Source organism: the organism of the source record quoted next, unplaced genomic scaffold (genome assembly GCF_019419815.1).
Source record: "Pyrus x bretschneideri cultivar Hongxiangsu unplaced genomic scaffold, Pyrus_bretschneideri_v1 Contig15, whole genome shotgun sequence".
Classification (NCBI taxonomy): domain Eukaryota; kingdom Viridiplantae; phylum Streptophyta; class Magnoliopsida; order Rosales; family Rosaceae; genus Pyrus; species Pyrus x bretschneideri.
In genome coordinates this window covers 6,862,781-6,978,311 of record NW_025999446.1, presented here as the reverse complement: position 1 = coordinate 6,978,311, position 115,531 = coordinate 6,862,781, and the positions used below count along the sequence as shown (strand labels likewise).

At 37.5% G+C, this 115,531-nt stretch overlaps 7 protein-coding genes, 1 long non-coding RNA gene and 2 pseudogenes across 8 annotated transcripts; 9 read left to right on the top strand and 1 right to left on the bottom strand.

Moving 5' to 3' along the window:
- The first annotated feature begins 2,775 nt into the window (after window positions 1-2,775).
- LOC103952463 lies at window positions 2,776-3,778 on the top strand. Its single transcript, XM_009364047.3, has one exon. The coding sequence runs from the start codon at window positions 2,776-2,778 to the stop codon at window positions 3,454-3,456; it is 681 nt and encodes a 226-aa protein (XP_009362322.2). The 3' UTR covers window positions 3,457-3,778.
- A 10,708-nt stretch (window positions 3,779-14,486) lies between these two features.
- On the top strand, window positions 14,487-30,012 carry LOC103952461 (calcium uptake protein, mitochondrial). Its single transcript, XM_009364044.3, has 8 exons — window positions 14,487-14,937; window positions 15,344-15,411; window positions 15,938-16,090; window positions 28,027-28,097; window positions 28,175-28,258; window positions 28,358-28,571; window positions 29,137-29,433; window positions 29,537-30,012. Exons 1-8 carry the CDS (start codon window positions 14,568-14,570, stop codon window positions 29,702-29,704), a joined length of 1,425 nt encoding a protein of 474 aa, XP_009362319.2. The 5' UTR covers window positions 14,487-14,567; the 3' UTR covers window positions 29,705-30,012.
- A 713-nt stretch (window positions 30,013-30,725) lies between these two features.
- LOC103952462 lies at window positions 30,726-38,778 on the top strand (annotated as a pseudogene).
- Window positions 38,779-39,821: 1,043 nt separating this feature from the next.
- LOC103952460 (protein MEMO1-like) lies at window positions 39,822-42,848 on the top strand. The gene is made up of 8 exons (XM_009364043.2): window positions 39,822-40,001; window positions 40,233-40,317; window positions 40,441-40,509; window positions 40,687-40,799; window positions 41,045-41,156; window positions 41,256-41,399; window positions 41,883-42,057; window positions 42,580-42,848. Exons 1-8 carry the CDS (start codon window positions 39,950-39,952, stop codon window positions 42,703-42,705), a joined length of 876 nt encoding a protein of 291 aa, XP_009362318.2. The 5' UTR covers window positions 39,822-39,949; the 3' UTR covers window positions 42,706-42,848.
- A 377-nt stretch (window positions 42,849-43,225) lies between these two features.
- On the bottom strand, window positions 43,226-44,072 carry LOC125475569. The gene is made up of 2 exons (XR_007256918.1): window positions 43,802-44,072; window positions 43,226-43,564 (listed from the first exon to the last, which is right to left on the bottom strand). It is a non-coding gene; the product is annotated as an uncharacterized LOC125475569 (long non-coding RNA).
- Window positions 44,073-49,413: 5,341 nt separating this feature from the next.
- LOC125475568 (major strawberry allergen Fra a 1-3-like) lies at window positions 49,414-50,136 on the top strand. Its single transcript, XM_048580510.1, has one exon. The coding sequence runs from the start codon at window positions 49,452-49,454 to the stop codon at window positions 49,929-49,931; it is 480 nt and encodes a 159-aa protein (XP_048436467.1). The 5' UTR covers window positions 49,414-49,451; the 3' UTR covers window positions 49,932-50,136.
- A 2,732-nt stretch (window positions 50,137-52,868) lies between these two features.
- LOC103959349 lies at window positions 52,869-53,660 on the top strand (annotated as a pseudogene).
- Window positions 53,661-57,186: 3,526 nt separating this feature from the next.
- LOC125468078 (major strawberry allergen Fra a 1-3-like) lies at window positions 57,187-57,976 on the top strand. The gene has a single exon (XM_048580509.1). The coding sequence runs from the start codon at window positions 57,292-57,294 to the stop codon at window positions 57,769-57,771; it is 480 nt and encodes a 159-aa protein (XP_048436466.1). The 5' UTR covers window positions 57,187-57,291; the 3' UTR covers window positions 57,772-57,976.
- A 3,148-nt stretch (window positions 57,977-61,124) lies between these two features.
- Window positions 61,125-61,912, top strand: LOC125475567 (major strawberry allergen Fra a 1-3-like). The gene has a single exon (XM_048580508.1). It carries the CDS (start codon window positions 61,228-61,230, stop codon window positions 61,705-61,707), a length of 480 nt encoding a protein of 159 aa, XP_048436465.1. The 5' UTR covers window positions 61,125-61,227; the 3' UTR covers window positions 61,708-61,912.
- Window positions 61,913-65,030: 3,118 nt separating this feature from the next.
- LOC103952458 (major strawberry allergen Fra a 1-3-like) lies at window positions 65,031-65,807 on the top strand. Its single transcript, XM_009364042.3, has one exon. The coding sequence runs from the start codon at window positions 65,119-65,121 to the stop codon at window positions 65,596-65,598; it is 480 nt and encodes a 159-aa protein (XP_009362317.1). The 5' UTR covers window positions 65,031-65,118; the 3' UTR covers window positions 65,599-65,807.
- Window positions 65,808-115,531: the final 49,724 nt, after the last annotated feature.

The window sequence follows — 115,531 nt, the reverse complement described above, 5'->3', positions numbered from 1 at the left end:
CATTACTTAGTACCTTTGATTTTGAACACGACCACGTAGCAATGAAGTGAAAGAGATGGGCATGATTGTCCAAGTTTTTGTTATGGACATAATTGACCATGTTGAATTTTCAAAGCTTGCAATTATCCACAACTTCATGTTAGTAAGTCTAATGTGCTTTTTAGTAGTCAAGATAAGCTTTTCAATGAACACAACATGTATTTTCACCAGCCAAAGTTTAAGGATTTGAACTAAGGAGAAGCAACGAACTTGTGAAAATGGAGGTCAAGAATACGAAAATATCTTGAACACAAGTCATGTGCCATGTGCGAGGCGCACAACTTATTTTGTAAGAAAAACTTAATAGTGTTAGGGTAAGATAATAAATTAATAATTTTAGAAAATTAATATGATAAATCGTTTAAAATTTTAATTCATATAACAATTTAAAAAAAATGTGAATAAGTTCATATGACATGTCAAGTAATTTTCCGAATAGTTAGCTGAAAAACGAGGTCCCCAAGGCTTAGCTAGGGTTTTGGATATGAGCGAGGCAGTGAACTCAAAATCATCAACATCATCACCAAACCTTATCACCTTAGAGTGCTACCTTTCCTTGTTATTCAACTGCTAATGCCTATTCGGTATGTTTTGTGATCAATGATTTTAATTGACAATTGTGCAAAGCAATGTTTTACCTTATCACCTTAGAGAGTTAACCTTTTTTTTTTTTTTTTTTTTTTTTTTTTTTTTTTTTTGAATTTAGCTTTTATAATTTTAAATTAAAAAGTGGATTTTTATTTTCTATGCACGTGGCATTCTATCATTAGCAAGTGGCCCTACATGAATGCCATATCAACAATTTAACAAAAACTTTAACGAAGTTAGATGAAAGAACAAAATTAATATGTGGGTCAATACATAGAGCGTGATACTTATGAGTTGAAACATAAATGATTAAAATGAATTAAGATGAGTTAGAATCAATTTCTTGAAGCTGTTTATCAAAGTGTTTTAGAATCGGAGTATTGATTTCATATAAGCTGCTACTAACCCACATGAATCGTAATGAAAAAAAAATTAATTCCTATTATTTTATGTGTTAAAGGGCGCACTACCGGTTGGTTTTAGAGTTTGTAGAAGTTTTATACATATTTTATTTTGTTTTCATTTTTTACCTATATATCCACCGATGTCATTGATATATCTATGAATATGAACTACAAGTATATCTACCGATATCGATATTTTAATTCATATTTTTCCCATAATATGTCACTTTAAGTAAAAAGGCATAAAAATATGTACACCCAATTGCATCTAAATTCTCTCCAACCTACGTTTTGGTTCACCCAAACATATATAGGATTCATAACTTTATTTTTTTTATATTTCTTTCTCGATTCTTTGAGTGATTCTGAAGATTTGCATTTTTGCTAGACAAAGATACGAACAACAAAATAATGGATGAAGAATTTCACTATTTTGAGCAACCAAGTGCCCACTCACCTAATAAAATGAATTTCAACCTAAAAGGACCAACTCCATCATTATTATCCCGAACCACCCTGCCCCATTTGTAGTTACCATTTTTTTCGGGAGGGATTTAGTTGTTCCGAAAGCACGATTTGATTCTTATTTTAATTGTCTATTTACTTGTATTATGACATTTACATTATATTTGGATGAATGAAATAAACTTGAAATTTTGATAAAAGTCTAAAAGTTTTAAATTGACATGCATCAATTCTCTTACTATTTTTTTAACAAATGATGTTATCTACACTAAAAGGAAGAGATAGGCTTAACTTTACAATGAGCTAGTAATAATGTGATTCAAATTCACCTTTGGTGAGAATTGAACATAAGATATTTCACTTACAAGTGAAGAGGAATTTAAAATTTAAAATTTTCGAGTGGAAAAAAAATTGGAATTTGGAAACTATAATTCTCAAGTTTAAATTCCAAATATTATGACACTTACATTAAGTTTGATGATATTCTTCTTTACTTAAAAGTAAGAGGTTTTTGTTCGAATATTATAGATGGCAAATTTGATATCCAATTAGATTGCTCATGTATGACTTAGCTGAACTTTCCTTCCTCTTAGTGTAAAAACATATCGATGAACTAAAAAAAAAAAAAAAAAAAGTAAAAAAGCAGTAATCCTGGGGACCTAGGAGTATAAAGACCAAAAGTCTGGGTCAGTTAAGGTATTACACGCCCAACGAACCAATGGCAAGCCGTAATAAAATGATGATTACTGGGCTTCCCGTACTTTCAAACTTGAGCGTTTTTTCAAAGAATTTATAGGTGGCAGGCTCTGCAGCGGCTCCAGTAAATGCCGTTGGACAAGCAGCTCCAACTTCGTCCTCATCGGCCAGTCCCCATCACTCCAGCCGTTGGATAAGATTCCCAACGTCAGAAAAAACAGAGATTTTTTAGTATGATCGTCACACGGGATGATACACTACATATCGTTATATAAATAATAGAATATATGTATTGAAAAGTTAAAAACTTAAAAAAAAAAATTTCCATCACTTACATTAAAAACATTTGGTGTACCCGTTGGAACTAAAATTTTTCAAAAAACCACCGATCCCGCAAACTCTGATTCCCAATAACACCCCCAGATATCCTCTCAATTACCACCCGCCCTCCCATCCCTGAGCCTATAAAACCGGCCCTTGAGACTCGACAGGTTTGCCAAATCCAACGCCCAAGGGGCCCTTAAGGGAAAAAAAGCCCTCTCTCCCTTCTCTCATCACTTACTTTCTCTCTCTGCACTCTCCAATGGCGCCCGCATCTTCGTCATCGAGGGCGAGAATCCGGGCCAACAAAAGCGGCCCTGTGCGCCGGTCGCTCTCGCCTTCCGAAAGGTTCTACACCGCTTCTAATGGCGGGATCTCGTCGTCGGCGTCAGGTTTCGCTTCTACGACGAGCTCAAGCTTCTCGTCGCCGGCGTCAGCTTTCTTCCACCACCACCAGGACAGCCACTACTACAATCAGCAGATCAACCACCACCACCATCACAGATCCGCTTCTCCGACGCGTGTCAACCTATACACCTCCTCCTCTCCGTCTCCGTCCGTCCGGTTCTCCATCGACCACCGTTCGATCTCTCCCAACCACCATTCGAATCGATCCATCGCCGGCTCCAAGAAAACTGGACCGATTTCCATGCCGAAGAAGACCTGTATGTGCTCGCCGACGTCGCATCCGGGATCATTTCGCTGCAGCCTCCACAAAAACCAGGGAGGGAGTCAAAACACCGGATCTTTCCCGTCGAACAGGTTGAATATGCGCAGGTCTGCTATGACGAACTCGCTGGTACGAATCAGTGGAGTCGAAGGCGAGTGGGTGAAGCGAGCCTTGACCGCCCTGATTCGCCCTTGTGCGCACCAGCAGAGGCGGAGAGCCGGGTTCCAGCCACGGCCCAGCAGACTCTCTGCCATGTCCACCGCCCACTACTAGCGGTGGCGGGTTACGATTCACGACGAATTTTGGTTTACAGAGTGACAGAACGGACACAGGTTGGTTGGTTACTTTCCGGTCATTTCTCTCTTTTTCCGATCTTTGAACCCGGCTAGTCGAACTCGGAGCCGCACATCGCAGCCGGTTTTAATCCTATCCGACCAGATCCGATGGCACAGCTGAATTGATTCAACCAACTTGGACGAGTTATGAAGTGGAGGCGCCGAGTCAAGCCGGCGAGTTTTACACTTAGAACTCCATATTTGTACAGTTGAATGATAATCATGTGCTATGGATAATTGGAAGGACAGTTGTCGGACAATCTAATCTAATCTAATCCCCAATTAAGCCCCCAATTAAAATCTGATTAAGGACCCATTAATTAGCAGTTCAATTCATTAGTGGCACAGCAGTTGAGTTCAATCCATTTGTGTTTGCAGCATTTGGGGTGTTCCGTTATGTGTGCCGTCTCCGTCGTCACTGTTCCGTGCGTTCCGCTCAGTGCGTGGTCGTCGTTGTTGGCGTTGTCCGTTACGTGCGTTCAGTTCGTTCGGTCCGTCGTATTGGTTTACCAGGTCGCGTTTGGTTTCGTTCAAGGGATATTCTTTTGAATTATTTGATTATTTATTGGTTAATTTATTTTTCTGACTTTGTTCCTGGTTGGTTTTACTGCAGGTGTCAAGTTAGCGACTAATAATCTTGTGGAATTTTTTGTTTTATTAAGAAAAAAAAAAAAAGAAAAAAAAGGAGATAACGGTTGACAAGTTACTGGTTTCTACTTCTTTCGGATCTGGAGAGAGGTTATAGAAATTTCACTTATCAGTCGTTATAGCCAAGAAGATTCATCAGGTTGGAACATCGTATATTTTTGTAGAATTTTGAAAGTTTGAAAAGATGACGTTTGGAACTGGATTTTGGAGTTTGGTGCCTCCCCTTTGGCCAAGTGAACCTTCAACAAGACTCTTCGACTTGGAACCGACGTATTTTATGACTAAATTTGAAAAAAAAAAAAAAATCTCCTTTCAATTAAAATAAAATATTAAAAAATTGAAGTAAAACAAGAAATTAATTGTATTAAGGAATGAAAAATTAAAGGTCTTCTATATAAAAAAAATTAATTGGATTAAGGAATTAAAATTAAAGGTTAATGTTTAAAAGTTTTTGTAAAAAATGAAATTAATTCTTTCTCAAGAAAAAAAATGAAATTAACTGGAAGGAGGAATGAAATTGAAGGTTAATGTTTAAAAGTTTTTGTAAAAAAAGAAATTAATTCTTTCTCAAGAAAAAAAAATGAAATTAATTGGAATGAGGATGAAAATAGAAGGTTAATGTTTAAGGTTTATCTATACAAAAAAGAAATTAATTGGATTAAGGTATGGAAATTTAAACTCGAAATATAATATTCATTTATTGTTGTAGGTGGGCATAAGGGCATTGGCGGGGAAAGCGGAAGCAGAAAGGAAAGAAAAAGCCAAAGAGCATGACCTGGCCACATTTATATATTCCTTTACGTTGAATCTGGCGCCAAGCCTGATGGGTGCCGTGAGGCCCATTTAAAAATAAATAGAAGGATTATTTTGCTATATCAGACTATTTCAAATTAAATTAATTTTAAGAATCAAGTTGGATTGTCTTACACTAGGTTAAATTAAACTAACTTACTGAAGCGTTTAGTACAGTTTTGGACTAAAAAGCAGAATAATTTAAAAAAAAAAAACCCATGATATATTACAAAATATTTTATTTGCTTCAACTTCAATTTCAACCAAATATTAATGTTATTCCTGTTAAACATTTCATCTTCCCCATGTTCAAAGTATGTTGGTGTCACTCAAATGCCGTATTTAATCCAACCTCCCTTCTTCTTTTGGCAATTGCCATCGAAATTCTTGAGATTTCAGAACCAACAATTGATAATTTGTTTTACATTCAAACAAAAACCCATCCATAACAAAGCAACCATTCACAATTTTTCCCCAAAAAAAATCAAATTTACACAAAAGAATCAATGTGGGTTTTGCGAATAAGGAAATATACCAACAAGAACAAATAATACAAAAGCCATACATCAGATCTAGCAAAAACATATATGTAAGTTTTGCGAATAAGGAAATATACCAACAAGAACAAATAATACAAAAGCCATACATCAGATCTAGCAAAAACATATACATTTATATATGTGTGCATGTATGGATATGTGTGTGTGTGTGTGTGCGCGCGCGTATACATATATACAAACCCAGAAAATGGTGCTTTCTATAATTTCAACTTAAATTAGAAACAACCACCATTGCAAACACCATTAAACCAAATGAAACATATTCAAAAATTCATATTATATTACCAAAAAATAAGCAAATTGGAGGAAGATTGAGGATGTATGGCATTACATCTTTCCATCTGAAAACATCAGTTTTTCGTGCCCATATGGACTTCGCGCCTTGTAAGAACAACCCAAGTTCATATTATCATGCTTTGCTAGGTCAGGATCAAACGTAATGAGAGAAGCTTACCTGGTGCAGCCATGGTGGTTGTTAATCATACACAAAAGCTCTGAAGAAGACATGGTTAGTTGCACAAGGAATCCTTCTACTCACTCAAGACCTTTATGTTCTTATGGTGATATAACCTTGTGTCGAAGAATGTCTTCTTGGTGAGTAGGGAACTCCTAAATGTATGGAAACAATGGCTGCCAACTCCCGTCTATCGTGGGTGAGTTGGTCATTGTCCTGCTGTATCAAGTTCAGTGGAAAAAGGGTTAGTAAAAGGCAGTGCATCCCAAACACTTCAAATGTGTTTCCTGAATTATAGGACGTTAGTTTTCCATGTATCAAACTCTTATTGAAGTTGTATTATCCACATGTAATTCCACCTTTATCACAAGTAGTTAAGTCCATATAGGATTCTTACATTCTCCCACATGGACGCTAACTAGTTGTGGTTTTGAAATTTCATGTACTACATAACTTCATTCCTTAGTGATCACTTGAGTTCTACACAACTAGCATCTTATCCACATTGACCAGTAATCATTTGGAGTTCGAATATCAGGAAATAATGCATACAATAGTGTTGCATTCACCCTGAAACCACAATCCACAAATTCATACTGAATAATGCTAATGATGACATGCATTTATACACATTCTAATCATGGTTCTTGTTGCATACCCCATTTCATTCGCATTTATCCAGTTTACCTTTATTAATTGAAAGTGGTTTGCCATCTTCAATCACTAGATTCCTTTTCCATTTCCCTGCATAATAAAGCTCAATCAAATGTTCTTTGGAACAAAGATCATACATTTTATTGCAAGTCGTAAATTAAAACCTCATACATTCAACAATGACAAATTTAAAGCAAGTAAACTGTGCAAAAGTAAAACATATATCAGATTGTTACTCCCACACTTCAACGGAACCTAAGTTGTCATGCACTCTAGAACCATAAGTTTTTAAACGCAAACTGTATGATGTTTCTTTATACCATAAATGGATTTATAGTGCCTTTATTTAATCATACAAAACCTAGGTTTCTTCATGTATCATCTTTGGACAGACACACCTCGAACAACAGATTTCAATCTGCTATCAATCATCTTTATGAATCAAAGATATAAAAATGATGAAGTATCACAACATTATCAAGCACTGAAATTGATTAATGCATACAATACATTCATTGCATTTAGTTGACAGAATAAGAAACATGATTCAACAAGAGCAACAGGAACACAAATACTTATGCATGTCAGAATGTCGATCTCACTCCCATATTTCCACTATTTGATACGTAACCTTATTGTGTAACAACCATATAAAAGATTAAGAAAACAACCAAGATTTCAAGTCTTTGGACAAGACAACAGTCAACTTAATTTTCTTAAAAAAGTTATACCCTGAAAACGTCTCAAACCATTTATACATTCCTCTCACATGAAACAACATCAAAATATGATACAAACATATTCGATCATTTATCAAACTCCAATGAGTTTGCCTAAAGCTTCTAGTGAAGCCTCAATTTTGCCTTATGCAGATAATCTAGTTATTCAATGAATAACCATAACATGCAATTTTATGTAACACCTTTGGGCAAGAGACATAAAATATCAGTTATGCAATCTTAATCATGCATCCTTACTTGTATAGCTATTTCACAAAAAATTTCAAGTTACAACTCAAATCATGTCTTTGGACAAGGGAACAAAATCGGCTTAAAACTTTCATAAAACACTATACACTGTATTATAGTTCAAGCCATTCACTATTTCTCTCTTTTGAAAGATTGGTCTCATGTAATGAACTGTCATCACAAAATTCAATTAGGAATCCCTTGAACAAAATTTCTTAATAATTCCCACTTTGGTGAAGATTTATTTAAACATTTGTTCAAGTATAGAGATTATTAGTGTTGATATCCTGCATAAAACTTTAGCATTTCAATTTGATTGTAGAAATCATCCAAACGTCGAATGAAAAATCAATTTTCTACACAAGTAAAATCTAATTATAGATTATTTTCACATGTATCAGGTTCAACCTTGCAACCTACCAGCCATATTCAAGTTCAACATAAATCCCAATTTCCACTTGAGTTCAAACTAAAATGAAAAGGTTTTGATGTGTTTATGCAATTGCTTACCAATTAAATCATGCTCACATTTCATATACACAATAAAATATATTGTTTTACCACATCAATGCTAGAGTGAGATTCAGAATATATGTATACAATCACTTTTAGACATATTAGAATAAGACAACAAAAACTTACTAAGCTACCAATGGCTATTGCCAATACATATTTAGATATCAATATGTATTATAGTGCAGTTAAGAAGACATTGCCTATATGCAAAGAGTGTAGCATCAAACAACACAGATTTATGTTACAACTTTGGGCAAAAAACATAAACTGTCAAATAGTGCATTATGCATGATACAAATACCGAAACAAATTTAAAGCTCTGTTTACAAGCTCCCACTGATTAGAGTGCTCCACCATTGTCAAGCTTTTGTTTAGCTTCAATGGAATGCTTATAACACTAAAGCTCATTCGATCTGAATCTTTCATCAGTCCACAATATTTCAATATACTACATGCATATAGTCGTATATATACACAATAACTGAAATAAAACTTCAACCATTAACATGGTAAAATTCACGAGCACATAAGTCCATGCTTTATTTAAAGCATAAAGGAAATAAAATGAAAGACCAACCCTTACTTTCATATAGTAGCTGAGTGAAATGATTCAATCCATACCCATGTTTGCAGCGTGATTCTTGAATACCCCTATTGCCAGACTCGTCAACCAAGCTCATCAACTTTTGGCTTCATCAACTTAATACACTTTTTACTCCCACATAATAGCACCAACTCCAAGACACAATTCATGGAAGCAGCCCATAGGTACAAGGCAGCTGAAGAATTCACATGTTGGTAATAACAAGCCAGCTTTGATCACTCAAAGCTCCATCCATCTATCTTGTAACGGTATGTGATTGCATATGCAAATGGAGGTTTGAAATAGTCGAGAAATACCTAGCCAATTCAAGATAGTAATGCCCTTCAACCAATGGCCAATGTTCAACTAACCACTTTGCAAATGCAAATATCCCAGAAAAACAGAGAACTCACAAACATTAATCGAAGAATTATAGTGCCCAGGATCAAAATATAATCAACGACAATAGTAATTCAAAGAATCGAATTTGTTTAACATTCCACCAGATACAATGTTCAAATTCACAAATCAAACCACTCAAAATATTCCCTCCTAAGCTTAATAATAAATGGACTCCAAAATCCAGAGTGATCAGATCAACTTTGGAGCTTTTATCGAAAGCAGTTAAAGCTTAATGATTTCTCTCAGTAACAATTCTAATCAATGCTATACTTTATATGTGTTCTCCTAGTAAAGACCATAATCAAAATCTCAAATAAACATTGATATAAGATCACCCCCCTGAAGGAACCAGTTCAAAATTTAATGAAGATTCTAAGACAATGATTCCATATTAACGTCACACAGAGAAATGTACCGTGGTAGTGACTTCAACTCAAAAAACATGAAATTCACTTTCGACTCGAAAAAGGTTTATCAATTATGAGAACCACAACTCCAAGATTGAAATAAAATCAACACTTGCCACCATAAGCCTAGAAATCATCATAAATCCTCAAAAGGTTTATAGAAAAGAATGGGGCAAATAGCATACATGTAGGTCTGTTCTCAGCCATATATTACGTAAATTAGCAGTGATAAATCTCAAGGTTAAGGATACGTTTGATATCACGATATGTTGTTTGAAGAAGAGTTCTTTTTAGAGAAAAATTGAGGTCCTGTTACAACTTTATGCATAGTTGGTTGCAACATGAATATCAAATAGATATCAAGAAACTGATTTCAATCAGATACCGAATTTCAAATAGATACCAATCATCGTTTGTGAAACTGAAGCAACCATGACTACCAATTCTAGAATGACAAAAGCGCAATGCTTACGGTGGTCTAATTTCCAAACCGTATATTCCTTTTCCTGCAGTGAATAAAACTTGGCAACAACATATGACATTAGAACAATTAATCATGCTATAGAAAACTGCATCAATCATCATACGAATTTTATACATGCATAAAGCATTAGGATTTCTTATTAATTCATCGGACCTAGGGCTTACTAACATGGCTCTGATACCAAATGTAAGAACAACCCAAGTTCATATTATCAAGCTTTGCTAGGTCATGATCAAACGTAATGAGAGAAGTTTACCTGGTGCAACCTATGGTGGTTGTTAATCGTACACAAGAGCTTTGAAGAAGACATGGTTAGTTGCACAAGGAATCCTTTTACTCACTCATGACCTTTATATTCTTATGGTGATAGAACCCTGTGTCGAAGAATGTCTTCTTGGTGGGCAGGGAACTCCTACATGTATAGAAACAACGACTGCCAACTCCCATCTATCGTGGGTGAGTTGGTCATTGTCCCGTTGTATCAAGTTCAGTGGAAAAAGGGTTAATGGAAGGCAGTTGCATCCCAAACATTTCTAATGTGTTTCCTGAATTATAGGATGTTAGTTTTCCATGTATCAAACTCTTATTGAAGTTGTATTATCTACATGTAATTCCACCTTTATCACAAGTAGTTAAGTCCATATAGGATTCTTAGACGGCCAACATCATCTGAATTTAGCCTCCTTCTGAGCGAGCTGACGCGGTGCTACGGCGGTGGTAGCCATCGTCGAGACTTAGACAGAGAAAGCGGGTGATGACCTTGGGAAAATGAGTGGGGTGGAGCCGACATCGATTGGGGCATTGGATCGAATTGACCTATGGGTGGGTGCTAATCCGATTTTGGGATTTAGGGGTGGGTGGTAATGAAATAGAGCAAGGAGAGAGCAGAAGATCCATGCAGGGAAGGAGTGAAGGATTGGCTTAGTAGTCCACTGTAGTCTAAACCTTCACTTTACAAGTGAAGGTCTTAAGTTTGATTCTAACTATGGCGAAGTTGAATCACATTATTATGGCAACCCCATTGTAAGGCTGAGTCTACTCTCCCACCTCTTAGTGTAGATACTATCATTAATTAAATAAAATCTCAGTTTATACTCTAAATTTTCTATAATTAAAAAGAAAAATACACTGGTGAGGAGTGCAACATTTTATTTTTGCAATACTAGCAATAAGTCGTTAAGAAAAAACCAGAAACAAAAATAAAAGAAAAGGCTAGAAGGAAGAGCAATGCTAGGTTGATTTAATATTGTAGACTAAATTTGCACATTATGTGATGTATTACTAATAAAAATTTAGCACATTAATTAATATTTAAGTAATAATTCAATTATTAACAATTACGTCATATTGTTTATATAATACAATTATTAATATTAGGGAGACCAAATTCTTAAATCAAATTCTCAAATCAAATGCTGTGTCACCAATAAGAAATAAGCACGTTAATTAACACTTAACTATTAATTTAATCATCAACATTCACATAATTTAGTTTATAAAATTTAGTTTAAAAATTTGATCTCTATAGCATTATCTTTTAAATAAATACTCCCTAGCATTACTCTAAAAAGAAATGACTGGGCCATGACATGCCCACCATTGAAATCTGACGGACTTTTTGGAGAAGTATCTCCAAAGTTGAAATTTTAATTTGAGGTAGTTGGTTGGCAGGTCCATTATTATTGACATAAAATTGCTTGTGTGTGGAAGGTGGCATACACCATCTCTTGAGGTCTAAAGTTAATAACGAACGAACAAGTATACTAATTCGGCTATGGGTAATGATGATAATAAGTTACAACAACAATATAAAAAACTTAAAATAGTTGAACAAACGAAATGAAATGTAGAAATAGAATTGACATATACACGACATGCAGTTTGCGTGCCTCTGGACTGAATTACCATCTCTAGGAGGTTAGGGTAAGGAAGAATCTACGATACATAACAACACACACCCACACACTAAGTATGAAATTTACAAGGTTATAAAAAACATTAGGCGCTAGTCGGGCGGTGAGCTAGGGTCTAGCGCCTAGGCGGCTAGGCGGGCGCCTAGGCGGATTAAGCGGATTTAACTAATTCCATTATATTTCATGTAAATAAGTGTATGTTTATACTTAAAATATATATAATTTCATCATAAACTACAAAATAGAATGACACATATATTATGAAGTATTGGAACATAATGAAAACATGGGGAACAAGCATATAATGTGTGCTCATTTAAGTATTCGACAAGTCTCTTACAATTTATTGAAAAAAAATAAAATGCAAAATGAAAGTTATTTATTTTTTGCCTAAGTGAGTCAATGCTTAGGCGGGTTTGGGTGGGTACCTAGGCGGGTTTGGGAGGGTGCCTAGGCCGTCTAGGCGGGCGCCTTAGTAGCTCTGTGGGTCCTTTCTTAATTTTCAAACGCCTAGGCATTAATTAGGAGCGGTGACCAGGGGGCCTAGCACCTAGGCGGAGATTTTTAGAACAATAGAAATTTGTATGATAAGTGATGGGTATAGCTAGGGAGGAAAAATGGGGCAGAATCTTATTTTGGGGTCATAAGGCTTCATTAAAAAAATTAGACACAAAAGCTCTAATAACAAAAAAATAAAGTAAAATAAAATAAAATCCAAAACTAGCTGAAAATAATAGAAACAAATTCGCAGGGTAATATATATATATATATATATATTTGTTTTTTTGAATAAACATAAATATAAAAAAGAGGAAATTAAAAAAAAAATACTAGAAGTAATTTTCTTCCCACGTTCCAAACTTGTGGTTCTAGTTTCGTAAAACTGCTGCAGAAGCATAATTGTCACTTCACTCGCATTAATTCATCACAGACTTTATCCTATGATCTTTAGATCACTGAACAAAAGTCGAAAGTACAAAGTTGGAGGCAAAGATCAATCTCAAAGGCCCTCCAGTTTCCCTCTTCCCCTCTCTAGATTATTTCATTTATGTAATAATTTCTATAGAATTCATAGACTTTTTACATAAATTTGGAGGTGTGGTGGCGGTGGTGGTGTCGAATGCGCTCTTGACTTCAGTACTTGAGTGATCACGGCCGATGAAGGAATGCATCTCAACTTTAGGTCCTAGAACCTCAAGACAAGGTTGTTAGATCACTGCGAAGTTTAATAATTGGTTCGGCTTTCATCTGTGGCGACCACGAGGTAACTTGGTAACACCTCACTTTGCCGAGAATCTAATGAGATGATCTTGTCTAGGCGAAAGAGCTAAAAACTCTCCGTCGACTGAGACTTCGATATTAGATAACCAAACAACCAGAAGAAGTATTTTTACTCCGAACTGAAGATGCTCCTAAATTGCTTGATTTTTCGGTTCTAGTGTTGTTAATCCAAACTGAAAATGTCGCTGATGGTCAATATAGTGTTGTTAATCCAAACAAAAGATGTGTTGACAAAAAGGGTGAGGATAATTAGCAATCTCTCAGGCTTGAGAAAGTGTAATACCCCGTATATTAATATATATATATATATATATTATTATATATTTATGTGTGCATAATTATTTTTATTTTAAATGCAATGATTTTATTGGTTCTCTTTTATATGTACAAAAACCCATATTTTTGGCATGTAAGTTAGTAGGGATTCTTTCACTACAAAAATATATTTTTAAGCCTAGCTCGTGAATAGTTCTTATTCGTGCGTTGGGGCGTGACATAAAGGTTCGCATAGAGCAAGGTTTTGAGCAGAACATTTGTTTGTTGAGCTAAGTTGAAGGTCTTTCTCCACGTTGCCAATGCTTCTGTATTTATAGTATAAATTTCTTGGTGCCCAAGCCTACTGAGTGTTATAATTATAATAATATTCCAATTCCTTGACATATCCTCTGAACATACTTGAAATTATTTTTGGCCGAAACTCCATCAACAAGCCTCGCCGTCAACTCAAACTAGGATTATGAACCTAGTCCTTTTATACAATTAATTCAAACTCCATCCAAAAGTCAATCTTGATTCTCAAGCACTAGTAAGATAATTGCCAATAACCGATTAGATAATAATATCTAAAAAAGGTTATTAAATATCATCATGACCTTCTATTAATCTAATGGCTCCAAACCTATGAGTTTTGAATGCAAAATCAGGTACAAACACTAATTTTTTAATAAAGAAATAATAGTATTTTCAATTCGGCTAAATTGTAATAATAGTCCATAAATTTTACTCCTAGTTTAATTTTCATGACCTCAAATTATAGGTGCTCTAGTCCACGAATTTTTTCACAAAACTTCACCAACTTTTTTTTTTCTTAAGTTGGGAAGCAAAGTAAAAATTTCATCCAAAAATAACCAAAAATTTAAAAGAAGTTGAATTGGCTTTATCTCGAGCCCAAGTCTTGTAAAATATTTGGGCTATTCACCAAAAAATAAAAAAGCAAGGTCAATCAAATTTGGGCCTTATCAGGCCCATACTTTCCCGCCCCCGATTTTAATCTAAAAAATCCAACGGCTTAGATCCCCTTATCATCATTTCCTTCTCCAGCTAACTTTCACAACGTCGTCGTCTCCGTCCTCCCTCTCTCTGCACAAAATTTCGCGCAAAATTTCCCATGTCCCGCTTACCTTCCCTAACTCGACCCACATCGTTCATCCACCAACGCCTCCCAATCCGCCACCTTTCCGCTTCAACACAACCGTCGTCGCCGTCGCCGCTCTCTCTGATCGGCGCCTCGAACGTCGAGTCACACCCTCCCCAAACCCCCTTCGATGGCTCGTTCCTCAAATGGATCTCCGGCTTCGCGGTGGGCTCGGGAGTAGGGCTTCTCTACTGGTCCTCCCCCGATTCCGATTTCTTCAAAACGTCGTCGTTCGCTGACTGGTCAACGGCGGAGTCGGGATTGGCGGTTGAGGATCGGCCGTCGCGGTCATTGTTTCGGAAGTTGTCGTTGCCCGAAGGTGCCCCTGGGTTCATCTTCGGAGGTAAGTGGAGTGGCTTCTGATTATTTCGAACATTTCAATTTTGTTATTTATCTTTTGATAATTCTTTTAATGAATTTAGGGTATTCAATTAGGAATTTCAGAGCTGTATGAATTCGGGTGTATTTAATTAGAATTTTAAACAAGTTTATAACATTCTAAGTGTATTCAATTAGAAATTGCTTTTAAAGAATTTGAAAAAGTTGAGGAATTAGAGGGAATTAGCGAGATTTTGTAGTGTATTTTAAGTATCCACAAATCTTACCTCTTCCCGTGAGATTTTGAGGGAATTGAATCAAAAGTTTCTATGAAATCTCCACAAATCAATTAAACTTTGTGAAAATCCATGAAAATCTCTAAAATTCGCAATTGAATACACCCCTGTAATTTGTAAATTGGCTTATTGCAGATGCTTATAGGAGAAAGATTTTCTTCAACTATGAGAAACGCATAAGGTTGCGGAGTCCGCCGGAGAAGGTACTCAGTATTAATTTGGTATTACAACATAATTAATTACTGATTATCTGTTAGTTCATTTTTTATATAAGCCTAATTTGGAATTTTTATCATTGCACAGTAAGTGTTTTTTGTTTTGGTTTTTGTCAAAATATAGATTTGTAACAAAATCAATGGCTCAACACCTTTTCACCATTGTAGTAAATGGCGACTTACCATTGCACAGTAATTTAAGTAAGCCTAGAAAATAAGTGATAGTATTGAAGGAGTTTCGTGAGGAAGGTGAAAAAAAAAAAATGTAAGCTTAGTTGATAATGTTGGATGGCGTAAATGTCATGGCTCGGGGATACTGACAACCATAGGAATTATCACGTTTAGTTGTATCCTTGTGTTGTAGCATCTCTCCGTCTCTTTGTTTTTCCAAAACTATTATCTTTCTCCTTGGAACAATAATGTGCTTGAAAACTCGAGTTAAACTTTTCTTAAGGAGAATTATCTCATGATATAATTTCCTGTTGACGGATGACCTTTGTTGTATTACTTGAAGGTTTTTGAGTACTTTGCGTCTTCTAGTATGCCAGATGGAGAGTTACTTATGAGACCGGGAGATCTTATGAGGGCAATTGTTCCCGTCTTCCCTCCATCTGAGTCCAACCTTGTTAGAGATGGATATTTGAGAGGGGAAAGGAATCCTGGTGATTTGTGATGCGAGTTTTATATGCGCACAAATTAAACCCTCTTTTTGACAATTGTAGTATAAGTATAAGTAGAGATCGTTCTGGACCGGGGATTAGGAGGGATTGTTAATCACTTGGATTTTGACTCAAAAACGTAAAAACAAAATAAAACACTATACTAAATTCGAAGAATGCAAAACTAAAAATAAGAAAGATTAAGACTAAGACTAAACAAAATAAAGGGGGATTGGATTTGGACGAAAGTAAACTAAAATGGAAACTTGGAAATAAAAACAGATTATAAAGATGAACGTGATGGAATTGAATGGATGAGATGGCTAGCTAAGGGGTTCATCTCCACACATGTTATACTTGCATATAAAACAAATCTAATTGCTTTTCAATAAACCATGAATTCTCAACACCCCGGGTTAATTAGGTCCGCTTAAATTAACTGTCAAGTTTTCCTTAAGTTAATGAATTGAATGATTGCATACGACAACCCAAAGCATTCCTCACAAGTTCCTACATGAATTGCATTATAGAGATACAAGCAAGAATCATTAAGCATCATGAAAACTATAAGTGTTGACGAGGCATTCGTTACTATGATTGCATGAAACTTATGCCAAGAATTTGTTTAACGCGATTGTTTATAAGCAACCTCCACTACTTGTGAATATAAGTTCATAACTATTACGTGAAACTCACTTATATTCTAGCGTCATATTCATGCATGAAAATTAAGCGTGAACTCTCAATAAACATACATAAATAGGTTATCAATCAAATAGTTAAACAAATTGAATTCACAACTTATGAAACGTAATTAGAAGTACTCAAATCATATTGCAAGCATAAACATATATTTCGAATCACCCCCTAGCTAAGGGGGGTTTAGTTCCTCATACGTACAAAACAAAGAGAATTGAAATTAAACATTGAAATCAAAGAAACACCTAAACATTCCAACAACTCAAACTTGAATTGTATGAACGTTTAGGCCCTCTTATCTTCCTCTTCGTTGTAGCATAAGGTCTAAGGATATTGTTGGTGTGTTGAATGGATTGGGGAATTATCGAAATGGATGAGGAGTGGTGTTTGGATTATAAGGGAATGGGGACTCACGGCTAGGAAGAAGAATGGATGTGTTTGAGGGGTGTTGTGTTGTGAATGAGATGTGTTGAATGATGGGAATGCAAGGGTATTTATAGGAGTGGAGGTGTATATGGCTGTTTGTTTAAGGTGTTTGTGTAGAGGAATGATGGAAAAACAGCTAGGACAACATGCGAAAGCTGGAAATGGCATGTGTTTGCATGTGTATGTGCTGGAATTGGGGTGTGTTTGCACGGCATTGAGTGTGGGATGAGTGATTTCTGGTGCAATGATGAAGAATGCATGTGGAATGGATGCAATGATGAAGGAATAATCTGGAAATGCAAGGTGGAAAGCTGGAAGTGTGAGTGAAGGCCATGGCAAGGGTGTTTTCTTGATGGTTTTGGGGTTGTGATGCATGTGAATGCATGTGAATGATAGCTAGGGTGTGTGATGATGAGTGTATGTGGAATAAAGAATGAATGGTGGCTGAATTGAAGGATTAAAGGGATGTGGGGTGTAATGCATGTGACTTGTTTGTGGAATGTAGGATGGGATACACGGCACAAGGGTGATTGTTTTGGTAAATGGCTGAAATATGCATGTGATGAAGAGTGAATAAAGAAATGCATGTAGGGTTAGCTAGGTTGGCTTTGTTTGGGTGCATGTGTTGGCTCAATTATATTGTTGGGAAAACATGTGGATTAGGTGGTGTAATGATGAAGTGGGAGGTGGAAGAATGTGGTTGGAAAGTGGAATGATGAAGTGGGAGTGCACGGCAACAACAAGGTTGCTGTTTTGTGGTGGGTTGATGAAAGAATAATGTCAAGGTGTGGGATTGTTAAAGGAGGAAGTGCATGTGCAAGGATGAAGAAATGATTATGGATGCATGTGATTGGTGGGAACAAAGAATGTATAAGGGGTACACGACACAAAGGAGTTTTGTAAAGGGGAACATGGTGTGTGTAATTGCATGTGTGTGAATGTGGGTTAAAGTGATGCACGGCTAGGAAGTGTGAGTGAATGATGTGCATGTGTGTGAATGCATGTGGAATTAAGAAGAGTATGGAAGTGAATAAATCATAATAGGGCTAGTTTAAAGGGTTAGGGTTTAAGTACATAGAATGTGCCTAAAATAGGTTGGTTTGCATGACATAGAATGTTTGATTGGGCTAGAGGTTTTCCATGGCTCAAAGGATTTGTTTGATTGGGCTAGGCCCTTTGTTTTATGTCCCCAAAGAGCATACAAGGCTTCAATTTCGTCCATCATCTTTGCTCCATGATTAAGCTATCCAATCCATGCCCAAAAGTGCCCCAAATAGCCTCAAAATGCACTTTCTTGCTCCCTAAGCCCTTAGAACCTGAAAACACACAAAAAAGCATAAAGGACTAAAATAACTAGAGAAACATAACGTAAATACACGAGAACAAGCCATTTAAGTCGCATGAATATGCTCCTATCAAACTCCCTCATACTTATCTTTTGCTAGTCCTCGAGCAAAACAGAATAAAAACAAATAAATAAAACGGCACTAAACACGTAAAACACAACCTAAACCTTCCAACAACCATCTTAGGGATTTTCAATGCACATGACATGTTAAAAATCATCATTCCCACAGATTTTAGTCATCTTCACACTTAAGTACATTCTTAATCATAGTCACCACGTACTATTTCACAATTAAGTATTTAAAACCATGTTTTGAATGTAGTAACATGCCTTAGAGAATTTGCTCAATTCCTTACAAGATATGCACTCGATTTTCACTCAGATTTTCTAACTACACACCCTAATCTAGTCATATGTGAGAAGATTAATGTAAACATGAAAACGAACACTCACATATATGTATAACAAAGAAAGCAATTTCTGGAGTTAATAAGCATGTTTAGATATGATCTCATCAATGGAATTCTACTACTTAGACGCGAGAACCAGTGACACCATATGCTCATACCAAGTTCAAACTCCACAAATTGAAACACATAACACTCAAGATTGAAGTCACGGGTTGTAATGGGGCTTGGAGCGTGTGGATAACAAAGAAGGGATATGGAAAACAAAGGTTCTTAAAGAAATAGTGAACAAAACACTTGAATCAACTTATAATTCACTTTTGAATGAAAACTCAACTTTTAAACAAAAAGGGAGAATTTAGACAATTTAGGGCCAGAATTGGTGTTTTGAACCTTTTCTTCAATCACTCATTCTTTCATTTTTTCAAACTCTTTTTTCTTTCTTTCTCTCTTTTCTTTTTTATTTTTCTTTTCTTTTCTGTCTCAAAACATACTTAAGAACAAGCATTCCTTCCCTCACACTCATTTTCTTTCATAATGTAAGTTAAAAGGAATTCAATTAAGTCATGCTCACTATCTTTTAAGAATAAGGGTGGGAATTGTCCTAAACTAGGCTAGGTGAGGAAAATGTGGGTAGACAAAGAATAAAGGCTAAACAAGGTTTAACGGGGTTAAAACTTACAACATATACGAAATATGGGAAGTAAGGCTATTTGGCTATGGTGGTGGTCACTACACAACTTCTTCTTGAATATGTGTTATGCAAATCAATAACATGCTTTGAATGAAATGGACATGAGTTCTAGCATTTAGAACTATATGATGAAACGCCTTATAAGTAGTAACCAAGCAAAGAATAATGAAATCATGCAACGATTTTAGAAAACAAGAAATCACAGATTATACTCTCCAAAGAAGGTAATGGCTCGAGTCTCACAGGGTTGTAGCGTTTATTTGAGTTCCCTCCTTCAAGCATGTTACAAAACCCAATTTTTCTTTTATGATTGCATTTGAAGTCATACATTATAACTATAACCAAGCATATACCAAGAGTATATCAAACTTTTCTCCATGTTTATAACTCTTTTTAACAGTCATGCAATTAAAAACCGAATCCTCATCATTGTGTTGGAAGGTGACCTACGACACAAACACACAAAACGACTCAAAACACTCTTTTTAGGCTTTTCAAAACATAATTTTTTTCAAATTTTTATGTGATTTTCGAATTTTTAAGTCAAAACACACTAAAACAGTTTAAAAACACTTAAAAAAAACAGCAAGAAACAACATTTGAAATTATGATGGATAAAACCCTACGAATTTGCATCAAAACACTTAAGTAACTCCCCCACACTTAAATCAAACATTGTCCTCAATGTTTTAAGCTTAAAACCACACTAAACACAAGCAAACATATAAACAACAATTAAACATACTAAACATGGCAGAATGTATCTAACAAAGAGAAGAGTTTAGGGATGCAAATCTGGTTATGGAGTGTAAATTCCATCTTCTCCTTGGTGATTGCAGTGATGCTTCATCTTCAGTTTTTCCACAGGCTACTCTTGAACTGAGCTGGAGATTCTTTTGGTTTCCTCCGATCGTTGATTTTCCTTTGTGCTACTCTTGAACTAGGCAGCAGGATTCTTTTGATCTCCTCCGAAGGTCTGAGCTTACTCCTTTATCTGTTTCTTTGTTTAATCTCTCCAATTCGTATTGAAGAGGGTTAGAGGATAGCTCAGCATATGCTTGTCTCCTCATGCTTCAATGTATCATTTTCCTTTGCCTTACTTGCTCCCCTTTGCAGAAGTGGTCCCTTCTCTGGAAGTGTATCAACCATTGAAGATGACTACTCGAGAGCAACGCTAGGTAAGCAACCAGGGAATAGAGTCCAAGTAGACTCCAAGTGCCGGCTGATTGCTTCTTTCACTTTGCCATGCAAGTAATATCAAGGACAAAGGAAAAGACAGGAAAAGAGCATGATATGAGATACTTTTGCTTTCGCCTTTGATGAAATGAGATACCTTTGCTTTCGAAGAGGTAGCGAATGAATCAACACATATATTTGTTGCGCTTGTCTCTACCTGCTTTGATCCACCGTTTCCTCTTGCCTCATCTGTACTGCAGGCATTTGGTATCTTCCTTGGGGGATACATCCATGGTTGAAAATGTGTTCTCAAGAGAAGAAGAAAACTGAGCATGTTTGAGAGGGTTGGTTGCATTTACATTCTTGGCCGAGAAGGAAAGTCATGCGCTTCTGGGTGTATGCTTTGCCATGAATGTTGATATATATAAGAATTGTAATGGCAAGTGGCAATGCGGATGCGGAAATTACCTCCACGCGTCTTCAGCTTTGTCAGAGAGCTTTTGACAAAATGGCACGCGTTTTCTGAAAAGCGGTGAGCTTTCGACAAAGTGGCACACACTTTCTGAAAAGTCGGGAGCTTTCGGCTTTGTCTCCCACGCTTGTCGGCAAAAGTGTGCAGCTGATTTCTCGCCTTCCACGCGTCTTCTGAAAAGCTGGGAGGTTTTGACAAAGTTACACACGCTTTCTGAAAAGCCGGGATTGCGTCTGAAGAGCTGGCAATCTTTACACCAGAAATTCTGGTTTTGAAGAGTGGTGTCTCTTCATTTCTGAATCGGTGAACGCCTCTCCTTTAATAGAGGTGATCGATCACCTCTAGCATGCACACTTGAAAATTGCCCAGAAATCGTCTCCGGCCCGTCGAGATTTCACTCCATCCAACCCTTCTCTTTTAACTTCTTGAAAAATGGCTAGCTCATCTAACCCATCGAACATTTGCTTAGATTTGAGTCTAAGCAATGATCCTGTTGCGCTGCGTCAGGATAAGGTATGGTGCCCATCTTTCTTATCTTCTCATGGCCCTCTTACAGATGAGGACTCTGTGATGACGGATGCAACAACGGCTATGATAGTAGCTCGGAACCTCCTCACTCCCAAAGATAGTCAGCTGCTTTCAGGACGGTCCGATGAGTTGGCCGTTCAAGAGTCCCTGGCTCTCAGTGTTCAGTGCGCTGACTCTGTGTCCAACATGGGCGAACGCCTTCTTGTTCGCTCCCGTCAGGTTGAATCTTTGATGGCGGAGGTGGAGAGTCTTAAGCAGGAGATCAAACAGCTTAAGTACGAGAACCGAAGTTTGCATGTGCTTGCCAACAATTATTCAACAGGCATGAAGAGGAAGCTTGATGAGCTTGATGACCGTCAAAGGCTTGCGGCTTTCTTCCAGAGGCACCTTTTTCCTGGGTCATCCAGCGTTCCACCAAGGATTGGGGCCTTGAATGATCTATCTTCGGTGCCTCCCGCTCCTATGCCTCTTGCTCCGATGCCTTCTGCTCCGATGCCTCCTGCTCCGATGCCTCCTGCTCCGAGAGTGTTGCCACGTAGTGGGGCCTCACGTACACAACCCTTGTGAAAGCTCCATCTTTCTCTTTCTTTGTTAGATACAATTGTAATTTCTCGAAAAATCAATGAACAAGCTTTGTTTTATTCACTGTATTGGGTTGCCTTCTAAGTAGCGCTTTATTTTACGTCTTGCAGCCGGACGAAGCCTTCTTAGGCTCAATTGGAACCCACGACATGTAATTTATCTTTGAATGGGGGGTGATACTTGAGATGATCCGGTAATGGTTTAAATTCTAGAGTGGGTGCCTGGATCATTAACAGCATATCAGTATAAAACAAAATTGAAATTTGGGGAGGCGGCTTACCTGTGTGTTCCGACAAGAACTGCATGACAAACACAACTCCCTTGAAAGTTTCAGGGATATTGGACTTGGCCAGATTGCATGTGATGGTTATGACTTGTCCAATGTCGTCAAATTCAACTTCTTTGGGTTTTGTGGTTTCAAATATGTCCTCTTTGACGAATTCTTGATATTCCCCCGTCACATCTTGGTCTTGATTCTCTGGAAAGGATTCGAAGATGCCTTTCTCACCCTCTTCTTCCTTGGATTGCATGATCCTGCAAGGAATAGGGACATTCAGTGGAACGGGGTTAGAAATAATTAACTTTGGAACAACCTTACCTGAATTGGATGGCGTAGGAGCAATAGGTGCCTGCGGCAAAGGTGTTTCCTCTTCCTCAATTAGCAGCTTCTCATCCACTTCTAGGCTATGTTTGGACATTTTTAGGTCAGCTCCAACCTCCATAGCATTTCCCAAAGTGATAGCATTATGGATTTCAAAATCTTCCTTCGAGTTTTCAATAGTTGAGTTGGAGAGTTAACTTTGCTCTTGAATTTGGGCAGATTATGAATTTGGGCTGCAAGACGTAAAAGAAAGCGCTACTTGGGAGGCAACCCAATACAGTGAATAAAACAAAGCTTGTTCATTGATTTTTCGAGAAATTACAATTGTATCTAACAAAGAAAGAGAAAGATGGAGCCTTCACAAGGGTTGTGTACGTGAGGCCCCACTACGTGGCAACACTCTCGGAGCAGGAGGCATCGGAGCAGGAGGCATCGGAGCAGAAGGCATCGGAGCAAGAGGCATAGGAACGGGAGGCACCGAAGATAGATCATTCAAGGCCCCAATCCTTGGTGGAACGCTGGATGACCCAGGAAAAAGGTGCCTCTGGAAGAAAGCCGCAAGCCTTTGACGGTCATCAAGCTCATCAAGCTTCCTCTTCATGCCTGTTGAATAATTGTTGGCAAGCACATGCAAACTTCGGTTCTCGTACTTAAGCTGTTTGATCTCCTGCTTAAGACTCTCCACCTCCGCCATCAAGGATTCAACCTGACGGGAGCGAACAAGAAGGCGTTGGCCCATGTTGGACACAGAGCCAGCGCACTGAACACTGAGAGCCAGGGACTCTTGAACGGCCAACTCATCGGACCGTCCTGAAAGCAGCTGACTATCTTTGGGAGTGAGGAGGTTCCGAGCTACTATCGTAGCTGTTGTTGCATCCGTCATCACAGAGTCCTCATCTGTAAGAGGGCCATGAGAAGATAAGAAAGACGGGCACCATACCTTATCCTGACGCGGCGCAGCAGGATCATTGCTTAGACTCAAATCTAAGCAAATGTTCGACGGGTTAGATGAGCTAGCCATTTTTCAAGAAGTTAAAAGAGAAGGGTTGGATGGAGTAAAATCTCGACGGGCCGGAGACGATTTCTGGGCAATTTTCAAGTGTGCATGCTAGAGGTGATCGATCACCTCTATTAAAGGAGAGGCGTTCACCGATTCAGAAATGAAGAGACACCACTCTTCAAAACCGGAATTTCCGTCGTAAAGATCGCCAGCTCTTCAGACGCAATCCCGGCTTTTCAGAAAGCGTGTGTAACTTTGTCAAAAGCTCCCAGCTTTTCAGAAGACGCGTGGAAGGCAATAAATCAGCTGCACACTTTTGCCGACAAGCGTGGGAGACAAAGCCGAAAGCTCCTGGCTTTTCAGAAAGCGTGTGCCACTTTGTCGAAAGCTCACCGCTTTTCAAAAAACGCGTGCCATTTTGTCAAAAGCTCTCTGACAAAGCTGAAGACGCGTGGAGGTAATTTCCGCATCCGCATTGACACTTGCCATTACAATTCTTATATACATCAACTTTCATGGCAAGACATACACCCAGAAGCGCATGACTTTTCTTCTCGGCCGAGAATGTAAATGCAACCAACCCTCTCAAACATGCTCAGTTTTCTTCTTCTCTTGAGAACACATTTTCAACCATGGATCCCCCAAGGAAGATACCAAATGCTTGCAGTACAGATGAGGCAAGAGGAAACGGTGGATCAAAGCAGGTAGAGACAAGCACAACAAATATATGTGCTGATTCATTCGCTGCCTCTTCGAAAGCAAAGGTATCTCATATCATCAAGGGCGAAAGCAAAGGTATCTCATATCATGCTCTTTCCCTGTCTTTTCCTTTGTCCTTGATATTACTTGCATGGCAAAGTGAAAGAAGCAATCAGCCGGCACTTAGAGTCTACCTGGACTCTATTCCCTGGTTGCTTACCTAGCGTTGCTCTCGAGTAGTCATCTTCAACGGTTGATACACTTCCAGAGAAGGGACCACTTCTGTAAAGGGGAGCAAGTAAGGCAAAGGAAAATGATACATTGAAGCATGAGGAGACAAGCATATGCTGAGCTATCCTCTAACCCTCTTCAATACGAATTGGAGAGATTAAACAAAGAAACAGATAAAGGAGTAAGCTCAGACCTTCGGAGGAGATCAAAAGAATCCTGCTGCCCAGTTCAAGAGTAGCACAAAGGAAAATTAACGATCGGAGGAAACCAAAAGAATCTCCAGCTCAGTTCAAGAGTAGCCTGTGGAAAAACTCAAGATGAAGCCTCACTGCAATCACCAAGGAGAAGATGGAATTTACACTCCATAACCAGATTTGCATTCCTAAACTCTTTTCTTTGTTAGATACATTCTGCCATGTTTAGTATGTTTAATTGTTGTTTATATGTTTGCTTGTGTTTAGTGTGGTTTTAAGCTTAAAACATTGAGGACAATGTTTGATTTAAGTGTGGGGGAGTTACTAAAGTGTTTTGATGCAAATTCGTAGGTTTTTATCCACCATAACTTCAAATGTTGTTTCTTGCTGTTTTTTTAAGTGTTTTTAAACTGTTTTAGTGTGTTTTGACTTAAAAATTCGAAAATCACATAAAAATTTGAAAAAAAACATGTTTTGAAAAGCCTAAAAAGAGTGTTTTGAGTCGTTTTGTGTGTTTGTGTCGTAGGTCACCTTCCAACACAATGATGAGGATTCGGTTTTTAATTGCATAACTGTTAAAAAGAGTTATAAACATGGAGAAAAGTTTGATATACTCTTGATATATGCTTGGTTATGGTTATAATGTATGACTTCAAATGCCATGCAAACCAACCTATTTTAGGCCTATTCTATGTACTTAAACCCTAGCCCTTTAAACTAGCCCTATTATGATTTATTCACTTCCATACTCTTCTTAATTCCACATGCATTCACACACATGCACATCATTCACTCACACTTCCTAGCCGTGCATCACTTTAACCCACATTCACACACATGCAATTACACACACCATGTTCCCCTTTACAAAACTCCTTTGTGCCGTGTACCCCTTATACATTCTTTGTTCCCACCAATCACATGCATCCATAATCATTTCTTCATCCTTGCACATGCACTTCCCCCTTTAACAATCCCACACCTTGACATTATTCTTTCATCAACCCACCACAAAACAGCAACCTTGTTGTTGTCGTGCACTCCCACTTCATCATTCCACTTTCCAACCACATTCTTCCACCTCCCACTTCATCATTACACCACCTAATCCACATGTTTTCCCAACAATATAATTGAGCCAACACATGCACCCAAACAAAGCCAACCTAGCTAACCCTACATGCATTTCTTTATTCACTCTTCATCACATGCATATTTCAGCCATTTACCAAAACAATCACCCTTGTGCTGTGTATCCCATCCTACATTCCACAAACAAGTCACATGCATTACACCCCACATCCCTTTAATCCGTCAATTCAGCCACCATTCATTCTTTATTCCACATACACTCATCATCACACACCCTAGCTATCATTCACATGCATTCACATGCATCACAACCCCAAAACCATCAAGAAAACACCCTTGCCGTGGCCTTCACTCACACTTCCAGCTTTCCACCTTGCATTTCCAGATTATTCCTTCATCATTGCATCCATTCCACATGCATTCTTCATCATTGCACCACAAATCACTCATCCCACACTCAATGCCGTGCAAACACACCCCAATTCCAGCACATACACATGCAAACACATGCCATTTCCAGCTTTCACATGTTGTCCTAGCTGTTTTTCCATCATTCCTCTACACAAACACCTTAAACAAACAGCCATATACACCTCCACTCCTCCTATAAATACCCTTGCATTCCCATCATTCAACACATCTCATTCACAACACAACACCCCTCAAACACATCCATTCTTCTTCCTAGCCGTGAGTCCCCATTCCCTTATAATCCAAACACCACTCCTCATCCATTTCGATAATTCCCCAATCCATTCAACACACCAACAATATCCTTAGACCTTATGCTACAACGAAGAGGAAGATAAGAGGGCCTAAACGTTCATATAATTAAGTTTGAGTTGTTGGAATGTTTAGGTGTTTCTTTGATTTCAATGTTTAATTTCAATTCTTTTTGTTTTGTACGTATGAGGAACTAAACCCCCCTTAGCTAGGGGGTGATTCGAAATATATGTTTATGCTTGCAATATGATTTGAGTACTTCTAATTACGTTTCATAAGTTGTGAATTCAATTTGTTTAACTATTTGATTGATAACCTATTTATGTATGTTTATTGAGAGTTCACGCTTAATTTTCATGCATGAATATGACGCTAGAATATAAGTGAGTTTCACGTAATAGTTATGAACTTATATTCATAAGTAGTGGAGGTTGCTTATAAACAATCGCGTTAAACAAATTCTTGGCATAAGTTTCATGCAATCATAGTAACGAATGCCTCGTCAATACTTATAGTTTTCATGATGCTTAATGATTCTTGCTTGTATCTCTATAATGCAATTCATGTAGGAACTTGTGAGGAATGCTTTGGGTTGTCGTATGCAATCATCCAATTCATTAACTTAAGGAAAACTTGACGGTTAATTTAAGCGGACCTAATTAACCCAGGGCGTTGAGAATTCATGGTTTATTGAAAAACAATTAGAAATCATTTTGTATGCAAGTATAACATGTGTGGAGATGAACCCCTTAGCTAGCTTCCCATCCATTCATTTCCATCAAATCCGTATTTACAATTTGTTTTCTTTGCACTCTATCCATTTTAGTTTAATCTCGTCCAAACCTAAATCCCCCCCATATTTTGTTTAAGTCTTAGTCTTAATCTTTCTTACTTTTAGTTTTGCATTCTTCGAGTTAGTATAATGTTTTAAACTCGTTTTTACGTTTTTGAGTCAAATCCAAGTGATTAACAATCCCTCCTAATCCCCGGTCCAGAACGATCCCTACTTATACTTATATTACAGTTGACAAAAAGAGGGTTTAATTTGTGTGCGTATAATTCTCGCATCAATTTGCGCTGTTCTCCTTCTGAATTTTTCATGCTTTTTGATGTAAACAATGATGGACATATTTCTTTTAAAGAGTGAGTTTACTTTTACAGGTTATGAGGTAAACAATGTTGGATCTTTTTTCTCCCTCTAACAATGATCTTTGTCACAGGTATATTTTCTTTGTAACACTACTAAGCATCCCAGAATCAAGTTTCTCTGTCGCTTTTAAAATGTTTGACCTCGATGATAGTGGGTTAGTACTCGCACAAATTTCAAGCTAATTTTCCTAATTGTCCTTCCTTATTTCCACTATGGTTGTGAATCTGATCCGACTCTATATATCGATACGTAGACAAATTGACAAGGAAGAGTTCAAGAAAGTGATGGCTTTGATGCGAGTCTGCAATAGACAGGGAGCTTACCACAGGGATGGACTTCGAACTGGGCTAAAAGTCAATGGTTCTGTAGAAGATGGAGGACTTCTGGAGTACTTTTTCGGTAAAGATGGGAAGGATTCCCTTGAAATTGATAAATTTGTCAAATTTTTGAGAGATTTACAGGATGAAGTAAGTCCCCGATCCTTTTCATTGAATTTTATAATATTTGATTTGTGTTGAACTTTCCTAGATGGTACTTATTGCATAAAATTGGCATTATACTTCCAGACATGACAGACCTGATATACGTTTTCTGGTGTGCATTTGTTATCCAAATTTGGGTAAAACAACTTACAAAAAGAAAGGGGGGCTTACTGAGTAAACTACGGGGACTAAATAGGAGCACTCAAATTATATTTGTAAGGGCTAAAATACATCTAGAAGAATACAAATGGAATTCTTCCAGTCTAGGGTTTCTTGTTTGATTCTTCGGCCTGACCTTATATTACAACACTACGAGATTTTTGGAACTTACTTCGCCTTCATAGTCGTACTCATTTGGTTGATGATGCTACCCCGTTTTATGGTAAAAAAAGTAAACTTTTAGTGAGGAGTGCAGAGGCAGACAGTTGAATATCATTTTCAATTCAGTCAAACCACAATGCATGCTTGATTACGGAATGCTTGGAATGTATTTTCCCTTAGAAACTTGTTCTTATTTTCACTGTATCGGACTTTTTAAATGCCTTTGTAGATGGTGAGGTTGGAGTTTTCCCACTATGATTATAAATTGCGAGGAACCATATTGGCAAAGGACTTTGCTTTGTCCATGGTTGCTTCTGCCGACATGTGTCATCTAAGCAATTTGCTTGATCGGGTTGAGGAATTGAGCAATAAACCACATCTTAGAGATGTGCGCATCACATTTGAGGAGTTCAAAAACTTTGCTGAGCTTCGTAAAAAACTGCAGCCTTTTTCTTTGGCCCTTTTCAGCTATGGCAAAGCCAATGGCATGCTAACACGAGAAAATTTCCAACGTGCTGCTTCTCATGTAAGACGCTGATCTTTGTTTATTTCTCTGATTTCCATAGCAACAGATCAAATCCAAATTATTTATTGTAATATTGTTGATTGAATGATGCGTACAATTTCAGGTATGCGGTGTATCTCTCACTGATAATGTAGTGGATATTGTATTCCAATTGTTCGATTTTAACCAAGATGGAAATTTAAGCTTAGATGAGTTTGTTAGAGTTTTACAGCGACGGGGAATGGACGTTGCTCAACAGGCGGAGACAGGAATCATGATTCATGACTCTTGAACCTGGCTGCCTGGAACTGTCGGTAGGATGATACCAGTTTGATAGCTCAAGGGGGCTCAATCCTCTTGTAATTCGTAAAGCATAAACTGTAAGTAGCTAAGATTAAATCATAGCTCTAACAGCGACGAGCATCAACTATTGTTGTGCTTTTTTTGATAGAAACTTGTTTCTCACATGTTGTATACACCTCTATCTCTCTAATCATGCGACGAGAGTAATAAAGAGCAGAAGGAGCATACAACATGTTAAGCGCAAGTTATTTCCACAACCCTGGCCCCTGTTTAATGTAAAGTTCGAAGTTTCATTTTTGTGTAACGTGTATTTAGATAAAATACTTCCTTTGTTGTGTAGCTTGCTTGCTGTCCCACAAAGGAAACTGAAAAGTTGTAAATTACTAGCTTTGTGTAGGCGGTGATAATGCTGGTAACGGAAAATTGTCTTGATTCATTTTCGTTTCATTTGGAATTTCTTCTGCAGCCAGAGACAGACGCCATTGATGTCCACTCTGTCTCTCTCCCAACAATTCCAGAGCCCAATCATTAAAATTCAAACGAATTCTGATTTGTTTCTTCTTTCTCTCTGGATTTAGCATCCACCAGTTGCTGATTTGGAGCTTTTAGAACAGCAGCCAGGTTTTAATTAGTGACATTTTTCTTATTTTTTTTCTTCTTCTTTTTTTTTTTTGTGGTTAATTTCTGGAATTAGAAATTGGGGTCTCGGTGTTTAATTTATGGAATTTTGATTGGGAATTTGTGTGTGAAATTTAGTAAAGCTTCAATTTTTGGTAATTTTTTATTATATATTTTTCTCTGTAATTTGTTACAGTTGGTTTTGGTGTGTTGGGATTTATCAGATACAGAATTATTGATTTTGTTATTTAATTACCGTGGAAAGTAGTATATGTTCCTTGTTTTATGTGTTGGTGAAAGGGTTTTTACTTTATGGTAAGGTAAAATTCAGAGCTTTGTAAAAGCTCTGTTTTGGGGTTTTTTATTTTTATTTTTAGGTTTTGTGAATTGTTATTGGAATATCAAATGGGGAAGCCAATTGGGAAGAAGAAAGATCATGAGGTTCAGAAGCCAGGTAATGCTGGCAGTAAGCACAGCAAGGCCTCGGTTCGAAACTCGAAAGCCTTTGATGGAGACACTGCAATCTTCATCAACATGTCCCATGAACTCAAAGAAGAAGGTAACAAGCTCTATCAGAAGCACGATCACGAAGGCGCGATCTTGAAGTATGAAAAGGCCCTCAAACTCCTTCCACAGAATCATTTTGAAGTTGCTCATTTGCATAGCAGGGTATTGGGGAATATCCTCAAGCTATCAACGAAAGTAATTTAGCATTAGCGGTATCGCCAAAGTACAGTAAAGCCTTGTTAAAAAGAGCGTTTTGTTATGAAGCTTTGAATAGGTTGGATTTGGCATTGAGAGATGTTAATTCTGTGCTGAGTACGGAACCGAATAATCTTAGTGCGTTGGAGATTCTAGCTAGCGTGAAGAGGGTGATGAATGAAAAGGGTATTGTTTTTTATGAGAAAGAGATTGGTATTGCTAATGTACAGCAGCCTGCTGCTGCTCATTTTCGTAAGGTCGTGAAGGAGAAGTTAAAGAAGAAGAGTAAGAAAATTGAGCAGAAGATGGAGGATAAGTTTGTTGTGGAAGAGAAGGTGAGTTCTGATAAGGATAAAGAAGTGGTTATGAAGATCGTTGAGGAAGATAAAGTGGTTACGAAACATGTTGAGGAAGAAAAAGTAGTTGCAAAGCCAGTCAAGCTGGTGTTTGGAGAGGACATTAGGTGGGCTCAATTACCAGCGAATTGTAGCATGCGATTGGCGAGGGAGATAGTTAGGGATCGATTTCCTGGCTTGAAGGGTGTTCTTGTGAAGTATAAAGATCAAGAGGGTGATTTGGTTACAATTAATGAGGCACCTATAGCACATGTATAGTCTGTTGTATTTTAATTTCTAGTCTGTTACAGCTGTACATGTAACTAATCCTAGATTAGTTAGTTAATCAGGTTTAATTAGTTACTAAGCTATTTTCCACATGTATATATAAACTGATTGTAATTTCTTATTCATTAAGAAATGAGAAATCCAAGAGTCATTTCTTATATGGTATCACTCGCCTCTCTGCTCACGCACCGATCCTAGCTTCCTCTGCAATCTTTGCCTTCTCATCCCATATCTGGTCTTTCTTTGCAAAATCTTGATCGACAATGGCGTCTTCTACTTTTTCGCCTGCAAATCCAGAAGTTGTTGCTTAGAATCCCTCTCCTCTTTCATCAAATCCCACTCCGATAAACCCTAATTCTTCGATTTCTTCAATTTCCATTCAAAACATCAGTTGTATGGTTCCTACAAAGCTTAAGAAGGACAATTATCTCGTCTGGAAGGACAATTATCTTGTCCACCGCCTTTTCTTCTCAATCAATTTGGTACAAGTACTGCAGTTCCTAACCCTGATTTCGAGATCTGGTTTGAAAAGGATCAAAATATCCTCATCTGGCTGAACTCCACTCTCTCTGAAGATCTTATTCCATTCACTGTTGGCGTCACCTCGTCTCGAGAATTATGGCAGATTCTGGAACAACGTTTTGGCGGAGTCTCGGCGGCGCACATTCACCAGCTCCGATCGCGTCTTCATGCGATTCAGAAAGGAGATCTGTCAATTTCTGATTATCTGCAACGTATCAAAAGCATCTCTGATGCTCTTATGGTTGCCGGTGCACCGGTGTCGGAACCGGATCTCATTGCTGTTACCCTCAATGGACTCTCTGATGATTACGAATCTTTCATTGATTTGATACTGCTTCGAATTTCATCTACTTCCTTAGATGAACTTCATGGATTACTTCTGAACAAAGAGCTTTTCATGCATCGCAAGAAGAAAGCTCTGTCCTCGTCTCTCACTGAACCATTTCAAGCTTTTGCTGCTCACACTTCATCTCTCCAGCAAGGTCTTTTACCTACGCCTCCTCCCTCACAGGCATATGCTCTTCAACATTCCACATATAGCAATCGCAACAATTTCCAGCGCACTAATCGTGGTCGAAGCAATTTTCAGAAAAACAATCGAGGTCGTGGCACCTATCGTGGCAATTATCCCAACTCTGGCCTTGGAAATGGTTCTTTTCATCATAATTCTGGTAATTTCAATCGCAACTCTGGTGGATTCAATCGTCCTTCTGGCCATCGATCTCCCTGTCAAATATGCAATTCTTTAGATCATGAGGCTCTTGACTGCTATGCTCGGATGAACCATGCCTTTGCTGGAAAGATTCCACCTGCCAAGCTTGCTGCTATGTGTGCCACTACTGCTTCTTCTTCTCAGCCTACCTGGCTTCTGGACTCTGGTGCTACTGCGCATGTCACCAATGATATCTCTGCAATATCTTCCCCCATTCCGTATTCTGGTGAAGACAAGGTTTATGCTGGTGATGGCCAAGGTATGCCAATTCACCATACAGGTTCTTCTATTCTCCAAACACCACATGCTGCTTTTCGGTTACATAATGTTCTTCATGTGCCACTGATGAAGTTCAATTTGCTCTCTGCATATCAATTTCTTAGAGACAATTATTGCTCTTTAACCCTTGATTCTGATGGTTCTGTCATCAAGGACCGTTCCACTGGGAAGATGCTTTTTCGCGGCCCAGTTAGGGATGGTTTCTATCCTCTGCAAGGCCAGCCTTCTCAAGCTTCATATTCTGCCCTTGTTAGCACTCAAGCTTCGTTACAACAATGGCATAAACGCCTTGGTCATCCTTCCACAGCTATTTTCAGAAGGATCTTAAGTACTAATAAGCTTGTTCCTCATACTTCAGCTTCTGTTCAATTTTTTTGTGCAGACTGTGCAATTGGTAAACATCACAAGCTCCCATTTTCTTCTAGTACTACTACTGTCTCAGATAGGTTGCACTTAATTCATGGTGATGTCTGGGGTCCCTGTCCAGTTTCATCTGTCAGTGGTTATCAGTACTATGTTCTCTTTGTGGATGAGTATAGCAAATACAGTTGGATGTTTCCTTTAAAACGCAAGTCCGAAGTCTTCTCTACTTTTGTAATGTTCAAAGCTTATGTTGAAAACTTACTTGGCAATAAAATCAAGATCTTTCGCACAGACTCAGGGGGTGAGTTCACTAGTTCTGCTTTCTCTTCTTTCTTGCTTCAACATGGTATTTCTCATCAATATAGTTGTCCACACACTCCTGAGCAAAATGGGTGTGTGGAACGCAAGCATCGACATCTTACTGAGACTGCACGGACACTTCTTGTTGCTTCCAAAGTTCCTCACCAGTTTTGGGTCGAAGCCTTTTCTACTGCCATGTATCTTATAAATCGCATGCCTATTTCTGGATCTTCTCAGTCTCCATGGGAACTTCTGTTTAACAAGCCTCCTGATTATTCCAAGCTAAAAGTCTTTGGTTGCTGCTGCTACCCTTGGCTCAAGCCCTATCTGCAATCCAAATTGGATGGTAAAAGCAAGCCTTGTGTGTTTCTTGGTTATAGCCTGCAACACAAAGGTTATCGGTGTCTCGATGCATCTTCTAACCGTGTCTATATTTCCCGGCATGTTCTCTTCAATGAAAATCATTTTCCTTTTCATGATTCTTCTTTTCTTCACCAGAGTTCTTCACAGTGTTCTTCTTCTGTCCCTTTCTCTCTGTCACCTGAGTTCTCCCTGCAATTTCCTCAGTCCAGCCTCCCTGCCACCCCATCTTCTTCAATGTTATCTTCAGAACCTCGAGACACCCCTCCCCCATCTTCATCTCCATCTCCATCTTCATCTCCCTAGCCCCCTCCCACTTCTTCTTCATCTCCCGAGCCCTCTCCTGCTTCATCTCCAACAGTTTCAGTTCCAGCCAACACTCATCCCATGCTCACCAGATCTAAAGCTGGCATCTTCAAGCCTCGAGTGCTCGCAGCCACCAAACACCCTATTGATCCTAGTTCATTTGTGCCTACTACTTATTTGCAAGCCTCCAAGTATGATCACTGTCATAAAGCCATGCTTGAAGAATTTCAAGCCCTCCAATCCACCGGCACCTGGACTCTTGTCCCTTCATCTCCCAATCAAAACTTGGTAGGCTGCAAATGGGTTTTCCGGATCAAACGGAAACCTGATGGTTCTATTGATCGGTACAAAGCCCGTCTTGTTGCTAAGGGCTTCCATCAACAAGAGGGTATTGATTTCAAGGAGACTTTCAGTCCGGTTGCTAAACCGGTTACTATTCGCATTCTTCTTACACTGGCAGTGCAATATGATTGGTTTTTACACCAACTGGATATCAGCAATGCTTTTCTCCATGGCAATCTTCAAGAGGATGTGTTTATGCAGCAACCCCCTGGTTTCATTGATTCTTTACAACCCTCATCTGTCTGTAAACTTCACAAATCCCTCTATGGCTTAAAGCAAGCCCCTCGGGCATGGTATGACAGGCTTTTTCAAGCTTTGATCTCTCTTGATTTTACAAACTCAACCTCTGATTGCTCTTTGTTTGTGAAGCTTCAACCTTCCCCTATCCTTGTTCTTGTCTATGTGGACGATATCCTAGTGACTGGTCCCAATACATCTATGTGTCAACAGTTTATTCAGCAACTTCGTTCCTTATTTCCTGTTAAGGATTTGGGTCCATTGCACTATTTTCTTGGCCTCGAAGTTCACAGATCTGCTGAGGGTATTTTCCTGTCTCAAAGCAAATATGCTTTAGATCTCTTAGTCAAGACCAACATGGCAGGTTGTAAGCCCTGTTCTACTCCTCTCGGCTCTCAGAAACTTGATCATGTTGGTGCTCCTTTGGCTGATCCTAAAGACTACAGGTCTATAGTCGGGGCATTACAGTATCTCACTTGGACACGCCCGGATCTTTCCTTTGCCGTGAATCAAGTATGTCAATTCCTTCACTGTCCACGCGATTCCCACTTTCAGGCAGTTAAACGGATCTTACGGTTCTTAAAAGGCACCTTTGATCAAGGAATGTGGTTTAAGAAGAGTCCCTTGCATCTTACTGCTTACTCTGATGCCGATTGGGCAGGTTGTGTGTTTGATCGCAGGTCCACCAGTGGATATTGTATATTTTTGGGTAGCAACTTGATTAGTTGGAGTGCAAAGAAGCAACATACAGTTGCTCGCTCTTCTACAGAGGCCGAATATCGCTCCCTTGCCCACACAGCAGCTGAACTCACCTGGATATGTAAGATTTTCAGAGATGTTGCTCTTCACCTCACTACTATTCCTACTCTTTGGTGTGACAATGTTTCTGCTATTTCTCTGGCCTCAAATCCCGTATTTCATGCTCGTACCAAACACGTGGAAATTGATTATCATTACATACGTGAACTTGTTCTTGCCAAGCTGCTTCAGGTGCACTATCTCAATACTCAGTCCCAGCTTGCTGATATCCACACCAAATCTCTTTCTAAAGCTCGGTTTCAACTTCTTCGTTCCAAGCTTTGCCTCGGCTCTCCTCCGTTCAGCTTGAGGGGGTGTAATGAGGCACCTATAGCACATGTATAGTCTGTTGTATTTTAATTTCTAGTCTGTTACAGCTGTACATGTAACTAATCCTAGATTAGTTAGTTAATCAGGTTTAATTAGTTACTAAGCTATTTTCCACATGTATATATAAACTGATTGTAATTTCTTATTCATTAAGAAATGAGAAATCCAAGAGTCATTTCTTATAACAATCGCTATTACAGATGAGTTGAGGATAGCTGACTCATCAAGTGGTATGCACGGCTCACTTAGATTATTCATAGCAGAAGTCAGTCCTGATTAAGAACCAATTTACGAGGGATTGAGTGATGAGGAGGTGACTCAAGTGAGTACGGACAACAGAAAACCAAGTCGTATTGTAGAGAATGGGGATAATGAAAAAGATAAAGAAGTGGAAAAACGGTATACATCCGTTGAGGATTGGGTTATCCAGTTTGCACGATTGTTCAAGAACCATGTTGGGTTTGATGCTGATTAGTACTTGGATCTTCATGAGCTCGGTGTGAAGATATACTCAGAGGCAATGGAGGAAGCTGTAACCCTTGAGGACGCTCAAGAACTTTTTTACATTGCTGCAGATAAGTTCCAAGAAATGGTGGCTTTGGCATTGTTTAATTGGGGAAATGTCCACATGTCTAAGGCAAGGAAGCGAGTTTCCTTTCCTGAACATTATTGAACTGATCAAGTCTGGCTACGGCTGGTCAAATAAAGAGTACAAGAAGGCAGAGGGTAGGTACGAAGAGGCTGTGAAAGCAAGAATGAGCTAGAAACAGAGCAAAGCTTTGTTGGTACTATGCTATTGGAAGCAAGAATGAGCTAGAAACAGAGCCTTCTTCGGAGGTGCATCAGCTTTATAACAAGGCTGAGGACAGCATGGACAGGGGCATGCTGATGTGGGAGGAGATGCAAGAGCGGCGTCTAAATGGACTCTCCAAAGAAGAAAAATATAACACCCAATTGCAGAAATTGGGTTTGGATGGCCTAATTCAAGAGGTATCTGCTGCTGAAGCTGCAGAACATGCTGCAAATATGAAGTCACAGATGTACCTCTTGTGGGGAACCTTGCTGTATGAGCGCTCCGTTGCGGAATATAAGCTAGGGCTACCTACTTGGGAGGAATGTTTAGAAGTTTCTGTTGAAAAGTTTGAACTTTGTGGAGCTTCTCCAACAGATATTGCTGTGATGATAAAGAACCACTGTTCCAATGAAACTGCAATGGAAGGTGAGTAGCACGTGTTAATGCAATTTTTTATTTTTTATTTTTTTTACGGCTATTAGAATTTAGAGCTGTTATAGTTTGAGACATATGATCAATTTTTATTCATATGCAGGTTTAGGGTTCAAAATTGATGAGATAATACAGTCGTGGAATGAAATTTATGATGCTCAAAGGTGGCAATTTGGTGTTCCCTCTTTCCGGCTTGAGCCATTGTTGCGTCGGCGAGTTCCAAATCTTCATTCTGTCTTGGAGCGTGCTTGAAATTTTTGTTGATAGTTGGTATCCTTTTGAGGCTGCACAAATGCCTCAGGTTGCCTTAATTCTACTTTTGCAGATTGCATGGTTGCTCAGGTAACTTGTCCTATTTAATTAGAGCATGTCAAAATTGTCTTTGTTATCATCTGGAAGATTGATTTGATTACAATTTGAATAGCTGAATTCTGATAGGATCAATATGGAATTTGGAGAGTGCAAAATACGTTGAAAACCCATTATTTAACCGAAAACATGTTTTTGAACCAGTCTCATTAAACTTAATTGCAGTTGTCGTGGTCTGGCTTGTCAAGTACTTTAGGGCCTGTTTGATAACTTCTCGCTATTAGTTTTAGTTTTCATTTTTGTGTTAGAGAGAGATTGAAATACATGGGAAAGATGTGTATAGCGAAAGATGTAAATGGAAACTTAAAATCAAAAAGTTTTAAAACTTTCAAGATTTTGTTTTGTTCATGCTATTTCTTCCACTTTCTCTCACTACCCTTTTACATCTCTCCTTTTTCCCATACACTTTCCTCATATCTCAAGCACGAAAAGGGAAAACTAAACACTAAACACGAAATGATTATCAAACGGGTCCTTACTTTACGAATCATTAAATGGTTGGTTTTTATTATCATTTCATAATTCTTTGAATCGTCATGCTCAGTGCACATACGAGTATGACTGGACTGAACGAAACATAATCTCTCTGTTTTTTTCTTTCTGGTGATTGCAGGTCTTTTTATTTTCTTTTCTGTCAGTGGACTGTTCGTTCACCTTCTTGTTTGCTACAGGGGCAAACAGAAAGTTTGCGTTGGTTTTGAATTCGAGTGCGTTGGGTCGCAAAGGCGCCGATCTCATTTGTTTCGATTGTTGTAAGCTTCTTGGGATATAGGGTATATGATTGATTGGATTGGTTCATTGAAAAGAATAAGCAAAGTGGGAAGTTGGTAACATTATTTTGCTTGTTACTTACTCAGCCTACTCGGCCAGGTTTGTTGTTGTTTATCAATAGTGTCATATTTGCAAGTTGCAATTCTTGTATACTTGCAAGGTTTTGTGATTGTTATATAATAGCAGTGAAATCTTTTATTATTTTACCTCTCTATTTATCCATATTTATTCTCGTGGGAGTACAAGAGATACGAAAATTTTACTATGTTCTTGCGTATGACATGCACCAGAGGAATAAGGGCATGGATGTGCGGCCAAGGATGCAATGGCCAAGTATTCCGGTGCATGTGATGCTCCTTGTGCGTAGAAGGAAAACCCACGCTTTAGTACCAGTCCACCTAAGGAATAATCGACAGTTAAAAAACCTTTGGGTGTATTTTGGTAGCCAGCATTGTGCCTACACAATCACACGATGAGAAATATAAATTTAAAAGTTTTGGCCCTAATTTGATTCAGCCTCATGTGAGTTCTACCTATATCTCTTGTACTATGCCAAGTCCTGGAACAATTTAGTCACTTTGGAAATTCTACTCCAAATTCTTGGTACAGTTAGAAAAACATGGTAATATAACATGGCTTGGAATGTGTTTAAGTTTGAAATTTGTTTCAAGCAAAATAGTTTATATTAAGTTAATTTGAAGTATGGCTTCAAACAAATTAATTTAAACTATTGAGAAGATTTGAATTGAACATACGAGAACAACTTAAAAAAAACAAGTTATTATTATGTGACATTTTGATTAATAAATAATATAACGTCATGAATAGACAAACTAAAAACTTACTATTTATGATATTGTATTATTATTATTTTTTTATCAAATTATATTATTTACACTAAATTAAGAAGTGAGTTTAGCCTGACAATAGGTTAGTAATAATATAGTTTAAGCTCACATTTGGCGAAAGTTGAATCCAATGTCTCTCACTAACAAGTGAAGGAATATCACTAGGCTGTCATGATTTTGCATTATTTAAACATGCTATGCGAAAGCGTACTCGAATTGAGTAACAAGACGTCACCACACCCACCACAAGAAGAAATTTTTAGTTATGACGGGAACACAAGTGGTACATCATGTGTTTTAATAAGAATTGAAAGAAATTTAATTTTTTAAGTTATTAATTTTTTAGCTTACATATCCCACTAATTTTTTTAATGAGAGTATTATCCGCATACCGATCACGGTCCAACTCCCAGATGCTGTCTCCTCCCGTAACAAAAGGCATCTCGTCTCGTCTGTGTCTCTCACTCTCAGTTTTAACTTCATGCTTTGCACCTGATTAGGGTTTCGTTGATTCTCCCAAATTCCATCCATGGAGAAAGTCAGAAGAGCATCGCACGCTGGTTCTTGGTACACCGACAATGGTCAGTCTCTCTCTCAGTTTCTGTTTGGTTCCCGAGAAAATAACACCCCTCTGATTCATTTTTTGGCCTCTTTGAATACAACAAGCCGAGTTAGTGATGTGGGTCGGCAGCAAAACTAAAAATTCATCAAATATGGCCTGCTTTTGAGAAAATTAATTCATCCGATCAGTTTGTGTAATATACATGTATACTTAAATACGCATTTTTGAGCTTAAAGTTTTGATTTTTCAGCTAAGAAGTTATCAGAAGAGATTGAAGGATGGCTGAGAGCATCTGGGCTCACTAAATCTCCTCATGTTCGAGGTGTCATTGCTCCGTAAGTTCATATTTCCTGCTTCTGCTTCTTTCTTGTTTACCCACTAATTAGTTGAAAACTAAACTTATTTATTTACGTTTATTTTGGTGGAATTTATTTCGCTGGGTGGCTCTGGGATTAAAGGCACGCAGGGTATTCATATTCGGGCCGTGCCGCTGCCTATGCATTTGGCAACATTGACCCAACAAACATGTAAGTTGTCTTTGTTACTTCTCTAATACTTTTTTGATCATGTTGTGCATAAAAATGAGCTGATTATGTTCAGATAATTGTGCGTTGACTCCTAATCGAACCTGTAAAGCTTGATTAGTATGGAAAATTAGCTGTCCAGTTGTTGCAAATTGTGAGATAACTGACTTTCCTTTTCAGTACGCGGGTGTTCCTGCTCGGTCCATCTCACCACCATTACACTTCAAAGTGTGCTCTTTCGACAGCCACGGTGTACAAGACCCCCATTGGGGACCTACCTATTGATTTGGAAGGTAATGTGATCTCGTCGTTAAATTACAGTATACACCTTTAGTGATCAACGCAGCATGACCTGATCATGAAATGTACAGAGTCATGTCTATTGTCCGTGCTCCTTTCTGTTTTTCCCATTTTAACCAGTACCTACCTAGTAACAACATAACAATGAAAATATCACATGTTTCATTTTACAGGAGTTAACTACTTTCCTGAGTTTTTGTGGCGGTTTTCTCAAATTCTGTTTGTTTTCACTTATCAGTGATTGAGGAGCTTAAAGCTTCTGGAAAATTTGAACTGATGGATATTATCGTTGATGAGGCTGAACATAGCATGGAAATGCACTTGCCATATCTTGCTAAAGTGTTTGAGGGGTATGTTTGTTCTATATATTTTTATTTATTGTTTTTATATGGCATTTCTATTCTGTAATCCTCTTTGGTGTGGCTGACTTTTTTACGATACTGATGCAGGCACCAAGTTAAAGTTGTACCCATTTTGGTTGGTGCTCTTAAAGCTGAAAGTGAAGCCATGTATGGACAGTTCCTTGCGAAATATGTGGATGATCCACAAAACTTCTTCTCTGTGTCATCAGATTTTTGTCATTGGGGGTCTCGGTATGTTCCACTCATGGTTCTATATACGAGTATTGGCATTGTTATCTAAAGTGACTGCTATTTTTGTCCAAGATATCAGTGCATCTTCTGCAATATGCATTATGCTATGCATCTCTCTCTCTCTCTCTGTGTCTCTCTCATCCACACCCCCCCTGCGCGTGCGCGCAAGAGCGTGCAAACATTCATTCACAAACACAAAGACAACTTTTTTTATATTTTTATATATTTTTATTATTTTTTTATTTTTACAGAAGGACAGTTAAAGCTTATATTTTGTTTGGTCCTTGTTCTAAGGAAAATAAAGAAGTGCTTGGATTCGGTTTAAATATTTCTTCATGGATGCTGTGTCATGGTATCCATTGTTATGTTACATGATATTTGAATGTTTTGCTAATTCTCTTATCTTGCCATGCTTTTGTGCTCATATAATTGAAGCCAGACTGTTACTTGTTGACCGTGGCTGACCTTGTTATTCTCTCTCAGGTTCAAATACATGCACTATGACAAGAAACATGGTGCCATACACAAATCTATTGAGGCTTTGGACAGGATGGGGATGGATATAATAGAAACTGGAAATCCAGATGCGTTCAAGCAATATCTGTCAGAGTTTGATAACACCATTTGTGGGCGCCACCCAATTAGCGTTTTTCTGCATGTAAGTGCCTCAAGTATTCCCTCTAATGTCTGAAGGGGAACAAGTTCAAATAGTATTCTTGCAACTTTGTCAAAGGACATTAACCAATACAAGAATGTGGCACCCTAAATAAAACAGGGTAAAACTCTGAGAAACATTATGTCGGCGATTTTGGACCTGTTTTAGATTACATTGGTGTTTTCAGTTAGAAAGGCTATGCCTATCATTAAATAGTACCAGTGTCATTCCTGTCTTATTGACCTTTATACCATTTTGTCTGTATGCAAATAAAAGATATTCTTGGGACTCAGTAATAAAAAAGTACAATACTATAACGAAAGCAACCTAAAGATATCCCTGTTATGTGTAGCACTTACCCTTTTGATATTAACATAGTGTACTGAAGTCACCAAAATCACGATGAGACGGAAAATGTTAGAAGCCTTTTTTTGAAGAATTGAGCTTAATTTACCTAGACTACAAAATGTTTCTTCATTGATCAGTGCTCATAATTTCTTGTACTATGTTTCTCGATGTATTCAGATGCTGAGGAATTGCCCAATAAACATAAAGATCAATTTTCTCCGATACGAGCAGTCAAGCCAGTGCAAAACTACGAGGGACAGCAGCGTAAGTTATGCATCTGCGGCAGCAAAGGTAGATGCTTGAAAGATGTATTATCTTCAGCAATTTGATTTTCATCGAATTCATTGTACTGTTCAACTCAAGTAAATAAGCATTCACGAATCATAGGGTTACCGTGCCCCTGCTTGTAGATTGATACTATTAATGGATTGCCCTCTGATTTCTTATATTTAGTGTCATCAGATTATGTCTTAGGTTGTCATCATTTCTCCTAATGACAGCGATACGGCTGAAATGCAGTCAAGTTCATATATTGACATCCTCCGACCTCCGCCTCAGACCCAGCACCCACCATTGTAGATCTGTGTAGTTGCTCCAAGATGAAAATGGACAGAACTGGTAAGCCAAACTGATCATTTAGGGTGTTGATTGAGCAGAAACCGAGCGTGGTGGTTGGGGTTGGCAGTTACGGGTTGAAGCAGCATTGATAGGTGTGAAGATGACTCGTGTGGTGAAAAAGTGTTGGTTATGCCCATGCAAATCCTAGTCAAATTCACGATTTCCTTTCAAACATAATTGAAAAGTTGCACATGAGGCTCACCCGCATAACAAAAATACCCATGAAATGATTTAATGTGCAACTTTTGAACGGAAATCTCAAATTTTAACTAAAATCGGAAGGGAGATTATGCGACATTCTACAAAAACGCTCGAATTTGGGGTCAAGTGTCGTCAAAGTTCACCGAGTTTTATTCATCAAATGATGCAACCGGTATTACCTTATATCAGCAGGAAGGTGATCGGAGGGATTGATTTGACAACGTAGTTCAACAGTTGAAGCACCAAGTATGGCTATAGTTCCATAAAAAAAGCTGGCATGTACCGTCAGGCTATCACCTGAGTATGTTGCATGAGAAATATCTGCAGAAAAACTTGGAACCCACTGCAAACACAAATGAAAGTCTTGGGACGCTTTCAGATAACCAAAAAATGTTTTTGACAATGTTAGAAAAATTTAAAAGTGCTTCTTGTCTTTTAGGAGCAATTCAAGTGCTGTTTCAGGAAGCACTTGGTTTTTCACTAAAAACTTTCGACGTGAAAGCACTTCCAATAAAAGAGCTTATGAGAAGAAGTGTTATATTTTCAAGAAGCGTTTCTAGAGAGAGAGACAGAGAGAAACCTTCTGAGCGCATGCTAGTTCTTTGGTTTCATATACTGCAAGGTGAGTCTTGTGTATGGCAAGGAAGTGCAGCTCATCCTGGTGAAATTGGATGAAGGTATCGGATTCAAACTCAACTCCTTCCCATCTGGAATATGCAACAATTTGCTGTTCTGTTTTTGAATGACCGGACGTGGAGGGTCATTCAACAATGTATGATGCCAATTCAAGCTGTCAAGTTAAATACATAAATCACTGTCTTTCAATTACTCTCTCTCTCTCTCTCTCTCTCTCTCTCACGCACACGACATGTAAAAGCATGCAGTACACTAGTTAAACAAAAAATATATATGATAATATTTGGAAATTTTTTTGTATATTCATTAATCTCCAAAGTGGAGTATATATAGGAGATATAATTGGTATTACATATAGACTTCGCCAATGTGGGACAACATATTACTATTTATACTTTAACTAATATATAACTTGCAACACTCCTCCTAAAGTTGGAGCAAAGATGTCACACATGCCTAACTTGTCAAGTGAGATGGAAAACACACTATTAGACACAGCCTTAGTAAGCACATCTGCGAGTTGATCTTCAGATATCACAAACGGAAACATAATAATTCCAGCATCCAATTTTACCTTGATGAAATGTCGATCAATCTCCTCATGTTTTATTCGATCATGTTGCACTGGATTATGAGCAATCTCAATAGTAGCCTTGTTATCAAAATGAAGTTTTATAGCACCTTTGGGTTTAAATCCAAGATCTCTCAACAATTTTTTCAACCACAACAATTCACATACACCATTAGACATACCATGAAACTTAGCTTTAGCACTTGACCTAGCCACCACCTTTTGTTTCTTGCTTCTCCAAGTAACTAAATTACCAACCACAAACGTAAAGTATCCAGATGTAGATCGCCTGTCAGTGATAGAACTTGCCCAATCTGCATCTGTATACCCTTCGACATTAAAATGACCATTCTTGGAGAAAACCAAGCCTCTGCCAGGAGCCATCTTCAAGTACCTCAAAATATGGAGTACTGCATCTATATGAGCTTCACTAGGTGACTACATAAACTGACTTACCACACTAACTGCATAAGCAATGTCAAGGCGAGTGTGAGACAAGTAAATTAATCTCCCCACAAGCCTCTGATACTGTTCCTTATGAGTAGGAACTTGATCTGAAAATAAGCCTAGATGATGATTATGCTCAATCGGAGTATAATAGGTTTGCAATCTAACATGCCTGTTTCCGTTAACAAATCAAGAACATACCTCCGTTGAGACAAAAAAAATACCATGCTTGGATCGTGCAACCTCGATTCCAAGAAAATACTTTAATTCACCCAATTCTTTCATCTCAAATTTAGTAGCTAGGTACTTTTGAAGGCATTGTATCTCCTTCTAATCATCACCAAGCACTATCATGTCATCAACATAAATAATCAATGCAATTAGCTTACCATTTTGTCACTTTAGAAACAAAGTATGATTTGAATGACTTTGGACATACCCAAACTTCTTCATTGAACTTGTAAACCTCCCAAACCACACTCTAGGAGATTGTTTCAAACCATACAAAGCCTTTTGCAATCTGCACACAACACCTTTTTCAGGAGATATTCCGATACTAGGTAGGAGATCCATATAAACTTCCTCCTTAAGATCACCATGAAGGAAAACATTCTTAACATCAAACTGCAATAGAGGCCAATCTTGGTTTACTGCTAAGGATAGAAGAACATGCACAATATTAAGTTTGGTAACAGGAGCAAAAGTCTCCTGATAATCCACCCCATAGGTTTGAGTATAACCCTTAGCAACTAATCTGACTTTGTACCGGTCAATAGAACCATCTGCTTTATGGTGATGGATGTGGTTGGCGAACAGAAAGGCAAAGAATTCGGCATCCTAGGAGTGGGTTAGGTTTAGGACCTTGGGGAAACTTGTTATTAATCTAGCTCTCATCCTCCAAGCAAGACGTCTTCCAAACTGCAAACAGTTGGAGACGGAGCTAGTGAGCCATAAAGAAGAAGCTCCACATGAGCAAGAAATAGTGCGTCGACGAGAGGAGAGCCTTTGGTACATTGTTAGGATAGCGCAAGCAATGTCAGCTTCTAGCATTTGCATTTCCAATCCTCCAAGCGACCTTTAGAAGCCATTCCACTAGCCACCTCAGCAGTAACTCCAGTAGTTGTACTTAGTTTTTTTGTTACATACAATTGTACGAATATTTTTTTTATGTAATTAAATTAATTTCTTTAATGTTGTGATTTATTTTAGCCTTTTAGACTAATATAATTAGAATTAATACATTATTTAAATCAAATATTTTTTTTAAATTTTGAATTAAAAAAATATATTTAAAAGCTTTGCCCAACGAATATATTCGTCGAGTAGACTTTTATTGTATTTTTTTCTTTTTAAATAATTGCTTGACTAATATGCGTTGAGCTAAATTTTTTATTATTACTTTGTTTTCAGAAACTCAACAAAATTTTTGTTGTCAAACAAGCTATATTTGTCAGGTCAGGTCGGTCAATGCTCTTTTGCCGGATGACTTTATTTAGTCTGGTCAACAGTGTTTGCTAGACAAATGCTGATATTTTGTCAGGTGGACATTTGAGCAACGGGTTTTGCATGACGAACTTTGACCCACAAATTTTTGACGAGCAAAATTATAGGTGACGAAACAGTATATGGCCCGACAAATCCCGGTGTTTTTTGTAGTTCAATGAATTTCTTCATATCTATAGGTCACGCCAAATTTGAAAATCTAAAGGAGAAAACAAATGCATTTATGTGACAAAGACCTAATAACACCCTAATGGGGTGTTTGTTTGCCCTCACTAAGTTGGACTGGACTGGACTGGACTAGCTATTAGTCCAATACTGTGTTTGTTCCATGTTGGGACTAACATTAATGAGACTAAATGGGACTAGCATGGACAAAACCCTTCACTAAGAGGTCTTAGCGAGACCCCCCAATAACCATGGGACTAGCTAAGACTATCCTCTCTTTCTCATCTTCGTCATGCTCAACGACCACTCCCGACAGACTCCTCGTCATCTCCGGTCATCTAGATTAATCATTAACTTTTCGACTCTCTTTCAGATCCATTTCACAACCAACTTTCATATAAAATATATCAAATTGAAGTTGGGTGTGACAAGATTACGATTTTACCTGAATCGAGGCCAAAATGTGGTCGAATGTGGCTGGAAAATGGCCTGGAAGTCTCGGCCTGTTTGGGCTTCTTTAAATCCATGACAGATTCGAGCATTCAAAGCTAAGATCTCAGTCCAGGGATGGTGATGAATTTTTTGGCGGTGCTAACTGCATCTAATTTAATGAGGGTTGGCCAGAAAACACATCGGGAAACCTGCAACTCGTCAGGAAAATTGGAGTCGTGTGGTCTCATTCGAACAACGCATAGCTAGAGAGGGAGGGAGGACAGAGAAATAGAGACTGGAATCAATAAGGAGTTTGACCAGGAATGAGAAAGAGACATGAATTGAGAGGTCTAAGAGGAAAAAACGAGGGAGAGGGTGGGACGATGAGAGAAGAGGAAAAGAGTGGGACGGAAATGGTAGGAAAAGATGAAGAATTAGAGAAGATCATAATAAAATATTAATAATTTATATATTAAATAATATAATATTAGAGTTTGTTATTATCTAGCTTCTTAGTCCAATACTGCACCAAACGCTTCACTAAGTTAGTCCAGTTTAGTCTAGTCTAAGCCAGTCCAACTTAGTCCTTGAAGCTAATCTAGTCCGAGATAATCCGGCGCAACAGACGCCCCCCAAGTCTATTAACAAAGACAATGATACCAATATAATTAAATCTGACTTCATTTCATCTTGTGTGACAAATTTCTTGATCTTGAAGGAAATTTGCACGACCAACAATTAACCTAAACTCCCACACATATACCACAAGCATATTGAGTGTAATTAACACTTTTGGAAAGGTGTTAATTATGCATAGTCTTCTACCTGCACGCCCATGATGAATTACTTATTGTTGATGTATGTGAATCCAATTGTGCATTCACTACAACAAAATAGATGTTTTAGCAAGAAAAAAAATTTCTCGCTCAAAGTTTCCATTTTGTTAAACTTTAAAACTTTTACTCGGTATAGTGAGTAAAGATAGATTACCACGCTAAGAGTCCATCTACAGTGAGGAAATGTTTTTTTGCAAAATATTTGAATTTCTCGCTAGAGCAAGGACAAGTTTTGTAATCAAAATTGGGTCTGTTTTTGTAAAGACCAAATAATATCATTGCAAAAAGTATTGTATAGCGAGAAAAGTAAGTTTCCTCGCTAGAGATTTCCTCACTAAAAGACCAATTTGTTATAGTGATTTCATGTATAAACTGTTCAGTTGAGAGTCCTCACAACTAAAGTTTTTATGAAATAGTATGAATGTAATTTATTGAGGTTAATTAGTACACTGATGGCGATGAAATGAACGGATAATACCAAGATACTCACTAGTGAGTATTGATGTACTCACTTTCTGACTTGATTCAATAAAAAACATGTCACATGTTTCTTTTTTTAAAAGGCCAAGAAAAATTAAATAACATGTCCATTATTTTTCAAAACAATAAAATAATTCAAAATATCATTGGACAAAATTAAAATGTGAGTACCTGAGTATTATCCGAAATGAATTGGTGTCTAATGCCCAATTGATGAAACCTTGTTTGACAAAATTGTTGTTTGCTTCATATATTGTTGTCCCTACTACATCACAACTAGTATGCACTTCCAGAAGTTCAAATTAGGGTACTTGACTTGCATTTCAAACATATGGAGATTGAGTCAACATTGATTGCCCATAATTTTCTATGGAGTTTTTACATATTCAAACGGAAAAGGCAAGATCAAAATGTTCAATTATAACAAAGTCCAAATACACAGTCCTCGTATCTATTAACTATTTTATGTACACAGCCAATGACCATGTTGATTGTGAATCTACAAAATTAGATAAATATTTTTGGTTATACGATATGAAATGATTAGAGGGTAAGCTAGCCCTGCCACAATTAAGGTGAGATGGTCAGCAGATTAATTGAAATTTTTACCATCAGAATGGCTAACTGGAATGGAAGAGAATGTGAAGTGTTCACTTCATCAGGATTATTGAATTCAAAGCGCATGGCAGTCATTGTTGATTGAGACCCAAGTATCAGTTTTGGACTGAAAAAGATAGAAAGGAATAAGCTTAATCAATTAATGAACGGAATTCCAATTTCCATGCTCTGGTTTCACAGAAAGTGTAAAAGTAGCTCCAGTGGGATGGAAATAATTGAGCTCGTGGATTAAATGGCTATTTTTATTTAATTTTATTCAATTGGCAGATGGTTCTTCTCTTGACTAAAATACAAACATTCCATGTAGAAAAGTAATGGTTCCCACGTCACAATGAATATAACCAATTAAAAAAGAAAAAAAAGAAAAAAAAAAGGAAATGGCATAAATCCCATCCATCCACCTTCAGGCAGCCTCGTCTATAAATACCATACCTCCTCTTCAGCTATTCACACCTCAAAACCTCCCAATACATCATCTTTCTTCCTCAGTCTTTCTCTTTATCAATTAGTTATTTCACACTTCCCAAACGCATCTCAGAATCATGGGTGTATTCACATACGAATATGAGTTCACCTCCGCCATTCCTCCTGCTAGGTTGTTCAATGCCTTTGTTCTTGATGCTGACAACCTCATCCCCAAGATTGCACCACAAGCAGTGAAGAGCACTGAGATCCTTGAAGGAGATGGCGGAGTTGGAACCATTAAGAAGATCAACTTCGGTGAAGGTAGCACATACAGCTATGTGAAGCACAAAATTGATGGGGTTGACAAGGACAACTTTGTCTACAAGTATAGTGTGATTGAAGGAGATGCTATCTCTGAGACGATTGAGAAGATCTCTTATGAGACTAAGTTGGTTGCTTCCAGCAGCGGTTCTGTCATCAAGAGCACTAGCCACTACCACACCAAAGGTGACATTGAGATTAAGGAAGAGCATGTTAAGGCTGGTAAAGAGAAGGCCTCCCACCTCTTCAAGTTGATTGAGAACTATCTCTTGGAGCACCAGGATGCCTACAACTAAATTAATGTTGTCTCCTGCCGGAAGAAGTATTATTAAGTAGTTGTGTCCTCTTTTGGCATCAAACAATGTATCGGTGTGGTTTTCATTCCCTTTTTCTTTAAGTTTTGAAACAGTGTTTTGGCTTGTAATTGGAGCTTTTGAGTAGAGTGAATATTGTGTTTCCCTTCATTTACAAATAAATAAGAAGAAATCATATTTGATGATATATTTTCAAATTTCTTTTTCAATTTTCATTTTTCTAACTTGACTTCTATTATTTCATGTGACATGTCATGTCAATCACACCAAAAGATCACATGATAACTAATTGGCTTTTTAGCCAAAATGGTCTCTGAGATTTGCATAAACCGTCACTTTGGTCCATGAGATTGAAAATCAATAGAAATGGTCATTGAGATTGTCCACCATCCATTATTTTGGTCATTCCATTAAAAACTCCGTTAAGTGTCCTAGAGATCTTGGCCGAAAGTTTGGACAATTTTCAAAGCTTCATAACTCAATCGTTTCTTAACCAAATTCAACCCATAATATATCAAAATGAAGATAGGAAAGTATAGAACAAGATTATACCATTTGGAAGCCTAATGGTTGTTGGAGATGGCCGGAAAATAGCTTGAAGGGTGACTGGTCCGCGTGAAAACTGGAAAACTCGCTGGAAACTGAGTAAAATTTAAAGGTTCATAACTTCTTCAATACTCAACAAAATCAAGTGATTCAGAAACAAAAATCATACTTCTCGATGAGACGAAGAGCATGGTACTATTTTGGAAGGCTAACTAGCTGTGGTTTGGTCGAAAAACAGCTTGAAGGGTGACTGGTCCGCGTGAAAACTGGAAAACTCGCTGGAAACTGAGTAAAATTTAAAGGTTCATAACTTCTTCAATACTCAACAAAATCAAGTGATTCAGAAACAAAAATCATACTTCTCGATGAGACGAAGAGCATGGTACTATTTTGGAAGGCTAACTAGCTGTGGTTTGGTCGAAAAACAGTTTGAAAGTGGCTATCTTGGTTATCAAGTTAGCCACTTTCGACCAGTTTGCCGACCAAAACACAGCAAGTTAGCCTTTGAAAAAGGTACCATTATCTTCCTCTCTTTGAGGAGTATGATTTTCATTTTTAATCAATCGATTTCGTTGAGTATTGAAGAAGTTATGAACGTTTAAAGTTTACCCAGTTTCATGCGAGTTTTCCAGTTTTTCCGCGGACCAGTCACATTTTAGGCTATTTTTCAGCCATATTCAGCAACCATTGGGCTTCCAAATAGGTAGAATCTTGTTCTACACTTTCCTATCTTCATTGTGATATATTATGGGTTAAATTTGGTTATGAAACGATTGAGTTACGAAACTTTGAAAATTGCCCAAACTTCCGGCCAAGAGATTCAGGACACTTATCAGAGTTTTTAATGGAAGGACTAAAATAGTGGACATGGACAATCTCAGGGGCCATTTCTATTGATTTTTAATCTCAGAGACCAAAGTGATGTGTTATGCAAATCTCAGGGACCATTTTGGATAAAAAGCCTAACTAATTTAAGAAAACAAATGAATCTTATCTACCACCTAAGTGATAATTCTTTTACCTTAAGTGATAATTCATTGCAACCCAATCCTTTATACTACACAAGACTTAAGTGATAATTCTTTTACCTTCAACATATATATTAGTAATTGCAACATTGTAAAAGCTTCACACACGTAATTAGCTGTTGATATATATATATATATATATATATATATATATAGTGATTTCATGTATAGACTGTTCAGCTGGGAGTCCTCACAACTAAAGCTTTTATGAAACAGTATGAATGTAATTTATTGAGGTTAATTAGTACACTGATGGCGATGAAATGAATGGATAATACCGAGATACTCACTAGTGAGTATTGATGTACTCACTTTCTGACTTGATTCAATAAAAAAATGTCACATGTTTCTATTTTTAAAAGGCCAAGAAAAATTAAATAACATGCCCATTATTTTTCAAAACAATAAAATAATTCAAAATATCATTGGACAAAATTAAATGGTGAGTACCCAAGTATTATCCGAAATGAATTGGTGTCTAATGCCCAATTGATGAAACCTTGTTTGACAAAATTGTTGTTTGCTTCATATATTGTTGTCCCTACTACATCACAACTAGTATGCACTTCCAGAAGTTCAAATTAGGGTACTTGACTTGCATTTCAAACATATGGCTGCATTGAGTCAACATTGATTGCCCATAATTTTCTATGGAGTTTTTACATATTCAAACGGAAAGGGAAAGATAAAAATGTTCAATTACAACAAAGTCCAAATACACAGTCCTCGTATCTATTAACTATTTTACGTACGCAGCCAATGACCATGTTGATTGTGAATCTACAAAATTAGATAAATATTTTTGGTTATACGATATGAAATGATTAGAGGGTAAGTTAGCCCTGCCACAATTAAGGTGAGATGGTCAGCAGATTAATTGAAATTTTTACCATCAGAATGGCTAAGTGGAATGGAAGAGAATGTGAAGTGTTCACTTTATCAGGATTATTGAATTCAAACCCCGTCGCAGTCATTGTTGGTTGAGACCCAAGTATCAGTTTTGGACTGAAAAAGATAGAAAGGAATAAGCTTAATCAATTACTGAACGGAATTCCAATTTCCATGCTCTGGTTTCACAGAAAGTGTAAAAGCAGCTCCAGTGGGATAGAAATAATTGAGCTCGTGGATTAAATGGCTATTTTTATTTTTATTTTATTCAATTAGCAGATGGTTCTTCTCTTGACTAAAATACAAACATTCCATGTAGAAAAGTAATGGTTCCCACGTTACAATGAATAGAACCAATTAAAAAAAAAAAAAAAAAAAAAAAAGAGGAAATGGCATAAATCCCATCCATCCACCTTCAGGCAGCCTCGCCTATAAATACCATACCTCCTCTTCGGCTATTCACACCTCAAAACCTCCCAATACATCATCTTTCTTCCTCAGTCTTCCTCTTTATCAATTAGTTATTTCACACTTCCCAAACGCATCTCAGAATCATGGGTGTATTCACATACGAATCTGAGTTCACTTCCGCCATTCCTCCTGCTAGGTTGTTCAATGCCTTTGTTCTTGATGCTGACAACCTCATTCCCAAGATTGCACCACAAGCAGTGAAGAGCACTGAGATCCTTGAAGGAGATGGCAGAGTTGGAACCATTAAGAAGATCAACTTCGGTGAAGGTAGCACATACAGCTATGTGAAGCACAGAATTGATGGGGTGGACAAGGACAACTTTGTCTACAAGTAGAGTGTGATTGAAGGAGATGCTATCTCTAAGACAATTGAGAAAATCTCTTATGAGACTAAGTTGGTTGCTTCCAGCAGCGGTTCTGTCATCAAGAGCACTAGCCACTACCACACCAAAGGTGACATTGAGATTAAGGAAGAGCATGTTAAGGCTGGTAAAGAGAAGGCCTCCCACCTCTTCAAGTTGATTGAGAACTACCTCTTGGAGCACCAGGATGCCTACAACTAAATTAATGTTGTCTGCTGCCGGAAGAAGCATTATTAATTAGTTGTGTCCTCTTTTGGCATCAAACAATGTATCGGTGTGGTTTTCATTCCCTTTTTCTTCAAATTTTGAAACAGTGTTTTCGCTTGTAATTGGAGCTTTTGAGTGGAGTGAATATTGTGTTTCCCTTCATTTACAAATAAATAAGAAGAAATCATATTTGATGATATATTTTCAAATTTCTTTTTCAATTTTCATTTTTCTAACTTGACTTCTATTATTTCATGTGACATGTCATGTCAATCACACCAAAAGATCACATGATAACTAATTGGCTTTTTAGCCAAAATGGTCTCTGAGATTTGCATAACACGTCACTTTGGTCCATGAGATTGAAAATCAATAGAAATGGTCATTGAGATTGTCCACCATCCATTATTTTCGTCATTCCGTTAAAAACTCCGTTAAGTGTCCTGGAGATCTTGGCCGAAAGTTTGGACAATTTTCAAAGCTTCATAACTCAATCATTTCTTAACCGAATTCAACCCATAATATATCAAACTGAAGATAGGAAAGTGTAGAACAAGATTATACCATTTGGAAGCCTAATGGTTGTTGGAGATGGCCGGAAAATAGCCTGAAGGGTGACTGGTCCGCGGGAAAACTGGAAAACTCGCCGGAAATTGAGTAAAATTTAAACGTTCATAACTTCTTCAATACTCAACGAAATCAAGTGATTCGAAAACAAAAATCATACTTCTTGATGTGACGAAGAGCCTGGTACCTTTTTTAAAGGTTAACTAGTTTTGGTTTGGCCCAAAAACAGTTTGAAAGTGGCTATCTTGGTTGTCGAGTTAGCCACTTTTGACCAGTTTGCCAGCCAAAACACAGCAAGTTAGCCTTTGAAAAAGGTACCATTATCTTCCTCTCTTTGAGGAGTATGATTTTCATTTTTAATCAATCGATTTCGTTGAGTATTGAAGAAGTTATGAACATTTAAAGTTTACCCACTTTCATGCGAGTTTTCTAGTTTTTCCACGGACCAGTCACATTTCAGGCTATTTTTCGGCCATCTTCGGCAACCATTGGGCTTCCAAATAGGTAGAATCTTGTTCTACACTTTCCTATCTACATTGTGATATATTATGGGTTGAATTTGGTTATGAAACGATTGAGTTACGAAACTTTGAAAATTGCCCAAACTTCCGGCCAAGAGATTCAGGACACTTATAAGAGTTTTTAACGGAATGACTAAAATAATGGATAGTGGACAATCTTATGGACCAAAGCCTAACTAATTTAAGAAAACAAATGAATCTTATCTACCACCTAATATGCGATCAATTCAAAGAAAAACCAATGAAAATGACTTGAAAACTTTGAGTTTTAACGATAAGGACAAAATAAATGGTAAAGTGAATAGTATCAGGATTGACCTTTTAATGTAAAAATATGATTTATCGTTAAAATGAACAACACCGGAAACTTTTCGTTAAAGTTCCTTCAATTTAAAGCATCATATTTTCTAACTACACGAGTTGACCACACATATTTAACATTTACCGTTATCATGGTATGACAAATGAATATACATATGCCATAGTCTTTTTGCATGAGTTGACCCAATCCTTTATATTTGAATAAGAATCCTTGCTCTCAGGTACCGTTTGGTACGTGGGACGGGATGGAACAAAGTGGGATAAGACGTTCCGTCCGACGTTTGGTGCGCCTAAAACGGGTGGAACAAGCTGTTCCATGGGACGAGTTTTGAATGAATTTTCGTTCCATCTCACCCCCTTGGAATGACTCGTTCCACATCCGTGGAACACAAAATTATAACCTCTCTGTCTCCTTCTTCTTCCTCCTTGTTTCCATCCGAGGGCATCTTTGCTCCCGCTCCGTTCCGTTCCGTTCCGTCCTGTCCCGTCCCATTCCGTTCTGTCCCGTCCCGTCTGCATACCAAACGATACCTCAGCTACCCTTATATTTGTAGACTAATAAATGTATCGGTGTGGTCTCATTGAGTTTCAAAAATAATATATTATCATATATATTTGAGTAAGAATCCCTGCTCTCAGCTACCTATATACTCTATTAATTTAATAGACTCTGTTTGAAATGTCCTTGGTAAAGTTCTGCCAAACATACTCACTACAATGGAGTTCCAACAAGGCAATTACTTTAGGGCCTCATTCGAATGATAACTAACAAATTTAAGGTACACTGAAGGTAGAGAATAATGATTTTATTTATTTATTTATTATTACTTTTTTTTAAGGGGATAAGGAGGTTAGAATTGGAAAAAAACTTCTCCTTTCTATACCATTTTGAGGAGGATTAAAATAGATAAGTTTTCTTCTAAGTAATTCATCTCCTACTCCAAGTTTGCTACAAAATTTTCATTTATTCCTTCAACATACCTTGATAATAGCGGTTTATCCATTGCAACCCAATCCTTTATACTACACAAGACTTAAGTGATAATTCTTTTACCTTCAACATATATATTAGTAATCGCAACATTGTAAAAGCTTCACACACGTAATTAGCTGTTGATATATATATATATATATATATATAGTGATTTCATGTATAGACTGTTCAGTTGAGAGTCCTCACAACTAAAGCTTTTATGAAACAGTATGAATGTAATTTATTGAGGTTAATTAGTACACTGATGGCGATGAAATGAATGGATAATACCGAGATACTCACTAGTGAGTATTGATGTACTCACTTTCTGACTTGATTCAATAAAAAAATGTCACATGTTTCTATTTTTAAAAGGCCAAGAAAAATTAAATAACATGTCCATTATTTTTCAAAACAATAAAATAATTCAAAATATCATTGGACAAAATTAAAAGGTGAGTACCCAAGTATTATCCGAAATGAATTGGTGTCTAATGCCCAATTGATGAAACCTTGTTTGACAAAATTGTTGTTTGCTTCATATATTGTTGTCCCTACTACATCACAACTAGTATGCACTTCCAGAAGTTCAAATTAGGGTACTTGACTTGCATTTCAAACATATGGCTGCATTGAGTCAACATTGATTGCCCATAATTTTCTATGGAGTTTTTACATATTCAAACGGAAAAGGAAAGATAAAAATGTTCAATTAGAACAAAGTCCAAATACACAGTCCTCGTATCTATTAACTATTTTACGTACGCAGCCAATGACCATGTTGATTGTGAATCTACAAAATTAGATAAATATTTTTGGTTATACGATATGAAATGATTAGAGGGTAAGTTAGCCCTGCCACAATTAAGGTGAGATGGTCAGCAGATTAATTGAAATTTTTACCATCAGAATGGCTAAGTGGAATGGAAGAGAATGTGAAGTGTTCACTTTATCAGGATTATTGAATTCAAACCCCGTCGCAGTCATTGTTGGTTGAGACCCAAGTATCAGTTTTGGACTGAAAAAGATAGAAAGGAATAAGCTTAATCAATTACTGAACGGAATTCCAATTTCCATGCTCTGGTTTCACAGAAAGTGTAAAAGCAGCTCCAGTGGGATAGAAATAATTGAGCTCGTGGATTAAATGGCTATTTTTATTTTTATTTTATTCAATTAGCAGATGGTTCTTCTCTTGACTAAAATACAAACATTCCATGTAGAAAAGTAATGGTTCCCACGTCACAATGAATAGAACCAATTAAAAAAAAAAAAAAAAAAAGAAAAAAAAGAGGAAATGGCATAAATCCCATCCATCCACCTTCAGGCAGCCTCGCCTATAAATACCATACCTCCCCTTCAGCTATTCACACCTCAAAACCACCCAATACATCATCTTTCTTCCTCAGTCTTCCTCTTTATCAATTAGTACTTCACACTTCCCAAACGCATCTCAGAATCATGGGTGTATTCACATACGAATCTGAGTTCACCTCCGCCATTCCTCCTGCTAGGTTGTTCAATGCCTTTGTTCTTGATGCTGACAACCTCATCCCCAAGATTGCACCACAAGCAGTGAAGAGCACTGAGATCCTTGAAGGAGATGGCGGAGTTGGAACCATTAAGAAGATCAACTTCGGTGAAGGTAGCACATACAGCTATGTGAAGCACAGAATTGATGGGGTTGACAAGGACAACTTTGTCTACAAGTACAGTGTGATTGAAGGAGATGCTATCTCTGAGACGATTGAGAAGATCTCTTATGAGACTAAGTTGGTTGCTTCCAGCAGCGATTCTGTCATCAAGAGCACTAGCCACTACCACACCATAGGTGACATTGAGATCAAGGAAGAGCATGTTAAGGCTGGTAAAGAGAAGGCCTCCCACCTCTTCAAGTTGATTGAGAACTACCTCTTGGAGCACCAGGATGCCTACAACTAAATTAATGTTGTCTACTGCCGGAAGAAGTATTATTAAGTAGTTGTGTCCTCTTTTGGCATCAAACAATGTATCAGTGTGGTTTTCATTCCCTTTTTCTTTAAGTTTTGAAACAGTGTTTTGGCTTGTAATTGGAGCTTTTGATTGGAGTGAATATTGTGTTTCCCTTCTTTTACAAATAAATAAGAAGAAATCATATTTGATGATATATTTTCAAATTTCTTTTTCAATTTCCATTTTTCTAACTTGACTTCTATTATTTCATGTGACATGTCATGTCAATCACACCAAAAGATCACATGATAACTAATTGGCTTTTTAGCCAAAATGGTCTCTGAAATTTGCATAACACGTCACTTTGATCCATGAGATTGAAAATCAATAGAAATGGTCATTGAGATTGTCCACCATCCATTATTTTGGTCATTTTGTTAAAAACTCCGTTAAGTGTCCTAGAGATCTTGGCCGAAAGTTTGGACAATTTTCAAAGCTTCATAACTCAATCGTTTCTTAACCAAATTCAACCCATAATATATCAAAATTAAACGTTCATAACTTCTTCAATACTCAACGAAATCAAGTGATTCGAAAACAAACATCATACTTCTGATGGATGAAGAGCTTGGTACCTCTTTTAAAGGTAACTAGCTGTGGTTGGCCGAAAAAAGTTGAAGTGCTATCTTGGTTGTCGAGTTAGCCATTTCAACTACTTTGCCGGCAAAACACGGCAAGTTAGCCTTTGAAAAAGGTACCATTATCTTCCTCTCTTTGAGGAGTATGATTTTCATTTTTAATCAATCAATTTCGTTGAGTATTGAAGAAGTTATGAACGTTTAAAGTTTACCCAGTTTCATGCGAGTTTTCCAGTTTTTCCGCGGACTAGTCACATTTTAGGCTATTTTCGGCCATCTTCGGCAACCATTGGGCTTCCAAATAGGTAGAATCTTGTTCTACACTTTCCTATCTTCATTGTGATATCTTATGGGTTGAATTTGGTTATGAAACGATTGAGTTACGAAACTTTGAAAATTGCCCAAACTTCCGGCCAAGAGATTCAGGACACTTATCAGAGTTTTTAACGGAAGGACTAAAATAGTGGACATGGACAATCTCAGGGGCCATTTCTATTGATTTTCAATCTCAGAGACCAAAGTGATCGGTTATGCAAATCTCAGGGACCATTTTGGATAAAAAGCCTAACTAATTTAAGAAAAAAAATGAATCTTATCTACCACCTAGTATGCGATCAATTCAAAGAAAAACCAATGAAAATGACTTGAAAACTTTGAGTTTTAACGGCAAGGACAAAATAAATGGTAAAGTGAATAGTATCAGGATTGACCTTTTAATGTAAAAATATGATTTTTCATTAAAATGAACAGCACCGGAAACTTTTCGTTAAAGTTCCCTCAATTTAAAGCATCATATTTTCTAACTACACGAGTTGACCACACATATTTAACATTTACAGTTATCATGGTATGACAAATGAATATACATATGCCATATTCTTTTTGCATGAGTTGACCCAATCCTTTATATTTGAATAAGAATCCATGCTCTCGGCTACCTTTATATTTGTAGACTAATAAATGTATCGGTGTGGTCTCATTGAGTTTCAAAAATAATATATTATCATATATATTTGAATAAGAATCCTTGCTCTCAGCTACCTATATACTCTATTAATTTAATAGACTCTGTTTGAATTGTCCTTGGTAAAGTTCTGCCAAACATACTCACTACAATGGAGTTCCAACAAGGCAATTACTTTAAGGCCTCATTCGAATGATAACTACCAAATTTAAGGTACAATGAAGGTAGAGAATAATGATTTTATTTATTTATTTATTATTACTTTTTTTTTAAGGGGATAAGGAGGTTAGAATTGGAAAAAAACTTCTCCTTTCTATACCATTTTGAGGAGGATTAAAATAGATAAGTTTTCTTCTAAGTAATTCATCTCCTACTCCAAGTTTGCTACAAAATTTTCATTTATTCCTTCAACATACCTTGTTAATAGCGGTTTATCCATTGCAACCCAATCCTTTATACTACAGAAGACTTAAAGTGATAATTCTTTTACCTTCAACATATATAATAGTAATCGCAACATTGTAAAAGCTTCACACACGTAATTAGCTGTTGATATATATATATATATATATATAGTGATTTCATGTATAGAATGTTCAGTTGAGAGTCCTCACAACTAAAGCTTTTATGAAACAGTATGAATGTAATTTATTGAGGTTAATTAGTACACTGATGGCGATGAAATGAATGGATAATACCGAGATACTCACTAGTGAGTATTGATGTACTCACTTTCTGACTTGATTCAATAAAAAAATGTCATATGTTTCTATTTTTAAAAGGCCAAGAAAAATTAAATAACATGTCCATTATTTTTCAAAACAATAAAATAATTCAAAATATCATTGGACAAAATTAAAAGGTGAGTACCCAAGTATTATCCGAAATGAATTGGTGTCTAATGCCCAATTGATGAAACCTTGTTTGACAAAATTGTTGTTTGCTTCATATATTGTTGTCCCTACTACATCACAACTAGTATGCACTTCCAGAAGTTCAAATTAGGGTACTTGACTTGCATTTCAAACATATGGCTGCATTGAGTCAACATTGATTGCCCATAATTTTCTAAGGAGTTTTTACATATTCAAACGGAAAAGGAAAGATCAAAATGTTCAATTATAACAAAGTCCAAATACACAGTCCTCGTATCTATTAACTATTTTACGTACGCAGCCAATGACCATGTTGATTGTGAATCTACAAAATTAGATAAATATTTTTGGTTATACGATATGAAATGATTAGAGGGTAAGTTAGCCCTGCCACAATTAAGGTGAGATGGTCAGCAGATTAATTGAAATTTTTACCATCAGAATGGCTAACTGGAATGGAAGAGAAAGTGAAGTGTTCACTTTATCAGGATTATTGAATTCAAACCCTGTCGCAGTCATTGTTGGTTGAGACCCAAGTATCAGTTTTGGACTGAAAAAGATAGAAAGGAATAAGCTTAATCAATTACTGAACGGAATTCCAATTTCCATGCTCTGGTTTCACAGAGTGTAAAAGCAGCTCCAGTGGGATAGAAATAATTGAACTCGTGGATTAAATGGCTATTTTTCTTTGTATTTTATTCAATTAGCAGATGGTTCTTCTCTTGACTAAAATACAAACATTCCCTGTAGAAAAGTAATGGTTCCCACGTCACAATGAATAGAATCAATTTAAAAAAAAAAAAAGAAAAAAAAAGAAAGAGGAAATGGCATAAATCCCATCCATCCACCTCCAGGCAGCCTCGCCTATAAATACCATACCTCCCCTTCAGCTATTCACACCTCAAAACCTCCCAATACATCATCTTTCTTCCTCAGTCTTCCTCTTTATCAATTAGTACTTCACACTTCCCAAACGCATCTCAGAATCATGGGTGTATTCACATACGAATCTGAGTTTACCTCCGCCATTCCTCCTGCTAGGTTGTTCAATGCCTTTGTTCTTGATGCTGACAACCTCATCCCCAAGATTGCACCACAAGCAGTGAAGAGCACTGAGATCCTTGAAGGAGATGGCGGAGTTGGAACCATTAAGAAGATCAACTTCGGTGAAGGTAGCACATACAGCTATGTGAAGCACAGAATTGATGGGGTTGACAAGGACAACTTTGTCTACAAGTACAGTGTGATTGAAGGAGATGCTATCTCGGAGACGATTGAGAAGATCTGTTATGAGACTAAGTTGGTTGCTTCCAGCAGCGGTTCTGTCATCAAGAGCACTAGCCACTACCACACCAAAGGTGACATTGAGATTAAGGAAGAACATGTTAAGGCTGGTAAAGAGAAGGCCTCCCACCTCTTCAAGTTGATTGAGAACTACCTCTTGGAGCACCAGGATGCCTACAACTAAATTAATGTTGTCTACTGCCGGAAGAAGTATTATTAAGTAGTTGTGTCCTCTTTTGGCATCAAACAATGTATCAGTGTGGTTTTCATTCCCTTTTTCTTTAAGTTTTGAAACAGTGTTTTGGCTTGTAATTGGAGCTTTTGATTGGAGTGAATATTGTGTTTCCCTTCTTTTACAAATAAATAAGAAGAAATCATATTTGATGATATATTTTCAAATTTCTTTTTCAATTTCCATTTTTCTAACTTGACTTCTATTATTTCATGTGACATGTCATGTCAATCACACCAAAAGATCACATGATAACTAATTGGCTTTTTAGCCAAAATAGTTTCTGAGATTTGCATAACACATCACTTTGGTCCATGAGATTGAAAATCAATAGAAATGGTCCTTAAGATTGTCCACCATCCATTATTTTGGTCATTCCGTTAAAAACTCCGTTAGCTTCATAACTGAATCGTTTCTTAACCAAATTCAACCCATAATATATCAAACTGAAGATAGGAAAGTGTAGAACAAGATTATACCATTTGGAAGCCTAATGGTTGTTGGAGATGGCCGGAAAATAGCCTGAAGGGTGGCTGGTCCGCGGGAAAACTGGAAAACTCGCCGGAAACTGAGTAAAATTTAAACGTTCATAACTTCTTCAATACTCAACGAAATCAAGTGATTCGAAAACAAAAATCATACTTCTTGATGGGATGAAGAGCTTGGTACCTCTTTTAAAGGTTAACTAGCTGTGGTTTGGCCGAAAAACAGTTTGAAAGTGGCTATCTTGGTTGTCGAGTTAGCCATTTTCAACTAGTTTGCCGGCCAAAACACTGCAAGTTAGCCTTCGAAAAAGGTACCATTATCTTCCTCTCTTTGAGGAGTATGATTTTCATTTTTAATCAATCAATTTCATTGAGTATTGAAGAAGTTATGAACGTTTAAAGTTTACCCAGTTTCAGGCGAGTTTTCCAGTTTTTCCGCGGACCAGTCACATTTTAGGCTATTTTTCGGCCATCTTCGGCAACCATTGGGCTTCCAAATAGGTGGAATCTCGTTCTACACTTTCCTATCTTCATTGTGATATATTATGGGTTGAATTTGGTTATGAAACGATTGAGTTACGAAACTTTGAAAATTGCCCAAACTTCCGGCCAAGAAATTCAGGACACTTGTAAGAGTTTTTAACGGAATGACTAAAATAATGGATAGTGGACAATCTTATGGACCATTTCTATTGATTTTCAATCTTAGGGACCAAAGTGATGTGTTATGCAAATCTTAGGGACCATTTTTGGATAAAAAGCCTAACTAATTTAAGAAAACAAATGAATCTTATCTACCACCTAATATGCGATCAATTTAAAGAAAAACCAATGAAAATGACTTGAAAAATTTGAGTTTTAACGATAAGGACCAAATAAATGGTAAAGTGAATAGTATTAGGATTGACTTTTTAATGTAAAAATATGATTTTTTGTTAAAATGAACAGCACCGAAAACTTTTCGTTAAAGTTCCCTCAATTTAAAGCATCATATTTTCTAACTACACGAGTTGACCACACATATTTAACATTTACAGTTATCATGGTATGACAAATGAATATACATATGCCATAGTCTTTTTGCATGAGTTGACCCAACCCTTTATATTTGAATAAGAATCCTTGCTCTCGGCTACCTTTATATTTGTAGACTAATAAATGTATCGGTGTGGTCTCATTGAGTTTCAAAAATAATATATTATCATATATATTTGAATAAGAATCCTTGCTCTCAGCTACCTATATACTCTATTAATTTAATAGAATCTGTTTGAATTGTCCTTGGTAAAGTTCTGCCAAACATACTCACTACAATGGGGTTCCAACAAGGCAATTACTTTAAAGCCTAATTCGAATGATAACTAACAAATTAAGGTACAATGGAGGTAGAGAATAATGATTTTATTTATTTATTTATTATTACCTTTTTTTTTTTTTTTTTTTTTTTTTAAGGGGATAAGGAGGTTAGAAATGGAAAAAAACTTCTCCTTTCTGTACCATTTTGAGGAGGATTTCAAAAAGATGAGTTTTCTTCCAAGTAATTCATCTTCTACTCCAAGTTTGCTACAAATTTTTCATTTATTCCTTCAACATACCTTGACAATAGTGGTTTATCCATTGCAACCCAATCGTTTATACTACACAAGACTTAAGTGATAATTCTTTTACCTTCAACATATATATTAGTAATCGCAACATTGTAAAAGCTTCACACACGTAATTAGCTGTTGATATATATATATATATATATTTTTTTTTTTTTAAAGTGGAAAATGATTAAGCGAGATTTACTCTTCAACAATAGGCACATGCATTGCATAAAGGAATGGCAATAGAATAGGAAATTTAGTTTACAAATCAAAGGACGAAAAAAAAATTATTGAAAAATAAAGATTATTCCATAGACCTACTAGAAAGAAAAACACTCCAAATTGACAAGCATGCTACGTAACGAAAACATTAGTCTTGCTAAGACTTGATACCTCCAAAAATAATATAGCAATCTTAAACCTTTATTAAAGATGGGAAAGTAATCATAATTCTTATCCGACTAGAAAACCATAATACACACCATATCAAAAACACCCTAACATAAAAACGAACCAAGTTGTTTAGATTTTCCAATAAATTTTACGGAGGTTAATTAGTTAATATTAGTACGTATCTTACAAATAGTATGCACTTCTAGAAGTTCAATTTTTTTTTTTTTGGTCAAACTCCAGACGTTCAAATTAGGGCGACTTGACTTGTATTTCAGCATTAGCTAGTTGCAATTTGTCAACATTGATTGGCCACCGTTTTCCTTTAGGCTTTCACCTCTCCAAATGGAAATGGCTCAAAATAATTTCAACTGTAACAAGTATGATTTATGCTGTTATCCCAATGCACAGTCCTCGTCCCTGTTAACCTATTTAAGGACACAGCCAAATGAAAAATGACTCAAAATTGTCAACTATACAGTAGTAGACAACGAAAATTGAATTATGAGAAGTCCCACATGCATGGTTCATGCATGTTCTCATACTAATGTTTATCATCAAATGGAATCTCATAGTACAAACCCATGTTATATATGGAAAATAATTGAGGTTATAGTCGACCTCGTGATTAATTGGGTATTTTCTTTTTCAATATCCAGATGGTCCTTCCCTTCCTCTTTACTAAAATACAAAATTCCACGTAGAAAAAGTAATGGTTCCCACGTAAATGAATAGAACCAAGCAGGAACTTGCATAATAAAACCTTATGATCAACCATCGGCCTCAACCTATAAATACATACCTCCTCCCTCACTTCTTCACAACTCAAAACCTCCCATTACATCATCTTCCTCTTCATCAATTTCTATTTTCTTACTTTCCAAACACTTCTCAGAATCATGGGTGTTTTCACATACGAATTCGAGTTCACCTCTGTCATCCCCCCTGCTAGGTTGTACAATGCTTTTGTTCTTGATGCTGACAACCTCATCCCCAAGATTGCACCACAGGCAGTGAAGAGCACTGAGATCCTTGAAGGAGATGGCGGAGTTGGAACCATTAAGAAGATCAACTTCGGTGAAGGTAGCACATACAGCTATGTGAAGCACAGAATTGATGGGGTTGACAAGGACAACTTTGTTTACAAGTACAGTGTGATCGAAGGAGATGCTATCACTGAGACAATTGAGAAGATCTCTTATGAGACCAAGTTGGTGGCTTCCGGCAGCGGTTCCGTCATCAAGAGCATAAGCCACTACCACACAAAAGGTGACGTTGAGATCAAGGAAGAGCATGTTAAGGCTGGCAAAGAGAAGGCTTCCCACCTCTTCAAGTTGATTGAGAACTACCTCTTGGAGAACCAAGACTCCTACAACTAAATTAATATTGCCTGTTGCAGCAAAAAGCATTAATAAGTAGTTGTGTGATCTTTTGGCATCATACAATGCATTGGTGTGGTTTTCATTCCCTTTTTCTTTAAGTTTTGAAACAGTGTTTTGACTTATAATTGGAGCTTCTGAATAAAGAGTGAATATTGTATTTCTTTTCATTTAAAAATAAATAAGAGGAAAATCACATTGTTGATATATTTGCAAGTTTCACCGTGGTTATGAATAATGTTCAATTTTCATATTTCTAACTTGACCTCTATTATTCTATATGACATGTCAAGTCAATCACACCAAAAGATCCCACAATAACTAATTTAAGAAAACAAATGCATCTTATTTACCACCTAATGCGCGTTCAGGTTAAAGCATAATATTTTCTAACTACACAAGTTGGCTTAACGCATACAACATTTTACAATTATCATTGGTGTGACAAATGAATACATGTATATATGTCATACGATCTTTCTGCATGTGTTGACCCAAACTACTAAGGAATAATGTTAACGATTTTAGTTCTAACTACTTGAGTTGGCAGGACCTTGCATGCATTGGTTTCTGTGAATTCTTTGTCTCTTCCGACGTTGTCTTGCAACATAAGATTATTCTCTTGTATATATATTTTCAGATCTTCGTTGGTACCCCCTTTTGGGTCAAGTTCTTGATCTATGTAAATCTTGTATGTATTTGCTCCTTCATGAATGAAATATGTCCTTCCCTTAAAAAAATTGTAAGGACATTTACACCGGAGAGTGTTAAAAGTTCAAAAGCCAAAAGAATGATATAATTTGTTCAAAGACTTATCTCCAACCGATGACTAGGTTATAATTTTATAGAGTCCACTATTATTTGGCCAAAGAGGCATTAGGCTAGCCAAATTTAGTGTGGCTCTTAACCCATTTTTTGGGATCCAGCTTCTCATTTGCAATAATTGATTTGAATTCAATGATTAAATTTGAAAACATTCAACAGTAGTTTAACTAAATTAATTAATAAATTTAAAGTACAAACTTAAAACTAATAAAGTATCGAGGGCCTATGTTTAGCCTATTCGGTTGGAGATGGTTTATGAATATGGCCTGATACTATTCATTTAAATATATATATATATATATATATTTATTTTTTTTTTTTGCGGGGCTATACTTCTAGACGGAGCTATTTTTAAACATTTCGGTTGACGATGACGTAAGTAGACCTAAATTAGTTGACCTCAAATGCATAGAAGTGAGCACATCCACATTAATAGATATGACTACGCTCACAATAATGTCAATGAAGTTCTTCATATCTTTAGGTCTCGTCAAAATTAGAATTCTAAGAAAAAAAGAATGCATTTTTGTGACAAAAACAAAGTTGTAATACACCCAAATCTGTTGACAACAAAGAAAATGATATCAGCCTTCAATTTCTAACTACGAATCCTCCAGCAGCCATAGATTTTGAAACATACCCATCAAAATTATTCTAACATACGGAGGAGGAGGGCACTGCCATATAATCAATATCTCTTTGATGCCTGCCTCAGATTGCTTAGCGAGATTAGTATTCTCTTTAAAATAATCTTTAGCCGTTGAGAGGGCTCTAAGAACAGATCGGTATTGTATAGGTTTCTCATTCCTGAATATAAGTGCATTCCTATCGTTCCAGATTTGCCAGCAAATAGCCAGAGCTTTACTTAAACAGCTAATTTCAAATTTTCCTGCGTGTGGCAAGGTACTCAACCAATCATTTACTTTGAGGTTGTCGGCAATAGTAGCTAAATGAATTTCATTTGAACAGGTCCATACCTGCTTAGCATGCTGGCAATGAAGAAAAAGATGGTCCTGATCTTCCTCTTGGTTATGACACATCGGGCACTGGTTATTTACATTGGGTAAAAACTTGCTAAGACGTTTACTAGTTTGTAATCTACCCTTGACCAGAGTCTAGGCAAATAACTTAATCTTAGGAGGCATAATTTGCTTCCAGATCCTATTAATAAGCATTTGCGTTGGAGATGTGTTTAATTCCTCTAATTGGAGTCAAGTCGCGGACTTCATCGAGAAATTTCCATTGGGATTAGGGTCCCAAACAACAGTGTCTTAAATCAAATTTGCAAATCAAACAATGTGTCACTAAGAGAAAATAAGCACGTTAAACCAAATTTTCGAACCAAACCGAATTCAGAGGCTTTAAGGAACTCGTTCAAATGGAGGAGGCATAATTTGCTTCCAGATCCTATTAATAAGCATTTGCGTTGGAGATGTGTTTAATTCCTCTAATTGGAGCCAAGTCGCGGACTTCACCGAGAAATTTCCATTGGGATTAGGGCCCCAAACAACAGTGTTTTAAATCAAATTTGCAAATCAAACAATGTGTTACTAAGAGAAAATAAGCACGTTAAACCAAATTTTCGAACCCAACCGAATTCAAAGGCTTTAAGGAACTCGTTCAAATGAAGACTAGCCATATAGCTCACTAAGGCAGGGTTCTCAAGTTTGCCATCCCACAATAGAGAGTTTTTAGCACGCCATATTGAATGAAGAAGCACCAAAAAGTAATTGAGCTGACCTGGAGAAATAGAGGTTGCACACTGAGAAAACCAGTCGCAGAAAGAGGTGAGAACTCCATGTTGGGAATCAAAATTCATGTTGGCAGAGAGATAGACTGCATAGGCGAATGGACAAAAACTAAACACATGTAGCGCTGACTCTGAAGAGGAACTACAAAAAACGCTAGTGTTGTCCACCTCCACTCCTTTTGACATCACCTCAGAAAGGGTATGGAGAATGTTACAAGCTCTCCAAACACACATTTTAATCTTACCTGGAACATTGACTTTCCGGATAGAATTCCACATCAAAGCCGCAGGGATACTTTGATTCGAAGTGGACGGTTGATCCCGCATGTCATAAGCAACTTTGTAGGCACTTTTGACCGAGAAAGCGCCTTTAGCATCATAGTGTCACATTAATTGATCTGGGGGAAGCATGCCGCTTAGAGGAATAGTGTGTATCATGGCCGCCTCACCAGGAGAAAACAAAGAATTAATCCAGTCGACATTCCATGCTGCTGAGTCAATGTTAATCAATGCCGACACCCATTCTAGATCACATCCAACAGAAGGGGGAGAGAAAGGACGGAATGCCTCTCAAACAAGCATGGTTTAACCACGCGTAGGTTCGTTCTGACCATGGTAAACATAAGCTTTTGTCTAATGTACACTAATTAGTAATTAGCACGACATTAAACAACATCCTGCCTACTAATTACACATGATTATGAGGGTGCTCATCGAAGAGTAGGAGGGTGTGCTAGATTAGCAAGGCATAGGACATAGGCACGCGCTTTTAGAAAAAGAACGCGCCTGCGAACAAAGGAAACGAACGCGCCGACGGGTTCGTGTTTCTAGGCTTTGTCGGTATCACTGCCGGTGTCATCCCAGCGTCCCAGCGCCGATTTGGGTATTGGGTCCTTGCGTTCCGCACCGAAGTGGGTATTGGGTCTTTGCGTTCTGCTGTCGTAGCAGTAACTTATTGCTGAAATTGGGGTTTTAAGCTCTGCAATTTGAGGGGGTCGTCTGCACCTGCAGACTTGGGCTCTCCTTTAGAGAAGACTTCCATTGTTGCCCACATCTACCCACTTTTCAACAGGTTAATTTCTAATTTTTTTAATATTCTTTTGGAATGCAATTTGTTTTAGGCTGATTGCTTTTCATGGACAAGTCACCCACTGTCCTATGCCCATGGGGCTTTCTTGACTTTGCCACTCCTTCCAAATTGAATATTGCCACTGGTTCATTATCCGGACAATCCCCAAAAGCAAGGACCTTTGCTTCCATTGTCACAAATGGTGCATAAACTTCAGTTAATTTAAGTCAATTTCCTATTCCTACTGTTCGAGGCGATGGGACTTATGTTAAGATTAGTGAGAACCTTTATCAAGAACAATTACCGTCATGCAGAACAAACCTAATTGGTAGACTTTTGTTAAAAAAAGGAACGATGCCGATGAAGACTGAGTCTCTCAAGAGTGCCTTGGCTTCTTTATGGAAGCTTCAGAATTCTTGGAAACTAGTGCCTTTAGGCAAAGGATATTTTGATCTTCATTTTTCCACCGAAGAAGACATGAGAAGAGTGTGGGGTGGTGGAACCTGCACACTTCAATTTGGTCTTTTTAGGTTGTCCCAATGGCAACCGGACTTCAAGCCTGGTGACGTCCTTCCCCAAACTCATGCACAGGTATGGATCAAAATATATGGGTTAAGTCAAGAGTATTGGCACCCTCGCATTCTTATGGAAATTGCTTGTGGGTGGGTACCCCACTTCAGTTGGATCATGCTACACGTGAAAAGTTATATGGTTATTATGCTAGAATTCTGGTGGATGTGGATCTTTCTGCTGATTTGCCTTCATCTATTATGGTTGAGTGAGAACAACATGGTTTCTCTGTTGATATTATTTATGAGAATTTGCCTTCAACTTGTGGAAATTGTGGTGTAATTGGCCATTATACAAACAAATGTAGGCATTTAAAGGGCAATCATTCAGATGGGATGCAACTAGATATTGAGGCTCACCGTCGCAGACGCTCACCAACTCCTCAGGTTTATTGTCCAAAACCATCTACTAAGACTGTTTCTCCTTCAGGTGATACTATACACAAGGAACGTTCTCCTTCAGTTGAAATTATTCATAATGAGCGTTCTCCTGGACTTAATAATGATATGGAGGTCCCACTTTGTAGCTCTCTTGAGCAACGACATGTTGAACAAGTTAACGATTTTGCAAATCAAATATTAATCAGTGTTGTGAATACCGAGTTAAGTGTGTTGGCTGACAAGGTTATTGATTCGTCGGCAGATCTTCATGGTCAGTTAGAGACAAATTCTAATAGACAGCTTATAGAGTTACAACCAACCAATAATATTGATGATACCCCTTCTTGTAACTTGAATGACACTCTTTCAAGGGAGACCGATGATGAGCCTATTAAAGAAAATAATATTGCCCATATTGATTCTAATGTTGATGGAGATGTTCCACCTAGTTTTGGTCCGAGGAATGAGATCAATGTTGTGGATTCAGGGAAGGTCTCCAATGACTTTACCCTAGTTCTTAGTAAATCTCAGCAGAAGAAACAGAAAAAAAAAACCAAAAAGTTGACGTATGTAGGCAAGAAGAACCCTATGTTACGAGGGCAGGAAGACAAGTTGTCTCTACCTCTAAATGAAGTTAGTTTATTTGAATATTCGCGGTATTAGGAATTCTGATACGCGTACAGAGCTTTCTAATGTTTGTCATTCCCATCATCCCGACTTGGTTTGCATATCTGAACCTATGGTTACTTTTGATTCTATTCCTTTTGCTTATTGGAATTCATTAGGTCTATCTTTGCTTGCTGTTAATAATAGGGGTGATTTAATGCCTAATATTTGGGTTTTGCATTCTACGAGTTATTGTTCTCCTACTGTGATTTCTTCTTCAGGGCAACAAGTTACTTTTCAGGCTTCTTATGATGGTTTTCTTTCTCAGTTTATTATTGTCTTTGCAGTTACTACTTCGACTCTTCGTCATGCTTTATGGTGCGATCTCTTAAATATTCGTTCTAATACTATAGTACTGTGGATGGCAATTGGTGACTTTAATGCTATTCTTGGAGCACATGAGCAAATGGGTGGTCACTTACCTGCTCGAACTTCGTGCAAGGACTTTCGTAGTACTACTAAGCTTTGTGACTTTACTCATATGGATACTATTGGTGCTTTTTACACTTAGACTAATGGTTGGAGTGTTTGTGGTTACATGGAGAGACGTCTTGACCGCTCTCTTTGTGACACATGCTGGTTACAATCTTGGTCTCATACTAGTTGTTCAGCTTTGCCCAGGGTTGTTTCTAATCATAATTGTCTAGTTTTCTCGGCTTCTGCTATTTCTCTTGGAGGACCGTGCCCTTTTCGATTTTAGTCCATGTGGACATTACATTCAGGATTCTCTGATTTGGTTGCTAAGTGTTGGTAGTCAACTATTGCATATGGGTGTCCTATGTTTGTTATGTTGGAAAAGCTTAAAGCCCTTAAGCGTTGCCTTCGTGATTGGAACTCTAATACTTTTGGCGATGTCCACAAAAATGTCACTATTGCTAAGGAAAAACTTCATAATATCCAAGATATTATTTGTTTTGATGGGAATTCTGAAGAGAGGTTTAATAAGGAAGTTGTGGCTAAGATAGTTGTCCTCGATACTCTTCGTATGCAAGAAGCTTTCTGGCGTGATCGTGTCCGAGTTAAATGGCTTACTAAGGGTGATCGTCATACTGCTTTTTTCCATGCTTATGCTCGAGGTAGGCATTCTTCTTCCAGGATTGTTACTCTTTTGGATGGTGATAATGTACTTTCTTCTCATACTGCTATTGTTGATCATGTGGTAAACTTTTATCGATCTTTATATAGTTCTCCATTTGCACCAACTGGAATTGAGGATGTTTGTGGTGTAATTACACCTGTGGTTAGTGAAGAGGAAATTTTTTCTCTTTCTTGTTTACCTTCAGCTGAAGAAATTAGAAGTGCTGTTTTTTCTATGGATGCCTCCAGTGCTCCAAGACTTAATGGTTTTCCTGGTTCCTTTTATCAGTCTTGCTGGGATATTGTTGGTTTGGATGTTATTACTTTTGTACAAGTTTTTTTTTAAGCGTGGTTGGCTTTATCCGAATGCTAATTGCAACTTTGTGGTGCTTATTCCTAAAGTTGATGGGGCTGCCACTATTGCTCAGTATCGGCCCATTGCTCTTACTAATTTTCTATTCAAAATTATTCCAAAGATTCTTGTTGATTGCCTCGGCCCAATTGCCACTTGCATTATTTCTCCTCAGCAAACGACATTTTTAAAAGGTAGACATATTTCTGATTGTATTGGGCTTGTTTGAGAAGGGTTCAATTTTATGGACAAAAAGACTTTTGGTGGTAATGTAGGCATAAAAGTCGACATTGCTAAAGCTTTTGATACTTTGAATTGGAAGTTTTTTCTCCATGTGCTTTCTAGCTTTGGTTTTTCACACATCTTTGTGGACTGGGTATATGTTTTATTACAATTAGCTCGCCTTTCAATTTTCAATTTTGGTAAATAGCACACCGCATGGGTTTTGCTCTTACTCCCATGTGTACGTCAGGGTGATCCTCTTTCTCCTCTTCTTTTTTGTTTAGCGGAGGAAGCTCTAAGCAGAGGTTTATCTTCGCTTTTCTTTACTAGACAGATTACTACTATTTCAGCCCCATGAGGTTGTTGCCCTCCTACTCATGTGTTATATGCTGATGATCTTTTCATTTTTTGTCGTGGGAATGTTCGATCTCTTCAATCTTTTCGAAATTTCTTGGATAAGTATGGGCGTGCATCAAGGCAACTTGTTAATGCAACTAAGAGTACTTTTTATCTCGGCTCCTCCTTTGATCATCGTAGAGTTCATGTATCGAGACACCTTGGCTTTCGTTTGGGTGTTGTTCCTTTCACTTATCTTGGGGTACCCATTTTTTGTGGTAAGCCAAGGAGAATTCACTTTCAAGCTTTGGTTGACAAGGCTAAAGCCCACCTCTCAGGTTGGAAAAGAAAACTTCTCTCAATGGCTGGACGACTTCAATTAGTGCAGTCTGTTTATCAAATCTTGTTCCTTCATAGTTTCTCAGTTTATCAATTGCCATCTTGCCTTTTAAAACATATTTCTGCTTGTGCAAGGAATTTTATTTGGTCAGGGGATTTAGCTTCCCAGAAGTTGGTAACTGTTGATTGGAGCATGTTGTGTGGACCTAAAAATGAAGGTGGGCTTGGTCTTCGTGATTTAGCTTCCTTGAACTTGACGGCTTTGCTTAGTTTTGGATGGGATGCTTTACAATCCTCTTCTTTGTGGGGTTCTTTTGCTCGTCAGCGTTTTCCTCTTTCGCCTTCCAAAAAACAAAATATCTATTTACGGTATTCTATGTGGCATGGTCTAAAGCGTGCTTTGCCTATTCTGAATAATAATAGTCGTTGGATTATTGGTGATGGCAAGTCCGTTTCCTTTTGGTTTGACAAATGGTTGGATGAATATATTATTAGCCCTTGTTTATCTTCGGTCATTTCACCTAAGGTTCTTCCTGGGGTTTTAGATGTTATTGAAGCACAAAATTGGTCTTTCCCAGATTTTTTTATAAATTTATTCCCTTTTGTGGTGCAACAAATTTTACGTCAACCTTTGCCCTTAAATGTTGAGGATGATAAATTGATTTGGGAGCCCTCACGTATCGGGAAGTTTTCCTTTTCTTCTGGTTATCAACTTATTCGAAGGAAACGTAGTGATTGTGCTTGGGCTAAGGTTATTTGGTGTCATTTTATTCCGCCACAGCTATCTATTTTGGTTTGGCGGCTTTTTCATGATAAACTTCATACCGAGGGTGTGCTTCAACAATGTGGTATTTCCTTGGCATCCATTTGTTGTTTATGTCGTAATTCTGAAGAATCTACTGCTCATCTTTTCTTCGGCTGTCAGATATCTAGGCAGCTTTGGAGGTGGTTAGCTTGCCATTTTGGTACCTTTTTGCCATCTTCAAATTCTTTGGATGTTTTTTGGGATATCTATGTGTGTAAGCCCTTTTCCCAGCAGTTGCACAATCTTTGGATTTTTGCGGGTCTTTCTACTATTGCGACTATTTGGAAGGCTCGAAATAAGTTTATTTTTGATGGCTGACCACTCAGTTTCCATCATCTCTGCATGTTTATCAATTCTGCGATTATTCATGGTGGAAAGTTTATTCCTGGTTACTCTCAGGGTTTTGACACTCGAATCATCTCTTCAATGGGGATCCGAACTATCTCTCGCAAGGCGCCTACTATTCTTCCTGTCCTTTGATCTCCTCATTGGTTTCCTTGGATTAAACTTAATACATATGGTTTATCTAAAGGAAATCCTGGTCCTGTTGCTTGTGGAGGAGTTTTCAGGAACTGTCATGGTCATTTTCTTGGTGGTTTCTGCCAATGGATTGGTTATCGCAACTCTTTTTTTGTAGAATTATCTGCAATTATTATTGGTGTAGAGTTTGCATATCAACTGGGTTGGCATTGTCTTTGGTTGGAAAGTGACAGCTTTAGTGTTATTTCTGCTTTTCAATCATCTAATTTTGATCCTCCATAGCCTTTTCGTATGTAATGGTCTATTTGTTTGGACCGCATCCAGAAAATGACTTTCTACTCATCTCATATGTATCGGGAGGGAAATTTTGTTGCGAACAATTTTGCTAACATGGGCTTGTCTTCTCCAACTTTAAGTTGGCATGATTCTTCTCCGCCAACGGCTTGTGCTGCATTGTTTTCGGACTATGTTGGCTTGCCTGGTTATTGCTTCTCAAATTAATGTGCATCTTGGCATCAAGGTTTGTCTTACTTTCTTTTTTTTTTCCCTAACTTTGCTGTGTTGCTCAACTTGTTTTGCAGGTTTTTTAGGTTTGGTTTCAGAGGGGTTAGGTTTTATGTCCCCTCTTCTTTTCTTTGTATCTCTCTTGTTTTCGTTTCTAGAAGGGTACGGTTTATGTCCCCCCTTCTTTTTCATGTATTGTTTTTGTTATCTTTGTTTTATGAGGGGTAAGGTTTATGTCCCCCCTGACTAGGTGTAACTTCTTTTTTCGTTATCAATAAAATTTCCCTTATATCATCGAGGTTCCCCCCCCAAAAAAAAAAAAAAAAAAAAAAAAGAAAGAAGAAGCAAGGCATAGATCTCCTAATATCACATTTTACTAACCACCTGTGCATTGGCTTCTAAACATCTCATTGTATCTATCATTGTTGTAGTTCTTGATCCTGTGAGGTTTCCATAACCCTAAAGCCCTTCGTAGCTCCTATATGCGAAATCCAAAGACATAGATGTGGATGCAAATTTTTGCATTCTTCTTCTTGGACGAAAATGCACCTGCAAAAGAATTAACACCTTAGGTCAAGGCCAAGAGACTCATGTGCCTACATTTTTGGGGGAGGGGGGGATGGGGCTTTGGCCGAAGAACCTCCGATACCAAAGTTAGAATTTGAGGGAGAAAATGTTTGGAGAAATTTGGAGAATTTTAGAAGAAAATTGGACTTAGGATTTTTGGAGAAATGAGAGCTATTTATAGGGTTGTGGCTGGCCTTATTTGAAGAAATAGGGACCGGCCACTTATGGTGGTGATTTGAGTGTAATTGCAATCAATTAGACAATTAATCAATTAATTAACTAATTAATCCTAATTTGAAAAGAATAATTAGGGGTTACCTTGTGAGGAGGATTTGATGAGGATTGATGAAATAGGTTTTGAAAGAATACCATTTTAATCACCTTTGACCTCAATTGAGCCGTTATTGTCCGTTGTATGGGCGTGGGAGTCTCGATGTGCCTTAAGGGTAATTTTGTCTTTTTAACCCATAAGTCCACGTGTCACCTCCATATTTTTCTTGATAATTTTTTGCTCTACAAATGCCCCCACACCTGTTGGGCTACTTGCAGGAAAGGGCAGCAGGTGTAAAGGTCTCCTTGCTTTAGGAAGCATATGATTGTTTCTTATTTTGATGTAGATTGCCTCTTTAATTGGAAATTAGATCCTTCTAGGAAAGGGAAATAAATTACTTCTAAAGTCTATTTAAGTCTACCTTAAGTAGATTATTAAATCAACTTTAAAGAGCAATTTATTCTACCATACAAGAGAGAGAAAGCTAGAGGATATTTGTTCCCCCTCCCTTAACAATCTTCTACACTTGCCCGTGCAAATGACCGTGTTTCATTGCTTTCTTCGTCTTCACGCCACACCAAGGTAAGACAAACTTAATTTTACCTTGTCTTCGTAAATTTTGGGAGGGAGCCTCAGGGCTTGAAATTTGGTTCAATGGAGGTCGAGAAGGCATGAAAAGGTGGCTGGGAAGTCACTACTGGGCTGTTGCTGTGTGTGGCTTGGCTCGAGGCGAGGGATAGCTTTGGTTTAGGCACTGGGGTGCCGTGGTCTGGACCGTTATGCCTGGGACTAAGTTTGGGCAACTGGGCTTGGGCCCATGCTGGAGAGAAGAGAGGAAAGAAGGTGCGGGGCTGCCAGCTCCCCTCCGTTTGGACTTAGGCCTATGCTGGCATGGTGGTTGGATCAAGAGGCGTGGGCCTTATTTTTTCTTCTTGTTTTTTTTTTTTTGAATGCTGGGCTCTAGCCCGTGCTGATATAGAAGAAAGAGAGAGAGGCCGAGAGTTTGGCCTGCTTGAATGGGCTGAGTAGCGTCTGCCCCCTTATTGCTGTCTTGGGCTGAGAAGCTTGGCACACCGTTTTTTTTTTTGTGCGGCCGTCTAATGAATTTTCCTTGCGCCTTTGTAAAATTTCTTCGAGCATGTCTTCTTTAGGCCACAAGAGTGAGGATGGTGTTTTGCCGTTGTATCGTTAAGGCGGGTTTTTGAGTAAGGTATGCCATTCAGTCGGGGGTGTGCGTGAAGCTTGTTAAGGAGGGCAGTAGCCATAAGCTATATAGTGGGGCTCGGATAGCCATTAAATTTCACCCCTACTACTGTGTGTTAGGATTTACTTTTCCCATGCAACGTTTCTTCCAAGAGGTGCTTTGCTTCATGAAGTGTGCCCCTGCTCAATGTTCTCCCAATACAGTCTGTGTGATGGTGGGGTTTTCCAATCTAAGCCAATTTTTTTACTTAGACTTGACTGTTAACGGATTTTGGTACTTCTTTGACATAGGCTATATCGAGGGAGTTGGGCAGCTGCGATCTCACCATAGGCTCTTTGATCACTCAAGCAAGGGAGATCATGACTAGGCTAAGGAGACTTTGGAGATAAGTGGAGAGTGGGAGTCTGATTCTTTCCCGAGCTATATGTTCCAACGATTTTCATCTCTGTTAAGTAGATTGCTCAGTCCCTCAGTTGCTTTGTACTTTCGTTAAGCTGCCTTCTAATTTACTGATTTTCTCCCTTTGTTCTTGTAGATTTAGAATTCAGCTTGACTCCTAAGAATTCTCCAGATATGAAGGAGCTGCATGTTGCACTAGGTATCATTTTTGAGTTCCGTGGGTGGCGTTGGCTGCTTAGTCCACTTTGTCGGGATAAAGGTGACTGCCCTCGAGAAAAGAGGTAAAGCGGATCAAGACGAAGGCACTAGCTAGTTTAATCACCGTTGTGGAGCCTGTTGCAAATAAACGTGGGAAAAAGAAGATCTTCCCCACCTGCTCAAAAGATGCCGGTTGAGAAATAGCTGAAGACTGAATCCGCTGCTTGTGAGGGTTCACCGACGGCCCTCAGGCTTGTGATTGACTTGCTTCTAATGGCCAGAAAGATGAAGGTGCTAGATTTGAGCCAATGACGCCTTCCATTCCAAAAATGGCTAGTTTAATTACCGATAGGATTACTCAGTGTAGAGGTTTTGTCGTTCCCCCAGTGCCGAAACTAGTGCTAAGGCGTTCGTTGGGAGTTAAGTCTGGTTCACCTTTGGAGAGGCTTGATAATATAAAGAGTGATAAGGTGGACCCTGCTGCTAAAGTGGCGCCTAGGCCTACTCTCCCTGCTGCCAAGACTGATTCTTCTGTTGGGAAGGAAGAAACTACTCGCGTGGGCAGCTATGAGAAATCCATTAAGCTTGCTTCTAGGGAGGCTTTTGAGATTCGTGAGCTTTTTGAAATCAGATCTGCTTGAATTTATGAACGTTTATGCCAAGTTTGTTAATCACATTAATGGGGTTGTTTGCCTAAGTTCCTTTGTGAAACATACAACTGAGTATGGGAAGACTGCTCTACTTGTCATAATGCAAAAGACGACTATTCTGGAGATCGAGTCTATGTTCCTTGACCAAGAGGATACCAAGGCTACCAAGGAGGTGGCAAAGGCTGTGGCAGTCGAAGCTTATTGAATTGCCGAAAAGATCAATAGGTTGGAATCTGAGTTCGTCACTTTGAAGGGTTCTAATATTTTTGCCCCCACTTCTCTGCAGCTTGAGATCGCTTACTAAGAGATCGTTGACTTGACGTTATCCAAGTTAAGTATGAAAGTGCAAAGTAGATCGAGTGTTACATACCTCGAATTCAATATCTTGAGCGTGCCGTTTCTGAACTTCGTTTCGCTGCTTATGTAAAGGATGAAAAGTTGATTACTGCTTGTAACCCAGTGATCCATTTCTAAAAGGTCATTGATAGGATTGAACCCTAAGTGTTGGAACTCTAAGGTGCACTAAAGATCAACAAAAGTTTGAAGAAAGAAGTGGATGAGCTGCAGCATGTTCGTGTTGGTCTGCTCAAGGAGAATGGGCAGCTGAAAGGTGAAAAGGCTGAGCTGGGGGCTTCGCTTGCTCAAAGTCAAGTCGATTTCTACAAGTTGGGTTATGTAGATCATTTCTTTGGTAGGCCATTTGACTTTGAGTTTGCTGGGAAAGACTTCGAGACATTCTCTGTTTCTCCGAAAGACTTGCTTGCCTTCACATTTGAGGCTTCTATTGGTGAAGTAGTCGGAGAGGTTGGTGCCTAGGTTAGAGTAGCTGGGGGTGAAGTGCTGGATGGTGTCACTGCTATTGAAGGTGTGGCGACCGAGTAGTCGTGAAGTGTTCAAGTTGCTGAAGTAGTCTTTAGGTTTTTCTTTATTTTCCTTGCTGTTTTTTGCTTTGCTTGAACTCCTTCGGCCTTTGTTAGTTGTTTATCAATTTTGCTAGAAAATTTAAGAAACTTGTTTCCTTTCTTCATCTTTGCTTCTTTTGTTCATGCCCAATATTTGACTTCTAGACTAGCGGCAGGTATGCTACTTTTTAATAAGCAGACAGGCCCACGTAGCCTATGCAGCCGTGGATGTTGGTGTAGAATTTTGCAAAGTTGTCAGCTATAGGGTCAGCAGCTGAATGCCTTACTTATAGAAACAGACAAGTCTATGTGACCACTAGGTTGTTAACCTTGGCTTTCTTCAATCCTTTGAGCTCTGTGGCCTGCATCACAACATACTAAAGCTAAAGATTTTTGGGTTATGAAATTTGCTAACCGTCCGTATCTAAAGTATGCGGTTGTATGGAATTTTGTAAGCAAGGGTTTTAGAGAACTCCTTGATTTTATGTAACCAACTCTGTAGGTTGCGTAGCAAGTATCATAACACTTTAGGAATTAGTATAGATCCAAATGATCATTCCGCGCTTGGCAGAGGTGAAGCTTATCGACTGCTTAGCATGTTGGCAGTGGATAAAGCTTCGTATATGCACGTTAACTTGTTTAACCTTTCACAAAAATGTGTGGTTGTATAAGTTTAGTGCGGCTTACTGTTCGATGGGTAAGCCATATGCAGTCTTCTGGAAACCGTAGGCTACCTTAGTGCAGTTGGTAGCAGCTTTAGGGTTCCTGGGCAGTCGTCCATAAGGCTTACTGCATAATGTGCCCCATTCGTTTCTAGGGCCCGGTTCCCCACTGATTAGGACAAGAGACCCAAAATCCTTTAGTTAGCTAGGCCTTGAAAAAGACCATTATGGCTATTTCTAGGAATCTCGGCGCAAGCCATTGTGCACCTAGTTATACTAGGGCAGCCCGACTTATCCATATTTGGATATTCGGAGTGTAAAGTTTATCCTCCTGCATTGGAGAGCGAACCCATGTAGGTGTTAGGGAATTGGTTTACCCTTTCGCAATGGAGAACATGGTTGGTCCTTTGGGGGGTGCAATTCTTGCGATAAGTCCTTAGAAAGGGCGCGATTTTCTTTTGAAGTGTAGAAGTGATCAGTTGTTGTAAGCATGCAGTCGAGCCAAATTGTAACTTACTTCTGAATTCCTCATTGAAAAGGGAGTGAAACGAGCGAAAACTTAGCTATAAAGTAGAAATTGCATAACAACTGGATAGTCATTGGCTCGCGAGGTAGTGCTCGTTGAGCTGCTTGAGTCTTCGGGCTTTTATGTAGCCGGAGATCATGCATGGTACTTCCTCAGATTGTAGGCGTTCCACTATTTTTCGATCTCTTTGTCGTTCATGGTGGAAAGGGTGTAGCTTCCCTTGCTGCCTATTCTGTTGATCTTGTACGGACCTTTCCAGATGAGATCCATCTTTTTGGAGCCTTCTCTTCAAGCAGCGATGAAGGCTTTTCTTAGGACTAGATCTCTGGACTGGAACTGATGGATCATGACCCTCTTGTTATAGCTGGAGAGGAGTTGCTGCGATGCAGGTGATGACTTTCTCGTGTTTCTCCTCTGCCAGATCTAGATTTATGGCCATCTTATTTTCATTTTGCTCGATGCTTGGCAGTAGAGTGCTGATACTTTGCACGATGACATTGGGAGGAATGATTGCTTCTGAACTAAATGCCAAAGAGAAAGGAAACTCACCGGTTGCTCGTTGTTTGGTTGCGCGATACACCTATAGACATCTGGGAAGTTCGTCTGGCCATTTTCCTTTCTTGTTGAAGAGGGATTTCTTAAGACAGTCGAGGATCGTCTTGTTGGATGCTTCGGCCTACCTATTGCCTTGAGGATACCTTGGCGAAGACATGTGTTGCTTGATGCCATATTTTTGGAAGAACTTTGCCAAATCTTTGCCTACAAATTGTGGGCCGTTGTCCATGACGATGGATTGAGGGATGCCAAATTTGCAAATGATGTTCTTCCATATGAAGCGATCTATGTCCGTCTAAGTCGTGGTTGTCATTGCTCTGCTTTTACCCATTTGGTGAAGTAGCATGTCGCCGCGATCATCATACCTCTGCCCTTAGTAGCAGGTGGCATTGGCCCTACCAAGTCGATTGCCCACTGCATGAATAGCCAAGAACTCGTCTGTGGGTGTAGTACGTTGGCAGGCAGTGCTGGCACCGTCTTGTAACGTTAGCAACGGTTGCACTTTTGCATTAACTCCTTAGCATCTTGATGCATAGTAGGCCAGTAGTAGTCTGCGTTAAGAGCTTTTTGGTCTAAGGATTGGCCTCCGAAGTGATTTCCACGAACACCTTAATGGATAGAACTTAGAACCTTTAGGTCGTTGGGAGGCACTAGGCAACGGAGATGTGGACCAGTGTAGGATCTTCAGATGAGAATGACATTCCACATGTAGTAGCATGCTGCCTTCGTTTTGGAGTTTTCTAGACTCTAACCTTTTCGTGGGGAGTGAGCCATTGATCAAGTAGTCTATAATGGAACTTTGCCAGTTTGGAGTTGCATGATAGGATTAAAAGCACACCACAAAGTAGCACACAAATGTCCTATTAATTTTCCTTATTAACAATAATATTTTTCAATTGTAGCATATGCAAATAAGGGTCTTTCCCGCAGAAGATTGTTTTATCTAACTATTTAGAATGTCACAAAAACTGGGCTGTTGTCCCTACTGACCAGCCACCGAAAAATAATTATTAGACAGACTTACACTTATCTAAAGTCTACGAAATTTTATATGCATATACCAGACACACAAAGCTATACTCACACAAATTTTTGGGATTTTTGGAGTTGATTTGCTATTTAAATTAAATCGAACGAAAACTGAACAAAAACAGATTTTAAGTAGTTCGCAAATTAAGAAAAACGAGTTAGGGGAATTGTTATCCACCACCAAATAATCATAGAAACATGTTATGTTTAATTCAAATTCCTTTTATTTCTAGATGAAGATGCTCAAGTTGGCTCAATGTTAGAACTCAACCTATTACTCTTTCTTATGTAGTATGTTAAGAGAATGGCGTTTTCAACTTAACTTAGTCCCTAGCATGCAATCTAGAATGGCGTGTTCATAGATTTAACAAGTAGAAATCATTAAGAACGAAAAGAGTTTGAGTCATCACAAGGCATCGTAAGTACTGGTGTTGTCTTACTTATCCTAGAAATTGGTTCACATGTTAATCGCAATTAACAAGTACTACTCTAGAACATATGTAGGTCCTCATTCAACAAGGGCAGGCACACACATATTCATAGCATTAGAATCCTAGATATGCTTACTAAGTATGCATCCGTAGAAAACACATAAAGAATTCATCAATGAGACAAGTAGTGAACCAATTTTCATCCATTATAAAAGTAATTCAAACGAAATGTCATAACAAACTTGCAATCATATTCGGGGCTTCAAACAGCCCCTAACTACTAAAAATTTAGTTACACAATCCTTAAATTAAAAAAAAAAAGATAGACATGAGTTTGAGAAAATAGAACCGAAAGAAATCGACTAAGGCTCTCCCCTTTCCTTCCTTCCCCAATGCTACTTTTAAACCAATTCTTGCTACATCATTTTCTTCTCCTTAATTCACCCACTAATAGCCATTTAGTGATGACAATAAGTGAGAGGAAATGGTGAAACAATTGTAACTCATTGGGTAGCCTTTATGCCAATAACTCCCTCTTAATCCTCATCTTTAATTCCATTTCCTCTGATATTTGAATAGGTGTCAGCTGGTTTGTTCTTGATTGCATCAGTTTTGGCTACTAGATTTATTGGATTTATTGCTTTCAATGCTTTCTTGTCAGTTACAAACTGCTCAGCCTCTTGGGAACCTTTCAGTGTTAAAACGGCCATAACTTCTTCTAGAAAAATGATATTAACAATCCGTGAAATGCCCCAGAAAATAGACATCCGTAGCTTTCCAAGCATATAAGGCTCATTCTCTAATTCATTCTGAGCTGTCCGCAACTTGCTTCCAAAGTCAGATGACCTGCACAGGCAGTTTTGACGAATTTGTTACTTAAAATTTCACTTGTGTTATTTTTCTTTTCTTTGCTTGACAAATCCTACAAAACACAAAAACAAAGTAAATAACTCAAAAATATAAGGAACTAACTAAGAAAAGGCGAGTGAATTTGATATAAAATATATATAAATATAAGCTTATCATTGCACTAACCTGTGACACCTCAGCTGCTGGCTTTACCTCTATGCTTGGCTTGTCTAGATACTTCACTAGAATAGAGCGTTTGAGTTGGTGGTCGAGGGCGGAGCCTAAGCCGGCTAGCGTGTCTGCGTGAGCGTCGTCTGGCCGTGAAACTTGAGTGAAAGTGTAAGTTTGAAATGCCTCAAGTTGTTTTTGCACCTTCTCTAGATATTGCACCATCCTCGGATGTTTTGTAGTGTATTCCCCAATAGTTTGGCAGGTGATTAGTTGAGAATCAGAATGGATTGCAAGCCTTTTCACCATTAAATCTTTTGCCATTTGGAGGCTTGCTAGTAGGCCCATGTATTCCACTTCGTTGTTGGGTGCTTTGAAGCCTAGAATGATCACGTGCTCGAGCATTGAACCATCTGGGGTGACAAGGACCATGCTTGCTCTCGAGCCTTTGTAGTTGGATGAGTCGTTGACATGCAATTGCCAGAAGCCTCCATCGGGTGGAATAGGCACGGCCAGGGCATGGTCAGATGCCTCTGGGGCATCGTTAGGCCGCTTTGTTGCATTGCTTAGGCTAGGTGTGAATTCTGCTATGAAGTTTGCCAAGGCTTGGGCCCTTATCACCGTGCGGGGTGGAAAAACTAAACCAATTGGGCAAGTTCCAACGCCCATTTCATCACTTGTTAAGAAGCGTCTAGACCATTTAGGATTGATCATAGAGGATATTGAGTCATGACAATGATTGTATGAGCTTGAAAGTATGGTCTGAGCTTTCGAGCCCCAACAACTAATGCCAAAATTAAATTCTTGATCTTTGGATATCTAGTTTTTGCATTAAGAAAAGCTTTAGTAGTGTAGAATACCTACAGTTGGGACCTCAGCTTTTCTTATATGAGGGCAGAGCTCATTGCTACTTCGGAGTTTGCCAAATAGATGTATAAGTCCTCCACTGCTTTCGGCTGAGATAGTAAGGGAGGTGATGAGAGATACTTCTTCAGGTTTTGGAAATCTCTTTCGCACTCATCATCCCATTTGTCTCGTTGTGCTCTCTTGATGTCCTTGAAAAAGGGCTTGCATTGATCGATGGACCGTGAAAGAAAGCGATTAGTCAATCTTCAGATCACCTTCAAGGTAGTTGGAGATTTCATCTTTAGGATCGCTCAGAGTTGCTTGGGATGTGCTTTGATTCCTTATTGGGTTACTAGGTGCCCTAAGAATCTAGTTAAAGATACTCCGAATGTGCATTTGGCGGGATGGAGCTTCATCTTGTATCTTCTAAGATGTTGAAGGTTTCCGCCAAGTTGCCGATGTGTTGATTGCTGCCTGCCTTTCACCATGATGTCGTCGACATAAACCTCCATGGTTACTCCAATTTGCTTTTTGAACATTATATTTACTAACCTTTGGTAAGTAGCTTCCTTATCCTTGAAGCCAAAGGGCATAACCTTGTAGCAGTAGGTGCCTCGCTCGATTATGAATGCAGTTATTTTCTTGTCGAGCTCGTACATGGCTATTTGATTGTAGTCGGAGTATGCGTCCAAGAAACTGAGCAGCTGGTTCCTAGAAGTCGAATCTACTAATAGATCAATTCGGGGAAGTGGATAAGAATCCTTTGGGCTTGCTTTGTTAAAATCGATGTAATCTACGTGAACCCTCAATTTTCCCTTCTATTTCTTTTTCACTAGTACGACGTTGGCAAGCCATGTTGAGTGTGCTACTTTTTCTATGAATTTAGCCTTTAGTAGCTTGTCAATTTCCACTTTGATGATCGCTACTCCCTCGAGTGTGAATTGTCTTTTTTTTTTTTTGGATCACTGGTTTGGCAGCAGGGTCGATGTGCATCTTGTGGCAAGCTATCTTAGGGTTTATGCCGGGCATGTTGGAAGGTGACCACATAAAAATGTCACGATTTTCCTTAAGGAAAGCCGTGAGTTCCTCCTTTTCCCTTAGGCTTAGATGTGTGCTAATTCTAGCAGTCTTCTCCAGTTGCTAGGAATCAAGAATGATGTGTTCAGCATCCTCCTCAGATTTCCATCCCGTCTCGTTTACTGATGTGTTGATTTGGATGCCATCTTCTTGATCTATCTGTTGTAATTGCTATTTGGCAGCTTCGTCATCCCTTTGGACCTCGATAGCCTCTAAGGGGGTAAAGGTCTTCTTCTTTGAGTCATTCTGTAAACATGAAAATTTTGTAACAAATGAAACGATTACACGTGTACAAAGTAGATTTGTATTGATGACTTTGTAGGGTTACAATCTCTATTTACAATTTTCCTCTGATTCAGTCTTCAAATTTGATGTAGATGGGTAGGTTGTTGATCTAAGGATCGTGATGACTTGATCTTGGATGAATGATTGAACGATTTGCTTCAAGTTTTGAGCTTGAAACAACGCTTGGATGGTTTTCACCTCAAAGCTGCAACAAAGGTGGTGTTGATGTAGGATTTCGTTGATTCAAGGGTCTTGATGACTTGATCTTGAATCAAACGTCGTTACAAGTTTTGAGCTTGCAACAAAGTCTTGAAGGAATCAGCACAAGTGCTTGTAGATTCTTCAAGGGAATACTTTGGCTTTGGTTGTACGTTCTTTGAAGAGAGCTTTGGCAGCGTATTAGTCTTCAAAGATTTGGCAGATATTCTTCTCAATGTGAGAATTTCGGCCTTTGAATGTAGAAAATTGTGGACCCTTTATTTGTCCTGGGACCTTGTATTTATAGACTTCCAAGCCATGCCTTTGGGTGGATTTGGCTTTGATTTGTCCATGGGAGAATTTAGGCATGTTTTATGTCTTAATTTCAACCATTTTCCCTTGTTTGGCCGAAATCTATAGGGCTTTCTTGCCTATTTTGTGAGTAATCTTCAATTCTTACTTGTTTTAGGAAGATGCTTTAGCTTTCCTTCCGGTTTTAGGAGCAATTTGGGCCTCTTGCCAAATTTAAGGAGATTTCTTCCCCTTTGCTGCATTTTAGGAATGCTTTTGAGCTTCCTTTGCTTGATTTATGCCCCATGTCATTGATGACTTGTCCATTTGTAATGAGTCATGTCACGTGGAGCTTTATGATGCATCATTTGCATGCAATGAAATTTACATGTATACAAATGCTCCCACTTGAAGGCGTGTTGTAGGCATGTGCTTGTCACATGTAGGAAACGTGTTTTGAAATCCTGCAATGTGAAAGCTCTAACTTAAGGGTCGTCGAGACTTGATCTTGAATTAGTTTGCTTCTTCAAGGGCTGTAGAGGCACATTTCTTAAACGAAACATTTGTTCAAGGGCCGTTGAGGCGTATTTCTTGGATGAAACATTTCTTCAAGGGCCGTTGAGGCTTGGTCTTAAATGAAATGAAAATTTTCTTCAAGAGCCGTAGAGGCTTGATTGTGAATGAAAATTTTGAAAATGGATAAATTGGCACATGCTTATTGCGTGTATTGATTTTCCATATTTTTTTTTTTTTTTGACAAAATACATTTGGTGTATTTTGAGGCTTAGATTTTTTTTCCTTGTAGGTGTGGGATAAATGCTTTTTCCTTCCTGAAGTAAAAGCCTTCTTCAATTTTGGCAATGAGGGTGATTGCCTTCAAGGTATTGGAAAACTTTGGTGATTTCCCTCAAGGTTTTGGAAAGCTTTGGTGATTTCTTTCAAGGTTTTGGAAAGCTTTAATGCTTGTCCTTGGGTAAGTAGGATTTGCATTTTTCTTTCCTTCCTTTTCTTTTTCCATGGCAATAGGGTGTTTTTCCCTTTTGGTTTGGAAACTTGAAGACTTGTCCTTGCTTTGGAGGGATTTCCTTTTGTATTTTGGCGAGGAAAGGTACTTTCCTTTGATGTTTTGGAAATTTTGAAGCCTTTTCCTTATTTCTTTGTTTCCTTTTCTTTTCCTTGCTGACTTTTGGTGCAAAAAACAACATTTTTTTTCCTTTATTGCCGTGCATAAGCATTGCTGCTTTTGCTTGGAATTTGTTTCCTTCTTGTAGCTGGAATGTGCTTCCTTATTTTGATTTTCCTTTTGCTATTTGGTATGTATTTCCCTTATAGCATTAGGAAGCAATTGACCCTTATTTATAGGACAATTGGTTGTATGTTTTGTCACAGACCACCCTTGACGTGCACTGCCTCTATGCTTGCTATGTGCTTGTTGCTGCTTAGTGTCGTGGGTTTTGCTGCATGAAGCCGTGCCTTTTGCTGCTTGGTGCTTGTTGCAGTGCGTTACTTTTTACTGCGTGGTGTTGTGCAAAAGACTGCAGCGAGGTTATGCTATGTAGTGCCTTTTGGTCGTAGTTTCCCTCGATGGTGACGTTGTCGTGTAGTGCAAGAAATTGCTTGCGTAATCATTGCAGGGTTACTTAGTGTGATTGCATAGCATTTTGGTTTTCTTTGCTACTGTAGTGTGCTTTGAAGGACTGTCTTGTAGCTGCCTTCTTTGCTGTGCTACTTAAGCTTTGTGGCTAATTTTTTTCGTCATTGTGACTTTGTCATCGTCATCCTTCAATGCTCACGAGGTTTGTCTCGCACGTCTTTTGCTTTAGTGAAACAATTTTTTTTTCTTCTTGCCATCCCACTCTTATGCTTATGTTGCCTTCTTTGTTTTGTTGCAACCATGGTATTTTTCAAGTGCTTTAAGAGCAATACCATCACCATTCTTGCAAAGGAAGGCTATTCACAAGATAAGGGAATGACGTTGAAGCTTTGTGCGCCGTTGACTAGCCCTAAGGTGCTTATTCTTCCTACGAAAGACAACTCAATGCATATCAAGTCGTGGTATTCTAAAGTATCTTGGGAGGTGACAGATTTTGGTCAACCAAATACAAAGAAGGCGTGTACATTGATGATTCTTATCTTGAATCCTTCGCACCATGTTCGTGACAATCCACCAGCTTCGTTTGAGCTTCTTGGCAATTGCATCCATAGTGGAGCTATGACTTAGAATAACACCTTGTTGACTATTGGAAAAGCTATCTTTGCTGATTTTTACTAGGAGTGGCTTGAAGATGTCTTAAGCCGATCCAAAGATGTGCTTACAAACATGGGCCTTTGTCATGCCGTATACGCATCTTTGTTTAGTTATTATTGTCATCCCCGGCAACAGTGCACAAAATTTGATGTGAAATATTCTAACACTCAAATTAAAACCCTATGATTGTAGTACATGAAAGTAGAGATCGTTTTAGGCCGGGGATTAGAAGGGATGCTAATCAACACAATTAAGACTCAAAAACACTAAACTAGACTCTACAGACTCTAAACTAACTTAAAACACTCAAAACAGCGACAAACACTCAAAAAGACTCAATTTTAGACCTAACAAGTGTTTTGGACGAAAATAAACCTTAACTTGACTCAAAAGACTCAAAGAAACAGATTTTGACTCTAATAACAAGACTAAATGAAAGGGGGATTGTATTTGACGAATTTAAAACTTAAAACAAAAACTTTGTAGAAAACACTTTGTAAAAACGAAATTAGGTGAATTAAATGGGTGAAAGGCTAGTTAGAGGGTCCTTCTCCACACATGATATATGCATATAAACCAATTTCCAATTATTATTCCTTTAGACTATGAATGACAACACCCCAAGTTAGTTGCATCGCACAACTAACCATCAGATTTTCCTTATTTCATTGAATTAGATGGAATACGCATCTAAACCAAATTATCTTTCTCAAGTTCCCTATATGAAACGCATGATAGAGATACATGTCAAAAGTCATTAAGTTCTATGAAAATCATAAGCATTGACAAGGCATTCATCAGTATGAAACGCATGAGACTCATACCAAGGATTTACTTAACACGATTGTGACTAGCAACCTCCACTACTTGTGAATATAAGTGAATAACTATTACGTGAAACCCCCGTATACTCTAGCATCAAATTCATGCATGCAAATTAAGTGTCGACCCCCAACCCACATACATAAACAAGTTTTAATAACTTAGATAAGCAAATCACATTCGTGCCTTAAGAAACAATAACTGGACGTAATCAATTCATATAAAACATATAATCATAGCTTCGAATTCACCTCTAACTAAAAAGAAGTTAGTTCCACATGTTCGCAAAACAAAGATAACTAAACTTAAACATTAAAAACAAAGATAGAATACACCTAGAAACACTCCAGGTGGCTCCTCCTTCCTTCCTTGCAGCCAACAATGGGAATTTGTGTGAATTTAGGCTCTTGAGGTGTGGTGGATGGTGTGGTGTGAATTTTTGGTAGAGGGTGGTGGTTTTTGAGTGTTGTGGCATCAAGTATTTATAGGGTGAAGGGGAGGCACGAATTTGGGCTGAAAAAGAGAGGAATTAGGACTCCAAATCACCAAAGAACAAGGACACTTTCAATCAGATTCCAAGGAGGACAAGGAATGGTCCTTGTGGCAGATTCTAGAACTTCTAGAAGGGTTACATGTGGCATAAACTTAATGCACGAAAATAGGGCTTCTAGAACTTGATATTTAGGTGATCTAATGTGAAAAGGAGTCCTCTTTGAAGTTGGAATTAAGGTAGGAAAAGATTAGGATAGGATAAGATAAGATAAGGTTGGATAAGGTTTGGATAAGATAAGGAAATTTGGATAATACTCCTTCTTTGTAGCTGATTCCTTATCTTGAAAGTCTTCAATTTAATTCTTCTAGATCTTAATCACATTCCTAGCCTCTCTTGATCTTCAAATTCGTCCATCCACCTTGCTCCATGGTTAAGCTATCCAATCCATACCCAAAACTGCTCCATTTAGCTTCAAAATGCCCTTTCTTGCTCCTTTTGCCATTAGGACCTAAAACCATACGAAAATAGCTTAAAAGACTAAAATAAATAGTAATGAACTAACTAAATGCAAGGAAACAACATAACTAAGTAGCATAAATATACTCCTATCAGTGGCTTGAAGATGTCTTAAGCCGATCCAAAGATGTGCTTACAAACATGGGCCTTTGTCATGCCGTATACGCATCTTTGTTTAGTTATTATTGTCATCCTTCCGTCCTTCATGCGTTCTTTAAGCATTGGTGTTCAGCGACCAACACACTTCACACGGCTCAAGGGGAGATGTCGATTTCACTTTAGGATCTCCACAAGATAGGAGGCTTGTCGATCCATGGTAAGTTTTACAATGAGGTTGTTCCTAACGTGGAGGAATTTTCTCATCGCAATAGCCGAGGATTACCTACAAGTTGCCGCTATTTGTTTTGGGCATGTCACAAGCTTTCCCAGGAGCCTCATGGTAAGTCAGGCGTGAAGATATCTTCATGGGTCTAATTTTGGTATTTGGGGTTCCATGAAGTTTTCGAAGAAAAGAGGCCGCAACAAGATAACTAAGCCAAAGGTAGACTTAAATCCGTCAGATGCCATTGGTTCAACTAGGCACCTTACCCCTGTCGTAACAAGATAATATGTGAAAACAAGTTCATTTAAGCAACATCTATGCATGCAATTAACAATTAAAGGCGGAATCATGCTTGTATGCACTTATAAAACAAAACTTTACCCATGAAATTCTAGGCCTAGTAGTTGTGGTGAACCAAGACTCAATTCAAATCTTAAAGAAAGGAGTTGAGAAACTTTTATACCTTTGAAGCACCTTTTTGCTTAGCAAATGATATTCACCCATGTGAGAGCCTTTTTTCCTTAGTCTCCTTGCTCCTTGGCTCCATGGATGTGGATGGAGGAACTTTGCTTCTTGGCTCCATGACTTCTTGGATATGGATAAGGGAATGGATTCTCCAAGTTCCCAAGAAAGGGAACCTCTAAGTTTCCACACCAAGGAGAGCATTGAGGAAGAGATGAGTGACCTAGGAAAAGATGGATGCTAGTCCATTGTTCCTAGGGCGGCCGGCCTCCCAAGAGAAGAAAGAGCTTTTTGTGTTTTTCTCTTCTCTCTAGAAAACCCTTATGAGGGAAGAGGTTATAATTTCCTTTCTATAGCCACTTACATTGAGTGGCATAATTGAAATTAAAACCAATTCTTCCTCACACTCTATGCCCGGCCATGTGGGTTCATTGGGCTTTCATGCCCTTTGTGTTTTCAAGTTGTCATACAACTTAAGTTATTGGACTTGACATTCGAAGCCCATTGGGCCTTAAGGCCCAAAACTAACCCAAGGTCTAAAACGAACTTATTCGTTTGATTAATTAACGTATTAATTAATCTTATCCATAAACAATTAAACTATTTAATTATCCTTACTCATCTCCATTATTTCTTCAATCTTTACCTTACACAGTGTACCATCCATTAGGTTCCTTTTAGTGAGGCAGTGGGTGATTAGAACTCTTCAAATCGATTATGAATTGAAACTTACTTTTCAATTCTCCCTTTAGTGATTATACACCTTTAGGGCTTCCACAAATCATGAGTGACACCTAGCAATATGTCATGGCTACCTAAGCTAATCAGAAGAGGTAGAGAACCTATTCAGTTTGGGATTACAATACAATAGAGTCTTTCTCTAATACAATACTCTTGGCCACATTGTTTGATTTCATAGTTTATTCGTGTCTACTATCCAATGTGATTCTCTTACTTATATGATTACCTTGAATGTGATTTGGAACGAATTCCTAATCTCATTCATACTCTGGCGAGAGATTCTTAATCATATCATAGAGTATTCTCCCTCAAATGGTTTGAAGGTTAGAGATCCCTTGTTGTGCATTCACTTGCCTCAACGGCTAAGTGGCTTAACCCCAATTATGGTGTGGACACCCTTTGACGAAGTGACTTTAACGTAGTCAAAAATTAATGACCTAACCATAAGACAACTATGATGCCTCAAGTTAAAGGACTACTTTGCATTATCCTAACCATGAATTTTTATGTGACATAACTATGAGAACTCCCTGTTCATTGCATTCAGTGGACTCATTCTCTATTGAGCACCTACATGCTTGTCTTGGTGTCAGTCACACCAATGACTTGAGACTAGTCACTCTCTAAGAGAAGACACAACACGTACTGATCTTAATGAACTGTCACTGCACAATTGGCAATCTATGATCAGGAACGTTTAGGATATGTATACGAAAGAGAATGGTCTTATGAATCTAACTTCTTTAGATCACATTCTCCCAATTACATATTCCTTGGACTTGTCGTTTAAGCATATAATATTTATATGAGACTGGCTTTAAACAATAATCTTTGCCCTTTATATTAAACTAGATTAGTTTAACATGTGAAATGTCCATCAAGTATCATCATATGATTAGCTTTAGGGCACATTTCCAACAATCTCCTACCTGTACTAAAGCCAATCAGCTTGGTCATCTGTGATGACACCTCTTCTGAATTCATTTCAAAAATGGCTGAGTAGTAGGCCAAGACAATGGATATCTATATGTTATCCATATAAACAACCTTGAGAATAACGAAGTCACCATTATACATGATTCTCAATCATGCGGTTTAGTCTCTCATTTGAGTTCAGATCTTGATGAGACCTTGATTCCCTGGCTTAAGCTATCGCTCCATTAGTGTCGTAATGTGGGTACACTAAAGACACTTTCTAGTTGGAACTAAATGGAAAGTTCATAACTGAACTTTCCCATCCAAACAACATTGTTGTAAGCTACTATATGACGATATATTTTGCATGCATGATGGAACACACTAAAGTCATTACTTATAACGTTTCCACCCAAATATCTCTTTAGTCATAATATCCAAGTATTTCTTCATTCATAATGAAAAGACATCCAATGATGGATACGATATTAGATTCATAATCTAATACATTTATGCTTCCATTGTGTTTCTCTAATTCTTCCTCATTCTTGAGGAATCTATCCTTTAATATTTCTTAAATACTTAAAGACTCACTTGACAGTTGCCATGGTTTTGATCTTGGGCTTGCATTGATATCGTCTTGTACCAATCTTGGTACAACTCATATCAACATTTTTTCTACAATATGAAATACGAAAATCACATTTCTGCGTATGCATAAAGGATTCTATTTACGCATTATGCTTCTTTGGGAGTCAAAAGGGTACATTCCCTTTTAGAAGAGCAATTTCCTAGTCTTATTGGAATTGTCCTTTCATTTGAAGTTTATCATTCGAGAAACTTCCTACATCTATCGTCTATCAATAGGATTGAGATAATCCAATTATATCTTGAAATCTATCATTATAGATTTCTATCCCATGTATATAGACTATGTCTCCCATATACATTCTATCACTATAGAATGTTTAAAGTCATAGCTTTAAGGAAGAATTCCTTTCATTTCCAAAATTAATATATATATATATATGTTCAAATTTAGGAATATGATTAACTCCCACTAATCTTTTGCAAACCTAGTAAACAAAAGATTCATTTACATCTTTATGAGAAATCAAACGATTTGATCTTTCTCTCATAAGACGCTTATAGCTCCCACTAGCTTGCTAAGATTTATGATGGATGGATGTCTGCAACTTACACGTCTAGTGATTCCTAGTGTTAGACATATATTATCAAGAATATCTTAATAATGGTTTCGGGAACCCATATTATGTCCAAACATTGAATCACCGTTTAGTTGTAACAAGCAATCTTCAAATTAACAAAAACCAAGACTACGTCAAAGATAGTTTCTTCCAAGTCAACCAATCTCATTGATTGTAGTCACCTTAAGCTACGAATTAACTATGAAGGTTTCACTATTTTGGATCAAATGCTACTATACCATTTCCTTAAGTATATGTCGTATATACACTCAATGTAGTCATAAGGATTTTCATTCTTATTTCTTTCGAATTAAGAGGTGTAACTCTATGACATACTCATAAAGTTCAAACCATTCAACTAAAATGGTTTATAGATCTTTCTTGACTACCTTGGAGCTAGTGGTGTAGGAACTAGGTTGTTATATTTGTTGATTATCATCTTGTCTCTCGTTCATTTGCTCTATCTTAGGCAAATCCTATTGTAGGATTACAATGAACTTCCCAACAAATAACATTTGTTAGTTGGTTTATAGAATTGATATCCAAAGGTTAATTTAAGGATATCCCACAAGATTGTTCTCAAACAAATATTGCTTATTAGCACACAACCCCAAATCTTAACACGATTAAGACTTGTCTTTCTTTCCAACTACATCCTTTGGAGTCATGAAAATTTTGGAAGATCTTCTAATTGACAATCATATTGTCTTAGAAGTGTATATCCTATATATGGGTAATTGATAACATCCAACAAACTACATCTTATTCGAGTTTGTTCTTCTCCCAATGGAGAAATCCATTATCTTATGATGCTACTTTCCTTGATATCTTTCAAGGAAACTTTTCTAAAGTGTCTAAGAAGGTAAATTCTTTAGACGTCTTACTCATCAACTTACATTCTTGAATTCTTTCAAACCTTTTGCAAACTATTCGAACTTGTGTTTATTCAAAATAAACGATAGAAGTTGACACAAAAGGACAACTGAAGGTAAAGAGGCACATCATCATCCACATTGGCCAATCTTCACACCAACAAGCCCAAGAGGACGACATTGAAGATCGAGGAGTACTACCAATTGCTATCTTCGTAAGTGCACTACTAAGTGCGTATGAGATCAAGGAGTACTACCAATTGATATTGGAGTACAAAGATGTCTTTGCTTATACCTATGAAGAAATGCCCGACCTTGACCCTACCATCGCCGTGCATTGTCTTGCAATCAAGCCTGGAACGCAATGGTGAAGTTGCAGAAGCCTTATAAAATTGAGAAGAGCTTTGTAGAGAATAGAAGCTATCATTAACTAGTCTCTGAAAACGCATATTCCTGTAGAATGATCCTTAATGGATCCAGTAGAATCAAGGGTCAAAGAACAGTAATTGTCCTTGAGAAATTGAAATGCAGACAATAAAGTGTGCTTCATTTTAGGAACATGAAGAAAAATTTCCAAATTAAAAGAAGCATGAGAAGTATTTAAAGATGATGATCCAACATGATGTATAGACAGACATTTACCATCATTGATATAAACGTTGTCTTCCCCATTACATGGAGTAGGAGAAGAAATGTTAGAGATGTCATTAGTGATGTGAGAGTATCTTACGAGTCGATAGGCCATGAAGGAGCAGGCTTGGATGTAAAGTGAGCACACATGGTAACTAGCTTAGAGAAGGGACTTTGCCAAACCTGTCTGAATTTCTTGAATTTCAAGTATATATTTCTTTCTTCTATTTCAATTGTCATAGTGTTACAAAAGGAAGGAGAGGTATTTAAGGAGTAGAAATCAGTGTACATGTCGTGCACTCAGTCATCCAGGAAAGCCCATTAACCACTACACAAAAGCTAGTCTAGGAGACTTACACCAAATCTCTTTAATTCAAGGAGTTGACAACAAGAGAAAAGACTTACACCAAATCTCCTTAAATTAAGGAGTAGCTAACAAGAAAAAGACTACATACAAGTTGACAAGGTAACACATAAAGCAACACCTAGTCCCTAAAGCCGATATACTATTGCAGCCCTAAAAACCCTAATAACTACCATTCTTCCAATACTCCCCCTTTAACTGGATCCAACAAATTGATGGAACCAAGCTTGCTCAAGAGACATTAAAACTAATGCATGGGCAATGATTTAGTGAATAGGTCAGCAAGTTTATCAATACTTCGGACATAGTGAGTTTGAATAACCTGTGTTTGCACTTGTTCACGCACATAATGACAATCCACTTCGATGTGCTTGGTTCTTTCGTGAAACACTGGATTAGAGGCAATGTGCATGGCTGCTTGATTGTCACAATAAAGAGACATGGACTGAAAATTGAAGACACCTAAATCACAAAGAAAACCTTGCAACCAGATTAGCTCACAGGCCGTAGAAGTGATCGATCTATACTCAGCCTTAGCATTTAATCTAGCAACTACTGCTTCTTTTTAGCTTTTCCATATGACTAAGTTTCCTACCATAAAGATGCAATATCCAGCTGTTGATTTGCGATATATTGAATTTCCAACCGAGTTAGCATCACAATATCCCATTATTTTAGTGTTTGCATTGTTCTTCATGACTTTGCCACGGCCCACTGATTCTTTCAAGTAACAAAGGATTCTTTTGACAAGATTAAAATACTCAAGAGTAGGTGCATGCATTAACTAATTCTCAATACTCACATAATATGAAATGTCTGGTCTTGTTATAGTAAGGTATATCAACTTACCAACAAGTCTTTGATAGTAACCAACGTTGGGAAGAGGTTCACCTTCCAAACAGAGTTTGAGTTTGCTATCAAGAGGTGACTTGGCTGGTTTGACATCACATATCTTGGCTTCCTTAATTAGATCAAGCACATACTTTCGTTGGTATAGAAATAGGCCATTATGAGAATAAGCCATTTCTATACTTGGAAAATACTTCAGTACTCCTAGATCTTTGATGTCAAACTATTGTTGGAGAGCTCATTTGAGATTGGCAAATTCTTCATCGCTATCACCATTGATAATTAAGTCATCAACATAGATTAGGACCACTAATTTCCCCATATCCTGTACGCACAAACATGGAAGAATCTGCAGTGCTTTTATCAAAACTAGAATTGATGAGAACCGAGCTAAGTTTGGCATACAAGGCTCGAGGTGATTGTTTAAGTCCATAGATAGCTTTATTCAACTTGCACACTACCCGTGAATTACCACTTTGTGAATATCTAATAGTCAATTTCATGTAGACTTCTTCTTCGAGATCCCCATGCAAGAATGCATTTTTAACATCCATTTGATACATTGACCATCCCTTATTCACAGCAACTGAGAGAAGTACCCATACTAAATTCATCTTTGCAACAGGAGCAAAGGTTTCCTTGTAGTCAACCTCAAGAGTTTGTGTGAATCCATGAACTACCAATCTCGCCTTATGTCTTTCAATCGATCCATCTAAGTTGAACTTGATCTTATATATCCATATGCATCCCACATCCTTATTTCCTTTTGGTAACTTTACAATGCTCCAAGTGTTGTGTTGATAGAGCATGTAGCTAATCATGCAAAGCTTTCCTCCACACTTCAGATTCATTTGCATCATGAAAATTTTGAGGTTCTGTGAGCTCAGAAACCTTGTTGAGGAATACACTGTGAACAAGTGCCAACTTATGATAAGAGACATAATTGGAAGTTGGACGTCGTGGCTTGTAAGTCACATAGTCTTCCAATCTAGCAGGCAGCTGTCTTTCTCTTGTAAGATTGCGTCGTGGTGCAACAGGTGTTGAATCATGTTCCATGGCTTTTGAGGTCACACATTGCAAGTTTTCGTACCTTCGTCAGCTAAATTGATAGAAGACTGACCTTCATTGATTTGTTCACTTGAAGGAGGAGTTACTTGTGCAAGTAAGTTGAGACTCGAATTTGAATCTTCAATGATCAAGACATCTGTTGTTGGTAAGGGAAACAGATCCAAGAAATTCTCCCCCTAAGTGTTAACTTCAAGATTCTTACTGTAAAAAAGGTTAGTTTCATGATACCTAACATCCTTAGACACAATAAGTTTCTTAAGTTGAGGGTTGTAACATTTATATCCTTTTTGAGTTGAAGAATACCCAAGAAAGATGCACTTTGTTGCCCAATGATCTAGTTTGTCTCGATATAGAGATTAAATGTGCACAAAACATATACATCCAAAGACTCTAAGATGAAAAATATCCAATTTTCTTCCTTTTATTATCTACATTGGAGACTTAAACTTCAGCACCCTACTAGGAAATCTATTAATTAAATAAGCAGCTGCCATAACACCATGTGACCAGTATTTCTTAGGCACATTCATTTGCAGCATCAGTGCCCTAGTTTTCTCCAATAAGTTACGATTTTTTCTCTCAGCAATGCCATTTTGCTGAGGGGTTCCCACACAGCAAGTTTGATGCATAATGCCATTGTTGCTCAAGTATTGTGTCATGATTTGAGACAGTATTATGAGCCATTATCAGACCTTAGAGTTTGAATATTTGAAGAGAAATGATTTTTGACAAGGTTATGAAAGCCTTTAAACATATCCATTACTTGACTTTTTTTTATTTCAAAAGATACAACCAAGTGGCCCTTGAATAATCATCAACAAAAGTTACCAAATACTTGTAACCATCAAAAGATTCACTAGTAGAACCCCAAGTATCTAAGTGTACAAGCTCAAAAATCTTGCTAGCCCTAGATACAAACTCTCCCAAAGGTATTCTAATAGCTTTGGACATATGATAAGTTTCACACTCAATTGCTTCTTTGCTTGAATTGCGAAACAAGGTCGACAAAACATGTTAGGAAGGATGAGCTAGACATTGATGCCATAAAAAATTGTCTTGAATGGGAATTGACTTGACTTGAAATCCACTTGGACTGTTTTTTGAGATGTAATATAGTCCATCTAGGAAAACCAATCGTCTTCTTGGTGATACAATCCTGAAAAATAACACTTTGTGGTGAAAAGATGACCAAACAATTCAAAGTATTTGTGATTTCCCCAAATGTAAGAGCTGGAAAGGAAATGAAGGTATATACAAAGCCATTGACTCAATTTTATCTGAAATCAGATGAACTATTCCCTTTCCTACAACCTTAGCCCTTTTACCATTTGCAACTGACACTTGTGATGGTTCATTCAATTTTTCAAACTCTTTTAGTTTTGACACTTTGTTAGTCACGTGGTATGTGGCTTTAGAATCAACAATCCAAAAATCATGCAACAAATTAACATTTAGAATAGTTTTGAAAGAATTTAAAATACCTTGATGGTCTTGCTTTGGTACATGATCAGCATCGGCCAAAAAACCAGCAAACTTGCCCAATAATGCAATGTATTTCCATCTTCAGGATCAACAGCTTGATCTGCTACTTCTTTTCCTCCTTCCTTTTGTAGGAAGGTTGCAAACTTATTTATAAGATCTACAGGATTAGCTGTGAACTGTTTGAAATGATCATGACTATTGATAGTTAAAGATGAAGCCATGTTATCTCGGTGGGAATGTTGTGGTGGTTTATATCTTCTAGGTGGAACCTTGTTTTTCAAAAAATCTGGTTTCAACTCTGGATGCAAAATCCAACAAGTCTCCTTATCACGACCATTGTAGTGACAATGCTGACATTTCAAGTTAGGGTTTTTACCCTTGTATCTCTTCTCATTGGTCATGTAAGCTCGAGCTTCAGTTACATTCACTTTGGTTCCTTCATTCATAACCTTCATTCTCACTTCCTCTAGTTGAATGGTAGCGCAAATGCTTGTGAAGGTTGGCAATTCGGGATTCATGAGGATATGACTTCTTAGATCTTCATAGTCTGAGCTCAGGCTAGACAGTAACTAAAAGATTTTATCATCCTCAACCCTTTTTAGGAGAACTGTGGAGTCAGTGGTATGTGGCCGGTAGGCATCCAGTTCATTCCACATACCTTTTAGAGATCCAAGATGCTGAGTAAAGATCTTACCTTCTTGCTAGATACATGAGATGTCTCTTTTAAGTTGAAACATGATAGCAGAGTTGTTTTGGTTTGCATACATTTGAACATCTCAGCTATTTTTCATAGTTGTCCATAGCAAGATAGATGACTCAGAATAGCTGAAGAGCTCAGCTATTTTTCTTTCCATTGAGTTAAGTAACCATGACATAACAAGTTCATCTTTACATAGCCAAGCTTCATAATCTGAGGATGAAGCTTTTGGAGCAGGAACATTACCATTAATGAACCCGAGTTTATTTCTTCCACCAAGAGCAAGAGCAACCACCTTTCACCACAAGAGATAATTGAACTCATTCAATAGTACTGAGCTGAGCCTTTGGTTGGGATTGGTATCTACTTCAGACGAATTCTCAAGTCGAGAAGTGATGGTGTTTTCGATTTCGTGGTTGACTGAATTTTCTTTAGCCATTTGTTTGAAAATTGGAGATGTTTATAGGGTGATACACACAAAAACAGGCTCAAAGGAATGCCTACTCTGATACCATCTTGAATTTCAAGTATATATTTCTTTCTTCTATTTCAATTGTGATAGTGTTACAAATGGAATGAGAGGTATTAAAGTATATATTTCTTTCTTCTATTTCAATTGCGATAGTGTTACTCAGTCATCCAGGAACCCCATTAACCACTACACAAAAGCTAGTCTAAGTGACTTGCACCAAATCTCCTTAAATCAAGGAGTTGACAACAAAAGAAAAGACTTGCACCAAATCTCCTTAAATTAAGGAGTAGCTAACAAGAAAAAGACTACATACAAGTTGACAAGGTAACACCTAAAGCAGCACCTAGTCCCTAAAGCTGATACACTATTGCAGCCTTAAAAACCCTAATAACCACCATTTTTCCAATAGGATTCATACAATCAAATTAGTTAATTGTCTCATTACTGGTTGAACCACAGATTTGGCAAGGAATACAATGCCCAAAAGAGAATAAGGCACAATATCCTTGATAATTTGAACAATTAAAGCCAGAATTGGACTAATTTCCATGACATGAGTGCTGAAACAGTTGAGTTTAAGCAGAAAATTTCAGTGGGGATGGCGTTCGAAGTAATGCTGTCTGAGATTGCACAGAGAAAACATGAAAGGGCTCAATTGCAGGTGAAGATACTATTTCTTACGATGAGCCATAAAGAGCTTCTTGGTGAGTACGACACTGTGCAATTCATCAAGAGAAGTAGAAGCAAGACGAAGCATGATTGAGTCATTAAAGGATTTAAATTCATCAGGTAATCCATGAAGAGTAGCGACAACGAGGCCACAATCACACACTGAAGTTCCAATAGTTTTAAGGAATCAGAAAATTTCTTGCTGAATATGAGCATCAGAAACTCCTCCAAATCACTGTTCAAGCTTCAACCATACTTCACGAGCAAAAGAAATACCAACGGTCAAGGAAATGGCCCTTTCAGAGAAAGTAAAATTCAACTCGATCAAAAGATTCTGATCTTTTTCTTACCGAATCTAAAATGCTGGATTGAGAGAGCAAGCTGGTTGAAGAGACACATGACATGGTTCAAATCCGTCAATGATTCCAAGAAGTTTGTTATGCCTGAAAAATTGGAGCGAAAAGAGCACGTCATGGAAGGTAATTGGTACGCTTGTGAATGATTGGTCCCATGCTTTCAATATTTTAAATCGTAATAGAGGTGTGGAAAAATTAGAGTTTGAGGAAAGGGGACTTAAGGTTAGGAATTGGAATTAAAGCCATCGAAACGAAATATTCAGACAAAAAAGCGATGACAACAGAGAAATCAAGATTCAAGCAACATAGATGAGAGACCCTAAATAACACTAGCAAGAAAAATCAAGAGAAAGAGAGCAAACGAAAGCGAGAGAGTCTCCAGACCGCCAGGCGAAACAGCAAGAGATAACATAAAGAAACTGAACGAATGAAAATAGACCTCTCTGATTGAATGAAAGAATAATTACAACACATTGAATACATATAGCTTTTGTTATTTACTATCGAGTCGCTAACTACCTCATCTAATTACATAAAAGTGTAACAAATCTATTTGATGGCTGAACGAGTAGTAACTGCGTTTGATGACTTGACATCTTCCTCTTTAAAAACGAACTAATAATTTATTAATTCATCAAGTAAATGGTTTAGTTAATTACTCTTCCAGTGCCTCCAGAAACTTGTGCCAACACAGCTAAAAATTGACGTTCGTTGAGTAGATGTTGTCAGGCACTATGGTGAAGCCCTTGAAGTTTTGTTCTGCCTCGTAGAAATCTTCACGAATGAAATTTTCTTCGAAATACGGCAAGCTGAAGAGCAAACCAAAATTATCGCTCCAAACTACACATATAAATTATTAATGCAATTAATGATATATTGTTTACTTTTTGTAGCCAATGACATTAATCATAAAAGTTGACAAAGAAGAAGTAAAGACGAGGGAAAAAAATCTCAAAACTTAGTAATAGAGACAAAGACAATTACCTACGCATGTGTTAGCGGTTGTCAATCATTTATGTGGGTGGGATATACACTTCAAAGTCTTCATACGTTAATAGGTAATATACTTTGTTTGACTATGAGTGATTATTGTACTTTGCATTTGGAGTAAATTGCAAGTTGTTTCTCTAAAATTGTTGAAGTCAAAGTATTGTAGAATGGAGTAATTTGCATATCTTCGAGAATTAGCAATCATATCGTAGCTACTATATTATTTACTTCATTCTACTATACCTTGACTTAACAATATATAAATTATTATTTGGTTCCTAAACGTCAAAAGGAGTTAAAAATCATTATAAGCTCGTTTGGATGTGCTTTTAAAATAATTGAAAATACTTTTAGAGAAAATATTTATAGGTTCAAAAAGCACTTGAAGTGCTTTCTGCAAGAAGTACCAGTTATGTGCTTCTTCCAAGAAGCATTTAAAGTGCTTTTTCAAAATTAACATGCATTATTATTAATAAATGATTCCCAAAATATTTTCACTAAAAGTGCTTTTAATCATTTTAAAAACACATCCAAACAAGCTCTACGAATTTGATATGTTATAATGGTAAATATAATGAATACAATACAAATCTATACATGCGTCATATTTGAATGGTTATTACGAAAGAGCCCTCATAATTTTCTACATAAAAAGAGCAACTTTCCTAAGAAAACTTTCTTATTTATTGGTTAGCGGATTTTTTTTCAGTCTGTTGCACATGGAAGCACATTTTTAGGGGAATAATATTAGGGAGATCCAAATTTTAAATAAAATTTTGTAAATCAAATAATGTGTTTGTTGATGATTGGATTAGTAATAAGTGTTGATTTGTTGTAAACTTCTAGTTTAAGTGTGATTGTGTAAATCCTAAATTAGATTTGATTCTAGTTATTCTTTTTTATATGGACTTGTATTCCTTGGGGATGAAGGATTTCTTCTCTCCCTTATTACTATAAATAAAGGCACTGGGATGGGGAAAAACACACACATTCCTCTACACAGCCCTACAAACACATCTCTCTCTATTCTCTCTCTGTCGCCGGCCTCCTTCCCATGTCAATCAAATATAGGCCACAACGTGTTATCAGCATGCTCTTACCATTGCGCTTAGGAATCCAACGTGGAATCTTTCTGCATCAAACTAATTCATCTCTATCATCACACAATCAAATTCTTCCAAAACAACGGTTTTTATCTCGTTATTTTTGAAGCCCTGATAGCATGAACATTCATCATAATGCATGACCTAACTTTACGTTTTTCGAATTTTAGATTCCACATAAATTATGTATACATTATATCCATAATTGTTGAATTATGTGAATTTGATATTGCCATAAATTGCATCCAATATATGTCCATGCATTAAATTATTGAATTGAATAAGCATGCAATTGAATTTTATAATCTAAAAATAAAAAATAAAAAAAAAAAAAAAAAACTCTTACGGTTCTTCAAGCCCATGACCTGAGCCGCAAACCCGAGCTTATGTGGCTAAGCCACGCCACGAGACCACGAAGCTGGAGCCATGGGCTCATGGTCTGAAACCCAGAAAACACCCGACGTTTTCCATTGCATCTTCTCCCTCACAAGTGGGTCTGCAGCCCAATCCTAACCTTGGATCATCATCCTGACGACCTGAAGATCGTCCCTCGTGAGACCTGTCGCGCACCTGAAGTCGAAATTTGAGATGAAAGATCTAGGAAAGACTCAATATTATCTCGGTCTCGAGATAAAGCACCATTCGGATGGAATCTTAGTACATCAAACGAACTACACCTAGAAGGTGTTGCTCTGTTTTAACGAGGATAAAGCGAAACCTTCGAGTACTCTTATGGTCATTCGATTGCTAGATGTAAAACGAGATCCCTTTCATCCAAAGAAGGATGATGAAGAGATTTTGGAGCCTGAAGTTCCTTATCTAAGTACGATAAGCATTTTATTGTACTAAGCTCAATGCATTAGACCCGACATCCCTTTTGTTGTTAATCTTTCGGTAAGATACAGTAATACACCAACATGCAGACATTGAACTGGTGTTAAAGACATTTTCCATTACCTTAAGGGTACTACAAATTTGGGCTTGTTCTATCCCTAATGATCCTCGAGTGATGCCGCACCCCCTTATCTTAAGTCGATTCTCACCTTGTTGGTTATGTCGATACAGGATACTTATCTGATCCGCACAAAGCGTGCTCTCAAACGGGTTATGACCGTTGGAGACACCATAATCTCTTGGAGGTCAACTAAATAAACCTTAGTTGCCACTTCATCCAACCATGCTGAAATTTTCGCTTTACATGAAGCAACTCGAGAATGCTTTTGGTTAAGAGCGGTTGTGGGACATATTTGAAGCTCTTGCAATCTTTAACTCGTCTTTGATGTGCCGATGACGATCTATGAAGACAACACAGCATGCATCGAGCAACTCAGGAAAGGTTACATCAAATGAGACAACACCAAGCACATTATGCCGAAGTTCTTCTTCTCACATTATCAACAAGAGCATCAGAAGATTGAAGTCACGCAAATCTGTTCACAAGACAATCTGGTCGACCTCTTCACCAAATCACTACCAAAGGTGACATTTCAAAAGCTTGCTCAAGGAATTGGTATGCGTAAACTTTTTGAGTTGTAGCATTGCTAGTTCTCTTTGGAATTGTATCAAACTCAGGAGGAGTATCCTGAAATATACTTGCTTGATCTTAATGTACTCTTTTTCCCTACGATTAGGAGCATTTTTCCCACTGGGTTTTTGCTACCTAATTAGGTTTTGATGAGGCACCCACCTTGGGTTGATCATATCCCTGATGATGTCTCGTATACGTTTCATTTGACCTTGTATTACTCACGTATTTTTCCTTAGACTATGGATTTTGTCCCTACTCGGGTTTTTACCATAGCCATAAGGTTTTTTGTGAGACTTACTTCCTTATTCCTACCTTATTGAGAATAGCGTGTTCCTAGAATCATTGTCGACGAGTCGACTTACTCAACCTCTACATGATGCCGAATCTACTTGAGTATTTACACACTCAATGGGGAATGTTGTAAACTTCTAGTTTAAATTTGATTGTGTAAATCGTAGCTTAAATTTGATTCTAGTTATTCTTTCTTATATGGACTTATATTCCTTGGGGATGAAGGATTTCTTCTCTCCTTTATTACTATAAATAAAAAAACACTACGTAAGGGGAAGAACACACACATTCCTCTACACAACCCTACAAACACATCTCTCTCTATTCTCTCTCTATGTCATCGGCCCTATTCCCCTGTCAGTCAAATATAGGCCACAACATGATTAACGTGCTTATTTCTTATTGTTGACACATTATTTGGTTTGCAATTTGGTTTAAAACTTTAATCTATCTAGCATTACTCTTTTTAGGGATGTAAATTCTTAGTTGATGCCATCACAAGTGCTGGACTCAACCTTCAAAGTACGCATACTAAGGATAGAACTTTACCTATTGCTGCTCGTAAATGTTTTCTTGTTTGACTGTATTGGAACATGTTGTAATCGCGAATTCTCTATTTAATTAAATCTTTCTTTTGAACGAAAAATATTCTTACTTATTGTCTATAATGGCATTTGTGAAAACATGTCACCAATCTTGACATCCATGTAGTAAGAAATAGACATAATACTTGGATACTTACTAGTGAGTACTCACGTTTTAGTTTTGTCCAACGATATTTTAAAACATGTTTTATTTTTTAGAAAATAATGGACATGTTATTTAATTTTTCTTAGGCGTACCAAAACAAGGAACATATGACATATTTTGATTGAACCAAATAAAAAAGTGAGTACCTCACATCAAAAAGTGAGTATATGAGATACTCGTATTCAATAGTGAGTACCTAAGTATTATCCTAAGACCATCTCCAACCCTTAGGTTAAAACCTAAAATTTTTAGCCCAGAAACAGTTTTTTTGCTCTAATGGTTCTCGGTCAAAATTTTAGCCCATGATTATTATTAAAAATGAATTTAGGCTAAATGTTTTTTTTCGAGAACTTTTTCAAAATAAAATTTATATAGATTATCATAATTTATTTTTATGAACATTTTAACTTCATAATTCAAAATATACATATTACGTATAATATGAAAATACTTATTGTAGCTTGCAATATCTTCATAATTCAACACGTCAAAATATTTCATAAATAAACAGATAACCTTCAATAATCACATAATCTCGCATATACAAACATATCATATCAAGAGCTCATCGACATATGCTGACACACGAGTTCATATAAAGATATGCTGACATGAATAGGATTGGATGTAATAATAATTTACGCTCTAGTACTATAATCACGTGAAGACTAGTGCTATGCACATCACATACGAATCCTATTTGCCTATAGCAATCTAGGACAGGACTGACACCTACAATGGATCCAAAGTGAGCGTACGGTGCAATGTGAACATACACGTGAAGCCTAGATCTAGCCCAAGCGAGTACTGACACCAGTATAGCACACGATGAGCAGATAACATAAATATATTCATGTCATAGTAATCTGATAATTCTAGTTAACTACTCATAGTCGTAAATCTAATTAAAGCATCTCGTATAATTTATAATGATTTCCTAATTCTCATCATTATAAAATTTCTTATAAGTGTTAATTTAATTACGGAATCACATAGAGAATTCATTATTAGATGTATATACATACGGAAACTAAGCAAATATATATATAAAAGAAAAGACCCACTCACAGATACTTGTCGTCGGGTTGAGCCTGCTTCATGGCCATCGAAGATCCTTGAAATGCGTTTCACTAATGTAAATACATGTTTTCGTACAAAGTACAGCTAATAAAGAAACTATTTGAAAACAATCAAATTTCGAAAAATGGACAGCGGATTTAGGTTTGGCACATCGAGAAACCTAAGGAGGAACCTCAGGTTCTTCGACACGCCGCCACATGCCACTCGTTGTGGCATCCCACGCATGCCCATTTACTTGCGAGTACGTTAGTACTCGCCTAACGTACTCGCCTTTCTCTCGAAGGCCTGCACATTTGCAGGTTTTCACACGAATTTCAAAGCTAATATCTAGCTCAATACTTAACCATTTTCAGTGTTCTACCTATGTATTTGAAGATTGTAATGAGGAAAGTATGATCATACCATCATGGTGCCAAAATGCGGTCTAAGGCAGCCGGAAAAATTCCTTGAAAGTGGCATGATGGCCATGGTTTAAATTTCTAGAAATCTAGGGGAAAACTCCTTGAGATGCCTTCTGTATTAAATCATCCCCTAATCACACATTTATGGTTAAAAAAGTTATTAGGTGTTCAAAATAAGAAGGATATGGCGAGGTGGTGATGATGGTTTTTCCGTCATACACAAACTGTGATGGTGGTCTCGACTTCTGGTTTTATAGAGAGAGAGAGAGAGTGGGTTAGAGGGAGATGGTAAGGTCAGGGACTGCTAGGAGTTAAGGTGTGGTATGGTATTGCAAATCGTCGGAGAATGTTACAGGCGGTGACCCGTGTTGGTGTACAGCCTTTCGGCCTTCTTTCGTATGCAAAGAAAGAAAGAGTTTGAAAGGGTTGAAGATGAGAGAGAAAAAAAAATAAAAAAAAATAAAAAATGAGAGGTAAGGGATTTGCAAGGCACAGGAAAGAGGAAAGAGTGGGGTGTGGGCCCGACTTGGCACACAACCCAAAGTCATAAAAGACAACCAGAAAGTATCCATCATGAAAGACAACAAGAAAAATATCCCTCATGAAAGTAAAATTATCAAATCGCCATTTACACTCCGAAATTCATAAAATTTTTGTCGTAATTTCAAATTTCATTCCGTTTGTATTTATACATTTGTATCATTGAGTACTTCAAGAATATGGTAAAATAATAGCTCGTACGCATCGCAAAATGACGGTCAACAAAAGTCAACGAACTCGCCTTAAGGGGCATTTTCGTCAATTCACTCTTTTAAAATTTATAAAATCATAAAATTAGGAACGAGTCGTTACAGATCCCATGAAAACTGTTTTTATAGGACTTTTTGGTGAATTTGCTATAAATATTTTATTTAATTGTTTTAGTCGTTGGATTTAATTTTGGGCCGTTAGATCTTTTTTCTACCATAAGATTTGATTATATTCAATCTCAGCCGTTGAATTTAATGTATTTAAAATTTTAAAATTATCCAAATTTTAGGTTTTAACCCAAAACTTATTTTAGACCTAACCATTGGAGAAGGATTGGGTTAGTTTAAAACCTAAATTTTGTTGGGCCAGCCTTTTAGCCCTGACCTAAATTATGGGTTGAATTTGCCCAAATTTTAAGTTTTAACCCAAAACTTATTTTAGGCCCAACCATTGAAGAATGATTGGGTTATTTTAAAACTTAAATTTTAGGTTTTAACCCAAGGGTTGAAGATAGTCTAAATAGATTGCCCTAGTGCTACATTAAGAAATAGTAGTGTAATGCTTTGAGATAGTCTAAATAGATTGCCCTAGTCCATTTACTGGTTTCATTTTTTCCATCACTCACACACCTCCTACACGTTCCTGTGTACATTTAGATTCAGACACTGCAATGTAGTGTTCGTTTCATGTTCTGTTTTTTCACTTTTGGATTCAGACGCTACGTTGCAATGTCTGTTTCCTGGTTCTAGTTTTTTTTCGCTCACTCACACGTCTCCTACACTTCATACCTCACATGACTCCTAATTTTTACATGTAGATTCAGACACCATAATGTAGTCTCTATTTCCTGACTTTGTTTTTAACATTTACATTTAGATTCAGAGTGTCTGTTTCCTAGTTCTGTTTTTTTTTTTTTTTTTTTTTTTTTTTTGAGTTGAGTAGACTCCTCCATGTAAATGAAGGGAGAGAGAGTAATAGAATATACATGTTCTAACTATTTATACGATTAAGTTCCCCTTTAAATCAATTCCATAAGAATATAAATCCAATGGCCAAAGCCTCTTCCTCCTCAACTCCTCTTTCTCCCTCACACCACCACACCCCACTGTTGTTAACAAACCCCAAATTCAATTGCAAGTCATCTGTACTCTATGTCTAATTTATTTTTTCGTTATCCCTTTGTAGACATTGAAATTTTGGTGAATTAAATGTTCACCAACGCATTAAAGTTTTGACAGGCCAGGGTATACGCGGCATGCGCCATGTGTTTCATAAATCATACACGTGGATGTGACTCATCAAAATCGACCAAGTCATCAAGAAAGACAAGTGTCAACATTTGGCGGAAATGAATTAATTGATTTTAATTTAATTACATCAAATATTAATTGATGGAGACAAAGCACGAACCGGCCACTAATCGTAGTCTTGGTTCTTTCGTCAATTAATCAAGCCCATAATCAAAGCAAAACCCATCCGTAGTCAAGGCTTGGAAGGTCTATAAATAGGAGGCTCCAAGACAAAGAAATGGGTCTAGAAATCATTTCACACCCAGACGCTGAAGCTTTGAAATTCTGAAGCTCTCAAGCACTCAAACCCCGCAAACACTCAAACACTCAAGAAGACTCGAAAAATCTTTTGTGTTCTTCGTCAAATCCTGTGAAGAACCATCAAGCACCCCTACACATGCCGGTTCCTCCATTGCTAAGAGCCAAAACCTTATGACATTTGTTCATCCAAGATCAAGTCATCGCGACCCTTGGATCAACAACACTACACATCTACACATTTTGAAGATCGAATCAAAGGATCAAGTAGTAAAGAGATTGTAACCCTACAAATTCATTAATACAAACATATACTTTGTATGCGTGTTCTTGTCTCATTTGTTGTAGGATTTTTGTGTTTACACCCTTATTATTTTTTAGCTTTTATTTATCATATCTCTTTCTTCTTCTTCATTTTTGAGATTTCTATTCTTCCATAGTTATGAAAAAGATCTTTGCAACAAAAAGACATTGGTTTGCACAACCCTCTCTTTGTTGTTTCTTAACATCAACTGAGATTTTAAGGTTAAGGGATTTGCAATTAAGGGATGTGGCAGTGTTGGGGCTAATTTTTGAGAGGGTAAGGTGAGGGACCTACAATTAGTGGTTGTGGATTGGGTGGGTTGTGGCGGTGTTGCGCTTGATTTTGAGGTGGGATTAAATTTAATTTGGAATTTGGGGAGTTGGTGATTTGAAGTTGAGAGCTTCAAAGTGAAGGAGAAAGAGAAGAGTTAAGGGGAAAAAAGGAAAGATATGAGATTTTGGCCGTTGGATTTGTATCAATGGACGAGACCCGTGATCTAAATCCATATTTATAATAGCCTAAACCCATATGACATTTATAGAGAGAGAATGAGAGAATGATAGAATAATCAAATTCTAACTAGTTATAAATTACTTAAAACCTATGTGGCATTCATCATTGACCTATGTCTAATTAATATAAATATATCATAGATTAAGAGGAAAACTAATGAAAATGGCTTGAAAACTTTGAGTTTTAACTATAAGGACAAAATAAAGGGTAAACTGAATAATACCATAATTGGCTTTTTTGTGTAAAAATGTGGTTTTTTTTTTTAAGTGAACAGTACTGAGAGCTTTTCGTTAAAGTTCTTTAGATTAAGTGCAAACAAAAATATATCATTGATATATGGCTTAATTGTAAAGTTTTTATTGACTTTTAGCTAAATTCCGTTAAATTAACTGATATAGAGTAGGAGAATTTAACAAGGGGATAAGTTGTTCGACTTATACAGCAGAGAACATGACAGTGAAATTGATTAGACCGAGGACTTATATAAGTACGTTACAGAGGCTCAGCTTTCTCCAGGCTACTGTCCAAAGTGGTGGGTCCCCACTTGGCGCGGTTGGAGATGTGGCTGAAAGAAATTTACACGCTTGTTTGTCATGCCGAAGTTAAGTAAGAATTGCTTTTTACTTCAACTTCTTCTCATCGCTACAAGCAAGATTTGCTTTCTACTTTCTAAAATTTCTTTTCTCATGGCTGCAAACCAATTTCTTTTCATTTTTTAATTAAAAAATCTTTAACTTTTTATTTAATTGAACATATATATTTCAATTTTCTCTCGATTGTTTAAATCTTGGGTATAGATACATAAAATAAGTTAAAAAATGAAAGTGTTAGTCTTCAGAATTTTCAAACATCCTCATCTTCGCACTAAAGGTTAAATAGAGAAGTAAGATAAAAGTTGAAGTTATTATTAACCGGTTTATGACGTCACTCTGCCTCGACAAACAATTTTATGGTTATTTAGAATTATTTTGTCATTATCAATTTCAATGGGAGAGTCACTATGAATCACCATCTCCGTGTTCAGGTTAATAATAACTCTTATTTCTGTATATAGGTTCAGTTTCAACCTTGCTTATAGGTAACACTGTAATGAAAAGTATTGGATCCCGAGTCTTTGCATTTAACATCGGTGTATTTATTCGCATTTAGTAAAATCTTACCCGTTAGATTTATCTACCAAATTTCAATCGGTCCACGTCAGCATAATTGTATTAAACCATTTACACAATATCACTCACCCATCTTGCCCTCTCTCCCTTTGCTAATCCTTCCCAATCTCCTGCGATTTTTCCCTTAGGTATCGTTTGGTATGCAGACGGGACGGGACGGAACGTTATGGAACGGGACGGGACGGAACGGAATGGAATGGGACGGGACGGAACGGAACGGAGCAGGAGCAAAGATGCCCTCGGATGGAAACAAGGAGGAAGAAGAAGGAGACGGAGAGGTTATAATTTTGTGTTCCACGGATATGGAATGAGTCGTTCCAGGGGGGTGAGGTGGAACGAAAATTCACCCAAAACTCGTCCCGTGGAACAACTCGTTCCACCCGTTTTAGGCGCACCAAACGTGAGACGGAACGCCTTGTCCCACTCTGTTCCGTCCCGTCCCACGTACCAAACGGTACCTTATGTTCTATGATTATATCATATTCATAACAACATTCATAACAATCAAACCTGAAATCCAACAAACCTATGAATAAATCACGGCCTCCACTATTTTGTCATGGATAATACCATTAATTTATAACTTAATAATTCATTGCATCAGGTCGTCTTCCTCCTATTTTTTTAGTTCATCTTTCTCACCCTCTCTTTCCAACAATAATTATGTATGGAGATGAAACTTAATTCGGTTTGCTTTATCTCTTTTTCTGAAATTACAGAATCCAATAAACTTGAAAACGCTTTCTGACTCCAGAATTTTTTCCTAAATTCCGTTTGGGCAGATTTATTTCAGGGAAAAAAAATGGATCGGCACTTTTGTTTGCCAGATGAGATACGAAAAAGGAAAACTGTAAACGAGAAAATAGGAGAGGGTAAGGAAGAGAAGGGTGAGGAAACGGAAGGAGAAGGAGATAACTCATGCTTTCATATGGCAATTGGCAAATGACTAAATTGAATTAATTGACAGAAAATACATTTATGTTCCATGTACACTAATTAGCAAGACATGATCACATCAAACAATGTCCTGCCTCCTAATTACATTAATAACAACCCAATATCCGAAGCCTGGAACAAGCCTGAAATGGACTTGTACAAGCAACGGAGTTGTTGGAGGTTGCAATGCTGCTGGAGATGCTCGTGGAATTTGCAGAACTACGGGTGGAGGAGGGAGTGCTAGATTGGCAAGGCCACCACTACTGTAGTGGTTTGGAATTCGATATCGGATTTTCCCAACCAGACGTGGATTGGCCCCTAAACATCTCCTTATATTAATCATTGCCGCAGTTCTAGCTTCAATAAGGTCTCCATAGCCCTGAAGTCGTAGGTAGATACTGCATGCAGCAACCAAAGCGCGACATATGAAAAATAAAAAATCAGTCAGCACATCACCTTATAAAGCAGTAACTAAAGTAGTGTATGTGCAATCACAACGATCAAAATTGTTCATTTAAAAAAAAATTATTCGTACAAACCATCTCAACTGGCTATCACTCTCTAATAAAACAAAAATTACATTGGGAATATATCCCTCATTAGATAATCAATTAAGATGGTACAAATAGCAGAAGTGGTCGTTTTCTTTACCTAACGTCATGTAGGTTCATAATCTCGGTCGCCTGTGCAATCAAATTTTGATTGTACGGCAGGAAGGTTGTGAGTTCTTCATGGAGAAGTTCATTTGCCTCCTCATAGTTATAACTGCGTGGTCACAGAAGTGTAAGTAAACGTAATTAACATTGCTTAAAAGAACTAATAATTCGTTAATTTCATTAAATGTAAAGTTTTTGTTAATTACTCCTCCAATGCCTCCAAGAATTTGTGCCAACGAAGCTCAAAAATGACCTTCGTAGAGTAGATGTTGTCATGCACTGTGGTGAAGCCGTTGAAGTACTCTTCTGCCTCGTCAAACTCTCCGTGAATGAAACATTCTTCAAAGTATGGCAAGCTGAAGAACAAGCCGGATTCCCTCTCAAGTCTACATGTATAAAGAATAAAGTAGTTATTACGATCATAAAAGTTGATAAATAAAAAGGAAAGACCAGTAAAAAAATATCAACCCCAAAAACAAAGACAATGACAGTCATCCACAGACGCATGGCTAACAGTCATCTCTTATGCATAGACATTGTCGTTCTTGGCATTTGGCTTGAGGGGAAATTAATCTGAGAAAGAAAACTCACGTTCGAGCTGTTTCTCCAAGATTGTTGAGGTCAAGGTAGTGCAAAATGGAGTAAATCGCATCTCTTTGTGAAATAGCAGCCATATCGTCAATACAGCACCTCTTCTTTGGTTCCTAAATGTCAAATAAGTTAGAGAGGTTAGTAAATAATGTCATACACACCAAAAAACATTCAAAATCAATTTATCAACAACCAAACACATGCATGTAAAATGATGACATCCACCATAAAATATACCATGACATCTACATGCAAGCTGGCAAGGAGCCTGGAATGTTTTATTTTTATTTTTTTAAGAGAAGCTCGAAGCCTAGAATTAAACCAAAATAAATAAGATTTGTGTGAGTTTATGCTCTAGTACCGAAGCGCTTTATACTGCGTTTACAACAACAATTCACCTTACCAACCACCCCTTGAATTAAAATCAGTAGGATTTGGTGAATCCAAAAAATTATTAAAAAAAAAAAAAATTGAACTTTAAGGAAAGAGTATGAATTTAATAACTAATGTAGATGGATAGATGAATACGGTGTAGATCTAGACATGTATTGTATTAGGAAAGGTAATTAAAAAGAAACTCATAATTTTCTACATAAAAGGAGCAAACTTTCTTAATTAGAAGAAGAGAGTAAAATGTTTCTCACTTCTTAAACTCTCTGAACTTGATGTCTGCCTCGCTTTACTCTGAAGCTCGAATTATCACTGACAGCATGAAATGGCTTAGGAGAGGCCTGATTTTATAGTAGAGGCCGAAGGGCGAGGGCTATCGAAAGATTTTTCAATGTAATCATCATACGGGATAGTACATCATATATCGTTATATAAATAGTGAGATATGTATGTTAAAAAGTTAATAACTTAAAAAATAAAATTTCCATCATTTACATAAAAATACATGATATATCACATGTCGTTATATAAATGGGGTATCATGGCCATGTTTGTCTGGGTTTAAGGGTAGCAGGGACTATTTGGTCATTTTACTTGAGCATACTTTGTTGGCTATCCACCACCAGACTCAAGAAGGGGGTCTGTGAAACACGCTCTACAAAACGTGAAAATGGTAAAAGACTAAGGTGAAAGCGTTCTTACACTCATTTCATCCACTCTTCTATTAGAACCAATTGGTTAAATATTAAATCAGTACAAAATGTAACTCTCTCTCTCTCTTCTTTTTTGTTGACATAACACACACACAAAAAAAAAAAAAAAAAATTCAGTTGAATGTGAACTTATATAATACAGTGAAAAATATTATAATAAGTGAAATCGCTGCATAGATTTTTGTTTAATAAATTTAAAAATGAATTATAGATGAATATTACTAGAGTGATAAATTTAAGATCTTCCTCCTATTTAATCATACAAATATTTACATTTATTCGTTAATAAATATATAAATATTACATTTGAATATTAGTATTAGGCCTCACGTGAAGTTCACGATTAAGTAGCGTGTCAATCGGTTATTAGTAATACTTCATTAAATTATTAAATAATTTTGCCAAAAATAGTTTATTTTAAATATTCATAATCTGCTAAATTAGTAACTAATCATTTTCAAGATTACTAGTATTTCATACATCTTTGTGTAGTAATAAGAAATTTTCTTTTAAGTTGGGGTGGATCCACCTTGGGGCAATGTGGGTTAGCTT

Bases quoted from the DNA above. Each gene is read 5' to 3' on its own strand.
- LOC103952463 (XM_009364047.3), top strand. From the start codon at position 2,776: ATGGCGCCCGCATCTTCGTCATCGAGGGCGAGAATCCGGGCCAACAAA.
- LOC103952461 (XM_009364044.3), top strand. From the start codon at position 14,568: ATGTCCCGCTTACCTTCCCTAACTCGACCCACATCGTTCATCCACCAA. The intron at 14,938-15,343 runs GTAAGTGGAGTG...GGCTTATTGCAG, and splicing joins CCCTGGGTTCATCTTCGGAG to ATGCTTATAGGAGAAAGATT. The intron at 15,412-15,937 runs GTACTCAGTATT...TATTACTTGAAG, and splicing joins TGCGGAGTCCGCCGGAGAAG to GTTTTTGAGTACTTTGCGTC.
- LOC103952460 (XM_009364043.2), top strand. From the start codon at position 39,950: ATGGAGAAAGTCAGAAGAGCATCGCACGCTGGTTCTTGGTACACCGAC. The intron at 40,002-40,232 runs GTCAGTCTCTCT...TTGATTTTTCAG, and splicing joins TTCTTGGTACACCGACAATG to CTAAGAAGTTATCAGAAGAG. The intron at 40,800-41,044 runs GTAATGTGATCT...TTCACTTATCAG, and splicing joins CCTACCTATTGATTTGGAAG to TGATTGAGGAGCTTAAAGCT.
- LOC125475568 (XM_048580510.1), top strand. From the start codon at position 49,452: ATGGGTGTATTCACATACGAATATGAGTTCACCTCCGCCATTCCTCCT.
- LOC125468078 (XM_048580509.1), top strand. From the start codon at position 57,292: ATGGGTGTATTCACATACGAATCTGAGTTCACCTCCGCCATTCCTCCT.
- LOC125475567 (XM_048580508.1), top strand. From the start codon at position 61,228: ATGGGTGTATTCACATACGAATCTGAGTTTACCTCCGCCATTCCTCCT.
- LOC103952458 (XM_009364042.3), top strand. From the start codon at position 65,119: ATGGGTGTTTTCACATACGAATTCGAGTTCACCTCTGTCATCCCCCCT.